The sequence below is a fragment of the Sapajus apella genome, unplaced genomic scaffold (genome assembly GCF_009761245.1).
Source record: "Sapajus apella isolate SASKATOON/1434 unplaced genomic scaffold, GSC_monkey_1.0 scaffold8, whole genome shotgun sequence".
NCBI classification, from domain to species: domain Eukaryota; kingdom Metazoa; phylum Chordata; class Mammalia; order Primates; family Cebidae; genus Sapajus; species Sapajus apella.
In genome coordinates, this window is record NW_022436948.1 from 36,787,922 (window position 1) to 36,932,100 (window position 144,179).

The 144,179-nt window shown below is 33.0% G+C and overlaps 1 long non-coding RNA gene and 2 pseudogenes across 1 annotated transcript; 1 reads left to right on the forward strand and 2 right to left on the reverse strand.

Annotated features, from left to right (window-relative positions):
* The first annotated feature begins 29,377 nt into the window (after positions 1 to 29,377).
* LOC116550977 lies at positions 29,378 to 84,947 on the forward strand. Its single transcript, XR_004268650.1, has 3 exons — positions 29,378 to 29,441; positions 77,426 to 77,550; positions 83,556 to 84,947. It is a non-coding gene; the product is annotated as an uncharacterized LOC116550977 (long non-coding RNA).
* Positions 80,755 to 81,245, reverse strand: LOC116550976 (annotated as a pseudogene).
* A 25,002-nt stretch (positions 84,948 to 109,949) lies between the features above and the next one.
* On the reverse strand, positions 109,950 to 110,015 carry LOC116551109 (annotated as a pseudogene).
* Between the last annotated feature and the right edge of the window lie 34,164 nt (positions 110,016 to 144,179).

The window sequence follows — 144,179 nt, forward strand, 5'->3', positions numbered from 1 at the left end:
TGTCTTTCAATAATCTGTTCATTCAATTTGTGTAATTATTTATAAAAATATGAACTCATAGGTATTGATTTTATTCCATAGCTTATAATATTATTGTTATTGATAATGTTGTGGCTAAGTTTGTTTCAGGTTTGGTATGTGGAGTTCTTTCAGGATGTCTTGTATGCCCTTTCAACATGAGTGCATCTATGTCTAGTCCATGTCTGTCTGTCTGTCTGTCTGTCTGTCTGTCTGTCTATCTATCTATCAATCTATCTATCTATCTATATGTCTCAGCATTTCTCTACTGTCTGGTACCCTATGATTCTCCAGGCACAACTTGATTTTCCTTGCCACAACTCTGGAATCAATCATTTATCCAAGAAACCCTTGTTTCTTTTCTTAGAAAATTGTATTTAGAGACAAAAAAAAAGAGTGCATTAATTGTATTCATTGCTACAAATATGATATAATTTGGATATTTGTTCCACCCAGATCTTATGTCAAATTTTAATTTCAAATGCTGAAGAAAGGGCCTGGTGAGAGGTGTTTGGGTCATGCGAGTGGATCTATCATGGCTTGGTAAAAGTGTATGCCTTCTCACAGGATCTGATTGTTTAAAACTGCATGTCATCTCCCCAGCACATTCAATTTCTCTCTCTCTCTGTTTTTTTTTTTTCCTCTCTCTCTCTTTATCTCTCTCTCTGCTCCCTCAGAAGATACCATATCCCCCTAGTTCACTTGCTCCTAGTCTCATCATTTGATGTGCTGGCTCCCACTTTGCCTTCTGCCAAGACTGCAAATTTCCTAAGGCCTCTACAGAAGCAAATTGTAGCTATGCTTCCTGTACAGTCTCCAGAACTTTGAGCCAATTAAACCTTCTTTTAAATTACCAAGCCTCAAGTACTTACTTACAGCAGGTACAAAGAGTACATTGTTTCTAGGGCCTCTCAATAGAGCAAGGAAGTAGAATATTGTATACTAACTTACGTAAAATATATATTTTAATGACATTTTTACATTCAACACCAGAGAACTTATTTTTTCAACAATAAGAAACTAAGTTGTAATTACTTATTATTGATTGATTGATTAAAATCTAATATACCCATAACATAGTTTTAGAATTATAAACCTGTGAGTTAAACAATTACTAAATATTATTAAAAGAATACAGTATTTGTATAGAGATTTTTTTTTAATTTTATACCACCCATTGAAAACACTATTTTCCAAATAGTTACAGAGATATGTCTTTTTTCATCCCTACTCTCTTTGGTGTAATTATTAATTTGAAATATACTTAGGTTTATTTTTTACTGATTTTATTCTACTTTCAGTTTCCCTCTGTTAAGAATGAATTGTGATCCCCTAAAGCTTATATGTTGAAGCCCTAATTCCACTATGACTATACTTGAAAATAAGGGCTTTAAAGAGATAATTAAGGTTAAATGTAATCATAAGGGTGGGACTGTAACCAACATGACTGGTGTCCTTCAGGAATGTGGTAGCACAGTGAAAAAGGTCATGTAAAGACCCAGCATGAAGGCTGCGTTCTGCAAGCCAGGAAGAGAGGTCTTCTAAGAAACCAATGCTGCCGGCACTTGATCTTGAAATTCTAGTTTACAGAGCTGTGGAAAAATAAATTGTTGTTTCAGCCTCCCAGTTTTTGATATTTTGTGTCAGCTTCAGGAGACTAATATGCTCTCCTTTCCTATTTGATTTTTAAAAATTTAAACAATAAAATTTATTATTTGTGGTATACAATTATATGTAATCTAAAAATATTTTTATTAAAATAATAATATAGACTCACAAAAGTTAAAAGGCAGTACAAAGAGGTCCGAACTACTTTTTCACTTTTTCCTAAGGGTATTATTTTACATTTCTGTAATATCAAATTCAGAAAACTCATATTAGTACAAATCTACAGAACTTATTCAAATTTCATGCTTTCATGTATGTGTGTGTTTGTACATGTGTGTAATTCTGTGCAATTCCTTTATGTGATAAAGTTTGTATATCCATCACAATCAAGATACAGAGCTATCCCATCAACACAGAGAAATTCTCTTAGGCTACTCCTCTGTAGTTACATCCATGGCCTCTGCCCCTAAAATCTGACAACTACTAATCTGTTATTTACAGCTAAAATTATTCACTTCAAAATATTATAGAAAAGAAATTGTATAATATGTAATTTTTTTATATTAGCTTAAAAATTATTTTAATATCCCTGTGATACATCCAAGCCATTGTATCATTTATTCCTTTATAATGCTGAATAGTATTCAGAATTCTGAGAGTTTGACAAATGCATAGAGACATATATCTACTATCAGAGTCATAATACAGAATTTTACTCACTCTATTCTCTTATATTCTTTAGAAGTAACAACCCCAACACCTGATACCTACTGCTATGTTTTTGGTCTCTTACTTTTAAAATACATTTTCTATAATGTCCTATAAATTAGATTTTACAATATGCTGTAGACTGAATATTTGTGTTTTCCCAAAATTTATACATTTAGACTCTACTCCTCAATATAATAGTGTTAGGAAGTGAGGCATTTAACAGCAGATGAAAATTAGATGAGGCCATGAGGGCAGAATCTTCACGAGTGGGATTAAGGCCCTCATAAGACTCATTAGAGAGCTTTTTCTCCCTCTCTACTCTTCATCATGTGAGGATACAACAAGAGGTTTGCAATAATGTAACCCACAAGACGACAACAGAATTTGACTTGCTTGCACCTTGATCTTGAATTTCAGCCTCCAGTACTCTGAAAAATAACTGTCCATCGCTTATCAGAAACCCAGTGTATAGTATTTTACTAGAGTAGTTCAAAATGACTAAACCACAGTATGTGTCCTTTTCTGCTTTGCTTTCTTCATTTAGTAAATGCATTGAAGAATAATCCAACTTTCTACACAAATCAGTAGTTGGTTCTGCTTTTTGTAGGTAGATATTATTGAATTTTATGTGATACCAACTTGTTTTTCTATCTACTAGTTGAAGGAATTCTGAGTTGCTTCAAGTTTGGCACAATTATGAATAAAGTTTCTATAAACGTTTGCATAAAGGTTTCTCTGTCAACATAAATTTTCAACTTTATTAGACAAATGCCAAGGAGTAGGACTATGAGTTATATGCTAAGTGTATGTTTTCTTTTGTTAGAAATTGCCAAATGAATTTCAAAGTGGCTGTACCCTATTTTGCTTCCTTATTGATGATGACATCAGTGTCTCAGTTCGTCCAGATCATCCCTAGGTATCGTCAGCTAGTGCAGCCAGCCTAATAGATATGCTTTATTAAACTGCTGTTTTAATAAAGATTTTTCAAATAAGTAATGACCTTGTGCATCTTTTAATATGCATAATTTGTATTTATAAACTTTCTTCAGTAAGGTGTATATTCAAAACATAGGTCCATCTTAAAATTGGGCTAGATGTGTTGGTACAGTTGTCTGTTGAGCGTTCTTACACTGGGGTTACAATACTTTTGCCACAAATGTGATTTCCAAGTAGTTTCTTCCAGTCTGTGGCTTGTATTTTTTTTTCCTTAAAAGTGATGTTTACAAAGAAAAATCTTAATAAAGTTTAACTTCCTCTGTGTGTGTGTGTGTGTGTGTGTGTGTGTGTGTGTGTGTATTTAATTTATGGATCATGCTTTGGGCGTTATAGCTGAAAAAGTTTTCCTCAATCTTATGTTGTGTAGGTTTTTGCCAGTTTGCATCTTACAAGTTTTACAGTTTTCTTACATCTTGGTCTAGGATCCATTTTGAGTTATTTTTGTAAAAAATGTGAGATAAGGAATTAAATTTATTTTTTGTTTATTGCTATTGTTTGAATTCCCCCTCTAAAACTCCTTTTGAAACATAATCCCCAATGTGGCAGTATTGAGAGGTAAGATTAAAGATCTTTGATCAAAAAAATTAAAATCAAGAAAAACGAGGGGCATCTGTCAGTCATCTAAATATGATTAGTGTGGCTGCTGGTCTAAAGACTCAGATGACAGTCTTGCCAAGGAGGACTCAGCTAATCCCCCTGCACCCTCACAGTGCTGGGGATATTGGCTGTCTTCTGAACTGGCTTCCTTTCATGGAAAGCCTAGCCATCAGTTGGGGCTGAAAGAAGGTCCTAGAACAACTGAGAGTTTCTGGTCGAGGCCACATGTTAGCGTTACCTGAATGCCCTCAGACTAACTCCAGTCCATTGGGTATCAGCCACAGGATTTCCAAACTTTTCCTATTGCAGTTACCTTCTTTCCTTTCTGCAGTCACTACTCCCTCTCTGTGCGGCACAGAAAGTGCTTTTACAGCCTAGGCAGATAGTCCTGTTAGGCAGAATTAGTGGGTGCTTTAGTAACTAAGAATTTAGATCAAGGGATTGATGTTTTTGTGATTTTCTGGAAATGGGGATTTCATGATCCAGATTTAAGAGATTGTCTAACTACCAATAATGGCCCTTCCTTGGGTTCAACTTACATGGTGAGTTATTTCCCCCTAATGAATGCACCTCTCTCCATTTTTATTTATTTATTTATTTATTTATTTATTTATTTATTTATTTATTTGAGATGGGGTCTCACTCTTGTCATCCAGGCTGGAGTAGTGCAGTGACAGGATCTCAGCAATTCTCCTAACTGAGCCTCCTGAGTAGCTGGGATCACAGGCATGTGCCACCACATCCAGCTAATTTTTGTGTTTTTAGTAGACACAGGGTTTCACCATGTTGGCCTGGCTGCTCTCGAACTCCTGACCTCAACTGATCCTCATGCCTAGGCCTCCCAAAGTGCTGGAAATACAGACGTGAGCCACTGCTCCTGGCTCAGGCTGTTTCTTTTTCCATGTGAGGAGCCATAACTTCCCCGTTGGACTGGGTAGTCTCTCTATGAGGCAGACTAACTTTCTTTTAACTGGCAGGCATGTTATGGGGATGGCCTACCTTGCCCAAGATGTCTTTCTTTACCTTTGTCTGAAAAGCATATGGAAAAAAAAATGTCATTTCAAGGTTTAAAGTTCCACCTAGTGGAATGGGAATTCTCTTTATGGGGAATCTTGCTGGTTCTTTGCTAAAAACCTCTAGTTTTCCAACTCTTCTCTCTTTCGTGTGCTTCTACCAGTGACGTCGCTTTGCTCTCCCTTTGCGAGTGATAAAACTCTCTCTTTGACAGCAAGGAGGAAAATGTCTTCTGAAACCAAATTTTAGCCTCAATTCTGTCTCTATTAGCAGGAAGAAGCAGTCATTTGATTCCTACATTTTTTTGAGACACCTATTCTGCCTTCAATTAGAATGGTATTAAAGTGCCCACAGTCACACAGATTAAAAAAGGCAACTCAGGTGACTTGCCCAGACATGACCACAATAAAAATTTCCATCCCCTGACACATACTCAGTAAGGGGAACAAAGCAATATCGAGTAACTCAAGCTAAGGGCCCACATGCACATAGGGAGGAAAGGGTGGATCTACTAGAAATCTGTGGCTTATGCAAATGAGACACCCAGCCCTCAATGGTTTCTTATAAAAGCCTGTGCATTCAACTGTGAAAACTGCAATCCTTTCCTGAACCCGTCCCCACTGCAGAGAGCTCTCTTCTTTCTTACACCTATTAAACTTCTGCTCCTGCTCTGACTTCACCCCTGGTGTGTCTGCCTCCTGGATTTCCACAGTCGTGAGACCAAGAACTTTAGGTGCCACCCAGGCAATGAGACCATTTCATTCTGATGAGGCTTCAGATGGAACTGAGGAACAATGTACTGGAAACTGAAGTAAATGCCATCCTTGTTACAATTTGGCAAATATGTTGCCTTAACTGTGGATGCTCAAGGGCTTTGTGGAAGGCCAAATTTGAGAGTAAAAACTAGAACGCATGGCAGAAAAAAGTTTTTAAGCAAATTTTAGGAGCTACAAAGCTACTTCGTCTATTTACCTGAGATTTAGGAGCAAAAGAATAAGTTAGAACAGTTTAAAAATAAAAAGGGAAGCAGAGTGGAGAGATTTGAAAGAGTTTTAGTGTAGCCTAAAGAGTAAAACAAAATGTCTTCAGGAGAGGAAACCAAGGGTGTGGTGTGGATAGAAAAGAAGCAGGTGCCATTCCACAAGACACTGGAATATAGAACCTAAAGGCACGGTAGAGATCTTCAAGGCTTCTGCTCTCATCACAGGCCCTGAGGCCTAGGATGGCATAATGGCTTCAGGGGACAGACCTAGGGCCCTGTCCATGGACTGACTTCCCAGAGCTTCCTCAGTTCTCTGACTTGGAACCCTACACTCCAGCACAGCACTCAGTGGCTGCTCCAGTCATGACACAGCCCCAGGTGTGGCTCATGCTACAGCTCTGTAAAGCAGATCATAAAACTCAGTGGCATTCACTGTGTGCTAATACTGCAAGTATGCAGAAAGCAAGAGCTGCGGAGGATTAGCAGCCTACACCCAGATTTCAAAAGATGTCATCAAAATAATAGAGGTCAAGGGAAGAGACTTGTAGGAATGGAAGCACTGCAGAGAACCCCTACTAGAGCAATGCTGAGCAGAAATGTTGGGTTGGAGCTGCTGCAGAGTTTCTATTAAGGCAAAGTCCTGTGGAGTCTTGGGAGCAGGAAAGCCACCAAGAATCCAGAGCTGTAGAGCAACCAGCATCCAATACCAGTGTGGAAGAGCTGAGTGGACTGAGGCCAGCAAATCTAAAAAGGTAGGGATACCAAAGGCCTTAGGGGCCCTATCCCTGTATCAGTGTGCTTCATACTTGTTTAAAACCGATACCCTTTTCTTCTTGCTTTTTCTCCCTCTTGGAATGGAAAACTTTTGGGGTTTACTTGGGGTGGCTGGCAAAATATTAGGGAAATATTAGGGAAAGTTATTGATTATAGTCTCAAACTTTTTGGAAGGCCAAAAGGTTTTTCTGGAACAGGATAAAGGCAGCTGGTTCAATGATGTTAGCACAGGGACAAGATAGGAATGATAAGAGGCTTTCCCAGTTAAGCCTGTTTACCCCACTTTCCTTTGTCTCTCCTCTAATTTGTTTGTTCATGTAAACTTTGTGTGAAGGTCCTCTCAATGGGCAGTCAAAGGGGAATTACCAGTTAATGGTGTTTACTCTAGGCCCTGGAACCAAAAGCTTTTACCATTCATAAAACCACTTTTTCAACCATGTTAATTATCCACAAGTTTGTTTACTTAGAGCCTTTGTTATGAAATCCATACTGAATGAATGTGAGGATGTACAGGGAGTCTTGGTCAATTGGCTGCATTAGACCTCTGAAAGCAGCTGGTGACCATCCCTAGTCCACTTCAGTCAAGTGGGTGTGAGAGTGCATTTTTCCATCTGTAGTTGAGTCAGGGTCTGCAGGACACATCTCCATAGGTGGTGATTGACATCTCAGGTGGTAACCCCGATATGATCGAGGTCACAGAAAATAAACCTATCCTTTTGCTATCATTCTATCTTGGAAACTAGATAAATTGTTTTGAGATCACAGCTTCACAGATGAGTCTTTGGACTTCTGAAGTTGGTGCTAGAATGTGTTAAGACTGACTTTATGAAGATGGAATGAATGTTGGAAAAACATGAGCTTGGGGAACAAGGGGTGGAATGTTGTGATTTAATGCATCCCCTTCCATAGCTCATACTGAAACTTAACTTCCATTATGGCAGTATTAAGAGGTGGGTCCTTCATGAGGTGATTGGATTATGAGGGCTCTACCTTCATGAGCGGATTAATCTATTAATGTATGTATAGATTAATGGGTTAGTGGATTAATGAGTTACCATGGAAATGGAGTGTGTGTCTTTATGAGAAGAGGAGGAGGGACCTAATCTAGCATGGTATCATGTTATTTCACTCATCCCTGAGCTAGCACTGTATCATTTTAATATACTCAGCCCCCTTGCAATATCATGCCCTGAACTGCCTCAGGATGCAACAGAGTCCCCACCAGTGAGAAGGCTCTCTCCAGATGCACCCCCTGGACATTGAATTTCCCAGCCTCTGCAACTGTAAGAAACAAATTCCTTTAATTAAAAATTACCCTGTTTCAGGAATTTGGTTATAGGCAACAGAAATCAAAGCCATCCATTTATGGATATTCAATTGCTACAATCAGCTGTTTAAAATATTATCAATTCTTAACTTAATGCTTTTGCATTTATGCCATGAATAAACTCATCTACATGAAGTAAACAATTACCAGAAAATGATGAAGAAAATGGGCACAAGCAGCACCTTGCTACCTGTTTACCTGTAGAGGCCTTCAGCCAGAGCACTGGTGGTTCTACCTGGTTTTGGGAACTATGGGAGAGATAAGGAGAAGCCTTCTCTCTAGAAGAGTGCGGGGTGAATCACTAAAGGAACAAGGACAGAACAGAATATTTCATTCAGCAATAAATAGAAGCTTCTGAAGCAGCTGAAAGTTACATAAGGCCTACAAAAAAGAAATAGACACGAGCGAAGTAAATTTGGCAGTGATAAACCATTGGATAGCAAAATTAATAAAATAAATTCTTACATTTGAAAATGATATTGTGATTGAATTTGTATTCAACCAGTTGTATGTGAAGACTCCAAATTCTAAAATAATGCAAATCATTCTGACTGGATTTGTAATTAAATGCTAGAAAATGTATGGGAGAACTATAGCTAGTGCTGTTATATACACAAAAAACATGGCTAGGATCCATGTTATGTTCCTAGACATCAAAGAAAAATAAATAAAACGTCTACAGATTGACCAGAACTTAGCATCAATGTAAAAGCAAAATAAAGACAACCATGAGACCAAAAAGGAAAACAATGAAAGCATCAATTAAAAAAAAAAAAAAAAACAGCTGTAGAAGATCACAAAGATACTAATTCAGATTGTCTTCCACTATCCGACCATCTTTCTGTGTCAAGAAGCAGAGACAGGGCATTTACTCTTGATCTTCATTTCACAGAGCCAAGATCTAGAGAGTCCTTCTTTTGTTTTTAAAGAGGAGAAATCCAGCATTCTCAAAACCTGCATTGAAAGTAAAAACAAATATGGTACAATAAGCTACCTCTATTAGTGATAGTCTAAAGGTTTCCAAACCTACGCCTGTATCAGAGTGTAGAGAATATTCTCTAGGAGAAAAAAATAAAACAGAAGATGACAAAAAATAATTATTCAGTCATGTTCCAAATTGGGGTTCCATATATATTATATATGTTCTTTTCATTCTCACGAGAGCCAGGGCCATTGATCTTAATGAAGATCATATCCTCCTAAGAGGTGACCTAGTTCAAGCATATGGCAATTCCTCAAAAGGGAACCTTACCAAAGAGAAATGTCTTCTCTATGGAGCCATAAAACATGGAGATGTCCAGTGAGATGTCAGTATGCTTATCTGGAAGTAGCACATTGTACTCCTCATCTCCTCCAGGTCATCACGAAAACAACCTTCCAAGAAAAAAATCTGGAAAAGCTAGCAGATTATCTTCTTTAGCAAGTCCTCAAAGGTAAATGAACTGGCTGTTACCTCCAACAATTCCCTTACACAAAACCCCTCATTCATCAATATCATACTTTTTAACCACCTCTTAAATTAAGGAAATCACAGTCTGCACGGCAGAAATTCAGGATTTGTCTTTACCTCTCAGAGAAGTTTCCCAGCCTCCCAGAAATATTTGCCTACTTTATTATCAAAATATAAGAGAGATCCTTCCCTGAGCCAATATATCCAGGAGGCCTCATCATCATAACCAAACAAATGACATGCGCCATCACTGCAGCTGGAGCTCCCCAGATCACCTTAAGCCCCTTCCGTGTTTCTTCTCCATCTGATGCCTGTACTAAGAGGAGTAGCAACAGCATCATACCACATCTCCAAGCACTAGATCCATGACTCCAGGATCCAAGAAGACAAAATAATAGCTGCATCAACAAGCTTTCAGCCTGTAAAGAGGGTCTCATACTCTGTATTTATTTAAGAATTTTATGATTCATCAACCAAAACAAAACAAAGCAATCTTCAGCCCTGTTTAGTCTAAGTCACCCATTACCAGTTTTACAGTAGTTTTTACTGTACTAATTAGAAAGGCTAAAATCCCAACACCAAGCCTACCATGACCGTAAAATTTGAATCACAACAAATGTTTAAAGAAAACAAGATTTAAAAAGGGAAGACATTTTTTAAAAGGATAAGAAGCACAAAAAAGAACAAACTTAAGGAAGAAAAGGCCATGGACTCTATCCCCTGCATTCATTGCCGCTTCCACAACCACATCAGCGCAGGAAGAACCAGAGACAGAGATAGAGCGAAAGGGAGATTGTAAGTTTGCTGAGTCCTTACCAAAAGCAGAAGTCTGTACAGCAGGCAGACATGTGAGCCAATCAAACCATTTATCTTTATAAAGTACCTAATATCAGATATGTGTTTATAGCACTATGACAATGGACTAATACATTTAACCACCTCCTAGCTCTTTCTTTTGTAAAGGAAGATAACAAAAATGGTTTTGTAAAGAATCCCAGAATGATCTTTCATTTCTGTACAATTTTGTTTAAAACATTACACAAACTGGTCATATTTGTGTGGGTCTGTTTCTGAAATCTCCTCTGTTCCATTGCCTTTATCCTTTCACTGGTACAACAATGTCTTGATTACTGTAACATTCACTTTAGGTTTTGAAATCAGGTAATGGGAGTACTCCAACCTTATTATTTCCAAAATTGCTTTGTATATTTCTTTTTCTACATAAAAGTAAGAAATACCTTGTAAATAGCTACAAAAAATTATCATGTTTTCATTGGTTTTGCTTTGAATCTACATGTCACTTTGAGGAGAATTGAGTTTTCCAACACACATAAATGGTATATCTACCTATTTACATACAGAAGATATACAATTTAGAAGATGAAGAAATACTTCCCAGATAATGTTAAGAGATCCTCAAGATATTACAAGAAATAAACCACATTCTAGTAGCCCTTTAAACATAACACATTTGAATATTTTTATAATAGAAAATTTTAAACTACACATTCAATTTATTTTATAATAAAGGGAATATTGATATTTTCAGTTTCTTTTTGAATGATTTGCTCAGTGTTAACATGTATTTTTAATTTTAATAAATAATTATATTGCTTTTCAAGAAGGCTATTATAATTTACTCCTTCTAATGAAATCTATGACAGTTTGTCTCACCTACAGTGCTGGAGAAGTAGTAGTATTCACAATTTTTAATTTTACTAAACTTAGGTTGGTAAACATTATTTCATTTTTACTTTAATTTACAATTGCATGGTGAAGTGTGACTAAGTATATTTGTTACTAATATTTATTTGTTATTTTGAATTTACTGTTTTATAACTTGCCTAATCATACCTTTGCACAAATTTCCACTATACGTATTTACCAATGAGACTTGGATCATGGGCTTTATTATGGTTTAGTAGATTATGTGTTTGTTTGTTCTACTGTGTGTGGGGAGGTTTTGGATTATGGTATGTAAACTCCATTAACTAGTTATCGGAAAGCGAAAGCATGTAGACCACGTCTGGCCTATCTTTAGTTTTATAAAATATAACCATGCTCATTTCTCTATATATTATCTATAGTTAATTTTGCACTGTAACAGCAGAATTGAACAGAGTTGGCATTTTCAAAAAAGACTGTATTACCCACAAAAGTGAAAATAATTACTGGCTAGCTGTTTACAGGAAAAGTTTACTGACCTATGTAACAGACCATAGAATATAGGATTTAAAACTGAAAGGAATAAAACATACGCTTTAATTTCTTATTTGCAGATAAAGAGAAAATTAAATCATGACATTACTGGCCCAAATAATTGTATCTAGATACTGTTACCAAAAATAAGAACTCTGGCCTCTTGAGTTTTCTTTTACTATTTTTCTACTCTACTCCTATCTTCAAAATGGGTAGATATGGGCATCTATTATAGCAACTTCATTAAAAACAACCTTTGGTAAAGAGCTATTAAGCAGATTATAAACATTTTTACCACAACAGGATCTAGTCTGAATCAAAAATGATGTTTTATAAGATTGATTATGAAGTTCTTGAAAATATGATCAATATGAATACCTTATGTCAACCATCATCTGAGTAGAATCAATATCTAAAAAAAAACCACTAATCTTTCCAGGAGTTAAAGGTTTTTCCATTATAGTGTTTGACCGTGCTTACAATTATTTAAGTGTTCAACTCACATAGCAATATTTAGATTATAATGTATAATCATAGATATTATTACAGTAATATAATTATGATTAATTATAATATTAAGAATTTAGATCTAATAATAAAAATGAGCATAGCCAAAGAATGTTAGGAAATGACATCATACCTTTCTTTTATCATTCCTCAAACAGCCTACTATGAATTCTCTTGTTTTCCATCCTGAACTTTGTATACAGATAAGTAGATTTTAGGCACTTTCTTTTATTTAAGATGATTTAACGTATTAGTTTGTGGGTTATCATAACAAATACCACACACCGGAGGCAGAAATTTATTTTTTCACAGTTTGAAGGCTGGAAGTCTAGGGTCAAGGTATTAGCAGAGGTGATTTAATCGTGAGGCCTCTCTCCTTGGCTTGTGGATGTGTGACTCTTACCTTTGTCTTCACACCATCTTTCCTCTGTATCTGTGTCAAAATTTCCACTTTTTTAAAGGATATCAGATATATTGGATTAGGGCCCACAAACATAACTTCATTTTACCTTAATTATCTGTTTAAAAGTACTATCTCTAAATCCAGTCACTTTTTGAGGTACTGGAGATTAGGACTTCGACATATGAATTTGGAGGGTGGGGATCAATTCTGCCCATACCAATATACTGCCCTAATGTTGTCCCATATTATTCACTGACATATTGGAACTATTTAAAATGTATTCGTGATAGAAATTGAGAAGTTGTTGTTGTAACTTGGTGTTTTAACAGAATGGTGAGTCAAGCTGGGCATGGTGGATCATGCCTATAATCCCAGTACTTTGGGAGCCCGAGGTGAAGCAGGACATTTCCCTGATCCCTTTGTGAGTGAGAACTGGAATGTGAGTGCTAGAACAAGCCAACTACTTTGGCACCAGAAAGAGAACTCCACTCATTCAAACCCACTGTGCTCAACCCCTTACAGGAGAAGATGAGTGGGTGCAGAAGCTGAGGTGAGTGCTTTTTGCCTCCAGCAGGGACAAACTCCATACTAGCCCCACGGCAGCATCTAACGGAATGTCCGTGACACTTGAAGCCCCAGAAGGAGTGTTACAGTCACTCCTCTTTTAGCTTTGCCAACTGCCAATGTCTTAAGTGTTGACAGCTCAGTGGAGGGTCAATGTGACCGTCTTTGCACCTGCACCTGAGTTCTTGTCTGGCATTCAGGAGGAATGACATCACACAAACAAATTTGAAGGATGGCAAATTCAAGGGATTTTATTGCTGATGAGAGTGGCTCTCAGCAGGAAGGGGAGCTGAAAAGGGAATGCAGCAGGAAGGTAATCTTCCCCTGGAGTCAAGACATCCCTGGCCAGACTTCTCTCTGAAGCTTTGCCATCAGGTTGCCCCTCAGAAATAAAGCCACTTCTCTTCCACCACAGTCTCCAACATTCAGCGGCTTCTCCTTTCTCTTCCTCTGATGGAACTCAGGGTTTTTATGTGCACAGGATTGGGGTGGATGGGCCATCAGTGGTTTTGGGAAAGGCAATCTTCAAAAGAATGTATGTTCTAACTTTGGGCCGTGGTTTCATAAATTCTGCACAGAATTTCCCTGCCTTCTGTCCCTGTCAGAGGCAGGCAGATCGCTCAAACCCAGAAATTTGAGACCAGCCTGAGCAACATGGCCAAACCCTTTCTCTACACAAAGTGTAAAAATTAACTGCATGTAATGGCATGCATCTGTGGCCCCAGCTACTCAGGAGACTGAGGCGAGAGGATCACCTGAGCATTGGGATGTCCAGGCTGCAATGAGCTGTGTTCACACCACTGCAGTACTCCAGCCTATGTGACAGAGTGAAACCTTGTTAAAAAAACAAAAAAAGAGTCTGCTTAGATACTTTGAGTATGTACATGATACAGAATTAAAATCTAAGAAAAAATGTAACTGGAGTGATGTTTTTCAAATCTAGACTTTAAGATATAGATAAAAATAGTGGTGTTTTAATATTTAAAAAGAAACTAGATTGAGAAAGCTAAGAGCTACACAGGTAATTAAAGTATAAGCTCTAAGCCCTGTTTATACTAAAGTGATCTACTGGGAAGAAAATGGTTGCTTCTTGTTTGATGAATGATCCTTAAAATGATCATTTGATTTGCACTTGCCAATTATAAATGACTTTGATTTGGGTTTTGAGTTCCTTTTCTCATTGCAAATTTTGTTGTTTTTCTCTTCCATTGATTTAAATCCATCATGATAATAGTCTGTCACTGAAATTCAAGTAAAAAATAAAAAATATAAAGTTAGTCATATTTATTCATATATCAAATAAATCATTTATTTCACAGGCCTAAAGTTATCTGGAAATACAATTTCAGATCTACTGCTAGTTGCAATGTTTATGTGCTAGTTTTCCTATTAGTATTTCCCAGGTGCCCAGTCATTTTTCTAATTGGTCATTGACTTTGCTAACTTTGTTATGCTTTATAATTCTTTCTACATAAGCAACATGAATGTTTATTAACAATGTTGATAATAATAAAGAGCATCCATTTCTATGACAGTTATCACTGCTTCTATTTTTAAACCATAAAAACATTCAAGAAGGCATTCAAATGACACATTTGAAACTCACAATGATCCAAAAATAAAATTTGACTCATCATACAGAACCAACAGCATCTCTGTGAAATGGCCCTACTGGAACATAGACACCTGAAAAGTAAATGTAAATTTATTTTGAGGACTTCTATAGAATTCTCACTAAATATCTGTAATTATTATTGATAATATCTGTCACTTTATAAATAGGAAACCAAATGGGATCAAGTAACTTGTTCAAATGCATGTAGAACCGGCATGTAAAATGATCACCTAATTTATTTTACATTTTAATTGCATGACATCAATGTGTTCAATCAGTGGAGACACATATTTTCAAACTATCAGTCTGAAAATTATGCTTGTATTATTTTAACAAAAGAAATATATTTCATTATGGACAAACCAAACGTCCATACTTGCTCACTTGTATAGAATTTCTGAGGTTCAGTTGAATTTTATATTAAACTTAGTAAAAATAACTCATTTTAAAATTTTGTTTAAGTAAAATAAAACTATTCATGCATGCAAATAATTAAGTGTTTTTTATACATGGTGCAGTTTACATCACCACATTGATGCATCTTTGCATTTTTGACTGATTATTATTATAAGCCTTTCTTTCATAGGAAATAAAGAAGAATGTTCATGAAGGACTCCTAATCATGTTTCCTCTAGAACACCTTCATAGTTTGTAGCTACTATATTTGGATTATTTCAACTGCAGCTTAAATCCCTGCAGCTATCTGTAGCATTCAGAAGCCTCGTTTTTATATGAAAAAGCATTTCTGAGTACAGACAATAATCTTTTCAAGTTTTAAGGCTGCTGTGAGCATTTGCTCCTACTGAGGAACAACTTCCACCAGCTGCAAATAAATCACAACCTCTAACCCTCCTGCTAAGAAGAAAATCCAAAATGGCAGAAGGAAATGTTTTAGCTCCTACAATAAATTGTGAAGACCTTAACTGCTTGAAAATGTACCTTGGACAGGACAACATAAGAAAACGCCAAGAATAGAAACATAACCAAGTAAACAAAGACCGACCCTCAAATACAATTCGAAGTGGGAAGAAATAGAGAGCAGGAGCCCTAAAGTAAGGTAAAGAAAATCATCCTGATCTATTTTCTAATTAAATAACTGCCTTCAGAAATATAATATGATCTACATTTTACAATATCAAGTTTAAGCACTTTTTAATAGGTAAAGTTTTCATATAACAAAGTTTTTTTCTAATCTGGTTTTTAAAGAGTCTTCAGCACTATGCCGCATAATGTATCCTTTTAAAATTATTATTTTCTGACAATTGTAAGTTAAATAATTACAAAAAAACAAATTTCTTCACGTGTACTATATAATAATTTTCTTTATTTGCCTGCCTTAACACAAATATAGAGATTCTGGAAAATTATGATTAAAATACTAATGATAATACTATGAGTAACTTAAACTTTTATATTTGTACTTTTGCAAATCAATGTTTTATCATATTGACATTTTTACAACATAAATAAGCAAAAAAATCTATTACATAATGATTCTTAAACATAGATTTCCAATCATGATATACATGATAAATTTCAGACTCAAAAATTCTTCTTTATATTGAAAATCTATGTTTAGAATTGTAACTAGCATCTCAAATAACATTACAAAATAGACCTCTTGACTTCTACCATCAGACTTGTTTCTTCCACAATATCTGCCTATCTCAGTAAGTGCTTAGCAATTCCAGTTTTCCAGGCTATCAGACAAAATATCCTGCAGTCATCTATAAATCCCCATTTTAGCAAGTACCTCATTCAAATCTTGTCAACTTTAACACAAAGATATGCTTTGAATCATATCTATTTTCACCATTTTTTCCTCACCTAGACTGTAGGCATCTTAGGCTAAGCTGCCAGCATTTCTGGGCCTCATGTTTGAACTGGTCTTGTATGTATCCTTGTTCTTTAGTGGTCTGCATTCATCAATGCAGAGTCAGCCATTGAAAATGTAGGTCGGTATTTGGCATCCTCTGTTCAAAATCATCAGAGATGGTTTGTATTGTTAAAATTCCAAATCCTTATTATAGTATGCAGAGTCTACCCAACGTCAATTTTCACCCATTCTACTTTTTTTCCAGTAATAGAATTTGATTTTATTTAGTGGCATAGTGATCATCCCCAGAACTACAATCCCCATTATGCTTTCTCTAGAGAGGTAAGATGGAGGGTGACGAGATATAATCAGAAATATTTACATGGTGCTTTCAGGAATGTTCTACAATGGTAGTAAGTCCAGGTGGCACTCCTATTTTGTCCCTGCTCTTTTCTATTTTCAGCAGTCTAAAATGCAGTGTGTCATTTAAACTTGGCAGCTATCTTATAATCAAGCGGATAAGGACCACACCCTATGGAGGATGTAAAAATAGCTAGAATGACGCTGAGTACTTAATGAAAAACTGCAGCCACCATAACAGCCCTGGACCTCTTATGTGATAAAGCTTTGATATGTATATATTTATCTAAAAGAAGTTGTTATTTGAGTTTTCTATTGCATGCACTGAGACAGTCTCTATTGGGTAATGTGTTCTTTAAAGTTCTAGTTTCATCTGCACCTGGTTCAGTTACCTGCCTGTATTAATTTGCCTGACTTGCTTTACAAAATTTCAGAAAACTGGGTGGATTAAAACAACAGAAACTTGTCTCACAATTCTGGAGGCTAGAAGTCTGACATCAAAGTAGCAACAGGGCCATGGTTTCTCTGAGACTTTGGGGCAGAGGAGAAGGCAATGTGAAGACAGAGGCAAGAGACTGGAGCAATGCAGCCGGAAACCAAGAAGCTGAAAGAAGTAAGGAAGAATTCTCTACAAGTGCCTCCAGAGGGAGTATGGCCCTGCTGAAATTTTGATCTAAGACTGGCCACTAAAATCCTGAGATAATAAATTTTTGTTGTTTTAAGCCACCCAGTTTGAAGGAATTTGCTACAGTACTCTCAGGAAGCTAACACATAGTCTTTGCATCAGCAGTTTCCTTTTCTTACATATCTCCTACATGTTTGCTGCCTAACTACATTCAGGTCTCACAGGTACTGTTTTATGGCTACAAATTTTATCACCTGGCACATCACATATTTCTGTGTTATTTTTTGTCTGCCGCTCTCACTAGAATTAACTATGAAAGCTAGAACTTTCCTATCAGCAGCTGCTGGAGGTTATCTACCTTATAGTTGACACAATAAATATTTGATTGATCCAATGCAACTTATTAAACACTAATAAGTATTGATTGAACTAATGGAGTACAATAAACTGACCTTTAAATTTTGTGCTTTTAATGGATTGATTGGAATAATTAGAAAAGACAAATTATATGTTTCATAATTACATCTCAATTGTTCTTCATGATGCTAAGGAATGTTATCATCAATCATATAGGATATATAGGGAGATAAGAACACTACAATCTATTCATATTTCACTTTCTAAGAAGCAATTTCTTCAATCCACTCTTTACTAGAAAGAAATATTGAATTCAGGCAAACACATTTTTAAAACATGGAGCACATACATTTTTATAAACAAAATAAGCAAATGCTTATGAAATATATTAGCTATTATTTTTCCACATAAACAAATACACAAAAATAAATGTATTCACATCAAGGACATTATTTACAATATATACATGTCCCTTCCTTTGCAGTCTCATTCATTTGTCAGCTAAGTTGTGACACTTGAAATGGCCTTGAGACGTAACTTGGCAAAGAATGGATAAAAGAGGAAGTGTCCAGAGAAAAGAGAGTTGCCAGCCAAAAAGTTCCAGCTATTTTAGTAACAGGGCATCAGGAGAACTTTTTTCAGTCTTCTGAAAAAAAGAATAATATGAATAAACATTATTGAGTAGTCACATACATCTGTGGCAGGTATATTTAATACATATGAGAGAGTAAGATGCTTATGCTAATGTGATGGATATTTGAAAAGAAAATAAATATTCTAAAATAATCATGGAAAATATAGTTACAACTAAAGTGATTAATGACATCATTACCTTTGGCTTTTATATTACTCTATGGATCTTATTTATCAGAATCTAAATTTATATCAAAGAGACTGATGTTGAGGTTGCTTAGCAAAATTTTATGGGACATAAGAAAGAAATTAAGTGGTAAGAAGCAAACCTATAATATTCTCCTCAACCTCTAATAAAATATAAACTGTATTAGCAGAAATGTACCATTCAAGTAAAAATAGTTTTATGTAAACAACTAAAATTATACCCTGACAGTGTCAAAATACTGCCATATTCCAAGAAGTTTCCAAAGACTCTTATTTTTCTTTGGAAAAATACATTGTGCTATTTTTTGATGTGCCCATGTATACATCCCACAATAGTCCTCTTTTAAAAAATATTTTTACCCACTTTATGAAGTTTTATGTATGTGTGTGCCTCTGAGTCTCTGCACACCATGAGATTTTGGGCTAAAATGACTACTTGTACATTTTGTTAAGTATTTTAAGATGATTTTAATATAAAATATTCACTTATACCTTTACAATTTATCTTAGCACATTTTTATCAGTTTAAAAAACAGTTAAATATTTATCTTCCTAAAACATAAGACTTATTATATATTAAAAAATAAACAGTTTTGTAATAATTTTTCATAGAAGAAACTTTATTTGAAGAAAAACATTTATAACTTTTAAATGGTATATTAATATATTTTAATCACTGTTTTTCTTAGACTGAAGAACAAAAGTGTTTGAGTTTGATATTCAAGTTAAAATGTATCACTAAGACTATTTAGAGATAGATACATAGATATAACTTTTTTTGTACGTATTTCTGTTCACAAGCACACATACATATATATATACTCACACATTGAATGCCTTTTTTTATTCTTCCTTTCAAAATAGGAACTAGAATACTTTAGAGTGAATTAGTACATACTATAAGAGGCAACACTAAAGGTACAGTGTTTTCATGTCTGCTGTATGGGAGCCAGAGCTATTCAATTTTCCTTCAAGCTTCTTCTGAAAGAAACTACCAAGAGACTGCATCTTTATACCACTAGGGGTACTTCTTATGGTACATATTAATTTATATTGGCAGGAACTTTTGGAAGACAGCCATTTGCTAGCTTTCCAAGAACAAATGGTATAGTTACAAATGTTGCAGCAGTAGGCATGTACGAAAATGTTGAAATCATAAAAAATAAAAGTGGATTAACACTTTTATTTGCTTACTAATTTCTTAACATTAGTACGCAAATAATTGAGGGCTAATACCACTTTCACATTACAACCTAATTTTATAACTTTTTTTATCAAATTGGCTAAAATGAATAAATGTGCTAGTACAGTCATCTTAGTTTAAAATTTGCATCTACAAAACAACTGACAAATAAAAGACATCTACTCAAAAAACAGTATTGCTTTTGAAGAACCTTTGCTTATTCAGTGATCCTCAATCTACCTATATCAATGTATATAAAATAATTGATATATTTTCAGTGTCACTGGCAAGAATTTCATAAAATATCATTTCTATTCAGTGGTTCACAATGAAATGGTTTAAAATATGAATTTGGCAGTGGGACAGGGGCGGGAAGGAAAAAAAATGAGATCTATGACCTGAATTGCACACACAAAGATGTCATTTTAATAGCGTGTTTAAAAGCTTTTTATTCAATCTTAATATTCCAAATTTGAAAGATAATTAATCTATTTCAGCTATTCATATTCCCCCATAACCCAGTTTAAGCCAGTTCCCATAAGAAATATTAACTCTCATTATCGAAAATTGTATTTTTTAAAAACATTAACCCATTGATTGCTAATTACATACCCTGTAACTGGAAGATTCTATTATGAGCTTCAGTAGAGAAAAGAGGAAAATCTTGGTGTATTTTAAATTCTGATTCTTTCTATCCATCGATATGATAGTTACATTTGTAAACTATATTGTGTGACACATATTTTATTGTCAATAAATATGAATGATAAGATTGTAGACAAATTGCTTATTTTAAAACAAATACACAGAAAAAAGTAATAGTCTTCAAAGCAGCAGTCAGTCTGAAAAACTTTTAATTCATTCATATCCTAGTCATTTATAGACATTGTATTTCAATTGTGTATTTATTTATTGGTTTAAAGGTTCTGAGTGTGTGGCCATTATTTTTCCTTTGGAGGTGAATCTGATTTTTGAAAATGAAAATCCAGAATTTAAATAAATATATGATAAAAATAAATAATGCAAAGTATACAAACAAGTACTCTTGGAAATAACACTGTTCCATATCCAGTAAGAGTGAAGTTTGGGTCTATGACTACAAATAAAAGTTATATATTTTAAAACAATTTAAATAAACTTTCAGGCTAGGCTTTTTTACTGAGCCTGAAGGCAGTTTATATCAATTTTTTTTTTTTTTTTTTTTTTTTTTTTTGAGACGGAGTTTCGCTCTTGTTACTTACCCTGGCTGGAGTGCAATGGCGCGATCTCGGCTCACCGCAACCTCCGCCTCCTGGGTTCAGGCAATTCTCCTGCCTCAGCCTCCTGAGTAGCTGGGATTACAGGCACGCACCACCATGCCCAGCTAATTTTTTGTAGTTTTAGTAGAGACGGTGTTTCACCGTGTTGACCAGCATGGTCTCGATCTCTTGACCTCGTGATCCACCCGCCTCGGTCTCCCAAAGTGCTGGGATTACAGGCGTGAGCCACCGTGCCCGGCCTATATCAATTTTTATCTTCTGTTCTTAAAGGACAATTTAAAGATATTAAATTACCTATTGCATGTAAGATAAATTGTATTTTCATATCAACAATTTAGCTATGAAAATATTCTTTTAAAGACAAAAACTATAAATCTATCTATCTACATGAATGTAACAAACTACCTATGGAGGAAATAGATAATCTGAGTAGTTCTATATCTATCTAAAAATTAAATTCATAGTTTAAAATACCTTATTTATGTTTAAAGAAAATATAGTTCAAATTCCACCCAATTTCTTTCTTTTTTCTTCTCTTTTTTTTTTTCCAGCAGATGAGAGTTGGTAACATTTCCCAACTATTTTATGAGACTAGCACTGATACCAAAGAACAGGCAAACATGTTGCCAAAAAAACAAAACAACAACAAAACAAAAAAAAAAGAAAGAAAAAGACCAATATCTTCTATGAATATAGACCCTCAAAAACTTAAAATTTCAGCAGATTGAATCTAATGATTTATAAAAGGTGTGATTCATGACAGAGATGAGTTTATTCTTAAAATGCACAATTATTATAAAAATTAATAATCAATCCATATCATTTACACTCAATACATTGAAAAATGCAACTTAAACAGTTCTACAGAGGCAGGAGAGCATCTGAAATAATTGAACACACATTCATCATAAAATCTGCAGCAAACTAAAAGTTGAATGAAAATTCCTCAACTTGAAAAAGAATACCTAGGGAAACCTAGAGCTACCATTATTTTAAACAACCCAAACATGAAGGCTTTATACAAGTATGAAGAACAGGGCAAAAATATATGTTCACTACTTTTAATTAAGATTATACTGTACATCTTAGTGCACTAAGAACATTATAAAATTGAATACTGGTAAAAGAGAAAAAAATAATGTTTTTAGTAGATGGCATAATCATGCATGTAGAAAAATTGAAGGAAAAAAGCTTCTAAAACTCATAAGCAAGTTTAGCAAATTTTTGCAATGTTCCAAAATCAAGTGTAGTTCTATATAATAGAAAACTATTGGAAAATAAGATTAAAATATACAGCTATTTACAACTATGAAACACTTAGGGATAAATTTAACATTGTGTAAAAAATCCATTAACTAAAACTACAAAACACTGCTGAGAGAAATTAAAGATCTAAAGATGAAGAGATATACCATAATATTAATTAGTAAATCCCACATTATTAGAAAGACAATTCTTACCAAATTGATCTATAGATTGAATGAAGTCCTTAAAGAAATCATAGCAGGCAATATTCTTGGACAGTGGACTAAAAATCAACAATCTATTTCTCAAATTCAAATGGAAAATCACAACATCTAGAATCATATCAAGAATATTGTCAAGTCAAAACGAGTTTTGAGCACTTTAGTTACCTGATTTTAAGACCCAATATAAAGCTATAATGATTATGACAATGAGTTATTGACATAAGAATAGGCATATAGATTACTGAGAAACAATGAAAAGTACCAAAATAAAATGACTTATATAAGTCATTTCACAAAAATTCACAAAATAATTTTAAGTGGGCAAAGACTGTCTTTTCCAAAAATACCAAAGCATTTGAATATCCATAAGAAGAAAGAATCACAAAATTTATTTAACACCATACACAAAAGTTTAACTTAAAATCGATCTCAGATATAAATGTAAGTATTTACAGAAAAAGAAAACAAAGCTACTGTTGACATACAGATAGAAATAAGGATTTAAGAAACAAAATTGAAAAGAAAAACTAACCAATAAAATGCAATTTAGAAGAAAGTCTTCTAAAATACATGGTTCAGAATGTATAAAAATCAACACATGAAAAAAGACAGATGGTGCTTTATCTGTTTTAATATAAATTATTCTACAAAGAACTGAAACCACGTAGGTCAACATAACTTAATGATTTGCTCCAAGAAATTCTTTCTGAGGAAGCTGATAAACCATTAAGTAACTTCATTATTCCTTCAAACAATTCCTCCAAACTAGTTTACACTGATAAAAATTTCACTGGTCTGGGCAAATAGTTTTCTATACAGAACGCTGATTGTTCACTGGGTCCAACAATTCACTTTCTGGACAAGAATCTGACCGACAAAAATTGCTTCAGAGTATTTTACTTCTTGGGACAAAGACTTTACCTAACCTCAGTTTCCTGCATTGAAAGACGCATTTTAAACTCTCTCTCTCTCTCTCATATGTCTAAATAAATAACATATATATTTTATATTAACTGTCCCCTTTTGATACACCAAAGAGAATTTCAAGTTATTGTGTTCATTGCCACAGTAAATTACTAAAGTCAGTTTTGTTTGATCATCAGGTCTTACGTGCTGGTTATCATGAGTAAGTGAATATTTAACTAAGCAAAGCCCATGGGACAGTTTCTATTTCAAGATTGAATTTTAAGCAAAGATATTAAACAAGACCAAAAAAATGCCATGTTTTGCCGGAGCTTTCTATTCAATAAATACAGATTTTCTTAGGAAATATAGAAATATATTGAATAAAATTTTGTGTTCATATTAAAAATATGGAAACAAATTAGATTGAGAGATTATATCACCGTTTCAAAAAATCTTCAAGTCAATGAAACCAATATAATAAAAATAAAGAGGATAGAGATAATAGAATTAATAAGTTTTATTAAATAGGCCTATAGTGTACATTTACCAAATGGGTTCAAAATATATTTTAATAACACCTAACATTTTTAATTAGATGATTATGTTAAAAAAAAACTCTAATAAATAAATCATGAAAAGTGGACTTAAAGCAAGACTAGTTCTCTGAAAACAACACAACTAAAATTTAATTGACCCCAAAAAATGCTAAACTACTGTAAGGCCCATTGCCTAGCTGGGAGTTAAATGGACACACCCATCCCTCTCGGAGCCTAATAACTACGTGATCACCCCAAGCTCATTATCTGCCCTTGCCACATGGCTTCCCTGCACCCGCCTCTGAATACTATATTCAAGCCCACACTCAGCACCAAACAATGCACTCAATTTAATTTCTTTAAAAAAAATTTAAAGAAGCCCAGTCCACATGCTGTTTCCCTATAGCCAATGAAATTGCCTTCGCTTTGTTTCACCAACAGCCAATTACCCAAAATCCCACCCGCCTGCTAAGGACAGCTCACCCCATGCATATCCTGTTTCCCTATAGCCAATGAAATTGCCTTCGCTTTGTTTCCCAATAGCTAATCATCTGCCTCCACTTCTTGTAAAACCCCATGCTCTGAACAGCTGGGGGTGACTTCTCTGGCCCCTTTCCTGGACCAAAGAGCCTCACCCAGAAGCTAAATAAATTGGCTTCTCATTTTCTTATACCTGCCTCAGTTTCCTCATTTTGCCTTGGTGATAAACCTTACAACTACAATCACTCAAATATCTTAGAGACTGAATAAAAATTTTTGTTTCCTGTGAAAATTAAATGACGCAAGAGAGGCTTAAATAATTAAGAGTATTTCAAATGTTGTAATGTGTGGTCAAAACCACTGTACAATATAGTTCTTAAACATACCTTACTATATCAATAAATTTGAAGCTTAGTGAACTAATTACAAAAATAAAACAAAGTTATTAGAATAACAATATTAGTAATCTATTGCTAATTATTAAAGTAATTAGAAATTAAAACTTTAAGAATAAATAGTATTGTTGCATAAAACAAAGTGTTAGTTATTGCAAATGAGTGAATTTTTAAATATTCTACATCTGATTCAAGAAAAAATATAGTTAGCCTGTTATACTAGCAAATAATGGGTTTCATTCATTCTTTCTAACTTTTTCAATTGTAAATTTTAAAATGAATGAAAGAGTATAATTGGATTGTTTGTAACATAAATGATAAATACTTGAGGCAATCGAAACGTCATTTACCCCGATGTGATTATTACACATTGCATACCTGTATCAAAATATATCATGTAACCCATAAATATGTGCACCTACTATGTACCTTTTAAAATTAAAAATACAAATAAAATTTTAAAGAATAATTAAAAAATAGTGAAGTTGCAATATTCAGAAATGTCAAAAATAAAATCAGATCAAGTTAAAAAGTGTAAAGTTTGATTATGCACACACAAAAGTCTACTTTGGAACCAAGATATATCAAACCAAAACTGGTAGGAGGAAGCCCAGAGGTATGATGTTGTAAGCTGGCTTATAAAACACAGTGAAGAGTTTAACATTTGCAATGATTGGTTACCACAGTGGTGGCTTTCAGATGGCAGAGGATGATTGGTTGCAAATAAGCATTGCATACCACTTTCGGAAGGCAACTTAAGTTTCATTGCTTGTTATTAGGGGTATTCACACAAAATAACCTAAGGTAAGCTTTATTGCATGACCTACTTTTTTTTTAGTTCAGAGAATTTTAAAGACTTTTGTTCATTTTATTTTAACAAATGCAAAAATGACTTTGAAACTAAGGTAGAAGAAAACTTTTTGGAAGCACATTACAATATTCAGCTATAAGCCAATTAATTGTAAAGTGTAGGCTGAGGATGATTTTTTAGAAAAAATACTTTACCAAAACACAATAATCAGTACTGATAGACCAAAGAGTAAAAATAAATTGTAAAGCTCATAAAAATTTGAGACCCTCCAATGGGGTCTTTGGTGAGGTTGGAACATAAGTTATTGGGCTGGTCATATAAAAAGGGGTTAGAAAAAATTTTCTGTGTAGATTTTAGCTCATTAGCCTAAACTAAGGAAGCAAAATCCTTCCCAGTATCATGTGTAGAATCCATGTTTTAAGGCTCTGTTCACAAGGTCATTAGTTCAGATATTCTTAAAGGTGAGTACTGGGTGGGAAGCTGGGGAGAGATAGCAAGGGGAGAAATGCCAGATGTAGGTGATGGGGAGGAAGGCAGCAAATCACACTGCCACGTGTGTTCCTATGCAACAATTTTGCATGTTCTTCACATGTACCCCAAAACCTAAAATGCAAGAAAATAAATAAATGGGAAAAAAAAAAGGTGAGTACTATGAAATATTCAATAAGAGGATAAGTTCAACATTTTTCAAACTGTTCTAGAGCTCAGAAAATGCTTTATAATTCATTATATATAAAAATATAACTTTGATATAAAATGCCAGTATTGCTCATAATAGATTTCATGAACTACTGATTTTTGGAAGGAGAGAGGGAGAAAAAAATAAAGAAAATGTACAGAGAAGAGAGAGAAAGAGTGAGAAAGAGAAAATGAAGAAATAGAAAATAATTTATAAGAAATCCATGGCCAAAGAGGTTTGAGAAGTGATAAATAAACAAAATTTAAAAGTGTTTTCTGTCTATGAAATTTGTCATGACCTATGATTATGTTCCCAAACTTTTACAATTTTTCAGCCTCCTAAATTCCTTCTTAATCCTTCTCCCAATGCAGACCTCATTAGTTACATATAGAAAAAGAACATCATTAATTCTTACCTATTTCTAAATTGCTTAGTGGCTTCTTTCATCTGGTTTCCTTTTTCTGGCTTCATGAGTTTCATGTAAGTCTTTTCAAAATGAAAGCCCATCCAAAGCTTTCATTTTTCTGCCTTCCCTTTACTCTATTTCTCTCTTTCTTTCTTTCCACTTTCTTGCTTTTTCAATATTTTGCATTGTCCCATATTCAATTTTACCTCTACCTTGACCTTTTATCTTTATGTGCAAAAAAATGGAGTATCATTCAACTTTACTATCTTTATGTCATCATCTTTTTTATCATTGAACTCTTCCATATGATAATCCATAATCCATGCATGCGGCTTTCATGTATTTATCACCTATTCAATCTTAACAACATAGTTTCTAATTTAAATGGTTTCATTTTAATTTACAAAAATCAGTCTCTCCCTATCATTCTTCATGAGAGCAGCATGGACTCTGGGGCCTATTGATTAGTATTCAAATCACAACTCGGACAATGGACAAGTTAGCCTGCATAATACTTACATGCCTTCTATATGGAATTTCTTTCTCTCATATGATTATTTGATCAAAGATAGATGCAGACATGCTTGGTAAAGAAAATGCTTCATACTCTTTCACTTTAATCACTCTCTGTACTTCCTCATTTCTGGATTTTGTTTCTGATTCTGAGCATTTGAGATTCCCTTCTAACATCACAACTCTATCGGTTTCTTTTTTTAAATTTATTAGACTATTTTAACCAGTGTTATTTACTGGCAATTTAGAATTCTAAACAAGTCATGGAGTATAAAAAGTAGGGGAAACAGGTTAAACCCAGCAGGTGGCTTTAAAGAGAACACAGAGAATGTAGATAGTTTGAAAAGAGGTGGAGCTAAATCATGTCAGGGTCAAAATAGAGTGCTATGGGTATAGGAAGCCATCCAGACAGGAAAGGCAGAAATAGGATAACGGGAAATAAACCAGAAAAATATGGTCTAAGAGCTATGCTAAATTTCACTGGAGACAAAAAAAAATACAATTTAAACTTTCTGGTAGAGGTGATAATGAAGAACAACTATAGTTTAAATGCAGAAAGCCATGGGAACCAAAAAAAGAAGGAACAAAAATCTGTATTTGGAGAGAGGGAGAATGCCTTGTCAAAATGGAGTCCAAGGTGAGATCAAATGGCCTTTCTCTTAAAGGAGAAAAATGTACAGTTCTTTTGTAAGGAATGGGAATATTGCTTTGTGAGAATTTTGTATTTGAGGCATACAGGCAGGAAGTGAGAGTGGAAGTTAAAGAAACAGGTTAGATCAATTGATGCTAGGTCATAATGGGCCTAGTGAGCCATGTTAATGCACTTGGATTTATCTATAAGCAAAGAGGTGACAGTTGAATCTCTCTATTTTTATTCACATCTAAGTCATGGAAAATCTTAGGCACAAAGTATATTTCTCAAAGTTTATATAATTCATATAAATGAAATGAAAGATCAGGTCACCTTGTTTTCTGATGTTCATATCAAAAAACCTAAAGGTGTAGCTCTTTGGACAGATGGAAAAATCCATGAATGATAATACTACTAATTCTACACTTTAATGTTAAAATAAGAATTTTAAAACAAAGTGAAATGTCTGCTGTCTTCATGTTTTGTAATAATGAAACAGCAAGTTTTAATAAAAATAAATAAATAAAAGACTGCTAAGGGTAGTTATTTCAGGTTAAATATTATCAACCAGTCTCAAATTATTTTATGAGAAGGGCTGTAAAACACAGAATAAAAGTGTTTTCCCATTTACATTGAATTTTAATAGCTACTGTTTGTCTCTATTTTTACCCCCTTCCCCAGGTATCTTACTACAGCTTTCTAAGAATTTGAAAATATTTTCTTAAATATTTATGCCTCTGAACTTTCATGTCAATAATTGTTGATGAATGGAATTAAGTCCATTTTTTTCCTAGATACATTTTTTTAAAATTGGCACAGTTATAAACATCTGTGTTTTCTGACAGTCACCCAAAAATGCCAAGGAAGGTATAGGAAAGGCTGAGTAGGTATTATGTTTATATTAATACTGTTTTGTATCTATTTGATTTTATTTACAAATAACATGCTACTATTTTTATGTTTATCGACATTTCTTCGTTTCTTTAATTTTTGGTCTGTGTACTGAGCCATTGCATTGTTAGCCATTCCTGAACTCATAACTTTAATCATTGTTAGACACATGATAATGCAGTATGATGATAATTTCCTAACTTTAAATTTCCTGGCTTATTGCATTTCTTTTTATGTTTAAGAACAATTGTATTTTGCTCAATTCATGCTTCCATATAAGGAGTTAGAAAAACTGACACATTTATAATCTAGTCTTTTGAGGAACTTTGAACTCAACCTACTTCAAAAATAGCCACTGACTGAGGTCTGTGTGGAGAACCTAATTGGTATGAGTGAAACACAACAGGAGATAGCAGCTAAATTTGTATGCAAGAGTCAGGATAAGAAGTATGACACTCACAGCGAAAGCAGAAAACAGCAATCCAACAGTTCAGGACTAGTCATTCAAATGGACTAAAGGTCAGGTCCTTTTGTCCACCTTTCCTACAGAGTTACTTAGAGGTGGGAGATGGAAGAAATGAATTTTTCATGAAATATACTGCCTGAGGAAAGGAAAAAATAATGTCTATTCTATTGTGTATACCTGGAGCAAAGTGTAAGGCTGGTGCAGTACAAAATGTCATAGGCAAAGCTTGACTCTTTTTTTTTATCATACAGTTGGGTGAATGAAGCTTGGCAGTGACTAATAATGCATCAATTTTTCGTGATCATAAATAAACCTGGATTATAAAGAAATGTGAGAAAACGTCTATCTCAGCCCAGGAAATGATTCAGAATTCCCTGCATGAAGTAAAATCCAGGATGTTTTAATACCCAAGGAAATATCTATATGCCTGTGCTAATGCTTGGAAAGTTTATAATTTGCTAATTTATTCTATAATATAGATAATTAAATTTGCATTTATGAGATACAAATAGAAGCTACCTTGAAGGGGCGAATAAGTAAATGTCTTCCTTATTTGATGACCCTATGCTACGCAGTTTCTGTGGGTCTGATTGTGATTTCTATGTTCCTCTTTAGTAGGGGAGAATAAATAAGAGTGGATAAAGGAAAGAAAGAAGACAGAGAAAAAGATGAAAAAAAAAGGAAGAGAGAAAAGAGAAAGAGAGGAAGGAAGGAGGGGGAAAAACAAGACTGACTTTACAATGTAAGATACACCATTATATATTGATAAGCAATTAGGAAAACAGATATGTATAAATATTATAATAGTTAATTATATTTTAAGCTATTACATTTAAGTGTTACATACATTTAAAATATTAGAATTATTAATCTGACATAACTACATATTTCTAGGTGTTATTTAAATAAATACGAATTTGTTCAAATTAATTTTTTAATAGGTTAATCTGCATTGACTCCCATTTGCCTACCCATTTAACATTTTTTAGCTTTCTTTTTTAAATCCTAATGCAAATGAACTCTTACTACTGTGACTTGCTAGATTTTCTCTAATATTAAATTTTCTTCTTCTTTTTTCTATCTCTTCCCTCATCTCCTTCTTACTTTGTAAAAACTGTTTCTTCTTTATTCTCTTGTATTATTTTACTTATTGTTTTTTCTGTCTTTTTTATTTTCTTTCTTTCTTCTGATTACATGCAAAAGTGTACTTGTAGTTCACCAGATGAGATTTCAGGTTTTCCAATTGGAGGTCTTGGTAGGATTATTGTTATAAGTTCTGTAAGAAGTAATTTATAGTAATAAAATGAAAAAGAGGTAAAGTGATTAAAATGTCTACATAATTGCAGATAATTAATAGACAAATGAAGTTAATAGAAAAACAGTTTGAAATAAAGAACAGATAAATTAAATAGCACCTGTTTTTTACTAATTGCTATTGATTTTATTACTTTAAAAAATGATGAGCTGTATACTTTGTTATTTTAGGGAGAATAATAGCGATGAATATATGATACAGCTCTTTCATTTGAATTGGAATCCTTAATATTTTTTTTTCTTTTTGAATTAGAGACAGTGTCTTGCTGTGTTGCCCAGACTGGACTCGAACTCCCCAGCTCAGACTATTGTCTTAGCCTCTCTAGCAGCTAGGACTACAGGTGTGGACTACTGTACCCAGCCTGTGGATTTAAATCTTATTTGAAGGAATTGTTTTAAGGATATAAGACTAGCTTCTCTTTTAGGTAAATTTGACATTCTTACTATGAAAACACCAAACAAATATCCTGAGTTGAAAGTAGTGAAAACGTTATGACCATTAAGTACCAAATTATCATAATTAAAACAGGAACATGATATCAGATTGCAGCAACTTTGATTCACTGTCAACCATGCACCAGCCATGAATGCCAAGGTACAGTTTCTGCATCTTCTACAGCACCTCAGCCAGAAATTCCCCTAAGAGCTCTCCATACATATATTCAGTTTGTTTAATTATAAGGAATGAAATCTGAAGAAAATTACTTCAGTCTTAGAGCATAATTTACTTTGCATATACAGAGGAGTTATAAAGTCCCTGAATTTATGACATTGAAGGTGAGAAGCTCATTCTGACCACCATTTCCACATTCCAAAGTAGGTAATCATAATTGAAGTCCCCACTTTCCACTTCGTGTAATGTATATATCTTACCCACTGTAGCTTCTAGCTGATGGATCTACAGGGAACACATTATGAAATATGAAATTGGATGTGGTTCTGCTATCAAATTATAATTTTACTTCTATATAGAAAAAATAAATATGATGTGCATGATACTCCTATCTCACATCTGCTGCTAACAATTAATGCTAAAACCTCAATCACTGCTTAAATCAGTGATTTGGTAGTTTTATTTTAACGTTTCTCTATCTCTAAAGTATTTTTTGCTAGCTATATTCTTGATAATTTAAAAGTAGATATTAGGACTCTTCTAAAAATTGTATTTTAAGAGTTTCTGCAGGTTAGAACTTTTTTGCTTTCTTATAAATCTTGAAAAAATATTAAACAATTTATCTCATAGAGTACTTTTATGAAACTAAAATTTTATAATTTTTATTTTTAAGGAAATGATTACATTAGTAATTTTATTGGTTAGGCTACCATATTGCCTCTATAAATCTATTACCTACATGAATACAAGGATGCTGCCTCCTTCCCTCTACCTCAGATCCACTGACAGCACCTGGCATAGAGTAGGGACATCCATTCATAGAACACAAGAATACAGTGGTACTCCACCTTTTTATTCGTTTCCTTTGTACCTTCTACCCAGAATAAGAATACAACTACTTAGCACACTTCATTTTGTGAGTTCATGAAATGCAACCTTTCATTCTCTAGTGTGTCTGTGTTGCTGGGAGACCTAGGTTACTGCTACAATTTGTTTTTGTTCTGAATAAAGCTGCAGAAACCAAATCCAACAACTTTTGTCAAAGAAGCTTCCTTTTATTGTGCACCTCCCTCCGTTGGGATTTGGAGAGTCTTCTCTTCTTGGAAGGCCTATGCATTTGCAATTCTCTACATCTACTGTAGTCCCATGAGAAAGATGTTATTTTCCCCAAATTTCAACAGAAAAGTTGGATTGAGATTTTATTTATTGACATTGACATTATTTTACACTTCTTCCAACTCTCGGGAAAATAAGAAGCACTTGATGGTAGCAACACAAGTGTCACTGCTGCTTCTGTAAGTAACTCTTTACAATAATTAACACAACTTAATCTGACCTATCTAACATATCTTATTTTTAGCTTTCTATTACAATATTTATTTTGGATTTATCTGAGTATTTCTGTGAAAAAAATCCTCAGTATGAAACATGGCTTAATGATCCCAGATATGTCATCATCAAAACTATGTCATGGAACTTTATTAGCCTTTTAATATTTCATAGTTTTATTATAAACGTAATAATTTTGCTATTACAAGTAAAGTTACTTTTGATTAAGAAATTACCATACACATGTGCTGCTAAAGTTCTGCAACCCTAATTTATTTAGAACTTTCTTTTCCTTTCTCTCATGCTACAGAGAGAAAAAAAGTTACTATTATGTGGGGTTCCCCTAGTTAATACCCAAAATATTTTTGAAATCATTTTTTTAAAAAATTATTTGCTTAGTGCTATGGCTCACGTCTGTAATCCCAGGATTTTGGGAGGCTGAGGTGGGTGGATCACCTGAGGTCAGGAATTGGAGACCAGCCTGGCTAACATGGTGAAACCCCATCTCTACTAAGAATACAAAAAATTAGCCTGGCGTGGTGGTGCTAATAATGCTCCTGTCTCCGCCTCCTGTGTAGCACCTGTAGTCCCAGCTACACACGAGGCTGAGGCAGGAGAACTGCTTGAACCTGGGAGGCGTAGGTTGCAGTGAGTCAAGATCGCGCCATTGCGCTAAAGCTTGGGCAAAAAGAAGGAAACTTCATCTCAATATATGTACATATAACATCACGCAATATACTTTCTTTACTAATGTACGTGTCTCCCCAATCCCTAAACCAGGAATTGGCAAATGCTTTCTGTCAATGGGTAAATTAGTAAATATTTGAGACTTGCAGGATATACAATCTCTGCCATGACTACAGCTCAGCCTTTGGAGCTGGGAAACTGCTACAAACAGTACATAAACCAATGATCATGATTGTTTATTACTATTTCTGGAGACTTGTATTAGTTTGCTAGGGCTGTCATAACAAAATACCATATACTCTGTGATTTAAACACAGACATTTATTTTCTCACAGTGTTGGAGGCTAGAAGTCCAAAATCCAGTGTCAGCAGCGGGGCAGGTTTCCTCTGAGGCCTTGGCTGTCAGGTGACCACTTTTACTCTGTGTCCTCACATGATATTTCCTTAACGTCCACACATCTGTGCTGATGTCTCTTCGGGTGTCCTATTTTTTATTATAAGGACATTAATCAGATTGGATTAGGGCTCGTTCTAAGGCTTCATTTTAACCTAATTACCTTTTAAAGGCCCTTTTCTAAATATAAGCATATTCTGTGGTACCTGGGGTTGGAGGTTCAACATATATATTTTGGAGAAACACACATTCAGCTCCTAACAACATTGATATTTGTTACCACTTAATCTGATGCAGACATAGACTAATTAAATGCACTCTTCTACATATGAAGATATTCATATGATATTCCAGAATTACAAAGCTGTATCTGCTTTGAATATTTGCTATTTTTTATATAGACTGATTTTTTTCAGGACATTGGTCATAAGATTATCACATTTTTCCATTTATGTTTTTTATCATGCTGTGCTATAAGGATCTAACAATAATTAAAATGTGATCTCAGTTTTCTAAGTAGGGGAAACAGCCACAAAGACATGTACTTTAATATCATAAGTGCAAATATAGATGTATAAAATGTTAAGTTGCACATGAGAAACATACAAACCGTAGGTCAGATCTGTGGAAAGTTGACTGAAGAGGTAACATTAGAGAAAAACTTTAAAATAAAAAGCATTCTGATTCATCATGACAAAATATACATACACTTTCATATCTCTCACCACTAAAATTTCATGAGAACAAAAAAATTAAAAATTGATTATATCAGTATTAAAAATATAAGAAGGGTGTTATAACTCTAAGGCAAAAAGAATTATCTGGAAGATACAATGTAAATGTCTGAGAAACCCACGGCTCCATGCCAGGAAAGACCTCCAAAATGTAATGGCAAACTAAAAAAACATTTTTGAAAGAAATGAAAGAAGATATAAATAAAGAAAACCCCATATTCAAAAATCCTGAGAGACTTTATTATTTGGATGATAATATTCTCCAAATTGACCTATAAATTTAACATAATCCCTGTCAAAATCATAGCTGGCTTTTTTTTTTTTTTCGATAGAAATTGGTAAGCTGATCTGGAAATATGTAGGTACAATGGATTCAAAATAGCCAAACAAATCTTGTAAAAGAACAATGTTAGAAATTCATAACTCCCAGTTCCAAAATTTATCAGAAAGCTACTGTTATCAATACAACATGATATTGAAATAAAGGTAGATGTATAGATCAATGGAGTGAAATTGAGGGCCCAGAAATTAACTCTTAGATTAATGGTTAATTGATTTTGACAAGGGTGCCAAGAAAATCCAGTGAGAAAGGAATTGTGCATGGACACCTGAATAACCATGTGCAACATAATAATGTTGACTATCCCTTACATCCTGCAAAACATTAATTCTAAATGGATCATAGATGTAATTGTAAGAGCTAAAACTATAAAACTCTTAGAAGAATACATAGGAGTAAGTCATTATGACTTTGGTTTAGGGGATATTTTATTTTATACTACATGGAAAGTATAAATGACTATGGGAAAACAGATCATTGTACTTCATCAAAATTTGAAAATTAAGGCCACCATCAGGAAAGTAAAAAGACCATGCATGCAATGTGAGAAAGCATTTGCAAACAGTATATCACATAAGGAACTTGTGACCAGAATATATAAAGAATTCTCAAAAGTCAATATTAAAAATTAAAAATAAATTTGCCTAATTTCAGAGGGTACAAGAATGCAAATGGTGAAGTTTAACAGCTTTATTGATATAAAATTACATACTACACAACTAACCTGAAGTGACAACTCAATAGTTTCTAATATATACACAGATATGTGGAGGCATTACACAATTTCGTAGCATTTTCATCACCTCAAAATAAAACCTTGTAACCTTAGCTTTTAGCTCCAAATCCTCTACCTTTCCTCAAGGTATTTCTATTCTTAAGAAACAAAATACATAAATAAGCTGATCTTAGTAATTTTATTATGTTATTCAAATTTTGAAATTATTCATATATAAATACATGCATATCTATATAAACAAATAATATTAAAATTACATATATATAAATAATAAAGCATAACATCCAAATGACATTATTTGGAATCAATGTTTTGAAATATAATAACATAAAATTCTTAAAAATAGAACGTACTTTGTAATGTTGATTGGAAATGTAAACATAAAGGCAGAATTATTTTATCCAAAATGTATTTCCTAGAGCTGTTTATAGATATGTGCAGGAACAATGATACCTCGACAGTAATGAACAAACTGGGACCAAGGTGATTTGTTTAAATCTAATTGCAAATTTATTTTAGATTAAGGGGGTACACGTGTATGGCATGATTCTGAGGTTTGGGGTACAGATTCTGTCATCCAGGTAGAGAGCATAGTATCTTATAGGGAGTTTTTCAACCTACTCCCCTCTCCTTCTCTCCCTCCTCCCTGCCTCCTCTAGTATTCTGCTGCGGCTATTGTTACCATCTTTATGTCCATGTGCACGCTATATTTAGCTCACACTTATAAATCAGAACATGTGGTATTTGGTTTCCTGTTGCTGCCTTTGAGTTGTCGTGACTCTCAGCTTGAAAATCATTAATGTATGCCAATGCTGATTTTTGTATATTGATTTTGCATCCTGAAACATTACTGAAGTCATTTATCAGTTTTAGGAGCCTTTTGGTGAAATTTTTAGGTTCTATGAGGATAGAATCATATTGTCAATGAAGAAAGAAAATTTAATTTTAGTAGTTTTATATTTGATTATGTGAATATAGGATAATATACCGTTTAAAAATAGATGCATGCTAAAGTATCAGAGATGAAGTATTATGATGTTAGTAATATTTTTCAAATCGTTTTCTAAGAAGTTCCAAATAAAAACTAATAGTTACATATGTAATTGCTATGCTATTTATCTCTGTACTTATATGTATGTGTGTGCCTAACATTACAGATAAAATGTATAAGGCATGGTAAGTGTTAGTAATTATTGAATATTACATTTATTATAGTATTCTTTTCATGATTCTTGCTTGCCATTTTGCATAACAAATTTTTTTAGCAAATATTGTCAATTTAGTAAGTCATAAGAGTAGCTGTACAATTTTTTGAAATAGAAATGAAACACATCACTTATTTATATTGCAGTAAATCTAGCATTAATAATAAAAAGAGTATAAATTTATTAACAGAAATACAACTTTCATATAAGAGATGCTTTCAACAGTGCAAAATTTTAAACTTTTATAACGTTTTTCGAAGTATGGATATTCACTGGAAATATTTCCTGCTCCAAGAGTCAGCTGAGGTAGTATATAGAATAAGTGGCTGCATAAGGAAGTAGAAAGTAAGACCAAATTATATTTTCTGACAACATGAACCTAAAGTGCTTGTAAAATATTGTGGCCAATTGCCTTTTCTTTCCACCTTTGTTAATACTTTTTTAAAAAATTGTAGATCTTACCATCTTTTCTGAAAAATTTAAGTATTAAATCTTATTTGTTGCTTTAAAAAGTGAATGGGCTAAGTTTTTCTTTAAAAGAGGCTGACTGTGTTAAGAACTTCATGAAGGATGTGACTAGTAATGTGTATAAAAATATGATGATGCTGCAAATAACAAAGACTCTCCTCTTTATTTAGCATTTTTAATATTCTATTGTGCATATATAGCACTATTTTTCATTCATTCATTTACTAAGTGATAAACACACAGGTTGATTCCACATTTTGGCTATTGTGAATACCACTACAATGAACAGGGTGGGTACAGGTACCTTTTCAACATACTGATATCATATTTTTTGGATATGTGTCCTGAAATAAGATCCCCGGATCATGTGGTAAATCTACTTTGCAGTTTTTGAGGAACCTCTGTACTGCTTTCCGTAGTGGATATGCTAACTTACATTCCTATCAATAATGCAGAAAGCTTCCTTTTTCTCCACATCCTCTCTAACATATGTTATCATTTTTCTTCTTAATAATGGCCATTCTAACAAGCCTGAGTTAATATTTCCTTGTGTTTTTAACTTGCATTTCCCTGGTGAATAGAGATGTTGAGCATTTATTCATATACTTGTTGGTTATTTAAATATTTTCTTGAGAAATGTCTATTCAGGTGTTTTGCCCATTTTTTACTTGTGTTATTTGAATTTTTGCTACTTAGTTGTTTCAGTTTCTGATATATTTTGGATATAACCCCTTATCAGATGTATTGTTTGCAAGAATTTTTTTCTCATTACATAGGTGGCTCTTTATTCTGTTAATGGTTCCTTTGCTGTGCTTCTTAGTTTGATATAATCGCATTTGTCTATATTTGTTTTTGTTGTCTGTCTTTCAGGGGCCATAGCCAAAGCTTCACTCCCCAGACTATTGCCAAGATCTATGTTCCTTATGATATTTTTCTAGTGGTTTGAAAGTTCAGGTCTTTTGTTTAAGTTGATTTTTTAATATGGTATTAGATAAAGATCCATTTTTATTCTTCCCAATGTGACTATTCAGGTTTCCAACATCCTTTATTGAGGAACTTGTCCATTCCTCACTTTTATGTTCTTGTCACCTTTGCTGAAAATTGATTGACTGTAAATATTTGGATTTATTCCTGGCTCTCTTTATTCCACTTGCAATATGTGTGTTTTCATGCCAGTACCATGCTGCTTTGATTACCATAGCTTTGAAGTATGTTTTGAAATCAGGTGGTGTGATGCCTCCAGCTTTATTCTTTTTGTCCAAAATTATTTTGGCTGCTCCAGATGTTTCCTGGTGTTGTGCAGAGTTTAGAATTTTTTTTTTCTATGAAAATGTCATTGTGACTTTGTCAATTGAGATTGCATTAAATCTTCATTAAATCTGTTTTGGGTAATATAGACATTTAACAGTATTAATTCTTCCAATTCATGCACATGAGATGTCTCTAAATTTTTCATGTCTGTTAATTTCGTCAGTGATTTTTAGTTTTCATTGTACAGATGCTTCACATCCTTGGTTAAATTTATTTCTAAGTATTTCAGGTTTTGTTGATGCTATTGTAAGTAAGATTGCTTGCTTGACTTTTGGATAATTTGCAACCAAGCAAGAAGAGTTACAAGAGGAGAGTGGGAACAAGACTAAAAACAGCCTTTTTTTTTTTTTTTTGATACAAGGCCTCACTCTGTATTCCAAGCTAGAGTGCAGTGGCTCAATCATGGCTCACTGCAGCCTCCACCTCCCAGGCTCAAGTACTTCTTGTGTCTCAACCTCCAGAGTATCTGGTACTATAGGCACACACCACCACACCTGGTTAATTTTTTTGTTGTTGTTAGATACAGAGTCTCACTATGTTGCCCAGGCTGGTTTTAAACTTCTGGGCTCAACTGATTCCCTGTCTTTATTTCCTAAAGTGCTGGGATTACAGGCATGAGTCACCATGCGTGGCACATAGTCTTTTTTTAATTCTCAGAAGTAACATCTAGTCCACTTACTATTTTTCTGCTATTACTAGCAATTCATTAGGTGTTGGTCACACTCAAGTTCATGTGATTATACCAGAGCATGAATATCAAAAGGAGGCAGCGATCACTGGAATTCAGCTTAGAAAACTGCCTACTGCTAGTGACAAGTTTAAAAACATAATTTAAGAACTTTTTTGTTCCCTAAAAAAAAAGAAGTTATCAAAACATTCACAGGGAGAAGTAGGATATTTAAATAGGACAATAAATATAGAAGACATTTCAAATGTGATTATAAATATTATTAGATTGGTATTTCATAGTTAATTTCTTTCTGTCTTAAGAGAGCAACATTTTAGTTATTTAAACATTCCAGACTATAAAGAAATAATGTATTTTTTGTAATTGTATCTAATAAATCTAGTGACCTATTTGATTTTATTTACTATATTGTCTCTTATTTTTTATAATTATTTGTTCATACATTTTGCTCACACATTCGTTTAGTTGTTTCCTTTCTCCTTACCTAACAAGTTCAGTGTACTCTTCCTGAAAAATGCTTCTTCAAACAATACGGTTTCAGTGAAGTTATAAATAATATTATGTATCTCACCAACTGCAGTCCTGTCTCCTGCCCTAGTCACCAAGATTAACACAGAATATAAAAAAGGCAAGAAAAATACTATTGCCTTTCTCTAAGTTATGTTAATATAGTACTGACTTGCTGGAAGGATTATCTCTCCACTTCATCTTTCTTACAACTTCAGCTATTTGACTTAAGTTTCTATTATTTACAATTAGAGAATCCTGACTGGCATAACATCTAACACTTACCCTTTCAATTTCATCACCACTTCAATGCCAATAAGGCTTGTTTCTACAATAGCCTCTCCCACGTCCCTATAAGACTTGCACAATTTTAGTCATGCAATAGAACTAACACCTGGGTAAATGGCTCGCTGACTTTAGTACAGGATTAATAGGTAATATAAAGTAGAGAATAAACATTATATCTCAGAATGTATGATTTAAAAGAAGAACATAGGATTGTGCTTCATGAAATTATTGTAAGGCAATAGAGTCTCTATGCACAGAGATAATTTAGATAATTCAATCATTACCACAGACTTAAGTGAAAACTATAGAAACCAGAAAAATGAAAGATTTTACTCACTCTCTGGAATTCCTAACTTTTATTAAGCAAGAGACATGGACAATACTCACTGATAATAAGTGGTAAGAGCAGAGCCATAAAAAAGATCATATATTATTATTTAGTTGTCCTGTTGTATCCCCAGGCTGGTGGTATTATCTGGTAGTGGGGCAATATTTATACATTTATTAATAAGGAGTCTTTATAAAGTTACTAATAAAGAACTATTAATATGCTTCCTTGGGATTGTAGAAAACAGTGATTTCCATTATAGTAAAGATTAGGCATAATTATATCTCTTTGTAACTTATTATTTTGGATTGTTATTATGTTTTCCTTGACAGTTTAAGTTAGTAAATTATGTATATATAAGGCATTCTAGTATTATGTCATATTTAGAGATACTTAAAGCATAATTAGATAAAATTTTATAATTTTGCGATAATTTACAAATGGCCTTTGTTGAGTTGGTAAGATTATTGTGTGTAATTTAGTTTTTGAACTTCAGCAGTACTTGATTTTGTAAAATATTGCATTTTTTGGAAGTTCTAATATACCATTTTATATTGGTTTTATATATTATCAGTACTGTTATTCAAAAAATGTTGTATAATACTGTGTTACATTAACATCTTAATTAATCTATCAGGAATTGTGTTTCACAATTTTCTTTTAATTTTGTGACTCCAACCTTATATATGCAGTTACTGAAAAGAGAAGAACAAACCGAATACAACCTACTGAGATTTATAACCTCAGTAATGATCATGTTTCATAATACCCTTAGTATTACTTATCTTCATAATTATGTAAGATTTGATACTAAAGTTAGCCACTAAGATGTGAGTAAATATTAAAGCAAGCAAGCAAATGATGAAGGATTTAGACTTTATTAAGAATTACTGTAATTATAATCTTGAGATATATCTACTGTATGAAACTGTCTAGCTATTCTTGTTTTACATTAAAACTATATCCACTATTTATTTGCTTATTAACACTTGTGAGCTAATGTTTTCCTAACAGTTAAGTAAAGAAAATAGTATAAAACACATTAAATAAAAATGGTTATAGGAAACAGCAACTACTTAAAAAATTTTCTACTTACTACATCAATTAATTCTTAGGTATTTGTGAGGTATTTATTTTGGCCAATTGACAGAAGAATGCATTGAGATTCCTGGTTAGGATTATTTAGAATTAGTCTGTTTATTAGCGTAGTTCTGTAACTTACCGTAACTAAATTCCAGAATAATACAAAACTTGTTAGCCCAAACATATCCATGAATTGAAATAAACACAGAGCCACAGGTTATACAGTATTCATCATCTAAGATTTGCTGTGGATCAGGAGCCTGAAATGTGGACTGGGCCCTCTGTTCAGGATCTGACAAGGCTGAAATCAAGTGCTGACAGAGTATTTCCTCATTCTGAGGATTGACTACAGAAAAGCTTACTTCCAGACTTTCTCTGGTTGTCAGAAGAAGTTGTTTCCTTGCTGCTATATGACTGATATTCTCATTCCCTTTTAATTTTATTTTATTAAAAAATTCTCTATTAACAATATGTAATAACATACATATAAATGGGTTTTATGAGAATGTTTGTTACATGTTAAGAATGTGTAATGATCAACTCAGGATAACATTTTTATGTGCTGGTATTATTTCAAGTTCCCCATTCTAGTTACTTTGAAATATACATAACATTTTTGTGAAGTCATCTTAGTCTGCTATCAAACATTAGAATGTATTTCTTCAATCTAACTGTGTTTTACCCATAACCATTTTAGTATTAGTTAATTTTCATGCTGCTTATAAAGATGTATTTGAGACACAGAAATCTACAAAAAGAAAGAGCTTTATTGGACTTACAGTTCCTCATGACCGGGGAGGCATCACAATCATGGCCAGCGGCAAAGAGGAGCAAGTCATATCTTACGTGGATTGCGGCAGGCAAAAAGAGAGCCTGTGCAAGGAAACTCCCATTTTTAAAATCATCATATCTCATGAGATCTATTCACTATCACAAGAACAGCATGAGAAAGACCTGCCTCATAATTCAATCATCTCCCACTGGGTTTCTGAATTATGGGAGCTACAAGATGAGATCTGGGTGGGGTCACAGAACCAAACCATATCACCAAGCTATCTTCATCTCCAGCTCTCCTCCTACCTAGTCTCTGCTATCCATTGTTCTGTTCTCTATGTTCATGATATCAAGTATTTAGCTCCCTCACAGCAGTAAGAATACACCCATGTTTTTTTATAGTTGTGAGGAAGAGTCTGTTCTCAGTTTCCAGGCATCACACCATGATTCTTGCCACATGGCCCCACTCCCATAGTTTCTCTCACACTTTAAATATCTTCCCTTAGTAAATATTTGGTTTCTTTAATTTATTTATTATTTTTGTTTTATTTTATCTTTGAGAAAGGGTCTCACTCTGTCACCCAGGCTGGAGTATAGTGGTGCATTCTTAGCTCACTGCAACCTCTGCCTCCCAGGTTCAGGCAATTCTCCTGCCTCCCAAGTAGCTGGGATTACAGGCATGCACATCAGGCCTAGCTAATTTTTAAAAATATTTTTAGCAGAGATGGGGTTTCACCATGTTGGCCAGGCTGATCCTGAAATCCTGACCTCAGGTGATCTGCCCTATTCTGTTTCACAAAATACCGGAATTACAGGAGTGAGCTACCATATCAAGCCCTCAGTGTATTTTAAAGTCTCGTCTGATTGTATCAGTTCTACATCAGATAAACTCCTTTTTTATGAGCTCAAGGTCATCTCATTTGGGATCTTAACTTTATCTACGAAAACTCTAATTCTGCCTACATTCAAAGGGAGGGGATAATCCAGGGGGTGTAAACCAAGACATAGGAATCTTGGGAACCATTTCAGAATTTTGCCTACTTCAGTGATTTTGGTCATAGAACGTATGTGGCTAGGAGAATCGAAAAGGAGAGTTGAACAAATCGCGAATACTCTTACATCCTCGTTACAAAGAATTGTATGCAATAATTTTGAAATATTTTAAAATATATAAAATAGCTTAAGTTATTTTTTCCGTCGTTCTTGTATAATATAGCCAATAGCCTAAATGTTTCAAGATACACAGGTGTCTGAAAGTCTTAGTTCATGCCCTGTAAACTCTATAGGCAAAATTTGATATCTCATTATCTGCTTGATCAAGGAAGTGAAAATTTCTCCTTAGAGGATCAAAAGTCAAAAGCTTTTATCAGTTAAGTTCTAATCTTCTTTTTGTAAAGAAGCATCCATTTAGATAGCATAATGATAATAGATTATACAGTTTCATATTTCCTTGACTTTGCCTACGAAAAATTCTAACTCATATTTCTCCTTATTCATTAAATCTCCACTAGCATAAGATATTTGTTTTTTACCCCTTCATCTAGTTTTTATCTAACTACCAGAGTAATGCATATTTATGAATTGTTTAATTATTTACTAATATAGAGATGATACATACACGTCTTTTACTGCACACCATCTTACTTGAAAATGTCAAAATTATATTTTAAAATAGGAATTACATCTTCTAAGATAGAGAGACTAACTATTGAACCACCCTACAAGAAAGAACGCAGTTTAGGCTTCATTTTAGGTGGGTGCTGAGAAGGTTCTTTTTATGATTTGGAGGGAGTCCCATCCATTGGGCTGAGAATGGTATATGGGCAGTAACTCAGTGTATCACGTAGCTGACAAAGAAGAGCAATTACCTTTGGGACTTTGGAAAACGGCACGTATGGTGTATGCCTCACCTGAACAGATAGGAGGAGGTTAGTAAAAGGAAAGTTTTTTGGAGAAAAAGCATGTTCATGTGTATAAAAAAAAAAAAGGTAGAAGTCAAGCTACTTACAAAGAATTGCCAACATGTTCATAGAAGAAAAAAGAATATTTATCATCATCAGGATTCTACTTCAGTTAGTACAGCAAGAAGGGTGCCCTGCTATTAAATTCCAGACTATTTCCAAAGGTGAAAAATAAAACTACACTATAAAATTAGGTTTTGCCAGAGGTGTGAGTCAAATATAACCCTTAAAGAGGAATTAGAAAAAAATTAAAGTACAAGGCAAAGCCTGAATAATAAAAATAATTAAATTGGTTTGTTTTATAATTGGTATTTGCTAGTATCAAAATTAATAACACTATGGATTATTAAATTATTGAACAAGTTTTTAATTATCAGAAAATTATTCAAAATATAATATGTTGGTTTATTTAAATAAGGTATATATTTAAAAGAAACAGTGATAAAATAAAAGTAATATTTTTTATTAGGTTTTCCTCAAACCTTATGAAAATATTTTTGGGATTATTCAAAGAATATTTTGAAAAGAGTGCCTATTTTTTTAAGTGCCTTTTACTTTTGCGACAAAAATATTTGGAATAGTAATTTTTAATTTTTCATAAGATATTTTGATTGGTTTAAAATCATATGGTTTTTAAAAATGTATGTAATATTAAATATTAGCCTGGATATTTTTTAATTACAGAATATTCTGAAGGAACTACTTCTCATGGTGACCTGGCATTTACAGATCTTCTAATCACATTCTATCTCTTATAATTGCTTGGCAGTTAAATACAAATTTGAGAATAAGTAAAAGCCATACCAGATAGTGTTGTGCATTTGTAATCAACAATGTAATTTTTAAGTGATCAAAATATTGTCCATGACTTTGTTCAACTGAAATTTAAAAATTAATTATATTAATATATGCTAAATTTATTAGTAGTTGTGCCTAGGCAGCTAGAAATTTATAATTTTGTTTATATTGCCATCTGTTCTAATTACATATCCAAGGTTATTGGACATTATCCAAAAATGTGTAGCTATTGTAGACCTAAAAAAAAGTTAGCTGAAATCTTTTACTAAACAAATAATGGTTTAAAATAGAATATATTTTAGAATAGAAAAACATAAACCGGTAAATGAATTTCGGCTATTCATCTAGGAGACCAGTTTCCCTGAAATTACTTTTAGGGAAAAATCTCATATTCACTTAATTGCATATAACAAGAGTATAAAAAGGGGGAAATTTTTCTCAACTCTTTAGTTTTAGTTTCAAAGTTTAAGTTTCAAGCTCATAAACTCTGCATGTTCTTTGAGTGCTTGATATAAAGCTTAAATATTCTGAAGTAAGATTATGAAAAGACTACTCTTTAAAGTACATGACTGGTCTTCATCCCTGAGTTTTCCTGTGTTTTGATCATCATTGTCATTTTCTGACCACCTGTTTATTCTGTTACATTAATTGACGATATTGTCCCCTGTCTTGCTCCCTCTCCATTTTAAGTGACATAATTTTTCCTTAATGATTATAGTTTTTCTGAGAACGGGCTGTATTAGCATTTATTATTTTAAGGTCAATCTCTCTATTTGTGAGCATTCAACAGAAATCTGTAATCTTGCTCAGCCTCACTCTGCCACCACCTCCGTGCATATTAGTCAAGATCCAACCTCTGTGAGGTAGAAACCACACAGTAATTTGAAGAGTTTAAAATAAAGAACTATTGAAAATAAAATATATATACATATATGCAATTAAATATATTAAAAATAACAAATATTCAAACCTCAAAAAAAATGAACAAACAAAAAGAACTATTGATTATAGGAAGGAATTTGTGTAATGAGGAGTTGGCTACTGAGCAGTAAAGAGAATTCTAAAGAACACAGGAACAACATATTGATGTGCAGCTACTACCCCTAGATCTGAGACAGAACACCGGTGGAAGAGGATACTCCAGGAAAAGATCCGGATCTTGTTGAGGAAGCACAGCCTTGGCCACAGAGTGACAAATTCACAGGGCTGATGCCCAAATAATTTGTTGGAGAAGTGTCCTCCAGAATTTGCTATAAGCCAATCCCTTAAATTGCTAAGGAAAGCTCCTCACAGGGAGATGTATTATCAGAGGGACTTCATTGGGAAACTACCAAAAGGAGATTTGCATTTGACTGTTATTACCCAGAAAACAATGAAATACAATAATATTTTAGATTATTAAAACTCTGATTATTAAAATTTTGAAAAAACTAAAGATGGCAGAGTGCATGATATACTTGGGCATATATCAAATTAATCAACACAAAAAAACATAATCTGATTGTCTATACAGCATAAACAACCACATCTTCAATTATCTGTCAATCTATAAATCAGTCACTTCTATGTACTCAATCAGCATTTTAAAAAATTGTTTATGTAAATATATCACAATGTTCAAATAACTGTATCATATTAACAGGGAATTAGATGACATTTTAAGAAATGACAATTATATAACAAAATACAAAGATTTCAGGAGACATCACTCTCTTTAAAAGTCTGAAAGTGAGAAAAAAATAAAATTGCATTCAGTTGACTTTCTACTTTTTTTGTTCTTCGGTTTTAGTTAAGACTATATTGTTTCATAACTGCAATAAATTTGACCCTAGCTCCGATGAGGGAGTTGGCAAGATGAGAAACTTCAAACTGTGATTTTGAAACCCCCAGTTCAAATGCTCTGGGGTGATACTGTGAAAAGACTATTCCTTAAAATAAATGATTTGATCTTCAATCAAGAAAAGTGTTAAATTCCTGGAAAGTTTTCAGCTTCCTGCTCTGAAGAACTCAATTTAGCAATTTCATCAACTTTCACTTAACCATGCTATTGAAGAGAAACAGAGGCATGAATAATCTAAAAGTACAGTTAATTTTAAAGGAATTTATATGAGATGATTTTCTGCAGTGAGTTTAACTTTCTAGTTATGTTATATCTAAGCTAATAATAAAATTAGTTTTTCTTCCTCAGGGCATAATAACTGGTAGCTAAGTAAAATAATGTGTGTTAAAGGAGAGCCAAGCACTTTTGTTAGTTAACATGAAAATATTTTTAAGCAGTACATGCATATGTGATGAGTTGAAAATTGCTGAGAATAAAGAAGGCTTGCTGCGTATGAAAAGCTGCAGAGTAAAAACAATTGGCCCTACATTATGAGATAGATGGGACTACACACATACCCACACTAGTGAGGGAACTAGACTCTACTAGCCAACCTTTCCATGAGTCACTGTATTTAACAGCATTTCCTGAATTACAAAACATTACATAAATACATGAATTGGAGGTTATCAAATGCAGCTTTTTTTTGGTGTGATGCATGGCCTTTTTAAAATTTCCATTATCATATGTTTAGAAAGTACTTTCTCAAATGTTACTTTTCCATGCTTTCTATTTTGTGGTTTCCCATGTAATAAATTAGAGAGTTCTGTGATTTTTTAATCTCAAAAAATGATTCTAGTACATAATTGTTTCCCAAATCCTATCCCTACAAAAGAATAAGGTTGACAATAGATAGTTTCCCATAAATTAAGAAGAGAAGCTCTTTGGATGTAGAGCAAAAAAGAGCATGAGACAATGGTTTGGGAAAAGTTAAGGAATATTAGGCATATGAAGATGTCATTGAGAAATTTCTAGTTCTTACCAAATCAACAGGAAGCTCAATCTGCTGAGACAAGTAAGCGTGGAGAAACTATGTTAGCAAATGGGAAATGCACAGTCTAATAACTAACAACAGGAATGAATGCAACCAACCTTGAGAAAGCTCAGAGAAACTAGTGTGGCTTGATCAATCATTCAGTCATTTTTTTTTCACCCCTTTCCCAAGATCACAAAGTTTACCAGCTGACTGCCAACTCCAAATGTTTCTCGGAGTCATGATCATGGATATATTAAAATTTAATGAATGATAAAGGTGGTATCACAAATGCATGCAGAAAGAGCAGATTGTTTATTAGATAAGTTGAGAAAATTGGCTCATTAAATGCAGAAAAATAAACTTGGATCTCTACCGAACTCCACATAGAAAGGTGGACTCCAGATGGTTTAAAACCTTAATGAAAAATAAAATCATAATGTCAACAAACAAAAAAACGTTAAAAACTATCATTTTCACTAAGAAACAATGAAGCATGTCTTAAACTAGAGTTTGAAAGCAGTAGCCATGAAACAAAGCAAACAAAAAGATGGCATTCAATCAAGACATCATGGCAAAACGATAAAAAGAGAAAGTGCATAAAACTGATAAGGATTAACATTCAGCACGTAGAGATTTTACTAAAATATACTGATGACTATAAACCACCTGATAGCACTCCAAATAGGAATATAAGCCAAGGAGACAATTAGGCAATGTACAGAAGAAAAAGCACGTAAAATAAGAAATATATGAAGATATTTTGTAATTCTTTAGCAATCAGATAAAGCAGAGTGAAAATAATTAGATATGTCATTAATCCTATCAATAGGACAATGGGAGTCTTGTGGGTTATGGAGATACAAACTCGCTGGTGGCCTGCTGATGCTGCTATTCTTAACAGCAGTTGGATTTACTTGGTTAAATAAGTCTACACAACTATTAATCCAGGAATTAAAATTTGAGTAAATATCCCCAAGATATTTTCATGTAAATCCATTGAAAGTATGTACAGGGACTTACACAACCTATTTTCTATCCTTAGGAGAATGAATAATTGAAATGTGGTCAAGGCATGTCATGAAATACTATGTATCAGAAAAAAAAAAAAACTAGCCAGTTATATGCATAATAATATAGATTTATCTTAAAACCCTAGTTCTGAGGAAACAAAATGGAAGCAATAAATGAGATATATGCCTTACTCTTATGATAATAAATTCAACCTGTGTGCACTTAAACAACAGGACCAACATTCTAAGCATACATACAGCAGAAAAAAATCACAGAGGACAAAATAGGTTTTTCTGGGGAGAAGGTGAGAAGGAAGAAGAATGTGGGTAAAGGAAAGGACTTAGAGAGAATGGATTCAGGTGAGTTATCAGTGATGGGCAGCAGGTATGGTGCAATATCATCAGAGAAAGCTGAAACCTTTGGGAACGGAATTGATTTCCACAGGCTATTCAGCCTTCTCATGAGTGTGCCTTCTCTTTTGCCTCCTAATGGTGTTCTTGTCTGTTTTTAAATTTTAACAAATCAGCAGCTGGCGGTTTTCTTGGTACTTATCTAGCAGAAAAGGATGATCGATGTCCTACAACTTTGCTTCAGGTCCTGGGCTGCTGCATGTAAACCATGTGAATTCCCCCAGCCATCCAGCACATCAGTAAGTAATTGAAAATTGTGCAAGACTTGGAATCTAGTGAGAGTTAAATTGGCTGTCTATACATGAGAAATATCCACACCTGAACTTGAGCATTGGATTTGTAAACTGGGTGGCAATAGCTTAGGCCCTCAGAAAAAATACAATGATTAAAAATTATTTGATATGCTTTCTAGATTAGTAATTATGACTTGCAATAGCAACAAGTAGTAGTTTGGAAAAGAATTAGTGAACTCAAGTAAAGTACAAAAAATATTAACAAATGAAAAAAATCAAACCTATCAATATACATATATAAATTTGTATTAAATTAATTGATATATACATTAATTTGTTGAAAAACCAGCAATGTTTGAATAAAGTCAGGAATGTATTTTTTCTTTTTCTGGCACATATATATATATATACACCATATATATGTATATGGGATGGTGCAATATACATGTTTTGTATATTGCAGTATGGTACTCTATATATATGGTATGGTGCATATATGTTATATATATATATGATATGGTGCAATATACATGTTTTGTATATTGCTATATAGATATATATGGTATGGTGCAATGTACATGTTTTGTGAACTCATAGATTAAAAAACATAATTTCAGATGTAAAAGTCTGTGTATGTGTGTTTGTATGGGCATATTCGAGTACGTGCATATGCATGCATTTATTTTTTAACTTTATTCACTGACAGGGCCTGAGACTAGTAAATCCCCAGTAGAAATAAGAATACCTAGAACTCAGACCTTCGTCTATAAATATCTTCTACTAATTCATCTATGAGTTCACATACATGTTTATTACATACATACATTATATATATATATATATATATATATATATATATTGCTATATATACATGGTATGGTGCGATATACGTTTTGTATATTTGTATATCAAAGATATTGGTATATCACTTAAATGACACTGTTTCAAGCACAAGTAAAGCTGAATATCTTATCACTTTTTATTGGCCATTTGATATTTATTTCAATGAGTTGTTTGTTCACTTTGAGTTTTTAATTTCATGATCTCTGATACTCTGTGTTTTCTTTTTATAGAAATAATGAGGTATAACTTACAATAAGGCATACACTAAAATATGTTTATAAACAAAACATAGTCCAATGTAGTCTTGTTTTCTGTTTCTTTTCGTACTTATTTTGAATTCATTTCAAACTTACAGTAAAAAATTAAGAAGTTTAAAAAATTTTATATATTCTTCATACAGACAATTCATTCAAGTTTTGAAAACTGTACCAATAATGTATTTTATTTCAAAAATATCTAACCCAAGATCACCTGTTGTACTTAGATGTCATTTAATCCAAAAAAATTATTCAGTATCTCTTGACCTTAATGTCCTACACATTTTTTAAGATAACAGAAAAGTATATATTAAATTATTTTAAAATTTGTATTTATTTGATATTTATTTGTATTAATTTGTATTTATTTGATATTTCCTGTATTTCCTCATGATTAGATTTAGATTATACCCTTGTGGCATAAATATCACAGGAAAACCGCTGTATTTGTGTCATGGAATTTCAGTAGTTGCCTGTGATGTCAGTTTTTCCTGTTATTTGTGATGTTTGATTTAATCATTTCAAGTGACATCAGCAAGAATTATTTTCTGTAAAATTACTTCTTTTCCTTTGTAAATAAGTAAGCAGTATGCAGGAGACATATGGAGACTGGGTAGATATCCTATTTGTTACTCAGGTTCTAGTTACCTTTTAGCATCAATTGACATTATTTACTTGAATTTAATTATTATGATGATGCATATCAAGGATGATTTGATAATTTAATATTTTTCTCTTTATTTTTAGGCATACTACTGTAATGCAATTTTTTAAATCCCCTATTCTTTTATTCATTTACACTGGGGTGTGCTTGTGGATTCTTAGTTTATTCTATTCCATGTGTCTACGTGTATTAGGGGGTGCGCTTGTACACATACTGCATTCATAATCATTATTTATTTTGACACTTTTAATTGTTCATCCGGTAATCAGTATGTCCTCTCCAAACTGGCTTCCATGTGCTAGTAATATATCCTTAATTATTTGAACATTTCTTTGCATTCTTAAATGGCAAAATATTCCACTCTTGCCTAGTTCTTTCCCTGCTCCAGTCCTAAGAGGAACTACTTCAAGGAATAGTGGTTCCACTTAGAAGAGAATATTTATAGACTGAGGTCTGAGTTCTAGGTGTTCTTATTTCTACGGGGAATTTGCTAGTCCCAGGCCCTGTCAGTGGGTAGTTAAAAATATATACATGCATATGCACATACATGAGTATGCTCATACAAACACACATACACAGACTTTTATATCTGCAATTACAATTTTTAATCTGTGAGTTCACATTTATACTTTTAAGTTTAATCTAATACTGGAGGATTTATTTTCTTGCATAATATTGCTTTTTTGTATTTGAATATTTTTCTCCAAGTGTGAAATTTGGTTCCAGTTTTCCTCAATATATTTATTTAATCCCCCTGTCTATAACTAATTTCTGAAATTACTGGACTGATGCCTCACTTATTTCAGCTTAATGGCTTTTTGACTAATTGCAAAATAAGGAAAGAAGAAAGAAAAGAAGGAAAGAAGGAAGGAAGGAAGGAATGAAGGGAAGGAAGAAAGGAAAGAAGGAAGGAAGGAAGAAGGAAGGAAGGAAGGAAGCAAGGAAGGAAGTAAGGAAAGAAGGGTGGGTGATGAATTTTAACTAATGTGTCTATCAATGTAAACTTCATTTCAATAAGATATAGAACATTTCTCTCAACCCAATAAGTTCTGTCCTGCTGCTTTTCAGTAAACTCTGATTACAGTTAAATCACTACACTGATTTCTATTAACATAGCTTAGTTTTATCTGTCCTAGGAATTTATGTTAATTGGATCACACAGTATATATTTCTTTGTGCTTGATTTGTTCTCATCTGAACAAGATTAAGATTCATCATATTGCATGTATCACTATTTCATTTCTTACTATTTCTAACATATTAAATTTTATAAATGTTACATTATTTATTTATTCTTGGACAACTGAGTTATTTCAGTTTTTGTTTAGTAAAAAAAAACTTGTCATAGAAATATATACAAGTCTTTTACATAAATATATTTGTATTCCTTTTGGGTAAAATACCGGGAAGCATAATTTTGAGTCATAGGTTTTGGGTATTTTCATTTCATAAAAAATCTGAAAATATTTTAATAAATGGTTGTACTATTTATCATTGCTACCAAATATACCTGATGATACTTTCATATGAAAGAATAACTTTTGATATCAATATATATATGTCTCTTCTTAAAAAACATTCATTCTAATCATTCATTTCCAATATATGTGTTTAATAATATTTAGAACCTTCTAAGAATATTTATTAAATATTATTCCTTCAGGGAGTGAAGATAAGCCCTTTAGTGTTTAAAAAATGAATGGCAAAACAAATTTGCAGGATAAACTCATGAATAGACACATAGTGACTTGATCTGTATAATGCTATAATCACTGAAGATTTGAAGAAAGCCTTTCTCTTTCTCTATCTATTTCTCTATTCCCACATGCCCAATGGGAACAACTAGATGACAAAAATATTTCATCTGGAAAATTATTTAAAATTAATAACTAAAATAATTTAAATAGAATGTTGATCTGATATCACACAATTCATAGTGTATGAAGTGCTAAGTTTTCCTTGCCCATGCTAATTTCTCCCTTTTTGCTTCCCAGTGTTAATTTCTGCTTTTCTCATTATTTATTTTTATGATTTAGAAGAGCATTATATAATGCCTTATTGAGAAAATTTTATTTACTTCAAACAGTCAACCTAAGAACTAATTAATTGATTTGTTCCTGTATTAAGAAGAAGCTTTCTTTATGATTAGGCATAAACTATAAACTCATTTTTCTATAATCAGTAAAATCGTGATAATACTTTTAAAGAATCCTAAATTAATTTCACAGAATTAATATGTATATGTTTACTTTCGTTTGTCTCAACACACATCACAAATTTACCATAACAGAAAAACCATTGAAATAAAAGAGCAGCAGATTTAGAGGCTATAAAAGTTCCCATAAAATAGCAACATTTGTAATGTGAAATATTATATACAATTCTGGATAATTTTAGTGTTCTAAGACATTGCATATTATTAAACAGGGAACTAGCCCCAAGCATGTACATTCTAATAATGAAGATATATATAAAATAAATACTTTATAACCATACTTTTTTAGTAATTATACACAGCATTAATAAAAAAAGAATTAAATATAAACATATTAAAATGGTGGCCTGGCTATGTACTTGTTAAGTAAAACTGATTTATTTTCTATTATAAGCATTTCAACTACTATTTAGCAGACTCATTTATCTTTACAAAAACTAAAACCTACTATTGTAAGAAAAACATTCTCATAAAGCTATTGATCTCCACTTATATTAGAACAAACACTTGTATAGCATGAAGAATACAAAGTTAATTTTGGCACCCTAGGTTTGTAATGATACCCAGTGAAAATATTCTTAGGTAAACCTTTATTTAATTGGAAAAAATACTTGTCTTTATTTTTCACTAGGAAACATGTCTCATCAATTGCCAGCTTATGCCTTTTATTCTTTGACAGAAGAATTTTGGCAATATATTTGATATAAAACATACCAAGTATTCTTACTAGCATTTATTAAGATTAATAAGAGAGTATGTAAGAAACAGTACTATAAGAAAGAACATAAATATTTGTATAATTTAGTATGTTATGACTACTCAGAAAGTGAATAATGTAGATTGTAAGATTGCAGCAGATATCTCATATCCCCCTTGTTCTCCTGTTTTGTACTTTACAACATAACTTTCAGATGTTAGTTTCAATGAGTAAATAAAGAACACAGATGAGACAAATTAATGAAAACAAGGATCCAAATTCCAATAAATAAATTAAATAAAGGGCCAGCTAAAGTAAAACAGTATCACCTGTTTAGTTCCTTCATAGGGACACAGCAAAACTTCGCAATAGCATCATATATAAAAACCTTGAAATTACCAAAATTTGCTTTTATTATAATATTAGACTCTACTGTACTATTACAGCATAGTTAAGCCATTTGGATGAAAATGATATCTCAATGGTCTAAGAAATATTTACTGCTAAAAATATACATTTTTTCTCCTGTCGAAATATAATAAGGCAAACCAGTTAGTGTATCAATTTTTTAAAAGAAAACTGTAAAAGTGTAAGGAGGGAGAACTGAGGTATTTACATACATTTCATAATATTTACGTGAATTTAGAGTAAATATAAAGTGAGAAAATCTTGCCACAATACTAACTGGAAATTGCTTCAGTGTTTTCTTGTGTGTGGAAAAAAAGAAAAAAACAGTAAGGAATCAAGAAATGGGACACATGATGAACGCTTATTGGAAAACAAATTATTCTAGAAACTAAATAAATATTCAGGAAAATAGTTTTTCTTAATGATAAAGCTAGTTTTTAAAACACAATAAAAATAATCAAAGAAAAGTTGCTAGTTAACAATAATTGATGATAAAATACACAAAAGGGAGATGAAAAGTTAGTGATTTAAAAAATGGAAGGGAAAGCTTCTCTGAGAAATAATTATAGAAATCAAAACCATTTGATGTTTTGAATGATAATATTAATTTTGCCTAAAAACATTCTGGAAACTGTAGGACCGTTTTGAGAAAGGTATGACATGAAATGGACAAGAAAACATAGAATGTGTATATTGATATAGAAAGCATTCAAAAATACAGTATTAAACAAAAGTAAGTAGTCTAATACTATCCTTTGCTCTCGTCATTTTATTAAATATGTACCGAAAAGATATGCATATGCATACCTACACATATATTCAAGATATGTACACATATATTTATGTAATTTTTCTAAGTACGGATATAGGCTCAGATAAAGTAAGCCCTACTCTGCACACACAACTTCTGTAATGAAAAAGTTAAAAAAGTTAATACAATATTAAGTTGATGCTGAGAAAATGTTAAATCTTTCTCTCTTCTCATGTTCCTTACAGTAGTATGATGCCTCTGGCTTCCCTATATCACACATCTTCCTGAAGAATAATGTTTTTTTTTCATAAATGTGAGCACGGAAGAAGAAACCAGGTATGTCCACAGAGACAAGTCCCTTCCTTCTCACCTCTCAGGACTTGGCTGACTGCACACATCATAGGTTCTTATATTTGTTATACTTTAGGTTATCCCTGGCAGGTTTTAACAGGTCTTTCCTCTAACCAGTGGAATTTTTTAAAAATTATTAGCTATTATATAAAAATTTAATTATTATCTATTACACAATATAATATTTTATTAAATAATTTCTAATTGTTTGCCTTCAGCAAAATTAAGAAATTTTTAATTTTTATATCTAAATCAGTATGTTATTGTTGGCATTTTTACAAAACAAGTTAGGAAACTGAATGACCATTGTATAAAAATTGTTTTCCCATATACTTAAGTGAAAAAGAGTTTCTGACTTAACACTACACAACAAACAATAGGGATAAAATAAAACATGGTACTAAAGGATGAACACTGTCTTATTTAGGATTAAGTAATACCCATCTACACACAATAACCGATTAAAATTATTAATAGACATATTTGTCTTGTAAGAAATTCAGTTACAGTAAAAGTTTATTTTCTTTTTAATTTATGTTTATGTTTGAGGAATTAATTACTAGTAATTTTAATAAACTCATTTGTGACAAAAAAACTTTAACTTAGAATCATATAGGCCTACATTTTTAAAATATAAATTATAATGTTTAACCCACATTTTTGCAGAAAATTATAATAATTAAGTCAATGTAACACTGTAAAGTGCAAAATATATAATAATAAAATTCATTGGTTGTGATAAAATAATGAAATATTTGCCATTTTGTGCCTGGCTTATTTCGCTTAACACTATGTCCTCTAGTTTCATTACTGCTCTTACAAATGACAGGATTTAATTATTTTTTATGGCTGAATATTATTTCATTTTGTATTTGTACCACATTTTCCTCATCGCATATCCCTTCACATCTTGCATATTTTAAATAGTGCTGCATAGGAGTGCAGATATCTCTTCAGTATACTGATTTCCCTTTCTTTGGGGTACATACACAGCAGCAGGATTGCTGGATCATATAGTAGTTCTATTTTTAGTTTTTTGAGTCACCTCCAAACTTGTTCTCCACAGCAGCTTTACCAATTGAAATTTCTACCAGCAGTGTACAAGGATGTTCTTTTCTTCAAATCTATACCAGCATTTGTTGTTACCTGTTCTTTTTTTTAAAAATAAAATTCATTTTAATTGGAGTAAAATAATATCTCACTAGTTTTAATTTGCACTTATTTAATGATTAATGGTGCTGAGCATTTTTTCATGTACCTGTTGGCCGTTTGTATGTCTTCTTCTCAGAAATATTTATTCAGATTGCCGACTTCTTAATTGGATTGTTTGATTTTTCCTATTGAGTTGTTTGCTCTTACATATTATGGTCATTAACACTTTGCCAAATGGGTTGCAAATATTTTCTCCCATTCTATGGATTCTCTCTTCACTTTGTATATATGGTGAGAGATGTATATCTAGTTTCATCTTTTGCAAATCACTATAAAAGCACCACTTATTACAGAGACTGTCTTTCCTCCAGTGTTGTATGTTTTTGACAACTTTGTTGAAGGCCAGTTGACTGTAAACATGTGGACTTATTTCCTGGTTCTCTATTCTGTTGCACTGGTCTATGTGTCTGTTTTTTCTGCAAGTGCCTTGCTGGTTTGGTTACTAAAGTTTTGTAGCATAATTTGAAGTCAGGTAATATGCCTCCAGTTTTATTCTTTTTGCTCAGAATTTATTTAGCCATTATGGATTGTTTATGATTCCATATAAATTTAAGGATCTTTTTATTTATGTGAAGAACCTCATTGATATTTTGTTAGGGATCACATTTAATCTGTAGATTGCTTTGAATAGTATGAACATTTAAAGAGTAATTATTCTTCCAAACTGTGAATGTAGAATTACTTTTAGTTTGTTTGTTTGTTTGTTGTGAGCAATGAGACAAAAAAAATTGGAAAGGGAGAAGAAAATTATTCTTGTTTACAGAAGATATGTTCATATATTTAGAAAACCCCTAAAGACTCAACCAAAATAACTATTAGAAATGATTTTAAAATTAGTAAATTTTCAGAATGCAAATTCAGCACACAAACATCAATAGCATTTCTATAAACTAAAAGCGAACAATCTGAAAAAGAAATCAGGAAAATAATCCAATTTACAATAACTACAAATGACATAAAATACAGTGAAAACTGTAAAATATTGATGAAACAAATTGAAAAAACATTCATTTATGGTTTGATTTCCATTCTAGAGATGAGGGCTGTAAATACAAATGAAATGACTGTTAACATTGAAAATGTAAAACTCCAAACAGTACTTTCAAGACAAATGGTATTTATTTTCACCAGATTATATATATTTTTTTCTATTTTTTTCTTTTTGTAAATTATAATTTAAGTACTGGGGTGAATGTTCAGATCATGCAGGATTGTTACATAGGTATATATATGCCATGGTGGTTTGCTGCATCCATCCCCCCGTAACCTACATGAATTATTTCTCCTAATCTTATAAGTCCCCAATCCTCCCCCCCGACTATCCCTCCTCTAGGCTCCCCACCCCCCAACAGGCCCCAATGTGTGATGTTTCCCTCCTTATGTCCATGTGTTCTCATTGTTCAACATCCACTTATTAGTGAGAACATGCGGTGTTTGGTTTTCTGTTCTTGTGTCAGTTTGCTGAAAATGATGGTTTCCGGTTTCATCCATGTCCCTGCAAAGGACATAAACTCATCCCTTTTAATGATTGCATAGTATTCCATAGTGTATATGTGCCACATTTTCTTTGTGCAGTTTATCATTGTTGGGTATTTGGGTTGGTTCCAAGTCTTTGCTATCGGAAACAGTGCTGCAACGAACAGACATGTGCATGTGTCTTTATAATAGAACAATTTACAATCCTTTGGGTATATACCGAGTAATGGGATTGCTGGGTGAAATGGTATTTCTATTTCTAGATCCTTGAGGAATCCCCACAGTGTCATCTACAATGGTTGAACTAATTTACACTCCCACCAACAGTGTAAAGGTGTTCCTATTTCTCCACATCCTCTCATGCATCTGTTGTCTCCAGATTTTTTAATGATTGCCATTCTAACTGGCATGAGATGGTATCTCAATGTGGTTTTGATTTGCATTTTTCTAATGACCAGTGATGATAAGCATTTTTTTATATAACAGAGATATGGATCATATTTTTAATATAATATTTTAAGTGATAAAATGGTCCTAAAATTATATAATCACATATGCTGTATAATTTCTCAAATTTAGGACCCCATGATGGATTTGACTATATTATCATATTAGATTTTTCTTCCCTAGATATTGTTTGTGGAGAAACTGGGACTCAAGATAAAAGGTTATTTTTTCCTTTGTTAAATAATTCATTCTTGTCGTATCTAATAACATTAGGCTCTAGGACTACAGGTTTCTCTTTCACTTTTGTATCAATTCCATGAAGCTGTAATTTTTAGGAAATTAAATTAGTCACATTACAAAGGTGGAATATATTTCTTTTAATTTTTACCAGACACCTTATATTTTTGTCGTACATTGCTATAGGTATTGGAAAAATGAACAGAAAACTAAATCCTAAAAAAAAAAAAATGTATTCTTAAGAATAGCCAACTAAATTAAAGGTAAGAGTCAAGAGTTTGTGTATGAGTCAAGAGTTCGACAATGGATATCATTTGTCAAAGTGGTTGTGTGCAGCAATACGGAGAACATTTGCCAAAGGCAGTAGAAATAAACACCAAATTCAAATAAAAGAAAAATATCGGAAGCAAGAAAGTAGAGACAGCAAATGTAGTCAATTCTCTCAAGGATCTTGGCAGTGCCTTCTATAAAGATAAAAGTGATATACTTTAGCATTGAGAAACGAGTGATTGAATCTTGCTTATGACACTTCTTTTTTTTTTCCATTTATTTATTTTGTTGCATTATAGGTTTTGGGGTACATGTAAAGAACATGCAAGATTGTTGCATAGATACACACGTGACAGTGTAATTTGCTGCCTTCCTCCCCATCGACTATATCTGGCATCTCTCCCCTTGCTGTCTCTCCCCAACTCTAAATAGCTTTGTAATTTGGGGCAAGCCAAAAACTGTTGAAAACTTATCCTCTCATGGTGAGAATTCAGGGTAAGAATATCTATCTCATGGGATTATTGCAAACATTATGGGAAGTTATTTATTAAAAGTAATTAGCAAACTTCTTATCATATGGTAAGTCCATAACACATAAGAGTACACAACACTAAAGAGATGCAGTATAAAGTAATAACTAATTTAAAGGTATATTTTGCACAATAATTTTAAATATAAAATGTACTTAAAATAATTCATAAAAATTATTGGAATAATTATATTGAAATTATTGGGAGCATTATAATTTAATATTTAATTTTGTTAAGGGACAAACAAGCAGAAAAACACCATTTTATTCTGAATAGGGAGACCAAACAGTAATTCCTCATTTGATGTAAGGTAATTGTATCTGTCTTCTTATATTGCTGTAAACAAAATACCTTAGACTGGGTAACTTCAAAAGAAAAGAGGTTTAATTGACTCATGGTTCCTCAGACGGTATAGGAGCCACAATGCTTGCCATCTGCTTGGCTTCTGGGATGTCTCAGGAAATGAGCAATTATGATGTAAGTCAGTGGGGAAGCAGACATGCCTTACCTTGCAGTAGCAGGAGAAAGGGGCAGAGAGGTACTATATACTTTTATAACAGCCAGACCTCATGATAACTCACTCACTATCACACCACAATACCCAGGTAAAAATTATCCCCCATGATCCAATCACTCCCACTAGGCCCCACCTCCAGCATTTGGAAACTACATTTCAACATGACATTTGGGTGGGGACACACACCCAAACCATATGAGTAATATAAAATTTTGTATTTTCCAATTTAAAATTAAATACTTTCAGAGGTCAGGCATGGTGGCTTACACCTGTAATCCCAGCACTTTGGGGGGCCAAGGTGGGTGGATCATCTGAGGTCAGGAGTTCAAGACCAGCCTGACCAACATGGAGAAACCCCGTCCCAACTAAAGAAATACAATATTAGCCAGGCATGGTGGTGCATGCCTGTAATCTCAGCTACTTGGGAGACTGAGGCAGGAAAATCGCTTGAACCTGGGAGGCAGAGATTGCAGTGAGCCGAGATCATGCCATTGCACTCCAGCCTGGGCAACAAGAGTGAAACTCGGTCTTAAATAAATGAAAATAAATAAAAATTTGAATCTAATTGTTAACAAGTTAGGTCAACATAAATAACTCTTCATAAATTTCTCTAGATTTATGATTCTCAAACATCTAATAGGAATTATGACGGACAGAAATAATGTTAATTCCAGCCTCTGCCTCTCCTATTGTTACTTTGCAGTTAATTTAGGGTGCTATGCATTTGGTTGTTAGAAGAAATTCAGTAAAAATTTATGACCAATTATTAAAAATGTTTTTGCCATGTGTTTATACCCATACATGTCTGATTTTTTTTTTATTACAGATATAACCTGACTTGAAAGTCACAGATCATGTTTGTCATATATCACATTAGTCACCAAAAAGTAGTTAACATTTTCGTTTTTTTAACTACATGGGTGATATGCATAAAAATATAATTATACTCATCATAGGACTCTAATTTAGAACTAAGCAATTCTTTGTTTTACATTTATTTCTATCAAATTAAAATAACATCCTTTATTTCTCACCAAAAGTATGTTTTCATTTTCATGTTTTTTTCTATATTTATTTTGCTGTTGCGTCAATAATAGTGTCATTTTATTTGGTGGTACAATATTTTCAGAACTGTTTACAGGAGTTAAGGTTAAAAAATTATTATCTAGTTCATGGGCATAAAAATTAATGTACAAAATCCCACAATATTTTTGTCATTTGTAGATTAAATATAAATGTTTAGCGTGATTTTTATAATTATATAGAAATCTAATTATTCTGGCAATTTGATGTTTTTCATCTGTTCTTGTACGGAAAAAAGAAAAATGTTAGATTTACTCTTACTAAATTGACATTAATTCTTATACTCTTATACAATGATGATCGAATAGGTGTTTGGAATAAAATTATATGTATTGAATCGATATACTCACGTATGAATGACTATTTGTATTAATTTTGTAGTAAAATTTATAGTTTTAGTGTAGAAGTGTCCAATATTTCAGATGTTATACTTTATAAGACAAATTCAGATTTTCTGCAGGATTATTGAAAGGCAAAATAAATTATGAGCAGTACAAAACTGAAGTGAGATATTTATATTTTATATCTATTTATACATTTAGCATTGATACATCTTTCTCAGTGTATTACTAATTATTAAAAGATATAACACTTACCTATGTAAATGAGCAAAACCACCTAAAAACTCAACAAATGTTGATGAACCTCTTCTGTGAAAGCTTAAGAATGGTTATTTTTCTTTGGCATCATAATATTAAATTTGAGTTATACCATGATTAATTGATCCAGGATGGTCCTTATTGAGTAATTATATTCAAGAAGGATCTGTCAATACCATTTGCTTTCAATTGTCATATTAAATCAAAGATAATAAGTACAGGTGTGCTTAGTGAGGTATGAAATAATGCAACTGTGTGAAAAATTTCCAATAAAAATATAAGTAATTATGAACTAAAATTAGGCAAAGTAAGATAATACAGTGGGAGTCGTTGATGGCCTTTAGGATGCTGAAAAATCAAACAAGTCTGCCAATAATTTAAATGTACCACTTAGTAGACTAAAAATATTTCCTGGATATATTTCATAAAATATAGTCATAAGGCTTAGACAAAATCACAAAGCAATAATTAAACTAATACAAAATGATCTAAAACGTCAAAAAACTGGTGTGGTCCAAAAAGAACAAGGTTAATAGTGTTATAGAGGAGTATCAAATGTAATTTATTATTCTGAAACTACTATTATGAGGAAATTAACCTATCATTGTATAGAAATTTACCATATTCCTACTTTTCAGTTTTCAAAAAATATATGTTCCAGTGTATAAGTTATTTGAAAGTAGCATGCTCTCACAACTTAGAAAATATTTGGATTTTGCACAACAGATGAGAGTTGCCATTTAGTAAAGAAAACAATTTAAAAATGAAAAGTTATACACATAAAAGCTACAATGTTAAATTAAAACATTCCCCTACTCAGAAGAATAATTTTAAAACCAACCTAAGATCAAAATGAATAAAATCGTTGTTTAAAACATAGTATATAACATACAAAAATTCTGAATGTTATTTATAAAGTTTGTGGTCAGGTCCAGAATAAATAATGATAAAGATATTTTATCATTTAGAAAGTTATTTAATTCAATGTATAATTATTTAACTAATCTAATCTCAGTTTGCACACCTCAGTAGTGTGGCTATTGTTTTCTGCTACCTGTGGTTGATCCCTTTAATGAATTGCAATAGGTTGAGAACTCTCCCGTTATTAATACTTTGCTATAAGATTAAACTCATTGCCAAATTCAGAATAATGTATCAAATGTTAATTATAAAGGTTTTTGTCAGATGTATCTGCAGAAATGATAATTTTATTTTATCTTTAATGAGTAGAAGTACAATGTTTCAAATGGTTGGGAAATCTAAATGTTAGAAAATGGAATTCTTAAATTCAAATGTTTATTACTGTTCAAGCCATCAACTCAGAAAAGGGAAAATTGATGTGCAACTCGTTCTCTGTACCAGTTATGGCTTCACATTATAGACAACTATGAAAAATAGTTCCAAACTACAATGTATAGACTACTATAAAAAATGCTCACTTTCCCAAAATACATGTGAGTTTTGATTAGGCAACTTCAAATTACAGTACTCGGCTTACAGATGTGTTGAGGTGATCTACAGTGTTGACAAACATATCTCTAAGGGAAAAGATGAAATGGTAGAAAAGCATTTTTTCTAGCTCTTTAGCTTCTTTTGGGGTGTGTGCTCAGTTTTTCTAGATCTTCCATTATGAAAGAGATTGTGGCAATCTGCATTTTGTTGATGGTGAATTGATAAAATTCCTGATGTTCACACAAACATTTTCATGTAGTCTTGCATGAGGTTTGTGAGTAATACATTGACTGTACTCAAAGTTTTAACATTAGTTGTTCTTTAAATTTTAGGTTAGTTCTTTATACAAAATAATTCGTTGATTTGTGGAAAGTCTTTAATAAAAAATGGCACATACGTCTCATAAGTGTTTTGTCAGCCTCCAAATTGTAAAGAAAAAAGTTAAAATATTTCAAAAACTGGTTAAGTTGAACATTTTCCCTTTTCTCCAAATGTAAATGGTGTGAACAAAAGCCCCTAGGAGACCCTAAGATTTTCAAAATGACTTAAATCCTTCTTAGTTGTTTGAAAGTTATACCTTATTTCAAGAGAAATATTTTATGATTTTTTTTATCCTGATAACATTTTTTCATAAAGGACATATATTATGTTACATAGTTCATATTATTAGCAGAGGTTTTTTTTTTTTAATGAAAGGTTTATTTTTATATTTTGTAGAGACAACTTCTTAGTATTTTGCTCAGGCTAGTCTTGGACGCCTGGCCTCAATGGATCCTTCCACCTTCACCTCTCAAAGTGAGGATTACAGCTGTGAGCCACCACACTTGTTTCAGGCATAGCATAATGTGTTTTCTAGAATCTTCATGCAGTCTTGGATTCCTCACTGGAATGAAACCACTCTGGAGTTTTCAATTTCCTGGTGCTAATGGGCTTCCAATGGCTCTTAGATCCCCTGAGAACATACGGGAAAAGTCAACTGGAAATGGAGAGTTTTCCACTTGGATCAGAAATACTCCTGTAGTTGTGGAGGCTGAGATGTCCAGGATCAAGGGGCCACATCTGGTGAGACCTTTCCTGCTGGCAGGGATAGTGATGAATCCCAGGGCTGAACAGGGTATCATATGGTAAGCAGGCTAAGCATGCTAGCTCAGGTTTCTCTTCTTTTTATTGTTTTTATTTTATTGATTTTTATTCCAGTGATTTCTGGGGAAAAAGTGGTGTTTGGTTACATGAGTGAGTTCTTTAGCGGTTATTTTGGACATTTTGTTGCACCCATTATCCAAGCAGTGTAACTGTGCCCAACGTGTAGTCTTTTATACCTCACCCTCCCTCCTTTATTTCTGAATCTCTCAAGTCCATTTTATCATTCTTCTGCCTTTGCATCCTCATAGCTGAACTGCCACTTATGAAAGAGAATATAGGATAGGATGTTTGGTTTTCCTTTCCTGAATTACTTCAGTTAGAATAATGGTTGCCAATTATGCTTCGAATAGTGGTTGGCAACTCCATCCAGATTGCCGTGAATGCCATTATTTCTTTCCTTCCTATGACTAAGAAGTATTCCATGATGTGTGTGTGTGTGTGTGTGTCTATATATATATATATATATATATAATTTTCACCATGTCATTCCTTTTTATGACTGATTCGTATTACCTATGTATATGTGTGTGTGTGTCTACACACACGGATTAGTATTACATATGTATATGTGTGTGTGTGTATATATATACATATATATATATACACACACACACATATACATATATATACATACACATTATGGAATATTTATATCACATATATTTTCTTTATCCACTGATTGATGAGCACTTGGCCTGGCTTCATATTTTTGCAATTGTGAATTGTGCAGTTATAAACATGTGTGTGCAAGAGTCTTTTTCATATAATAGCTTCTTTTTATTTCTGGGTAGATACACAGTAGTGGGATTGCTGGATCACAGGGTAGATCGACTTTTAGTTATTTAAGGAATTCTCTTATTGTTTTCCATATGGGTTATACTAATTTACATTCCCACCAGCAGTGTAAATGTGGTCCCTTTTCACGACATCCACACCAACATCTATCATGTTTTGATTTTTTAATGTGGCCATTCTTGCAGCAGTAAGGTGGTATCTCGTAGTGGTTTTAATGTAAATTTCCATGATAATTAGTGATGTTTGAGCATTTCTTCGTATGTTTATTGGCCATTTATATATCTTCTTCTGGGAATTGTCTATTCATATCCTTAGCCCATGTTTCCATGGGAGTATTTCTTTTTTCTTGTTGATTTGTTTGAGTTCCTGGAGTAGATTCCAGATATTAGTCCTTTGTTAAGTGCATAGTTCGGGAAAATTTTCTCCCATTCTGTAGGTTGTCTCTTTACTCTGCTGATTATTTCTTTTGCAGCATGAAGCTTTTTAGTTTAGTTAAGTCCCATTTATTTATTTATTTATTTATTTTATTTGTTTTGTTTTGCATTTGCTGTTGGGTTCTTGGTCATTAACTCTTTGTCTATGCCAATGACTAAAAAAGTTTTCCAATTTTTTCTTCTAGAATTTTTATGGTTCAGGTCTCAAATTTAAGCCTTTGGTCCTTCTTGAATTGATTTTTGTGTAAGATGAGAGATAAGAATCCAGGTTTATTCTTTAATATGTTGTTTGATAATTGTCCCAGTACCATTTGCTAAATGGAGTGTCCTTTACTTACTTTATGTTTGTGTTTGCTTTGTGGAAGACCAGTTGGCTAGATTTGGCTTTATTTCTCAGTTCTCTATACTGTTACATTGGTCTATGTGCCTATTTTTATACCAGTACCATCCTATTTCGGTGACTATAGCCTTGTAGTATACTTGTCAGGTAATGTGATGTCTCCAGATCTCCAGATTTGTTTTGTTTTGCTTAGTCTTTCCTTGTCTAGACAGGCTCTTCTTTGGTTACATAGCAATTTTAGAACGTATTTTCTAGTTATGTGAAGAATAATGATAGTATCTGATGAGAATTGTATCAAATTTGTAGATTGCTTTTGGCAGTATGGTCATTTTTACGGCATTGATTCTACCTGTCCACAAATTTGGAATGTGTTCCTATCTATTAGTGTCATCTTTGACTTCTTTCAGCAATGCTTTGTAGTTTTCCTTGTAGAGGTCTTTCATCTCCTTGGTTAGGTATATACCTAAGATATCTAAGTATTTTATTGTTGGACAGTATAGTAAATGGGGTTGAGTTCTTGATTTGATCCTCAGTGTGGTTGCTGTTGGGTGCATAGCAGTGCTACTGACTTATGTACATTGATTTTGTATCCAGAAACTTGACTGAATTTACCTGTCAGAGCTTTTCTTTTTGGATGTGTCTTTAGGATTTTCTAGCTATACAATCATATCATCAGTGAACAGCAGCAGTTTTACTTCTTCTTTACCAGTTTGCATATCCTTGATTTATTTCTCTTGTCTGATTGCTCTGTGAAGGACTTCCAGTACTATGTTGAATAGAAGTGGTTAAAGAGTGCATCCTGGTCTTGTTCCCATTCTCAGTGGGGGATGCTTTCAACTTTTTTTTCTGTTCAGTAAAATGTTAGTTTTGGATTTGTTATAAATGACTTTTATTACCTTACGATATGACCCTTTTATGCTGATTTTACTGAGGGATTTAATCATAAAGTGACACTGGATTTTGTCAGATGCTTTTCCTGTGTCCATTTAAATGTTCATATAATTTTTGTTTGTAATTTTGTTTATGTGATGTATTAAATTTACTGACCTGCACATGTTAAGCCAACACTACATCCCTGGTATGAAACCCACTTGATGACGGTGAATTATTTTTTGTTATGCTGTTGAATTCCCCTAGTATTTTGTTGAGAATTTTTGCATATATGTCCATCAGAGATGTTGCCCTGTAGATTTCTTTTTTGGTTATGGCCTTTTCTGGTTTTGGTATTAGGGTGACACTGGTATTATAGAGTAATTTGGGGAGAATTTCCTCTGTCTCTATCTTTTGGAATAGTTTCAGTAAGATTAGTACCAATTTTTCTTTGAATGTTTGATTGATTCAGCTGTGAATACATCTGGTCCTGAAATTTTGTTGTTGTTGGTAATTTTGTGATTGGCATTTCAATCTCACTGCTTGTTATGGGTGTGTAAAGAGTTTCTATTTCTTCCTGGTTTAATCCAGGAGGGTGGTATATTTACAGGAATTTATCTCCTCTAGGTTATCTAGTGTGTGGACATAAAAATGTTCATAGTAGCCTTGAATGATGTATTTCTGTGGTATTGGTAGTAATAGCTCCCATCTCATTTCTAATTTATATAATTAATTGTAAGTCTAACACATTATTCTTCCAATAGATTATTTTCCATGACTTGGAATCTGTGGAGGCATCCCACTAAGATCTTGTCTTCTGAATTTCAATAATTTCTGAATAAGACAGTCATGTTAACCATGATAAAACATAAGACAATTCTTATTACTTTGTCCAAATTCTCCACTGGCTTCCCATCTCACTCAGAGTGAAAGCCAACAGTCTCACAACATGGCCCTTGGTTACTATCTCTTATTGCAACATCGACCTCCTTTTATTGTCCTAAAATGCACCAGTCACTCCTTTCTCTCAGGCTACTTAGAGTTGTTTTTCTGCTTTCCTGGAATGTCCCAGAAATTTGCATGTTTTGGTCCTTCATCAAGTTAATTACTCAAATGGTGATCTTCTCTGTGTTACTTTCCTTACCATGTGATCTCATAATGCAATCTTGATCTCACAATTCATTTAGATATGAACTTTTGGAATTCTGTATATTGGTGTGCAGGGGTGTATTGGCACATGTATATTTGCAGAGTTTTTGTTTCAGAATGATGATGTAAGTCATGAATGAATCAGTATATGGCTCAATGTGAATAATATAACATGTGCATTTTTAATTTATATTTTTGGATAGAATATCATGCCACAGAATCTGATAGAAAAACAAATACTAGAGGATTAGTACATTTGGAAAATGTGTTATTTAATAGATTGATGAAGAATATGGAAAGAGAGAAAGGTGCTCTTGAGGTAGTAGTCATCTTTTAAGTGTTTTTTAGACTGTAAGTGTAACCAGTATCATAATGAATTATGTTTTTATTGGTATATTCTTCATATTTTAATATATTTGACAAATAACTATGTTTAGAATATGTTTTCAGTCTTGACTAAAGGCAAAGGAAATTGCTCCATGACTTATTATAGTTTTTTCCATCAGTATAATTCTGTAGCGTAGCATTCTTTGGAGAACGTGTAAGAAAATAAGCAAAAGATTAGCAGCAAATTCTAGCATAAGTGGATTAGCCATCTGAGCAGTCTTGAAGGTAATCCTTTTTATTTGGGAGAAAAACATGCTAATTGGAGAATTTATACATCTGTGGTATTAGTTTTATTAACAAAGAAAAATTGATAAGAGCAATGAGTCTCAATGCCATTTCTGGAATATTAACTTTATTTCAGTATATGGGCTTGAAAATTATCCTTGTAACTCTGTGTGAAGTCTTAAAATTAATCACACCATTGTTTGTATGTACAGAACCATTGCTGGCCCTTTATCATGACTATTATTTACTGAAAGTTCATGAGTCTCATGTTTAAATTCAGAGTAAAATTTAATCCTAACCAATATACAAATTTATCAGCTCATAATTTAAATGGTTGCTTTTTTACCTTTAGTCTTTAAAGAACAATTGTTCCTGCTTGGCTCCAAACTTGCATGTGAGAGAATGTAAAGAGGCTTTTATAATCTTTTGATGTAGATAGGGGAGCCTTAGACATCTTTCTATCCCTTGCTGTGGGTGATGTGATAACCTTTGACACATGAGGACATTGTGCTGGCATTCGAGGTTGGTATGTGGTACTACTGTTAAAGGAACTCCTTGAGCTTGGTAGATAGAGCCTGTTGGCAGCTCCTTGGAAGGCATGGTGTTTCTTTAGCTCTAATGGAGCACTATCACGCTCTCTACACATCTCTTTGGTCTATGATATTGACTCATGTAAATTTCATTATTAGGCTTTCTAGACCTAAATGCAGCATTTTGAGTAAGTTTTGAACACATAATTTAAGGTTAATCCAACTACATTTAATACCTTCTTATCCAAACATGTCACCTTCTTATCTGTACTGTGGATTGAAGGGAATCCATATTCCCTTGAATTCATCAGGAACCAAAGTCTTCTGAGCACCAAGACACATAGAAATGGATTTATACCTTTTTCTCCCAGTCAAAATTTCAGGTGAAGAAAAGGAAGAAATATATCTTCTTTCCTTACCACTCAAGCTCCATGGTTAATCTTTTCAGACACATTAATTCCTTTATATTAAATAATTCATCATTTATTTTTACAATTCTGTATCAAGATTTACTAAAGTAGCACATACATATTAAAACACATTATCTTTGTTTAAAGATAGATGTTTTTCAAATCGATTATCTTTCTGAAGACATTGAAATTCCATGTTCTTAAGCTTTTGGGTGATAATGTTTATTATTTCACCTCAATACTGAAAGAGCACAAAGAAACATTAAGAGTTAGATTAAAATGTATCCATGCGATATTTTTTAGTACTTTCTCTAGTGTAAATCTTTTTGTCTCTATAAAGTCTAGGTTCAGAAATTATAGACCCCCCAATAAAGTGGGAGCTAGATCTTTATTCCAAACTAACTTTTTATCTCTGAGGTACTTTATGTTTCTCTTGATCAAACTGCTCACTGAGTTTTACCTTATACCTATTCAGATCCTCAGAATAATGTTTTTAAAATAAAAGTCATGATTTATTTTATTTGTTATGAAAATAAATTTATGTAATTCAGTTGAAAGAAAAAGTGAGAGAAAAAGAAAGAAAGAAAGAAAGAGGAAGGAAGGAAGGAAGCAAGGAAGGAAGGAAGGAAGGAGAAAGGTCAGGAAAGATAAAGAGAAAAAAGAGGAAGAAATGAAGAAAGAGAAAGAGAAAAAAGATAAAGGATAAAAGGAAGGAAGGGAAGAAAGCTGGAATGATGAAAAAGGAAAAATAGAGAAAAGAAAAAAATAAAACAGAAATGAGATAAGTAACTTTTTTGTTTCAGTCATATACATATTTCTGAGTGAATGTCTTTACAATCAGGTGTATAATTGTATAACTATATTTATTAATATTAATCTTAGGTAAAAATAATTGTAATTGAATTTAAAAAGAAAAACAACTTTGAAAACTATTGGCCTAGTACTAGCCCCTTCTATTTCTAAGAAACCTAAACTACATGGGTATGGCAAAATTTTGTTAATATATACAGCTTTCTTCTTCACATGGATATTTTATAATGTGTGTGTGAGTGTGTGTGTCTGTGTGTGTGTGTGTGTGTGTGTTTTCATCATGGCTAACAGGCATGAAATTATGAGGGATTTTAGTTAAAAGCAGAAGCATAGATTTATGAGTCAGTATCTCAATATCAATCTCTTTTCTTGTGCTCCCTTAGGTTGTCCTTTTTGTTTCTGTCCAAAGAGTATGACTAGAAAGGGATGCATGCCATCTGGCCTAGATTACAAGAAACAGCATGGTATCATCTTCTGGCTCTTTGGAACCTCTCAAAGTAACCTTGCCTAGTGCATGATTAACTTTAGTCTCTTTCTGTCTCTCATGTTTGATTTCCTCTTTTAATGCACTGTCTATATACAGTTCACAACTCATTTTAGCCTGAAACACCACTATTGGAATTGAATCTTTGTCATTAAGAAATTGTGGCCCAGATAACATTTATATGATATCAAATCCACCAAACAGGAAGCTACTGAAATCTAACCCAGATATAATACTAGCCTATCATTATTTTTCATCTGAGTACAATATGCAATTTATGTATACCTACTACTCATCAGGGACCAGGTTTCCTGATCTTTATATTAAGGGTCTTAAAACATCTCAAACTCTATTATGGTTTGCCCTGTTTCTCAGCTAACCAATAACAACAAGAATACAAAATCTCCCAGTGGTAGATTCCCCTCTTATCCCACCCCACCCATGCAAAATATTTAGATGTGTGTGCTTAACATAGGTTACATTGATTGATATAGCAATTTTATTTGGTAGTTAAGGCAGGCAGTTTGTTGGTGATTGATAGAATAAAAAGAATACTGTGTCATGTGATGGAGATATCAGCTGATAGCAAAGCAAAGGATCTGAGGCCAGAAGAGTTCATAGTTTCAAAGTGGGTCAGGATGGGGGAGGGCAAGATGGCTGACTAGATGCTGTCACATGGAACAACTTGCACAGAGGGATTGAGACGAATGTGTGCTTGTAAAAGATTTTCAGAGGGGAGAAGCCAGGAGTGGACAGAGAGGTGTCCTGGAGCATAAACTCCTCCACAGGGCTAATGCTCGCATCACGCCAGCCTTGTGTATGTCGGTCTTAGTCACTCACTGTGGTTGTTCAGTCTCATAGGGAGTAAGGAGCATGAGGACATGGTAAGCAGATCATCATGGCTGAGGGAGTTTCTCTGAAGGTTTGTTGTAGGGAGCCATGCGTGGCTAACACAGCAACAGCAGCAGTAGTCCTAGAAATGAAAAAGTTTCACTACTCAGAAAGAGCTATTTGGGTAGTTCATCAGCCATATCGACTACAGCATCTGAGAGATTTTCTAAAACAATTTAGCTCCCCCAATTACAATCCACCAGTGGTTTCCTACAGGCTAAAACATTAATTCCAAATTATTTTTGTTTCCTTTCATTGTATCCATCCTTACAATCTATACATATAGATGTATTTGTAATTTTTAAAATGCCATCTTCTATGTATATTTTGTATACTTTTTGGACAGATGGCTTTATCTTCAAAGAATGATCTTTGAAGATTTGAGCACCTAATCACTTAGTTAATTTCAGCTTTTTAAGTCTAGTTAAGATGTTACTTCCTCCTATATACCTAACTATATTCCCAAAGTCCTAACCTCTGCCTTAATCCATCTCTTTCTAAAAGCTCCTCTAGCATTTAAAATTCTCTAAGTATCTGCTTACTGTTCTCTCATCTCAGTAAATAACTATTTTCTTATGTTCAGAAGCTTGTGATTTTTAATCTCTTTATTATACATCTTGACACATAATACCAACATTCAATATACTTTTTCTTAAATAAATGCATTAATGAGGTTTATGGATTAAAATACTCAAACTAAACCAAATAAAAAAGTAGAATGCATTGCCATGCTATGAACCCAGTTTCATCAGATTCTCACATATACAACCTACTCTTATTTAACAACAAAAAGGTGTATGGATTTTTACACTATGGTATCTGAAATTAGATGACTCTTAATTTATTGGCAATTTAAGATTATCTTATGAATGTGTATTCAGACACTTACATCATATATTTAAAGTGGAAGATACCTAAGTGTATGTTCGTGTCTCTTGGTGTCCTCCTGGGTTGCATGCAGTTAATATGGCTGGAATCCTTATGCCATGATTGATTTTTCTCCAATAATAAATTAAACTCCTCAGTAGTACTATTTCAGCATTATGTTACAATCAGTTATAGCTACTATTATGGTTGTTTGCAGATGAATGGCCCCACTTCTGTTCATCTAGCTTTTAACTGTGCTTGTTTCCATATTTCTAGTCTATAGTCCACTGAAGAGCAACAGGTAAGCAAATTAACTTTCCTGTAGTTATTGTCATACCTTTTTCCATCATATACATTATACACAACAAGCATATCGATATAAACTTTCTCAAATTCTCACTCAAAATCACTCTCCAACATAGCTATTGGGATAACACATAGTTCTTTATGTAAAAAAACTGATATCCTTCAATAAGATATGGTTTATATTTTTATCCTAGTTCTCTATGGGATATCTTACTTTTCATGCAAGGCCTCCACCATTATCAGATCTTTTTCTCTTTCACAAATTAGCCCAAACTAAAATGATCATTTTCTTACATTGGTGCTTAGATACTAACTTCATTTTGTGTGTCTGCGATTGCTCACTCTTCCAACACAAATGTAGAGACTTCATCAACTGTACCTCCATAGCTCTGCACTGTACAGAACTGCCTCTCACTCTTTATAAATCTACAGCTCCTGCTTTTGATAGAAAAAGAATAACGTCTAAGTTGAATTCTACCATAGCAAGTCCTCACTTTTCAAAAGTAATTGATTCTAAGTAACTTCCTAGGTTTATGCTTTCAGACGCGCCTCTGGCTATAGCACCATGAGGTTTTTCTTTTTAACAGTTTCATTTCCAGTAGGCCTGCACAACAGAGAAAGGCTTTGGGTATCAAAGTGTTGATAGAGGTTTGAGTCTAGTTCAGTATAGGTCACAAGGATAAATGGAGAGTAACCCGAGATGAGCTTAGCACTAATTAGTGACAGGAGAAGCTGGATAATGTTACTTCTTCTGTACTGAATGTCTGTTTTGTTCAGTCGACTACATTAGGTGGACTTGCTCTTTAATTCCCACAGTTAACATTATGAAACAAATAGCACTTCCATTTCACAAACGAGGTTTAGCAAGGTTAAGCAATTTGTTCATGAACCAAAAGCCTGCAACTGACAGGTATGATCAGCCTCATCCCATCCCTGTAAGTAGACATTTCAGCTGAATTTCTGTGACTAGTTTTCTTAAATCTCTCTTCAGTCTATTTACCATCCACTTAACATCTTGCCCACTATGTGCAAGGCACTGTTCTAAGAGCTTTAAAATATTCAAAGTATTTACTCATAACAGCCCTCTAAGTGATACATTATTAACTGCATTTTTAAAGAACAGGAAAGTAGGACCAGAGATATTTAGCGAATTGCCCAAGATCATGCAGCTTTAAAATACTTTTTTTGATTACACAGACACACAAAACTAAATTTAGTGTTTGGTTAAATGTTATGCTATTGTAATAAAGTCATTGCATTTTTCAAAATTTAGTTTTGTTTTAAAATAGATTTATTTTTAGCAGTAGACATTTTTGTTTCAAGCCTAGTTATTATTTGTCCATGCCTGAAAGATGTTTACCTTTTAATCCGTGGTCACTCTAACTGCCACTATCACTGTTTCCTTTTGGCAGCTACTAGACTCTTAGGCTGAGAAACTTGGGATTAATAACAGTTTCTCGGAGATGTACATTAGAGATCCAATATATTTCATTGATGACACATGCCCTACTTCCTCAATATCCTTCACTCTAGCCAAGGCTGTCTGTGACTGGAAGAAAGAAATACTTTGCAGCAGCTCTAGAACTGCAGGCTGCTGACAAGGACCATTAACTAATTTAGATTTAAGTGTCTGTGGAATTGCTGGCTAGAACTACTACAGCAATGCCATGGGATAATAAAGGTTTACTTCTAGCAGAGAGTCTCCAGAGCTGCCTGGGTCTCGTATTTCTTCTTACTGAAGTTAATGCACTGGAAACTGTGAGTGTGTGTGCGTGTGTTTGTGTTTGTTTATAAAACACATGATGTGGTTTGAATAAAATGTAGATTTTATAGTATGCAATTAGGTGAATAATTTATTACATGTATGGCATTAAAGAGATCAGGAAGAATGTGTTATTATTGGTTATGTGAGTCCTCTATAATGTTATTTGGTGTGATGTTCTTCACATGGCTTGCTCTGACAGTTTTTATGTCTCGTCATTGCATGCTGATGGCAGTGTGCAAATAGGTTTGCCACACAGGAATTACCTGTCCCACAAGTTCATTTTCAATGGCATTCTAAAGATCAACCATCCTTGCAGGAGTTAAGAAAGATTTATAGAATCATTGCAATGCAAATCCTTAGAAAGAAAGACATAAAAAAACTGACAGTATTGTATAGGAGAGAATATAAAAAATTTACTATTTTTAGTGTTTCATATTTTAAAAAGTGAAACTGCTATATAATAAAAATTTAAAAATTAAATTTTCATAAAATCAAATTTTAATGCTTTTCTCCCCACATGTTAAACAACAGCTTCTGATCAATCTTTGTAAGGAGTCTATGCTAGAACTTATAAATAACTAACATTTGTTTTAATGGTGAAATCACCAACAGATTCCTCAATATACAAGGCAGTGATTTACATTTCAAATTATCTGAATATAGATTACAAAAGAAAAACCTAGAAATTCTCCATTTCTGATATCCACATTTATTTGGTCATAGAGAAGTACAAATATTGCTGAAAGAAATACTACAATCTCATAATATTTTGGCTAAATATATATACACACATATACTTGGGAACATGTACACGTATATACATATATATTGTACAAATTTTTAAATGCTTAGTTTTGTTCATATAAGGCAAATCTCATATGGTGTTTTAAAAATAGCTAGACTATTTCCAGAAAAATTAATTTTAAGTGGACATAAAGGAGAAAGCCTCTCAAAAATCCTTGCCTGATTTGTTTATCTTGGGACAAGTGGGCTGATTTTGTATTTTCTATTACTTTGTGGCTGCCCATGGCATTTGTCTCTATATTATTTTACATGCCACAAGTATAAAGCAGTATTTACTATTAAATTCCTACTATTTTATTTATGCAAATTTATGGGGTAAGAAATGTTTTACATATCTGATGCTCAGTGATCAAATCAGGGATCCAAGTACAATACATTTTTTTAAAGTATAGTCATCCTACTCTGCCATCAAACATTGAATTTATTTCTTCTCTCTACTGCATGTTTTTACCCTTTAATCCAGCAGTTCCCAATCTTTTTAACACCAGGGACAAGTTTGCAGAAGACCATTTTTCCATGGATGGAGGTTGGGGGTCATGGTTTCATGGATGGAGGTTGGGGGTCACATTATATATATTGTGTGCTTAATTTATATTATCATTACATTGTAATATGCAATGAAGTAATTATACAACTCACCATAATGTAGACTCAGTGGGGACCCTGAACTTGTTTTCCTGCAACTACATGGTCGCATCTGGGTATGATGGGAGACAGTGACAGATCATCAGTCATTAGGTTCTCATAAGGAGCATGAAACCTAGATTTCTTGCATGCACAGTTCACAATAGGGTTTGCAATCCTATGAGAATCTAATGCAGCTGCCGCTCTGACAAGAGGTGGAGCTCAGGCAGCAATGTGAGTGATGAAGAGTTGCTGTAAATACAGATGAGGCTTTGCTCACTTGTCCGCCACTCATTTCCTGCTGCACAGCCTGGTTCCTAACAGGCCACAGATGGGTAGTTGACTGTGGCCCCAGGGTTGAGGATCCCGGCTTTAACTCACTTCTCTGTATCCTTTTCCCTCCCCCTATTCTCCCTTCTCAGTATCTATTATCTATTTTTCTTCTACCATTACCATGTGTTAAAATGTTTTAGCTCCTACATCTAAGTGAGATCATGTGGCAGTTGTCTTTTTGTGCCTGATCTAAAGATCAGGGAAAGAAAGAAAATCTGGTAAAAGAAATAATCTAATTCCATTTTAAAAGGCCTCAAAATAGAAATACTGAGCAGCAAAATATAAATGATTAAAGTCAATTTAGGATACAAGATTACTAGCTTAAACATTTGTAAGAGTTTGTTGAGTTTTTGAGGACAGTGGTTTGTTAAAGCAAACTAAATATGGCCTGAGAAGGACTCTGTACTTCTACATTTGAGTTCTTGTGGATGAACTGTAACCTAGCTTAATAGTCAGACAAAATTAAAAACCTAACTTAATAGTATGCATCTGTAACAATGCCTGAATGTCAGCCAATCCCACCAGCCATACTTCAACCACTCATAGGCTGTTGAATGCTCAAACTGCGTTCAAGTAGGCAAATGCCTAGCATAACCAATCTCACTGTTTCTGTACCTCACTTCCAATTCCTGTACTTTACTTTACCTTTTTTGTCTGTAAGTTTGTTCTGACCACGAGGCACTCTTGGTCTCTGTGAATCTACTGTGATTCTGGGGACTGCCCGGTTTGCAAATTGTTCATTGCTCAATTAAACTCCTTTCATTTTAATTCAACTGAAATTTTTCTTTTATCAGATGATGTCAGAAGCAGGATGCAAAGTGGAGGTTCTAGCGACCCTCAGGAGCACTGAGTGAACATGCAAGGAACCTGTAGGACCCACTTGTGTCCATTGATCTCTCAGAGCAGCTGGGGATTGTGGGTAAGCCGTCTTTCAGATTTTAGAACTCCACGGCTCTCTGTGTTTCTTTGAGCAAATTTCTGATCCAAACTGGGTTTGGCATCATGGAATGGGTCCAGGAATGGATTTGATCCAGGAATGAACTGGCTTGGATCCAGTTAGAGGTCGTTTACATTTGGCTGGGTCAGAAAGGAAATGGTAGTAACCAGTAATATTACAGGGGATATAAAATTTCATTTTTGAAAATTAACAGCAATTTTTGTGTTCTACCCTTTGCTTAAATTTTTCTTGCATACTCAAATAGGAAAAAACCCAATCATTGGCGAAGTTAATCCAGAGAACCTGAAAGTAAAGCCAATAATTAGGTAAAAATGGGATCCTTAACTTCTGGAAAACTGATTTACTTCTGGCTTATAATTTAGGCCTGAGAGGCAGTAAAATCTTATGGCAAAATCTTACTAAAGATATCTTACTGGGGAATGTTCCAAATGAACAACCATGCAGTAACGTCAATTTGAAAGTGAGGCCTCTCAGTAAAGTCCCTTTGGTTAAGAATGGATTTGGCACTACGGGATGTCAACTGCTATTCTCTTTGGAATAATCTGTCTTGCACTCTTTGCTAATGACTATGGGTGACAGGATTAGGGATTTACAGGATCGTGGGACATGGGGAGCTTATTCTTTCCTAAAAGGGGAAGGTTGAGAGGTGATCAGACTGCTGGAAAAGAGCTCTTAGCTACCAAGAAGCAATCACCTGAAGTTCTAAGAGTTTCCTCAATGGGTGAGTTTTTCTCCGGCCTCCCTGATCGTTTGACCTTCCCCAACCTGCCACAGACAATGCTTTCCCCCTTCTCTTTTCCCCTTCTTATCTTTTCTCTTTCAAAGATCGACCATCTTGCCCAGAGACCCAGTGTGGAAACTCCTAGTCAGAGGCTGGATTAATTTAAGGCTTGCCAATTTGATATTGGGCGCTAAGCAGAGTGGTTAATGTCTGTTTCATCACATGTATTCTGCTCCGGCCAGACTGAAGAAAAGATAATTTTCCTTTATGATGCCTCTTGGCCCCAGCATGATGGTGTGGCAAACTGAGTCGCTAAGGCTGCTCAAGGAAAGGGAACCCAGAAGCTTGGCATCCTGGCAAAAGGGTAAGAATTTCTTACCAGTCAGGTTTCTGGCTTCTCTGTGTGTCTGTGTGCAAACAGGTGAATGAACGGTAAATATCCCTGTTTATCTCTTCTGTAAAGTTTTGATTAATGTAAAAAACAATTCTGAGACTAGTCTTAAACTGACATATTTGTGCTATAAATTTTTTTCTGTGTCAAGGGGTACCTGAGGATAAAATATGGGCTTAGGACCCCATAAGCTGGCTGCTCAAGATGTCCCAGCAAGCTATCAATAACAAACTATCCTGCAGGTCCTGAAACAAACGAAAACACTGGATGGGTTTCTTATCTTGATTTATGTCCTTGGGAGCTTGACCTTGAAACCGTATGTCAGTACTTTCTCTTGGTCTGTGCCTTCCAGGAAGAGGAATTTTAGGATTTATTTCATAGTTAGCTCTAAAATCTACCTTGAGTAGTTAAAAGCCTTTGCAAGCTCAAAATTAACTACTATAGATTTTTTTCTGGGAAGGGCAGTGGAGACTGCCCTGTATTTTATCTGAGTAGCTAAGGTTTTGCCTTTTCACACTGGCAGACTGGGTTTGATTCCCTGCTTAGGAAGTAAGTCCTTTTTGGTTTAATATCTGCATGACCTTGTCTAGTCTATTCTTCTTCACGGATTACCTTAAATTTTCCTTTCTCTGAGCACCTGGAAGTTTACCTTTGGTAAAGTTCAGAAGCCAGAAATTTGAAAAGGTCATTTGACCTTTTAAACAAAATTTTAAAAGGACTTTATTAAATAATGCTATGGTTAAAAGTTACCTTAATTAGAAGTGGATATTCAAGCTCTAATGTCTGGACTTTTTCGGAAAATGATGAGGCACCAGAAGCCCATTTCCTGGCCTTGTTCTTCCAAGAACTCCACTGTAAAGCCAATAACCAATTAATAAGCGTAAAAACTGGTAAACGAAAAATTCTACAGCTACTTTAGTAATCTTCTGCTGTCTGTGTAATTACATATGTGTTGTGTATAATGTTTATATAAAAGAGTTCTAACTAATTAGCTTAAACAAAAATAGGTGCTTAAATAAAGTATTGTGAAAGCAAAATAAGAACTGTAATGCCATTACTTTATTGATCTTTGTGAAATAAAGTCGGCTTTTAAGATTGTTGATAGAAAATATACGATAGACTGGATAGGGAAAATGTGGCACATATACACCATGGAATATTATGCAGCCATCAAAAACGATGAGCTTGGGTCCTTTGTAGGGACATGGATGAACCTGGAAACCATCATTCTCAGCAAAATGACAGAAGAGCAGAAGATCAAACACCGCATGTTCTCACTCATAGGCGGTTGTTGAACAATGAGAACACATGGACACAGGGAGGGGAGCACTACACACTGGGGTCAGTTGGGGGGAAATAGGGGAGGGACGGTGGGGGATGGGAAGCTGGGGAGAGATAGCAAGGGGAGAAATGCCAGATGTAGGTGATGGGGAGGAAGGCAGCAAATCACACTGCCACGTGTGTTCCTATGCAACAATTTTGCATGTTCTTCACATGTACCCCAAAACCTAAAATGCAATAAAATCAATAAATGGGAAAAAAAACAACAACAAACAAACAAACAAACAAAAAAAAGAAAATATATTTTGTCTAAATTATGCAGGTCAGATATTAGGTATTCTAAGTGCTTTAAGGTCATGAACTGTTTTGATTTTTGAAAACTGTTCAACTGGCCAGGTGTGGTGGCTCACACCCATAATTCCAACATTTTGGGAGGCTGAGGAGGGAGGATAGCCTGGTGTCAGGAGTTCAAAACCAGCCTGGCCAACGTGGTGAAGCCCTGTCTCTACTAAAAATTAAAAAAATATATATATAGACATGGTGGTGGGAACGTTTAATCCCAGTTACTTGGGAGGCTGAAGCAGAAGAATAACTTGAACTTGGGAGGCAGAGATTACAGTGAGCTGAGATTGTGCCATTGCACTCCAACCTGGGTGACAAGAGCAGAAAGAAAGACAGAAAAGAAAAGAAAAAAAAATTGTTCAATTTATTTTGGAGGCATTAAATTATTTTATTTTTATTTATTTATTTTTTTCAAACAACCAGACACACGAAAGTTTTTAGTTTATTAAGCTTCTCGTGAAAAATCCACAACGGCCATAGATAACATCATTGCACCTTTACTCCTTTGGCTGTGATCCAATCTCCAGCTCACTTTTTGCCAGCGCCAACACTGGCCTTTGCAGTCCCCCTGACTTTCTTAATTCTGTTCTTGCGTTCCTTTCGTTGCTTTCTTGAGGTCTTTTTCTTCTCATACAGGTCATGTCTTGCAAGTCTATGTTTGGGTTCATTTTTCTTTGCATAATCCAGGGAATCATAAATCATGCCAAAGCCAGTTGTCTTGCCACCACCAAAATGAGTTCTGAATCCAAATACAAAGATGACATCCGGTGTGGTCTTGTACATTTTGGCTAGTTTTTTCCGAATTTCTGTTTTAGGCACTGTTGCCTTCCCGAGGTGAAGGACATTAATGACCATTTGTTTCCTCTGAAGCAGTTGGTTGGTCATGAACTTTCTAGTGTGGGTAGTTACTGTGTTGTTCATGATGGCGCCCTATCCTTACACAGGCGGGGAGGAAAAAACGGCATTAAATTCTTAATAAGCCTTAAAGATTATATGGAGTTTGCCATGCCCCCTACCTATGGAATTAAGGTTATAAAGTGGAAGAGATTTTATATAATAAAGGATGTTGTAATATAAATTCTTGTCCTAAATTAAAATGACTGGTTGTTTAAAAAGAGGGAGGTTTAGGGCAAGTCAGAGAGTCTGAACACATCATACATGGTCTGTGTATATCATGAAAGAATGTATGAAAATAAATTTACACCAGAATGTACAATTTAAATGTGATTAGGCCTCTTGAGTGTTTTTTAAAATGTCTCTATGACTTTTAACTGCACAGCTTGCCTGCTTTACAGCTAGGTAAGGCCCAGGGCACGTGGAGTTAGATTCTAGAAAGGGTCAGATCTTATTTGCATTTATGTTTGGGTCCCAGACTCCACACCTAGTACATAATTAAAATCCTTTACTGACCAAAGTTTTCACCAAAAGTAAAAATCACTAAGAGTTAATATTGTAATATGTAATTGAGACTACTGAAAAAATATGTTTACATACAAGATGTGTAAGGAGAATAAAATGTGTCTTTGTAAGAGATTATAAGAAGGTATGGGAATGAAAATATTTGCCTAGGTTAGAAGGTTAAATGATTGTTTTACATTAAATAAAGCTAAAGGTTTGAACAAGTTGTAGAAGGTTTATAAAAATTAATTGTAAAAGATTCAATATGTGAGCATATTGGCAAAAGTTTAGATGACATTATTCAGAGTTTTTTTTTTTCATAGCTGAGACATGGCATGAAAAGCACAAAGAAGTTTTCTGACAACATTTTTTTGTGCTCTGAGAAAAAAATTGTAAAGGGCTAAAAAAGGATTTATAAAAATCTTAGCTTACGGTCAAATTAATTAAAACCGAATAGATTTATAAAATCAAGAAACTAGCTTTAACATTAAAAATTCACTAATGGAAACATAAAATTTGGTTTTCTCTTTTAAAAATATGTAACATTAAAAAATTATGAAAGTTTTTCATTTACCTTTTAAGTAAACTACAATAGGAAAGGGGGAAGGGAAAGAAAGGAGACAGAGTCAGTTGACCTCATGTGCTCGTCATTTTTCTTGTTTGGAAAGTTGAGTCTCCTCTCTATCAGAATAATCTTTTCTCCTTTTCACAATTTTTGAGTTATCATTTTGGCTAACTGAATGGCTTATAGTAACCTAAGATTCTATTTTGTAATATCCAATGTTTTAATCCTTTGGTTTAAAACCATGGTTCACTGAGGACAACCGCTTCATAATCTAGAACCCAAAGATTGGATCTTTTTAGAACATCAGAGAAAGACTGTCCTTGCTGTCCACACTACTGCAAAACTTTGGAGCCTTGAAGCTTGGTTTCATAATCTCACAACTGAGAAGGGTCCCTCCATACTGCCGAACTGACCAACCATTGGAACCCTTAAGATAAAACTAACCAGCAAAGTCTCTCCCCAGATGAACACGGAATCCTTAATGTAAACAGTTTTTCTCAAGATCCTGGATCAAAACGTCTACTATCACAAGACTCTTATATTTGAATATTGTTTCTTGTTTATGTCCCATGAACAACAGAAATGAAAAGGGGATCTATTGTGTGCACTTATAAGGTACACTTTTATTTGTGAAGGATTTTGCATCCAGCCTTATACATGAATAACCCTGTACTTTAATAGATAAAACATGAAGCCCCAGTGTAGGTGAGAAACTTTCGAGGTAAGATGTTGCCTTATAATCAGTCAAAACTCCTCGTAACCAAATCATGGATTAAAGAGAACATTGCCAGGAGGCCTTCACTCTTCTAAAAAGACATCTCATTTGTTAGGTTCTTTTTCCATGGTTTAGTGTCAAGGCAGCAATAATTAGAAATGTCACCCTCAAAATACAGTCTACAGCAAATTCTTCTTTAAAGGCTATTGTTGCACATCATACTTTAAATTATCTTGTAAAAGTTATACTAAATAATATAACTGGCTAAACAGAAAAATACTTGTGAAGTTGCTGACATTTGTGGCCTATGGAGAAATATATTAAATGTATTATACAATTTCAGTTATAGGGGATTAATGAAAAGACCACTTATTCAAGAACGTAAGCTCTTCATCTAGCTCATTTCTTAATCTATTTAATTTTACATGGTTTGGTTCCTGGGGACCCTGGGTCAGAAGCATACTCCAAACTTGGTATTATTCTCCCGATAGTCATAATGATAGTCTCCCTGGTGTGCTGTATTCTCTCAAAGTTATTAAATTTTTGCATACAGCCATCTGTAGAACATCAAATGGTCTCTCTTCAACTGGAATGACAAAAGCTGAAAGAAATCTTCTACCCTGAAGACAAAGAAATGTGCCACCCTGAAGACACCGTAACCTATGAATGATGTGCTGAGACTGGAAATTCAAAATGATGGTAAGTCAGACGGGCCCTAAGGCCTTAAGTTTTGGTCACACCCTTACCTAAGTGAGAACCTGGCTGAAAAGGGGGAATTTTTAAAAAACAAAATTAGGGGAAGTCATTATTTGTCTGAGTTCAGGCACTAGGCCCCAGCAAACCAAATCAAGCTAAAATGAAGCCACTCCTGCTAAACGTTACATAATCGAACTAAGTCTTTAAGAAAACACATAGATACTAGAACAGATCAGGTTTTGTTTTTCTCCTGTAAACAGGATGTCTAACATAAAGAGGTACCCTCTACTCAGTCCTTATTCTCTGCTTGCAAAACCTGCTTTTCTACTGTTTCCCAGTAGGTTTCAAAACAATATAAGTACATTTATGATAGTGATAGTAACCTCAGTGACTAGGATTTTGGTCAATCACTCAAAATTGAGAAAATGACCAAAAAGGGGAAACAACTGTTAAAGCAAACTAAGCATGGCCTGAAGATTCCATATTTTATATTTGAGTCCTTGTGGATGAACAGTTACCTAGTTTAATAGTCAGGCAAAATGGAAACTCAACTAAATAGTATGCACCTATAACAGTGGCTGCGTGTTGGCCAATCCGAGTGGCCACACTTCAACCACTCTTAGATTGCTGTAGGTTCAAACTGTGTTCAAATAAGGCAAGCTCCAAGCTGTAACCATGCTCATTGCTTCTGTTCCTCACTCCTGATTCCTGTATGTCACTTTACCTTTTTGTCTATAAATTTGTTCTGACCATGAGACACCCCTGGTCTCTGTGAATCTGCTGTGTGATTCTGGGGGTGCCTGATTAGGGAATCATTCATTTCTTCATTAAACTATTTTAAATTTAACTCAGCTGAAGTTTGTCTTTTGTCAGGTTGAATTTTATATATCTACTTCAGACTTTAATTTCTTCCATATTACAAAGGCTGGTAACATGTTTTTTAAATAAGTGAAAATGTATTGGACAAAAGTCTTCTGTTGCTTTTTTCTCAAAGTACGTGAAGTGATGCTACTTTATCCACCTTTCTCATAGTTTCTCTGTCATAATCTCACACTGGAGGTACAGTATTCTTCTTCATACCTTGAGTCCTTTCTCTTGTAATATGAAAGGCATGTAGCCACTTTCTTTTTCTAATTCTTTTATAAATCTAAACATTCTCACTACCTATTGGGTACTATGCTCACCCACTGGGTGAGGGCATCATTTTTATACCAAATCTCAACAATACACTATTTACCCATGTAAAAAACCTATACATGTACCTTCTGAACCCAAAATAAAAGTTGAAAAAATAAAATTAAATACATAATACCTCCCCAGGATATTGCTTATGGGAACAAGTCTAAGTTCCTTAATACAGAGTAAAATGGTAATAAAATTCTTGCCCTGATTTTCTTTCTTAAGGCTATGTCATTTCAACACTTCCCATCACCATTCTTCCCCAATTTCTTCTACATTTTTGGAGGCTAAAATCCTTAATACATTAAATTTTGGTTCAATGTTTGTTATATGCCTAAAATAATACTTAGCTGAGATGATGCAAATATGAATAAGGTATGTATTCTTATATATATATACTCAAATATATATACTTGTATATATATTTGACTCATTCTCTTTCATAATTTCATTTCTGTTCCTTTCAGAATAGTGAAATGATTCTAATTTTTAATGATCTGTCTTTTCTTGGAAATTTTCTATTTCCAAATGTCAAAATTTTTTGTCTCTCCATTCCCATAATACTTATCCATGTCATTACATAGCACAAATAGTTATGAGATGTACCATTGTTAGTTACACACATTTCTTGTTTTCCTAACAATGTCCTTGTCCTTAAGATCAGAGATTATATTTTACTCGTTTGTATTCCAATCAGAAAAAAACTGTGACTTGTGTGTAATAAATATTCAATAATTGTTTTGATGCAATATGTATTAAAATATTATAAGTATCTAAGTTGGTGATTCATTTTAATTAATCTCTTCTGCTGCTCCCCACCCCAAAAAGTGATATATAAAAGTGCATTCAAATGTGTGTATATTTATGTAGATCAACAGAAGCATCTCTGGACACAAATAAAAAATTTAGGACACGATTATCTTAGAAACACTTTAACTTCAAAGCTTATTATTTATTTATTTATTTATTCATTTTATTGCAATAGCTTTGGGGGAATAGGTGGATTTTTGTCACACAGGTAAGTTCCCTAGTAGTAATTCCTGAGATTTTGGTGTGCCCATCACCATATCAGTGTATACCATACTCAATCTGTAGTCTTGTTCCTCACCCCTCTCTCCACATTTCCCTTGAGTCCCCAAAGTCCCTTATATCATTCTTATGCCTTTGCATCCTCATAGCTTAGATACCACTTATAAATGAAAACATACAACATTTGGTTTTCCATTCCTGAGTTACTTCACTTAAAATAATGGTTGCCATCTCCATCCTGGTTGCTGAAAATGACATAATTTTATTCATTTCTATGGCTGAGTAGTATTCCATGGTGTATATATATCGCCGTTTCTTTACTTTCTTGTTGGTCAATGGATATTTAGGCTGGTTTCCTATTTCACAATTGTGAATTTTACTACTGTACACATGCATGTGCAAGTGTCTTTTTCATATAACGACTTATTTTCCTCTAAGTAGAGACCCAGTAGTGTGATTGCTGGATCAGAAGGTAGTTCTGCTTCTAGTTATTTATGAAATTTCCATACTGTTTTCCATACGGGTTGTACTAGTTTACATTCCCATAAGCAGTATAAAATTATTCCCTTTTCACCATAATCATGCCAATATTTATTATTTTTTGATTTTTTAAATTATGGTCGTTCTTGCATCTTGTTGTAGTTTTAATTTACGTTTCATTGCAAATGAAATATCATTGTAATTTTTATTTGCATTTCCCTGGTAATTAGTGATGTCGAGCATATTTTGATGTTTGATGGTCATTTGTATAACTTCTTTTGAGAATTGTCTATTCATGTCCTTTGCCCACTTTTTATTTCAATTTAATATTAATCCTATTATCTATAACATGCTAAGTGTGTGTGTATATATATATATTCTTTTTAGAGACAGATCTCACTTTCTTGCCCAGGCTGGAGTGCAGTGGCACAGTCAGTTCACTGGAGGCTTGAATTACTGGGCTCAAGCAATTCTCCCACATAAGTCTTCTGAGTAATTGGGACTACAGGCACTCACCATCATGCCCAGCTAATTTTGAAGAGATAGGGTCTTGCTATGTTCCCCAGGCTGTCACTGAACTCCTGGATTTGAGAGAGCCTCTCACTTCAGCCTCCTAAAACAGTAAAATTACTGTTGTTAACCATCTCACCCAGCATATAAAAATATTTTCACATCAAATGTATAGAAGACATACCCACAATTATTATTTTTTGAGGTTTCAATATTTTATTCAAGTTTCTTTTAAGCGATGTTAATTACAGCATTTGAAGCGGAAGATCTAATTCCACACAAAATGGAAGACTCTAAAATGTACCCATTAAACTGCTAAAAAAACAAATTGAGTGGTGAGAATACAACAGAAGTCAAATTTAGATTCTGAGTGTTGTCACCATGTGATTACAATCACACAGACTCTTCCGAGCTTATAGCTGGAGCTCCTGGAAGCTATTTCATACTCTGGTGCAAGGGCAAAAAAATACAACACAAGTAGGAATAAGTCCTGAATTATTGGCTTCATCACATCCACCCCGTCCGCCCTAAAATGGCACAAAAGAAACAGTGACCACACTCTGCAGACCTTTTGGTGCAAAAGAGGTGAACTGGGGTGGGAACAGGTCATGAAGATCTACCTTAAAAAGTCCCATTCAGGTGAGTTTGTATACACCATCAATCAGCTAGCCTCTCATCAATTGGGGTTGGGAAACCAAGGTCCGATTCTCAGGAAATCACAATTTCATTCATTTACTCAATATGAATTTACGAAGTGCCTACATATTATCAGCTTCCACTTGCAGGTTCCGCTCTGCTCCCTGCCTCTGTGCCGCAGCCCCCGCAGTACCCACAATTATTTAAAAACCATAAAAATATAATTATGTATATAAACAAAACTTCTTAGTGAAAACTTAAATTTGATCTTAACTGTAACTATTATACTTGTAGTCTATTATAATGTAAGCCATATTTTTTTTCACCAAGATCCAAACTGCTGAAAAGTAAGCATCTAGGATAACTTTTCCTTGAGAAATAAATTTTCTGCTGTTGATTTTACCAAAATTGAATCTTATGGTGTCCTTTGAGAAATACATAGAATTTAAGAATATTAGTTGGCATTTGTGTGAGTGAGGCATAATATGTGAATACTCATGGTATTTTAGGGGATTTTGAATATCTTGGCTACTATACTCTATGCCCAAGTGATCATTCTTAAAAAAAGAGTCTTTACAATGTATTAATACATAGAATATGAATATAGTTTCTTGCTCCCAAAGACCCAATAGCATATATTTTGTATAAACAATTTTAAACTAGTTGTATGCTTAAATGGTCTTTTTTAGAAAATGTAACCAACTTAGACACATAAGTGGCAAGAATACACACTGTTTGACATTTCCTTGATGCTACATGAAAGGAAAAGTAAAGTTGTACTTTGAAGGATATTGGCCTGTGGCATAAACAACGGAAAAGAAAACAGTAAAAATAGCCCTTTATTTAGGTTTATGTCCATTTATTATGTGAAAATAAGAGGGACAAGCTAAATCAAAATTATTCAACAATGTGCAGTTAATATAGTATCTAGCAAGAGGAAAACTGAACACAAAATAATAAACTAATCCATTTAGCTCATTAGAAACGGATACAGATTTTCATGCTGAAGGAGAAATATGCAAAATTTAAGAAATAAGCACTGTAGATTGGTTATAAAGCCTATTTGACTGTGAAACACTAATGTTTACCTTGTTATTCAGCACAGGCAAACAATATACAGACCCACAAGGATAGAAAGTGGAGAAAAAAAATAGAAAGTTACTCATTTTCAGCATGTACAGCAAGGAAATCTCCAGAAGAAATATGGCATTGAACTAGAAATTGCATCAAAATCTCACACTCCTGGTTTTTCTCCTCCTGCTTCTCATTTTCTTGCACTAGATCTTTCTGCTTTTCCCAGACACCACAATATTGAATTGTGAATTGCTCAGGGTACACTGTCAATGTTCATTTTTTAAAACTCAGTCCCTGAGTGATGGCATCCGTGTCCGCATTTTATATACCACCTCTAATATTAAGACCACAACATTTTCATCTCTAGCCAAATTTCTCTACTAGATTTTACACGTATATATAGAACTATATTTGAAACATTTAACTTGAATTATTTCCTTAAGGAAATCCCAAATCAAATCTGTCCAGAACAGAAATAATTTTAGTCCTCTCACCCCATAACTTCACCTCTCCCATATCTGTGAGACCACCATTGCTTTAATCCATTGCTTCAGTCATTCCATGGCTTCAATCAGTTGCTCCCCTCTGACTCCAGAGTTTTTCAGATTTTTAAAAAAAAGATTTTTGTTTCCTGGAGCACTTTTAGGTTCACAGCAAAATTGAGAGGAACATACAGCAGTTTCCCATATGCTCCCTGCCACGCAAATGCTTGGCCTCCCCATTATTAACATCCCCAACAACAGTGATACTTTCATCATGATTGATGAACCTACATCAACACATCCTTATCACCCAAAGGCCATTGTTTATGTTAGTGTTCACTCTTGGTATTGAACACTGTGAGTTTGGACAACTATATAATGACATATGTCTATCATTACAGTACCATCCAGATTATTTTCACTACTCTAAAAGCTGTCTGTGACTGTCGCAACAGGTTTTCTGTCTTTTCCTAAATGTCGTAAAGTTGAAACCATACAATGTATAGCATTTTCATACTGGCTTCTTCACTTAGTAAAGTTAAATTAAGTTTCCTTCATGTCTTTTAATGGCTTGATAGCTAACTACTTTTTTGCATTGAATAATAATATATTTTTGGAAGTAGCACAATTTATTCAACCATTTACCTATTGAAGGATATTTTGGTTCTTTTCAAGTTTTGGCAATTATGAATAAAGCTGATATAAACATACATGAACAGGTTTTGTTGTAAACATAAGTTTTTAACCTCTTTTGGTAAATAGATATCAAGGAGTGAGACTGATAGTATGGTGAGAGCATATATAGTTTTGTAAGAAAATTACAAACTATTTCCCAAAATCTCTGTATGATTTTGTATTCTCAAAAGCTATAAATAATAGTTTCTATTGTTCTATGTACTTGACAGTATAAGGTGTATAGAGTCTTCTTGATTTTGGCTGTTCTAATGGGTGAGTAGTTAGTTATATGTCATTGTTCTTTTAATTTGCATTGCCTTAATTATGTATGATGTCAACTCTACTTTCATATAATTAATTGCCATATGTCTATTTTCTTTAGTAAAGTGTGTGTTAGAGTCTTTGGCTCATTTTTTAATAGGCATGTTTATTTTCTTATTTTTGAGTTATAAGTGTTTTGTGTGTGTGTGTGTTTCAGATAATAGTTTCTTTTCAGATATGTCTTTTGCAAATACTCTCTTCCAATCTATGCCTTGTCTTTTCATTTTCTTAATAGTGTATTTAGCAGCGCAGATTTTTTTTAAATTTAAAATTTTAAGTTTAGCTTATCACTTTGCTCTTTCATGGATCATGCCTTTGGCGACATATCTAAAAAGTCATCAAGCCTAAGATTATACAATTTTTTTATCCTATGTGAAATCCTAGGAGTTTTTTAGTTTTGCATTTTATACTGAGGTCTATAATTTATTTTGTATACCTTTTTTGTGAAGGGTGTATACATTTTTGTGAAGGGTCTATACATTTTTGTGAAGGGTCTAAATTCCGTGTCTAGATTCACATTTTTGTGAGTGCATGTCCACTTGTTCAGCAGCATTGATGGAAATTACTATCTTATTTCCATTCTGTTTCTTTTGCTCCTTTATCAAAGATCAGCTGACTTTATTTGTATCAATTTCTGGGGTCTCTATTCAGTTCTATAGATTATATAATATTTCTTCAATACCACAGTGTCTTCATTACTATAGTCATAATTTTTAATGTGTAATATTTAAATTATTTAATCTTATTTTAAGTATATGCTTCATATTGCAGTGTTCCAGAAAATAAGGAGTGATTTGTTTTTTTTTGGAAATTCTTCATGTTTCTTTCAACTTGGATTATTATAAATAAGATGATTATAATTTGCACAATATTCATAGGTGTTTGAGAAAAAAATAATCACTTTCGCTCTTAATTAAAAAAGAAAGAGACAGAGGAAGAGGAAGAGGAACAGAGAGAGAGAGAACAAGAAAGCGATTTGAATAGCAATTAGAATAGGTCAGCCCTGGAAAATGGCTTATAATTAAACCTAACATTTTTAATGCCAGCAGGAGAAAATCATAAGAGATCATAAAGAATTGATCAAATATTTAATTGACAGCCACGGAGAAAGCATGTCTAATGAAGAGCTAGAGGAACCACTAATATAGTCTACAGAGAGCATTATCCTCCACATAAAATATCTACACTGTCATTATCAATAATTGAAATTATACTTGAGGTTAACATTGACCCTATGGAAGTTCCAGTTTGACATTAAAATTATGCTCTGTGGAATATAAAACCCATCTTGTATATAATTTCAACTTGACATATCATTTTATAGATATTTATTATTTTCCATATGAAAGTTTGTTAGGCACAGGTGATATTAATGCAAAGATAAGTAATGCCAAGTCCAACCAAGTTCTTAGTATTATTGGGAAGAGATAAGAAATCAACAAATACATTTACAGAATAAACTAAAAGCAGTTTTTGAATATGTTGTGGAAAAATTAGAAATACATGATATATTGCAATGAAGTATTACCTTAGATGGAATACTTGTGAGAACTTTTCTGTAGAGTTGGCATTTGAAGAGATACCTGAAAAACTGAAAGACACCTGTCAATTGAAACACCTTGGGAACAGCCTTCCAGGGAGGAAGTAGTAAATACCGAGTAATAGCTAAAGTACTTTTACTAGTGAGAAATAAGAATAAGGGCATTGTGGTTGAACTGACTTCAATATTTGTATACGATGAAGATAGGGATTTAAGCAGGGACCCCTTTCTGTAAGATGTGGAAGGCTGTATATAGAGTTTAAATTTTACTGAAAGTTCATCAGGAAGATATTAAAGGATTTTAGCAGAGAAAAGGCAAGATCAAATTGACATAGTAAAAAAAAAAGACTCTGACTTATGCTTTATAAATAATAATTATTGATGTGGCAAATGCAGTATTCCAGGCCAGACGTGATATTGATCGTGGTGGAATTGGGGGCCAGGGGAAAATGAGGTAGTGACAGATTTGAAATATTTGTTAGAGGCAGAACTCCTTGTATTTACTGATAGATTTGATACAGGAGGGCATGATTGCAAGGTAAAATAAAGGGGAACTTGGATTTTAGCTTGAGAAATTAAATGGACATAAGGTCTTATATGACACATAAGAGTTAGATGTGGGAATAAATAGGTGTGGTTGAAAGGAATGGAATCGAGAGTAGTATTCTGTTCGATTTCATAATTAAGTTATTGAGACAATTAAGAGCTTTGAAGTACGTGAAGCACTGGGGTTATCTCCTGGCACACAGCAAGCAATTATTAAATGTATAATTATTATTATTATTATTAATATCCATTTTATCTATTATTACTGTTGCAATTTTCAAATGTGTGTTTATTTGATTAATGCCTATAGTTACATACAAATCTGTATTTTCTTCTACACACATTTGATTGACATAAAAATTCTACATTCACTCATTATTAAATTAATTATTTTACAAAATACACTTCACATATTTTATTATCAGCTTCTCTAAGAAATGTATTAATTTCCTAATGTTCAAGTTTTCCCAGTTAGCGCTCTCTATCATTCAAGCACAAAGTTGCTTATTTGTAAATTTTATCTTGTAATAAGTGTCTTCTTTCAAGATTTTAAAATTATAGTTGCAGATGTTGTATTTGAATTTATAGTACATCTTTAAGATTGAATTATATGTTTGATAGATTTAATATATTGCTGACCCCTTGAAACACTGATTTTGATATTTCATTGGTTTGGGTAACAATTTATGTAGACTTTTTATTGGTTGTTTTAACGAGAAGGATAGATGGGGAAATTTTTATATTCATTCTATCATATGAAAACAGTTATTTGTGTTGAAGTGACTCAAACTAAATATGTAGGGACATGCACTTCAGGGTCCTTTGCATACCTGTCACACTGTGTTCTTACAAACATTAGTAGGTTTTATTTAACTGTCTTACAGCATGTGTTGTGACAGAAGAAAGGTATGAATTAAGTGATCAGCTTACTCTTCACAAGGGTGTTAGTCTGGTTTCTTTACTCTTTAAACTGGTTAAATTTTGGTCTCAGAAACTTCCATTGGCTTCCTTGAGATGAGGATGTGTATCTTGCAAAATGATAAAGCTATATTATACAAGGATATTGACATTAATATATTTCACTTATTAGGATTTACACAGTTTTATTATGCTCATTTATGTGCATAAATTTACTATTACACGATGTTCTCAAATGTGTAGTTTTGTGTACCCACTACTGTAGTCAAGATTGTAGCATTTCCGTCACTGTAAGAGTCCTTCCTTTGTATTCTCCTTTCATAATCACATCAGCATCTCTTATACCTTACTCCTCCTTAACCCCTGGCAACCAGGAATCTCTCTTTTGTTTTATAAATAACTATTGATCAGAATTATTTTATTATTGTTCTGCATATATTTAGGTCATTATGCAGAATGATATGTATTTTGTAGCTTTATGTGGGCCAGAAAAGATAAAAATATTAAAAAAAAACAGAAAAAATTTAGTATTTTTTTCTCTTAAATGCATATTCAGCTCACTGCCTCTAATTCGTGCCCTCATTTCAAATGAGTATTACATACTGAAAGGAATGTATCTGCTAGATTATTATGTGGCCTCATTTTTCAGTAGAACTCTGTATGATTTGTGCAGAGCCTGGACTGGGGAGTACTATGGTTTCCATACATTAAAGTTTATATATAAAGTAGAAGTCAGTTAAATATAAATTTTATTTATTTATTTTTCATGATAAAAAATATTTACTGGTATGGGTGGTTTTTAAATATGTATACATTTTAGATTAATATTATAAAACTAAAAAAGCTGTGTAAAATTCAGAAATGTTATATAAATGGAATAATCCAATCTGTAATATTTTATAATAATTTTCTTTATCTCCTCTTGTAATGATTACCTTAAAATTCACTGAAGTTATTGAATACATATCAATAGTTCATTCCTCTTCCTTTCTGAATAGTATGCCATAATACAGATGAATCATACCCAGAAAACATTTTATGTTCAGAATCACATTAATTTACAAAGCACATAAAAATATTTAAATGAGTTTGAGTCACCCCTGGTTCTTGTCTCAATAATCATAGTACCTGCCTTGATCATAAAGTATTAAAACCCATGCCACTTTAAAAACTTTTCTTGAAGTTTAATGTAGAAAAGTGTGCCCATCAAAATGTGAACAGTTCAGGGAATTTTGCCAAAATGAAGAATATGTGTAACCAAGATCAGCTCAGTAAATAGAAAATAATGTTTACCCTGGAAGGTTTTATATTGCCCTCCTTTTTTGCACACCACCTTTCAAAGATGACCACTATCCTATGCAACAATCTTGCAGGATGCAGGATATGCACATGTACCCCAGATCCCAAAGTAAAAAAAAAAAAAAATTAGTATTTTCATCTGTAGTTTTAGTACAGTATTTAAGTGAACAGCATGCTATAAGGTAAATAATGAGTCCTAGGATGAAGAGCACAATTCCCAATTTTAAATGCCAAGATTTGAAAGCATTAATTTGGAGACTTCTAGCCCACCAAGAATTTAGAATTTAGTCTAAATTGCAGGAAAGAAAACTCAAGAACAGCTAAAAACAGTGTACTATAGTTGTTGTTTTTTTTTAAGCATATTTTCTCTCCGTTTTTTTTTTAAGCAATCATGATAGAACTGATTTGTTTACAAAATAAACTTTAGTCTTATTGTATTTGCCTGATTATTTGCATAAATTGAAGTAATAATTATTTTTCACATTTAATTGGTTTTGATGGAACTCTGTTCCACAAGAAATCTCAGACAGGACTTTTTAAAAAGCTGAACCCAGCCATAGGTCTGTACCTTCAAATGCCTATGAGTTGGCAAATTCCTCTTCTCTCCATGTCCCAAGGTAATTTGGAGTTTCTGGGCCTGTTAGAAAGAGGCATTCTTTACTTACCACAGGTCAGGAACCTTGTACATGGGCTGTGAAGACAAGGAATGAGGACAAGTTCCCTAAGAGGCCTAATTGGCTCTATAAGATAACTTTGATTCTTTAAAGGAAGCCTGTCATTCCAGTAAAAGACTTGGTAAAATAACCACTTTCTCCAATTGTGTCCTGTTACTAAAGAAAAAAGATTCATTTTGCACATATGCAATTAACTATACTGCCATAAATTGAGAATACTTATGAATAGTTTCCAAATTCTGGAGAAATCAGGTAGAGAGAAACAAATGTGCTCCAAAAGTCCTACCCTCCCCCCAAAGGAGTATATTTTGTTCACTTGTTACAGGTAACAAAAAAATAAAGTATCTTGATTCTGAAAACAAAAGGATTAACAATGTTTAACACATAAGCTTTCCATGAGAGTCCTAGAAGTTTCATTTTTTCCTTTATTCCAATAGTACAATTTTTAAAGTTATCTGAGACCTGCACTCAGAGTCTATATCTGATTATAAATTGCCTTTTGAAAATGACCAAAGCAAGACACAATGTCTGTGAATGACAAAAACCTATAGACAGTATTAAAGCTGCAGTTGACTAGGAATTTTGGTTACTTCCGTGGAATACTGAACTACAACAATTTTACATAATGATTATAACTATTAATAATGTACTCTAAGTCATATCAGAATTATAAACATTTTCCATAATTTTTGGAACACACACTAATAATATATTTATATAAATATAGTCCAAATAAAACCAATCACCATTCTTTCACTCTTCTATTTGAAAGTTTTCCTCTATTCTAACATAGCAGTCTCCAGAGTTATTAACCAGAATCCTACATTTAAGAGCATCTGTTAAATTTTACAGCTGATTATAAAACCATCTTTTAAAGAGGACCAAAACAAGACAACAATTTTCTGTGGATGACAAAATAACCATTTTGGTGCAGCCACAGTTAAAGACGTGATTGACAAGGAAATTTGTTACCTCTGCATCACACAGTCAGTTAACATAATAATTATAATTGTTACTGATAACATATACTAAGTCACATCAGAATTATAGGAGTTTTACATAATTTCAGAACATATGCCAATAAACTTTTACATAAATGTAGCCCAAATGCAACCTAACAACATTTCATATTTGACAATGGGTTTCCTCTATGATTTTTATATGAAATAAGCCAAATGTTATTTTAGGACTTTAGAGGACTTAATATCTAAAATATTAGGATAAAAAGAAACATAATTTATAATTTGATGTTGGAAATTTTGTCAAATATTAAAGATTTAAAACATTGGCTGTCACAAAATAAAATCCCAGGTCATCATAAATTATTCATTTGTCCAAAATAATTTCAAAAATTTAGAAAAGAAAACCTTTACTCTGATAGAGGAGATTTAGTGTTCCAAACAAAACCCAATGCAGATATCATGAGACCAACTGAATTTGTCTCTTTTCTCTCCTTCTTTTTTCCTCTACAAGTTACTGAAAAGAGGAAATAAAACCCCTTTAATATCTTTTAAAATTTCATAAAAATCCTCTTCAAAAGAGAAAACAAAATTTCATGTTTGCATAAGTACATATTTAATGTTAAAGCTATTTTTTATTTCTATCCAGTTTTAATTATTTTGACCATAAGGTAAGATTTTCACAAACTTCTTAGCACACTTTACAATTTTGCATCAAACTGCAGATTAATTTTTTAAGAAAATTCTATTATTGGGACACATGTACCCAGATTCTGGCTGCACATCAGTATGATTTTAATGCTTTAACATATGGAAAAACCTAAATAATTTCTTTTAAATCTTAGTCGCTTTGTTTATACTCATAATTTTTATCATAACATTAACCCTTTACAAACCCTTTTTCACTTTGTTTCAACTTTCAGTTTTGTCTTGGTTACCCTTTTAAGTTAAGGCAATCTTTAAAACCCTCTGAACTAGACAAAATTACATTCCCTTTAACAAAAACCCTATTCCTATGCCTTCGTATAATCTTTAATGAAAAACACATTCACTACACATCTTGTATGTAAACCTGCTTCTCCAGTAATCTCAATTTCACATTACAATATTAACTCTTAGCAACTTTTATTTTTAGTGAAAAACCTGGTAAGTGATTTTCCTTTTTTCAAGATTTAGAGTCTCCTCCCGGGTAGTTTAGATAAAGGAAAATTCAAGACAGGGTATCAGAAGCTATCCATGGGGGTGGGGGAAACTTCAATAAGTGACAAAGTTACATGAGTAGCAAACCAGAAAGGAATCATTGCAGAAGCCAAGAATAGAACCCAGGCCACTATTGTCAAAACTCAGCTACTGAATTACAGATTTAAGCAGTTTCCTTTTCTCTTCCCAGATGGAGCCTAGAGAAGCCAATTTCAAGCTTGTGAAGGCTTTTCACTGCCTAACTTTTTATTTTTAATTTATTTTTAATTTTTTAAAATTGCATTTTAGGTTTTGGGGTACATGTGAAGAACATGCAAGATTGTTGCATAGGTACACATGTGGCAGTGTGATTTGCTGCCTTCCTCCCCTTCACCTATATCTGGCATTTCTCCCCCTGCTATCTCTCCCCAACTCCCCACTCCCCACTGTCCCTCCCCTATTTTCCCTCAACAGACCCCAGTGTGTAGTGCTCCCCACCTAGAAACCATCATTCTCAGCAAACTGACACAAGAGCAGAAAATCAGACACTGCATGTTCTTACTCATAGGTGGATGTTGAACAATATATATACATTTTTTTTTAGACAGAGTTTTGTTCTTGTTGCCCAGACTGGAGTGCAATGGTATGAACTTGACTTACTGCATCCTCCACCTCCTGGGTTCAAGCTATTCTCCAGCCTCATCCTCCCAAGTATCTGAGATTACAGGTAGCCACCACCACTACTGGCTTAATTTTGTATTTTAGTAGAGACGAGGTTTCACTGTGTTGGTCAGGCTGGTCTTGAACTCCTGACCTCAGGTGATCTGCCTGCCTTGACTTCCCAAAGTGCTGGGATTACAGATGTGAGCCACAGTGCCCTGGCCTTAAGAAAATTTTTAGGGCTAACTATGATATGAATCCCCAAGTTCCTGTCTTCAAGATGGCAGAATCCAAGAGAAAGTACCCACATCATCACAAGGTTAATCTCTTAATGACAAAAACAAGACTGAGAACTTTCATTCAGTATTGTTTTCAGGGATTCGCAGCAAAGTTTGTAACTGACCAGCCTGTTAGGCTGGCTTGTAAAGCAGGCTTTTAGGGGTCCTAAACCCACATTCTATCCTGTGACACTCCTTTCTTCATTACAGAACACATAAAGACGAATTCTTAGCAAAAAGTACACCAGATTTGCTACCGCCTAAGACTAATCTCACGAGTTCTTTTTCTACTGATTAATAAAGACCCTTGCAGTGAGAAAAATAGTGACATTTACTGTTTACCCAGACAGAGAAAGAGAGAGAGAGGGACCAGAAACTTGGCTGGTAAGAATTTCTTACCCTTTTATGCCAGCCTACCAGTTTCCTAGGCTCCTTTTCTCTGCACCTTCCAGAAGAACAGAGTCGCTTCTGATGTCCCAGCTTACTGTAACGTAGCTGTGGGATTCAAGTCACTTTACAAGAGAAAATCACCCTTTCCTGTTTTATGCAACAATGTGTGCTTAATTTGCAAGATTCTGCCCAACAGGCTGCATCGGAAACTTAACATTTTCCATCCCAGCAAAATACACATAACCTAACAAATATTAGTCACCTTGTTAAGCACCCAATATCAACCAAGAAAGCTGAAACTTTTTCCTGTTGGTCCCTGTTGTCTTTGATCCATCCACTACAGGTGGGGGAACTTTAAACAGTAATTCATAATGGGGTCTCTGAGCAAAGTGAAGAGGGGATAGTCACCAAGAGAGTCAGGCCTGTTGAGACTTCTTTAGGGCTCATCGAACCTGACCAGACAAATAAGGAGGGTTTTTGATTTAGGCCTGCTGAACTTCCATCAGCAACCCCTTCTGAGATTGCTTCCAAATATACAAACACACACAAGGATGAGGCAGACAGAAGGCTTTCCAAATCAGATCCCTAACCAAGAACTCCAAGAGTATCCCTTGCAAACTATCCTCCTATTCTCCACCTGAGAAACTTCCTTGAAATCTTCCTGATTGACAGGACTTCCAAACCAAGACTCTTGCTATTAGTTAGAAAGACCCGGTCAAGACCACCCAGGAGCTGAACAGATACCCTGCAGTGGGGCTACAGACACAAACACCCATTGTGGAGCTACAAACAGTCACCCCACCATAGGGCTATAGAACCAGCTGGGAAAAGGAAGGAGGCATTGACAGCACCTAGGATAGTCACCAATCCAGACACCCCACAATGGGACTACAGACAGACACCCAATGATGGGGCTACAGATAGACACCCTGTGACAGGGCTACAGTTAAGGAATGTCTCCCCATGACTATTTTTCCATTGCAATTAAATCCATGCATGTTGGGTCAGCAGCAGCCTACCAGTAGAGTGAGTACCAGAGTCAGCCCCAGTCCAGGAAAACTAGGTGGCCACTTGGGCTGGCTTCTGGATCCATCACTGAAGTGGGGGCACTGAACCACAAGCAGGTAGCCACAAGGGCAATTCTGGACAAGCCCCCAAATTTGTAACTGCAAAGGGGTTCACCTTGCCTGCTGCTTAAACAGAACTGATTTGATTCCCCAAGACAGTGGAATTGCAATAGAGAAACGGTAATTCGCTCAGAGCTGTCTGTGTGGGAGACTGGAATTTTATTATTACTCAAGTCAGTCTCCCTGAGTTTTTAAGGATAACTTGGTGTGTGTGGGGAAGCCAGTGAGCCAGGAGTGCTGATTGGTCAGAGATGAAACCACATGGAGTCAAAACTGTCTTCTTGTGCTGAATCGGTTCCTGGGTTGGGTGACGGGGGACTTGCCACAGGATAAGTTGAGCCAGTTTATTGATCTAGATGGTGCCAGCCTATCCGTCAAGCACAGGGTCTGCAAAATATCTCAAGCACTGATCTTAGGAGCAATTCAGGAAGGGTCTGAATCTTGTAGCCTCCAGCTGCATGACTCCTAAATCATAATTTTTAATTTTTAATCTTGTGGCTAATGTTAGTCCTACAAAGGCAATCTAGTCCCCAGGCAAAAAGTAGTTCTACATTAGGAAAGAGCTGTTACTATCTTTGTTTAAACTATAAACTAAAGTTCTTCCAAAGTTATTTCAGCCTACATCCAGGAATGAGTAAGGACAGCTTGGAAGTTAAAAGCAAGATGGAGTCGGTTAAATTAGAACTCTATCACTGTCCTCAGTCATAATTTTGCAAAGGCAGTTTCATTCTGACAGACAGGCCTGAACTAATAGGAGACACTGATTAAATAAAATTTTAGATAAATATTTTAATTTAAATCAGATGGGAAATTTAATAACTGAAAAAGAAAACTATCCAAATGTCCAATGGTAAATATTAAAGTTGTGAATTAGCATAAGGTATTGTCAAGGTGAATACAATTGCTAGGATGTCATTTTAAAATTTAGAGCTTTGTGCCATAATGAATACACGTTACTGAATTTAGCACATTTAATGAACATTCTATCATTATGTCTATAGTTCTTAACCATTAAAAAGGAGGTGGTCTGAGGAATGTCAGTTCTAAGAAGGAGAGTACTGACACGGAACCAAGAAATTCAACTATCCAAACTGAAATTTCTGTAGTGAAATAGAAATATCAGATCTCATTCAAGTTGAGAGAAATAATGCCATAGTGTCCAGCTATGATGAGTCCATAAATTGAAAAGTAGCATCATAAGTGTTGCTATGAGTCTTACTAAATAGTGGCCCCTCATGCATAATGGCTAAATATGGCTACAAGTCCAGATCTTAGTGAGAGTACTAACTTTCTGCCCTCACACTGTGTGTACAGGGACAATAACAAGACTAACCCATGGTCCATTCTTCATTCTAGAAACTAAACACATTGGCTGACTAAGAACAGATTTGTAAATGTGGCAGGGATTTGCCATCATAACAAAATCCTCCTAATACTGACTATTGCCAAGATACCTACTTGTTAGATCTAAATCTAAATTGATAATTCCTGCTTTTAAGATCAGATCTATTTTTATGTAGTATGTTGCATTGCAGATTATATTGAAGACTTTAGTTTGCTGGGATATATTTTAAAGGTAGTCGTTTGCTATTAAAATACATTCAGTCAGGGTTAATAGTGAGTCTTTTTTAAAGCAAAGTTTCTTTGGAATAGAGGAATTGAAATAGATAAGCCAATTATTATAGTTTTATAATTATCTTTGGTAGTAGATAATTATTTTACCTTCATGGTAAGATAATCATAAAATGTGAGGTATAAATGATTGTGTTTTTATAAAGAATTTGGTATTTAAACTGAGTGACATTTTATTTTATAGATAGTTGCAGATCACAGATTTAGCAACCATAGGGTAGCAGAATATGCTACCCACAAATATGCCACTTTGGCATAAAGACTATTATGGGCTGAAGACAATTAAGAAAGACACATCTAGGGACACTGCCCTCTTCTTATTTCTTAAAAGCAGTACGTAAATTTGTGAGGATTTCCCTGCCTCTACTCTCCATCAGCAAGGGCAGATGTTAATCACTGGAGATAACTCTAGACATTAGCCTGGAGAGGGCAACAGAGAAATCTACATAACAAACTTCTCTTCCATTATTTCTTCCACATAGCTATTTTCCCATAATTTGCCTTCCACAAAAACTCAAAAATTACTTTCCTTTATCATGTCACATCTCTAAAAATGTATTGTTCTTTCGTTAAGATACTAGATAAGTCCAAATTCTAACCATCCACTAGTTACTTATCTCTGAGTGCTCATATGTGTAAGCCTGTGAGTGAATTTCTTTTTCTGTCTTTTGTCAGTTTAATAGACAAAGTCACACCTGGAGATACAAATTGGTAGAGAAAAAAAAATAAAACTTTTTTCTCCCCTCTCCACCTAGTAGACTCAAATTGGACAAATCACTTGACTATTTTGACCGTGTTGTTTTATTAGTAATATGGAAAAACTAAAATCTCCCTTGACTATTTCTAACTGCCATTGAGAGGACAAATTAGGATGATAATTATATAGGGTCTTTGAAAATAAAGTTCTAATAAAGATTAGATGCCATTTTAATTAGTTATAAATGGTAATTAGCTCTCATAGATGTCTAAAATGAACATTACATTCCTTTTAAGATGCCAAGATCTTTTTAGAAATTTCAGTCCTCCTTTTTTCTGATGTTTCCAAATGAATATATATGGAGAATTATTTTTTACATATACAAATTATACATATACACATATATATTTTTCTTTGATATATGAGTTGACTTTTATCTGTACACTTTCCAACATGCTTATTTCTGAGTGTATTGTTTAGTTTAGATTTGTTTTCTTCTTCATGGCCTCCTGAATAACCAAGTATTATTAGCTGATTAAAATGATCATGTCTGCACCACATTTAAACTACAGATTGAAATAAATTACAGCTTTAAGATTCAGCAAATCTGCTTGTAGCATTTACTTTCATTGTGTTAAGTAAAATCTTTCATTATGATAATTAATCAAGGTGGATTATGTATTGTTACATCATCACTCCTTTGCCATATGAAAGATTTCACATTCAATTCATTGCCAGAGATTATGTCCATATCTGGAGGTCTAGGTTTCTGTTCTTCCGTTTCTAACAGATGTTGTGGCTTTTTGGAAGACTGCCACTGTGAAATTATTTTCTTTCAGATAAAACAAGGGAATCAGGAATAGATTACCTTTCTAAACCCTTCCAATGTTGGTAGTTCATGACGTTATGGAACATTGGCAGTTGGGATTCAAATCCTTTCCTTAGACCTAGGTTCTTAGAGGAACATAGAGAATGCCTACAATATTTCTTAGAGGGTCATTTAACTTTAAATTACTCAACATGTACACAGTTACAGAGCCCTCCACCACCATACTCTCAAGAGTAAGGAAATGCAAAAATATGAATAAAACTTAAGAACCAGAGCCCTTTTTTTGGTGCAGGGAGGAACAATATAGCTTTCAGAAAGGGATAGTGAGAGAATACAAGTAAAAAATGCAGAAAGCATCCATCCATTTCATCTAACTCTGCCAAATACTATTGGCATACATTTAAAATTCATTGTCTACTAGAAAAGGCTGTAGAAATCAATGTTTAACTAAAGAAAATTACAGAAAAGATTGATTGCATCTTAAAGTTTATCCAGGTCATTTCTGATATCATGTTAAATTTTTCATATAATGTGACTTATTTTCTTCATTTCCTTGGGCTTTGTTTTCCCCAATCTAGGGATGTACCTTTATCTTATCCATATAAGCCTTATGAAAGATGTAAAACGTATGATTAATTTTATAAATGTATTACGTTGTTCTCAAATAGAAGTTTGTTGCCAGTGGAGGTGTTAATATGGGTATGAGCATGTATTAGTGTTGTGGGACAAATGGTGTTGTAATTATCTTACAGACCACTAGTGGGCAGTGGTTTCTGCTGGGAGCTTGCATTGTGTGCAGTTTCGGTGTATGATCTTGAGTAAGTGTCCTTAACAATGGTTTTCAATCCAAATCCAAACTTGTTAAAATAAGAGTCATCAGATGGAAAACAAAAGGGTCAGAAGTTAGAAAACAAAGTATTAAAACATGCACACAGACATGCGCGCGCACACGCACACAGGAACACACACACACAGAGGATAAGAAGGAAGTTAGGATAGTCTCTTGACTCCAGAGCAAGGAAGTAAAATAGGTTTTTCATTTGGGTTCTCTGACCACTCGAAAATCCTCTGAGAGCTCATAATTACAGTCTTGGAGAAACTAAAAATAATTTGATATAGAAAAAAATTAAAACCAAAATAATATCTGTGGTTTTCTTGTTAATTTTTGGTGAATAATTATTGTAAACAAGTAAAACAATCGTTTGTTTTTTATGTCACAGTAAAGAGATAATGCTATTTTAGAAACCAATCATATATTCTCCTCCCAGAAAAACACTGTCTATGTATCTTCAGGCATAGTGTATGTTCAACACAAAACAAGAAATGAAAGAAAAAAATCTAAAAAATTATATAAACGTTTTTCAAAGTGATTGTAGAATGGTATATTTTCACTCTTCTAAATGATTGTTCAAACTTTAATTTAAAATTTGAAATTCTGTTAATTGTATCTATTTTGCAAACTCATTTTAAACCAACATGAAAAAAGTTGCATTTCCAAAACAGAAATAATGTTAAATAGATCTTATGAATTCTTCATGATAAAAGATTTAATAGAATTATTTTTAGAATTACTACTTAATAAATACATTTTGCTAAATAGGATTTTCTAAGGTGGCAATATAACAAAACCACAAGCTTACATGTTTCTATTTAACCAAATATTTTTTATGGCTGTAGTACATAAAACTGAATTCTACATTTTCTTTCATTAATAAGTGTGAACTCCTATAGTGTCTGCTTTCCAGAAATGCAATCATCTAATTATCTCTTATTCTTTTATGCATTGGCTCAAATGATTAAAAAAAATTGTAAATACATAGGAACAAGTATATGAGTGTCCATATGGTGAAAAACCAGAATGAATTTAAGATACTAATCTATACATTTACAACATTCAGTGTATAAAATTGGGTCTCAGCATCCAGTGTGTTCTTTTTTGTAAAACTTAATATCCAAGAAAAAATTCTATCTCACTCTTAGAACAAAAACAAAGGCAATTAAAAAACACGAGAATATGTATACTTCATCCTGAGAAGTACCTGGTGGTCCAGAATATATTTTTCAGTTTAGCTTATAAAATTACTCATTTTTGATAACCTGCTCTTATTTTTAACATTGATTTTAAAGATTTAAAAGGCCCAGGCGAGGTCGCTCACCCCTGAACTCCCTGTACTTTGGGAGGTTGAGGCGGGTTGATCAATTGAGGTCAGGCATTTAATACCAGCCTGGCCAGCATGGTGAAACCCTAGCTCTAAAAAAAATACAAAAAGTAGCCAGGTGTAGTGCCACCCACTTGTGATCTCAGCTACTTGAAAGGTTGTGGCAGAAGAATCACTTGAACCTGGGAGGCAGAGGTTGCAGTGAACCAAGATCACACCACTGCACCCCAGCCTGGGCAACACATGGAAACTCGTTCTCAAAAGCAAAAAAAAAAAAAAGAACCAAAGCTTGTTAACCGAAAATCTCAGTTCCTAGCATGGATTTTACACATAAATTCAACATTCATTTACAAAGCATCAAAGCATGTCTGAGCATAGAATACATTTTAATGTATTAAAATATGGTCATCTATTATTTCACCTTTGGGACCAAATATTTTTTTGTGGCTGTATATTTTCTAATGCTACCTCATAGGCTTGATTAATTTTTACTCCGCATTTCCTGGTGATCAGAAGAATTTCTCTAAGCGTTTGTTAGTCCCTCAAAACAAAACAAACAAACAAACAAAAACAAAACAACAACAACAACAAAAAAGCAGTTCTTTCTCTGAAATTTCACTGGGTTACTTCTGTCCCTATGCTTTGAAAACACTGTTGTTTTCTTCTTGTGTTAAATCTGTATATATTCCCCTATTGTGCAGCTATAATGTCTATTGGAGATGTGTATAGTTAATTGAGTATTTTTTTTAATCTTAATAGTAAACAAATGAGTATTTTATATATGCCAGGGGTCCAAAATTTTGTTGGTAAATAAATTAATATTTTGTTGGTAAATAAATAAATTAATATCTGTATGCTTCATGTCCATTATTATTTGAAGGCACAAAGATAGAATAGGGGGTGTTTTCATAAGTTTTCAAAATTTTTTATTAGAAACAAAATTTTACACATTGTATAAATAAGGTGTTTCAGTATTAAAGAGTAAAGATATTTACTTATCTCTCAATTCATGGTCATTTCAAATACACTTTGTTGGAATTTACATGTTACATAACATTAATTCCCATATTTTTTCTTTGTTTTGTAACAATAGAATCAGTTTTATAAATAATAATTTCAAAGAAATAAATGACACGTTATCTACTTAACAATATTTATTCTGTTTTGCTGAATTTTCCTTGGGTTTGAAATAGACGACCTACCAAATATACCATTTTTTAAAGAATAAATGTCTTTGCAGGATGCGGTGGCTCATGCCTATAATCCCAGCACTTTCAGAGGCCACGGCAGGCAGATCACCTGACATCAGGAGTTTGAGAACAGCCTGGCCAACATGGTGAAACTGTCTACATTAAAAATACAAAAGGAGCCAGTCATCGTGGCACGTGACTGTAATCCCAGTTGTTCAGGAGGCTGATGCAAGAGAATCACTTGAACCCAGGAGGTGGAGGTTGCAGTGAGCTGAGATCATGCCATTGCACTCTAGCCAGGGCAACAAGAGCGAGAGTTTTCCTCAAAATACATAAATAAATAAATAAATACATAAATAGATGAATGCTTTCACTCTGAAATAGTGCATGTGAATCTAATGAGATTGTCTCCAAATATGTTCAATTGCAGTTGAAATCAAAATGTACACCATTGGGTATACGATGTTACTACCCTAAAAGTAGGATTTAAAGTATTTGAATCATCATGTGACCTACAGAGTGTGAAACCCAAACTCCAATTTGTTGATTAGTTTTCAAATTTGTTGATCAAATGATCATAGATTTTATTCAAATTCTTAATTTTAAACAATCATTTGATGTAAAAGCAAATGTTCTGATGTTTGAGAAGTAAAAATAATTTTTATCTATAAATTAACTTGTGTCTATAGCATCAAGAACCTGTTAATCTTAAGCCAAATGTATTGCACCACAAAAGTTGAAATAGTCATCTGCACAAAACTGTAATATTTGCAATTCTCTCACTAATAACCATGTGGAACCAGTACAAATATACCACTAATGTAAATGCAGTACTTTTCTGAATGTTTGAATTGTAGTTTCATTAAGATGGCAACCTAAGTTGAAAGTCATGCTTTTTTTTTCTTTTTTCTTTATTGCTTTATTGATCTGTATAAAATATATAAATACTGTATGTTTATTTATAACAAATTAATAAATATAAATATGAAGGCAAGAGTAAAGAACAGCAACATGAATAATGTTACAATTTTGGCAAGGAAAGCTAAAATTTTTGATCTTTGACCATCATTCTACTCAACATATTTACCTACTTCGTTATGATACTTAATAAGTTACTATTAAATTAAAGTTAACCTATTATTGGAATATCATTGGATGACTATATGCCAATTCTATCTAACCTATTTTATTTCTAATACAAGGAAGAAACAAATTAATAGCTCCTATTTATATCACTATCTAATAAGCATTTTACAAAATACATTTCTTTTTGTGAAAAAAATAGTAATTGATCATCTCCTGCTCATAGATATGAGTTAAATAAAATACAGTATAAGGTTCATTTATAATCGTGCTTAACTAATAACTAAAGCAGAATAAGGGAGAGACACAGAGAGACATATAACTTCTAATAATGCAAAATTTGTCAATTTAATTTGAAACAAAGAGTTTATTTTACCTCAAAATTAGAAAACATAGTCATATTTCTCTATACACAACCATTTTCCTGTCAATTATTTTTATTTCTTAAGTATTTTTTATGCATTTTTAAAGTTTTGGAAATCTTTTTTTAAAAATAAGAACATTATAAGTTATGTTGAAGTGTGTGCTAATATATTTTCAGCACTCTATTGCTTAAAAAATCATTTCAACATGTGTGTTATGTTTGCAAAAATAATTTATACAAAATAAAGATCCTTTAAAAATATATTATAAAAATAATTTTATCTCTTTTTTTTAATGGAGACAAGATCTGCCTTTGTTGCCCAGGCTGGTCTTGAACCCCTGTGGCCCAAATTATCCTCCTGCCTTAGTCATCCAAAGGGCTGGGATTGCAGGTGTGAGGGATGGTGCCCAGTCCACAGAAGCAATTTTATTTGCTTCATTTCCTCTCCAAATATTAATAAAATTCAAGACATTTTAAAAATTCAGTTGCCATGGCTTCTGTTTAAATACATCAACGTGGTACTTTTATTTTCCCTTTTTCTGGTTTACCAATTTTTCTGTCTTGGCAATTTGATATGGATTTTATATTTCCAAGTATCAAAACTCCAATAATACCTTTGTTCTGTTTTCCTGTTGCTGTTTTTAAAATGTTTAATCTGTTAAATATAAGGTTGCCTTCGATTTACTATATCTAAGTTTCATATTACTAATTTTAAAGGTTTAGTAGGTTTTGTTTAATGTATGTTACATACAGGAGCGCCCCCCACATCTGTTCCACAAGCATTCCAAGACTCCTAGTAGATGCCTGAAATGAGGACAGTACTGAACTCCAAACAGATGCTCCCTGACTTAACTATGGTTTAACTTTTGATTTTTCAACTTTACGACGGATTTATCAGGGCATTTTTGACTAATGATATCTTTTATTAATAAGTTTGTTGGAACTGTAATTCGAAGAGCACCATCATAATTTCAGTGGTATATGTATAAACTACGTTTTTCCTTAAACATTCATGTGATAAAGCCTAATTCATAAATTAGATACAGCAACAATAAAATAGAATAATTATATCGATATACTGCAATAAAATGTATGTGAATGTTTTCTCTCTTCCTCTCTCTCTCCAAACGCCTTATTGTATCAAGACAGCTAGTAAAGTGTGTAAAGGTGGGCGGTGTATACAGCATAGGCAGGCAAGACAAAGGGATAATTAACATCCAGAAGAGAATAAGTCAGGGTGTCCCAGATGTAATCACACTCAGAAAAGTGTGTCATTTAACATTTATGAATTGTTTATCTCCAGAATTTTCCATTTGATATTTCAGACCATGGTTGACCGTGGGTAACTGAAGCCATGGAAAGTAAAACTTTGGATAAGGAGAGATTACTGTGTTCAATATAAGACAGAAAATAGAGTGGATGATGAAGTAAGGTGCAAAGATTTTTTGAAAAAGAAATATTGTACAATACAGGCAAGAATACACATTATTCTATTTAATTCTACATGATAATGATTATTTCATAATCTTAAGCAAATTGTGTTTTTCAATGTTTTTATTCTACATAACACATTTTTAATAGTTTTTTTAGAAATTGTGAGAAATAAAAAGGTCCTTTTTAAACAGTGTAAATACTTTAAAATTAGTGCCTCTTTTATTTACTGTCCAAGTCTTGGAAAAGGTTATTTTGTTTATCTGCATAAAATATGACTTGCAGTATAGCATGTCAAATAATCAATTTGGTTTCCTAAATTAAACATAGAGTAATTTATTACTAGGGTAGTATGGCCAAATTTATTTTTACCAATGTGGTTAATGTATTTTAATTAAGTCCACTCTTACTGTATTTATTTACAAGTTCTATAAAAAACAAATATGACCCATAATGTTATTCTCATACTCATATATAACATAACTGTAAACCTTAATCCATAAACATTCATCAATAAGCATATAATTACCACAATAAATATGTTAATTATTGTACATTAACATACATGTTAATATAATAGAATATGTTGCATATACTTTACATAATTAATCCCCATGGCTAGTTATATGATAAGTCACTTCCTATAGAAGCCGAGTCTCCATACACGCACTTTTTAAATTGGAGAAAATTTTGTACTTGTGGAGCATGTTGCAAGGTATTAATAGGAAGCTAAGACTTTGTATAATTGATGCTGAATGAATGTTAATGACGAGAATAGACTTGTACTGGTAAAGTAAGCCTATAAGTTCTCATTTGGAGACACCTCAAAATGGAAATCTAACTAAAAATGTATGCATTTGCAGTTTCTCTCTAAAATTATTTTTATTTATGTGTTTATGTAGGTTTTTATTTTGTTTTTCCATGGGGATTTAGCTGGAAAATCTGCTAGAAAAATTTTAAAAGAGCTGTAACACATAAAATTATTGTATTACATACACTGATATTTGGTGAAGTTTCTAGCGTGATATCACAATTCTAATGACATATAAATAGCTGTTTTTCCTTAAGTTTGTAGCATAGATTTTTCTCAAATATATGTTTTTAATTTTTCTTAAAGAAAATGTTCTCCTCAAGCACAATATCCTATTTATCCTTTTATTTTGATGGAAATAGAAAATGTCTCCAATGTATACCCTATTTATTATTCCACTTATATACCTCATTTCTACATATATTCACATGTCATTAAATGGAGAACACCTAGGAATGCCACATGTGTCTTGTGGATGCTACTTTGTAATTTTTTTCATTCATTACATGCTAATAAAGAAGTTAATTTTTAACATGCCTAAGTCTGAGAGGCAATACAACAGGTGAACAAACAACACCTTAACTCTTCAATTATTTCAGATGAGAGATGTATGAATAAGAAAAGAAAAATACATCTTTATTTATGTAGAAGTAAAACCCTGTGAGAAAGAGTTTCAAAGGGAAATTTGGCTTAACACTGTGTACTCAGGAATATTTCCTCAACTATAAAACATTTTTTCATAAGTAGGAATTAGTTTATCTCAAGTGTTGACAAATTGTTTTTATAATCTTGAAAATGTATGCATTGTGGGAAAAAATAATAAAATAGATGTTATAATAGGGCAAATAGTAGATACCTTAGGTCTAGAATATTTGGTAAAATTATATATTGTAGATTACAATTTTGCCATTGGGATTGCACCCTGATGAGTTATGGAGAGTCTGTCCATGTTTCTTTTGTGATTAAATGTGTTGCATTTGGATGGAGCAGTACTCAGAGGATGTATTAGAATTTATTAAAGCACAGGACGGAATTCTCAAAATGAAATATTACATAAAATGAAAAAGCCTTGTATAATATGACTTAAATTCCTCTTCCAACTCGTTTTCAAATTATAAACTGGAAGATTATATTTTCTTTATCAATTACTCAGATATATATTTGATATTTTCTAAATAAAATTTAAATTTGGCAGTTTTTGGGTCTATATATATTTAACTCAAAAATTGTTTAATTCATTAATATAGTATTATGGATAAAAAAATTTCAGATTATTTTCTATCACATATTTCAATGTGGGTAATTTTTCCTTTCTTTTTTTTTTTTTTTTTTTTTTTAAGGCAGAGCCCCACTCTGTTACCCATTGTTGCCCAGTCTGGAGTGCAGTGGTATGATTTTGGATCATTGCAACGCTTGCCTCCTGGGTTCCAGTGATTCTTCTGCTTCAGCCTCTGGAGTAGCTAAGACTACAGGCACCCACCATCACACCCAACTAATTGTTTTATATTTTTTGTTTTGTGTTTTAGTAGAAACGGGGTTTCACCATGTTGACCAGGCTGGTCTCAAACTCCTGACCTCAGGTGATTCGCCCACCTGGGCCTCCCAAAGTGCTGGAATTACAGGCATGAGCCACCACTCCCTGTCTTCAATGTAGGTAATTTTTATGGCAAAATGTTTATATAATTCTAACGATTTGTGTATTAACTAGTGTAGTATATTGGAATGTAAAACTTTACTGTTATTTTCCAAGGATACAGTATACAGCAAGTGACATTGATGACAAAAATTACTTGTTTTTAAGCAATCATATAATACACAAAATAAAAGTAAACCTAAAATAATGTGGGATAAAGACATGATATATAGGCTCATGTGTATTCTTATCAGAATACTTTCATGCCATAGAGTAAGATGACACCTGTGCGTGTGATTCTAGTAAAAATTAAACAGAGAAAGAGAGAACACACATGATTTGTTTAAATGTCCCTCAATGAGTAAAATAGTGTTACCAAGTCATTTAAGAGGGCATCAAACTGTAGAAATAAGTAATTATTTCAGACACCCATACTTTTTGGGATGAGGTAGAGACAGAAAAAAAAAAACTTGTCATTAAAGCTTCTTTTGCAAGCAATGTTACCTTGTAAGACAATAGAAAGGAATACTAGAGCAAAGTCATTTTATAAATAGTAATGTTAATTATTAAAATGTATTTGCTATAGTTATAGTTTGTTCATTTGTATTATAAGGAACACTATTATTCTCTTTATACTTAATGTGATTTACTTCATCCTGAGCATGAAAAATCTGTTGTCCTACTTACCAGGCTAACGAAAGTCATCCATGATTTGTGGGTCAAAAAGAGGTAGGTTTATTGCTATCTCTTGTTCAAGCACTTTCACCTCCCTTGGCACCTGATTCATTAGATACTTGTATGGCCTTGGAAGTTACTTTCAAACCTTTCAAAGTTAATTGAGCTCAGAACTGAGGTTCAAAGCATCTGTACCTTTCTCGTTTACTGGAATAAAATATAAATCAGTGAACCAAGTAGTCTCCTATATTGCCAATAAGCTTTGAAATTTGCTACAAAATTGTCACATTATATATTAAGATAGAATTATATTTTGCTCGATTGAAAAATTCATTTTTCTTCAGCCAGTGTGTAATGTTTTAAACTACTTTTCCTTTTTCTATGTTATAGCATTTATTTTTAAATTAGCTTTCATATCCTGGCCAGAACCAAACTAACAAGCTAACTAACTAAGTTAAATATGGCATAAATAGAAAGAGGAACCTAAGGAAAGTATGTGAGCGACAGAAATACTTTTAATGTCCCCAAGCACATTTCTGAAAAATGTTTTATTCTTAGACTGCCCTGTACTCACTTGTTTCTCCGTGCAAACCTGACTGACATTTAGTCCGCTTCCAGTCATGATAAAGTCATAAGATACATGAATACAAACACACACAAACACATAGATATTGGACTGCAGATATTTTCAGATACTGGACATCAGGGGGATAAACATCTATGAGATAAGGAACAAAAATGAGGCAATACATACAATAGCCCCAACTTGTGCTTGAAGATTTTCTGGGCTGTGATATAGAGAAAGGCTATTCAAACAGAATAGCAGAAGTAGAAGAAGCAGAGTTCAGAGTTTGTAGAGACCAACGTGGGTAAAATTCTACAGCAGATTACTATAGAAAAGAGTACTGAATATAGGTGACATGGCTCCATATATTAGAGAAAAGTTATTTTCTAGTCTTCAGTTGAGCACAGATCAGTGCACCTGAGAGAAAAATGTCCAAAGACATTGAAAGACCATTGTGTGACTCTCGGGAGCACCTACACCTGTGGCTAGATCATAATCCCATGAGCCCGAGTGGAAATACTTAAAGAGTAGAAGTTCCTACACGCTTTAAAATTAAGGAAATATTAAGAACAACTCTATGTCAGTATCTTTGACAACTTCAATGAAATGGACAACTGTTTTGAAGGATATAAATACTGAAGCTGAGTTAAGAATAACAAGAATAGTTCTATAACTGTAAAGACATTGAATTTGTGTTTGAAAATTGTCCCATAAAGAAAAACGCAAGCCCAGGTACCTTTCCTAGAAAATTCTACCAAACATTAAAGGATAAATGAATGTAAATTTTATACAAACGCTTTCAGAATATGGAAGAGAAGGAAGAACTTCCTCATTCATGTTATGAGACTAGCATTACCCTGATATCCCAGCTATACAGACATACAAAAATGAAATTATACAAAAATATCTCTTGTAAATATGGACACAGCAAGCCTTGACATTGTAGCTGATGAATTCAAGAATAAATAAGAAGCATAATAATAGCATCCCAGAAATCCATTTGTTTCATCATTTAAAAATCAAACAGCAGTAATTGGCCATAATATCAATATAAATAAGAAAAAAACATATATAATTATCTTGAATAGATACAAAAGAACTAGTGGATAAAACTCAATATCCATTCAGGAAAGAAGAAAAACTAAGAGTTGAAGAAAACCTCATTTTCAACCTAATACATGGCAACTGTAAAAAAATGTAAAGTTAACATCATACTTGAGGAAAAAATCATTTTTCACTTAACGTTGGGAAAGAACAAGGATGTACCCTCCCATCACATTTATTCAGCCTTGTACTGAGGTTCAGGCAGTGCAACTTGACAAGAAAATGAAATAAAGTGCATATATTTTCAAATAGAAGAGAAAATTATCTCTTTTTGTGAGAAATTAGATTGATACATTCCATAAAGGCATAATTCAAAAGATATGCCATTCTGGTCACATTCTTGTTATCTACAGATTAAGGTAGAAGATATATTTTAATATTTCTTTAAAAAATATGATCGATGTAACTATATCTAGAGCCTATACTGAGGGAATGTGTTATCTTTTGGGTCTATGAGGGGGTGTAGTTTTAAGGGCAAGAATTTTCCAGTGCCATGTCCTCCTCCCATCTGTCTCCATCTGGGAGATTTAACATTTTATGTTTGAATTTCGAGGGCACGGGAAGAAACTAAGAGTCAATCACCCAACTGGAAATTTAAAGGAACCCCTTTCATTGGCCAGAGGAACTTGGGAAAGTGGAAATGTCTCCCAGGATAAATTCCCCTGCACCTTCACCCACGCCGGATTTCCAGCTCTCTGGAATCCCCTCCCACATGGTGGGAGCTCCCTTTCCCCTCCAGAATTTCCCCTCTGGAATCCCCTTCCACACTCTTGGTGGAAGTCTTTCTCTACTTCTCCTTTCCTTCTCTTTTGTCTGCCTTAATAAAATCACCTTTCTGCAACACTTCTTCTGTCCGATATTTACTTTTACGAGCATATGGCCCACCTGCAGTGGTCCCATGGCTTATTCTATAAGAGACTGAAGGCCAAGAACCCACAGCATTCTCACCTGCACCCAAAAAAAAAACCTGGTTACAATACCATGTATCTAAATCTTCTTGGAAAGATATATACATCTCTAGATAATGATAGAATTCTTATAGCTTAAATTATAATTTAATTTCAGTATATATTGAGAATATAAAGTGATAAATTATAGGAACACATAACGACAATAAAAAACCTAAAACTTTTAAAGAGGTAAGGACTATAATTTTTAAAGTTGCTGAAACTTGTTCAGAGAGAACAAGCCTTTCAAAATGTATATTAAAGAAAAGAAAGTGCTATTTTTACGTCTATACCTCGAACAAGTGATACAATTACTTTGGTATTGCTTAGTTGAACAATGGAAAAAAACAGTTTACATAGAATTACAAGTAAAACCCAACTGTGTACATTATATAAAGGAATAATAAAATGATTGTAATCCGAGAATGTTTATCATAAAAATATGGCCAGAGGAATTCAAAAATCTCAATACGTGAAATTTCAACTTTATTATCATATAATTTAAAATTGAGGACCAAAATTACTAAATAAAACTAGAAAGTTGCTTATGATTATAAATGTTATTTGCACATCAAGTAAACAACATTCAAACACCAGCCAAAAAATCAGGAAAAAAATGAAATTGCTGGAAACATTTTGTTAGTAGACAATATTATCTATTTCAGTTCAGGACATTTCAAGTGGATGAGCAATAAATTAGAAAAGGGAATACATTAATAATTAATAAGGTAAGCCACATTTAAATAAACCAATTACAAATTTTAAAACACTGCATGTTCCCACTTCTAAGTGGGAATTGAAGAATAAGAACACATGGACACAGGGAGGGTAACATCACACACCGGGGCCTTTAGGAAGGGGGGTGAGGGGCTGGGGGAAGGATAACATTAGGAGAAATAGCTAGTTGATATTTCTAGTTGATGGGTGCAGCAAACCACCATGGTACATGTATTCCTATGTAACAAACCTGCATGTTCTGCACATGTACCCCAGAACTTAAAGTATAATAATATTAACAATAATAAACTATAAGTGATGATTGGAAGGAATAGTACTCAGAAATTTTTGTAGGCAAAGAAAAGTTAAAAAAATATGTATTTGTTTAGCAAAAAAATTCTATTTTAAAAAAATCCAGTTCTAAATTTTATATGCTAAATTAGAAGATGCTGTGAAAAAAAAATTAAAAAATATACCTCTTTCAAAGTACCTACCAAAAAAGTATATAATTAGAATAAAAATTTAAATAAGTTCAAAAAAGGACAAATAACAGAAATAATTTCTTGTTCACAAAGGCAGAAAAAGTAGAAAATAGTAAGCCAGAAAAAATAGGACACAAAAAACTCTAATTTATGAAAATTTATGGCAAACAAATATCAAAACCTATTTCTTATAGGATAAAAAAAGAAATCCAACAAAGATTTAGAATAGCAATCCAGAATAATAGTCATGTTACTTCAAGTTAAACTCAAAGAGCAAGAATGTCTTAAACTTAAAAAAGATGAAATTTAAGCATTAAGAAAATTAAATATTTATTTCAAAAAATTGTTAAGTGTCTTACACAATAAAGTAGGACACCTCTCCCTCTCACACCCCATAAGAAGTATATAGTGGATGTGAAATCATAAGATAACAACTTAGAAAAACAGGAAACGTGATAAATAAATAAAACCTTGAGTGATTTCTTAGAAAATACATGGACATTCATTAAGCTAATCTAGTCAAGACAAAGAGAAAAGTTGTCAGATACACAACGGTGAAATAATAATAAGGAGCTAAGCACCAAAAAAAAGAAAGAACTTTTTCAACTGCATGCAAATAAATTTGAAAACAGAGAAAAAAATGGGCTTCATTCTAGTTAAATATAAATAAATTCCAGGAAAGAGAAAATAACTTTTAAAAATCAAAAATTAAATTTATGTATACCCAAGCAAAAAACCTTAAATAAAAGATACACGTATTAATTAAAAGAAGAATATAATCAATTAAGGCTTCTTAGAATAATGTAAAAATCAATATAGTAAAATCCGTTTAGATGAATCAAATTATTGACATAAAGGAAATAAGCATACAAATTATATGTTTCATATTTAATAAAAGCACCCACAAAATAGTCCATAAATATTTTAAATAAAATATTCTTAATGGCAATAGAATAATGATATATTTAAATTTCTGGTTTGATTAAAATTGTTTTCTCATCAAAATGAGAAAAAGATGAAGATGCTATAATTTGTCACTATTAAGCACCAATATTAAACAACAATAGGAAATAGTTGATACAGATTAGAGAAATATATATAGAAATTCTGCATATAAAATGTATTATTATTTACAGATGATGTTAGTGTTTCTCTAAAAATCTAAGGAATAGATTAAAAATCTACCACAGATAATGTAACTAATTACTTTTCTGGGTATAAAGTTAAATATGCATAATAAATTTATTCATAAACAATTTAAAAGCAGGAGAAAATATGCTAAATTATATAGTGACAAAATATGAAATACCTAGAAACAATTATTAAGAAATGTTTGGAAATTATATAAGAAAATCTTTCAATATCAATTAGTAATATCAAAGAAACAAAAATAAATATAGAGATATTACCTGGTTGTGAACATAAATGTAACATCATTAACTTGTCCATTCCAGAAACTTTAGAAATCTAAAATCAAAAATGGGTTTTTAAGGATCTAGAAAGATTTTTTGAAAAATAAAGAAAGTGATCCAGGCATTCTAAAATTAAAAGTAAATAAAATCATCAATAATGTTGCAGAAAAAAATATAGAAGGGACTATTCTTATTGACCATTACTTTGAAGTTTAAAGCTGAAATAATAAAGACTCTTAGTTGTTGTAGACAAATTAGTAGAATATAAAGTCAAGAAAGAATTTAAAATATGTTTATAACAATATTATATATTGTCAAAATGCTATTTCTAAACAATTGGTAAAGATGAACTTTTTCTTTAAAAAATTTACAAAAACAGTAAAAAAGTTTGATCTGTCATGTAACTTAGAATAAATTACAAAGGGAATTTCAGATTAAATGTGAAACTAAGATGAGAAAATTTTACAAGTTAGCAGGGGAGAATGTAGAAAGTCTTTATAAAAATAACCCCAGTGAAAAAAATGAATGGGTACTTTTTGCACACATAAACACAAACAGACTGGGAAACAAAGAAAATATGGTAAAAAGAGTCAAAAAGCACTTTAAAACAAAAATATTTATGCCTCATTGAAAAGAACAAAGAACAAATTGTCTTAATATATGAAAAGCTTTTAATGTCTACATGAAAAATGCTTACACTCTTGCAGTAAAATTAATATGAACTATGAAAAGAGGAGCAAGTAAAACACAAATGTCTCTCAAATATGAAAAATGCTAAATAGAACGAGCAAAAGAAAGATAATATTTGCAATTATGAAAACAATACTTTATCCATAAGCTTTTAAAATAATAAGCATTTTGTAAATCACTGAATTGGATTGAGTTTCCAGAACAACATTACTGGAGATATTAGAAATTATATATCTTTATCTAAGAGTTTAGAAAGCTTACAAAATCATGAAAATTTATTCTCCAGTTTAATACACATATATGCAAAGTTATATTTGAATTTGAACATAGAAACAGACAACTTTCCATAATTTTCTACATGTGCGCATGTCAGTGAGAAACAGCATTAACAATCTTTGTTCTAAACCTCTTTGATCTAGAACCTTTTCGAGAACTTTTATCTAGTAAAAGGCTTTGGAAAATAGAAATAATATCTTCCTGCAGAGAAATGGTAGGTTTATTTACTATACAATAAAATAATGGTACTATCTCTCTCTGGGGCAAAATTTAGGCAAACTTACTGCCCAGAGATTAAACTCTGAGTTCTGTAGCATCACCCCATGAGTGTGCAGGCATCACTTCACCCTCTTTAATCACTGGAACTTTAGAAGTCAGTGCAAATGTCAATTCTCTGGCTACTGCTCCTGCTATGAGTAATATGGTCTTTTGTCTTTAGCACAAGAGTCTCATATGTTTTGCCAGTATCCACAAAACTGTGGCATGATGAACTGTAAATTTGAGAGTAAGGTAAATTTTTACACCGTTTGATCATGATGAAATAATCAATGCTTTATTATCTGTAATATCAAATTGTGTAAAAACCAAAATGTCCAACATAAGATACAGGTTAAATGTATTATATCAAAATAATTAATATTAAGTTATTGATCATCATGTTAGCTCTATATTTGCTGATATAACAAGTCTAAGATATTTTTAATGAAGAAATTAATGCAAAAACATTTTGTAAGCTTTGGTACCACATGTATAAACAGTGAGATAAAGGGAGAAATACATAAATATATATGCTTCTTTTCCGTACACTGTGTCTTAAAGGTGAATTTAAAATGCAGTAACAATATTTTCTTCTGAAATAGGAATCCAGCTGGCAGTTTTTTCCTTTTAAATTTTATACCATCTCCACTTAAACCAATACAGAAGTAATAAATTAAATAGATTTATAGTGAAACATTTTTGTATTTATGTACCAAAATAACAATTAATTTCCCTTATTTCCTTCTCAATTTATATTTTCATATTTTATTTCTTAATTTTTTTAATTTTTATGTTTTTTCTTTATTAACTTTTTTTAATTTTAAAAACATTATAGAAACACAGGAAGTTGCAAAAATAGTACATAAAATCCCATTTACCCTTTAATCAAATTCCCCCAATGGTAACATCTTATATAACTGCAGTACAATTACAATACCAGAATACTGACATTGGTACAATACTGTTAACTAGACTACGGACCTTTTTCAGTTTTCACTGTTTTATATGCATTCATTTGTGTGTTTATGCGTGTGTGTATATATATGGTTCTATGCAATTTTTGTCAGTGTTAAATGAATATACACCACTTGAATGAAAGTTGGCATTTAGTGATATAGTTTGTATATTGGCCCCCTTTACATCTCCTGTTGAAATTTGTGTCATGAGTGAATTCTCATTCAGTACCTGCACAGTCTGCCTGTTAAAAATAACTTGGCACCTCCTCCTTGTTTCTTTTTTCTCCTCTGTCTCCTTGTGATCTCTGCTCCCCCTCACCTTCTGCCATGAGTGGAAGCTATCAGAAGCCCTCACTGGAAGCAGATGCTGTACTTTGCTTCTTGTACAGTCTGCAGAATGATGAGCCAAATAAATGTCTCTTCTTTATAAATTACTCAGCCTCAAGCGTTCCTTTATGGCAACACAAATTGACTAAGATGAAATTTGGGAATATAAATGAATTTATTATAATAATTAACATAATAAATCTTCCATAACATAGTTAATGCTACCTACCATACAATTTATAAAATAATATTGATTTGGTGTAGTTTTATGTAAGCATTGTGCTGGAATTGCTTGAATGCAAGCATAAATAAAATAGACTATGCCATCCACAATGATAATAAAGCATTCCTGCCATACGTAATGTAACAGAAACATGCACAACACAAAAAGGTTACTATTTACTTTAAACTATAAAAGAAAAAAGTAATAATTCCAGCTGAAAATATGCTGGAAGCCTTGTATCTATGAAGAAATGAGATTCTAACTGGGCTTGAGTATGGAAAAGGACTGGAAATAAGCAATTTGAGGAGGACCGAAAAATGAGGTATGGGAATAGAGACTTAAGAATATAATAATTGTTTCAATGAAAGGATGTGTCAGTGGTTAATTTAGGTGAGAGAATGGAGGATGAGTTATAATAATTAGTGGAGATAAATCAGCTAAAAAGATATTGTTATAATACTGTGTGAGCAACGTAATAATGATCTGACTTGTTCCAGTAGGAAAAAAAAAAAAAAAAGAATTATTCAAAGTAACAATTTAAAAAAATTATGTAGGTTTTGAGTTTTGAGAATTTACATTAGGAAACGTAAGAGGGAGCATTAGCAGTAGGTAGCTGTTGAGTATAATTTAAGCATGTCAAGTTTGCCAAAGCTCAGCACATCCATTTTGCCTTTCCAACAAAAATGCTATAAAATTGGGGGTCAGAAAAGAGAAAGTCCTTAAATTATTATAAACAATTTTAATAGTTTAAAACCTTGAAGAGAGTGTCTTAAATTGAGAAAAAATATATATAGTAAAGGCAACCAAATGGGATAAAGAAAAGTCTTTGTAGAATACATGTATTTAAACATTGGGCATAAGTAAATGAGCGAAGAAGGAAGACGAAGTTTTTTTTTTTTTTTTTTAAGAAAACAAACAAATAAACAAAAGATAAATTGCTAATAAAAAATAGAGAAAAAATGAAAGAGAGAATTTCAAATAGAAAGAATTAGTTATCTCTATGCAATGTAGAATGAGATTTTTTAAAAACATGAATTAAGAGAAGCTATTTAAACTTAAAAAGTCATGATGAGGACTTCCAGCCCAGACTATGCACACTCATAATTTCTTCTCTTATTGCTCAGCACAATTAAACCCCAGGAAATATGCACAATCATAAACTCAAAACATTTATAAGAAAAAACAAAGGAAAAATTCTAAAGGCATTTAGCACCTTAAAAACTTTAACATGAAAGCCAACTGGTTGTATACGCAAAAAATGGAGGAGTAGCACCTGTTGCACCCCCCACCCCCTCACCCAGCAGAAGTCCCCCTAGACTCAGTGTTTTCCAACTACTGCTCTAGCAACAGAGGGCAGCTAAATAGGCTCATTTCTCTCCTTAAATGAACGTGAGTCCTTCTAGAAATACCAGGTGAAGAGGTAAGGTGGATCAATTGGAAGCTCCACTTATTTTTATAATTGTTCATGTGAAATAATATATTTTCCCACAAACGCTGAACCTCCCACATTCTGCCAAGAGAAATTTAGGCGGACAGGCAGAACAAGCAAGACAAACAGCTATAACAGGTAGCACAGTCTGGGAAGCTTCTTGTCTCCATGGACTGAGACCCTTCACCAACTGACATTGGGACAGGCAAGCAGAACTAGAAAAAGGAATGCCATTTTAGCTAGTGATTTAGGCTAAGAAGCTTCTTTACACCTTTGGGCCTAGGATTCTCTTACCCAGACACAGGGACATCCAGGGGGCAACAATGATGGACCCCACAACACCTCATTCCTACCAAGAGAAACCCAGTGTCCTGACCTGAAGAAAGGTCTTCCACTTTTTAGGGTTGCAAGAGTGACACCAGATAAACAAAGCAGGCTCAAATAAAATCCCAAATGATGTGGAAATTAAATTGCCATAAAATTAGGCCAAGACTTGCATGCCAAAACTAAATCAGGAGTAACTCCATTATAAAGTAAAACATTTTAATAGAACTTAGAGTCTTTTTACATAGTAGACAAAATTCACGCAAAAGACATTAACGGCCATTTCACAGAAGCAGACATGCAGATGGAAAAAAAAAAAACATACTAGAAGATGTTCAGTAAGATGAACCATAATGAAATGCAAATTAAACTCCAGTGAGGTATCACTATACATGGATCAGGATGGCTAAATTAACAAAAATAGTGAAAATATCAAACGCTGGTGAGGATGGGTTGAAACTGGGGATGAATTGAAACTGATGATGGAACTATAAAATGCTATAGTTACTCTGGAAAACAGTTTGTTTGGTTCCTTATAAAAGCAAACATTCAATTACCATATGACCCTGCAATTGCACTCTTGGGCATTTTTCCCAGAAAAAAAAATAAAACTTATGTTCATACAAAAACCTGTATATGAATGTTTGTGTTAGTATTACATAAAAACAAATCTGGAATGTATAAAGGGAGACTTTATTTGGAAAGACTACTGCAATCGGAAAATATGCTGAAGTTAGGAACTTCAGGATTCTCAAAAACAAATAGAAAATACCCTTTTTAATAGTGTAGGAGGTAAGCAAAGCTCAGCAGAAACTTCTAAGGGGAAGTTGGCAAGCAACGGGAAATGACTACCAAAACCTGACAATGTGCCTCACAGTAGTCAGCCAATTAGAATAAATTGATAATGGGACATGTTCCCCTTGTTAGAACTTGCTCAGTCTTGGAAAGAAGTACAATTCAGGGGCATATAGACATTTAATGAAAGGTATACCGAGATGTTTAATAAACAGAACTATTATTAAAAGACAAATAAAGGAATAAACAGTTTTAAAGTTTTGAAATCAGGCAGCCGAAAGTCTTCTGGAATATGGAGCCCAAATTTCAGTGGAGTGAGTACGGTAGAATGGGGATGACAGTGGTAAGACAATTTATTTTTCAGTTTGCTTCTGAATATTTTTGGTGATGGCATAGACATCAGAGATATTTTGGGAAATATATGCACAATGATCATTTCTGACCACTGCACAGGGGTCCAGAATTGAAGCATCTGGAGTTTGGCACTGGTATTGCTAGTAAGGCATACAGTGTAAAAGCTCTTCCCACAGGTTTTAAGGTTAGTTTTCCCATGATATGGTTTGTAAAGAACAAGGTCTCTACTCCTGGAAGAAAAGTCGCCTCAATTTGTTGATGACAAATATGCATGTAATTAATCACCTTCTTGAAGCATTTTAGAATGACTGAATTGGCCAAATTTTTATGGGTCTGCCTGCTGTCACTTTTTATGGGGCAGTTGATGTGATCCAGTAGGGCAATCAGGACTAAAGAAAAAAACTTAGGTTATAAAGATTGATGTTTTGTGTAGGTTTATAAAGTTTCCATTGTAATAATCTATTAGTTCTCATTATTATTTCATATGACTGGGGATTATGCAGACAATGCAGTTTTTGGAATGAAGAAAAAACTCAAGTTTATAAGATGGTTTTACTGATTAAAGATAATTAATTACATGAAGAACACTTTCTTCGATAAAAGTTTAACAACTTAATGACTGCACATTTGTCCCTCTAGAAGTGATAGTTTCCAGGCAGTAAGAAAACATGCAGATTAATTTGAAAAAATATTTATAATCATATTTAAGGAATTGGATAAAATCTAACTGCAAAGTTGAAATGAAAGGTCTTAAATATCTGTATAATAAAAATTCATAGGTAAGTGATAAATACTCAATTTTAAATTGCTGGCCTAGACTATAGTGTATTTAAATTAAAGAGGTAAAATTATGGCTAATTTAGCATTTAAAGAAGTAATTGATATTCTGACCAGTAACATTGCATTGTTACCTTAATGTCATATACACCAGAATTAAGGTTTTGATAAATAGAAAAATATCATGGTCAGTGATGGTGTTGTAAACACCTAGGAACTGTATATGTTTTAATACACTAGTATTTTAAATGCTATATTAAAAATAAGAATATTTTATCAATAAATATTTGATATAGAGAAGATTAGTCATCTTTTTTTGTTTGACAACATGTCCTATGCAACTTGTACAGTATTAAATAAATCTAACTAATTTTTAGAAGGTGAAAGGTGATTTTCCTGGGGCCAACTAGGAAATACAAATTTAGATTTACGTATAAAAGCTGTCATTCAGTATTTAATTTGGGGAAGGCAAAATGTCAAAAGTTGTTTCGAGTTTTGAACATTTGGTTAGACAAGATCATGGGTCACTGAGAAACAATGCTTCGCTACCTATTTAGGCATAGTGACAATAGACTGTTTTAAACGTAAGCATGTGAGGTGATATGATTATTTTTAAAAAACTCACTCTTTGTAAAAGTTAGAAGATTAAAAAAAAAAAAATAAAGGACATGATAAAGTCAACCTAAAGAACAGAAAACAATTGTGATGAAACAGAATCTCTGCCTTCTAGGCAGATTAATTAGAAGGTTAAAACAAACAAACAAACCAAACACTTTTTACAAATTCTTTTTAGTAGTAGACCAACAATCCAAGGCATTTTAGCAGCAGGAAAAACAAAATCTAGTTTTGTATCAGTACATTATTTAATATTAAAGTATTTTTTTATCCCATAAATAAGCCCATTGCCAGCTTTGACCATGACAAATAAAATTCCATTTCCATGAAATGTTAAGTTTTTATATTGTCTTGTTTTTCATCTTTTTATTTTTAAACAATTTTGGAACAACAACTCACTTTATTTTAAGATGAAATTAGTCTTTTTTTCCTTAAACACACACACACACACACACACACACACACTCTGCCTACCTTGCGTATTTAATTTTCCCGAAGTCTAGAGTTTTAAGTTAATAAAAGGTTTTGAAAACTGTCCCTAAGATGACATATTGTACATGATTATGTTGAAACAAAGTGTGTCAGAAAAAGACTTCATTTTTTAAAATGTATATTTGCATTTTGATAATGGCTAACATCTAGTATAACGCATGCTCTTGTGGGAAAAATACAGGTTAGAGAGACATTGATAGTGAAACTGAAATATCTCCGAATGTATAAAGTATACATTTCCCTGTATAGCTCCTTTTTAGTTCTTTCTTTATCCAACATTAGACAAATGGTAAACAGTGATGATTGCTTATTATCTTTTTCTTTTGGACTTTTTATGTTATTTTACATTAATTGAATACATTAGTAATCTACAAATCTTGCAATTAAGAAGCAAAACTTCTCTTTAGAGTGTAATAGGCAAGCATGAGAAGTTACTGAAGAATCAACCTATAAATATATGGGCTTTATTTTTTGTGTTTTTATATTTTAAAAGAAGAGTTCTCCATAAATAGTGTTATTAATTTAGAAATAAACTGTTTAGCGCTGAACGGTGAATTATGGACTCTTTTCAAATGTATCAAGAATAAGACGGCTACCTTGGTTGTCACTATATCGATTCACTGATTTTCTGTTATGATCAACACAGTGGGTCAGGATTAATAACTATGAGATGAAATGATCATAAATTAAGACATTGCATGTTAAAACTCTGACCAAAAATAAGTGTCTGTGTAAGTTTAGAAAGCATAACCTCAAGTAGAATAAAAATGTGTTTATTATATACTTAATATTAAAAAACTCAGAACACATAGCTATTTACATTAAATCAACAATATTAAACATGTTTGCCAATGATTATATTAATGTGAACTTGGATTTTAGAAATATTTGGGTAAGTTTTCATAGCAGCATTTTTTCATATTGAAAGTATTAGAAGTTCTGTGTTGTATTTAATTTCTGCAAGTTTTAGTAATATTCAATTTAGATAAGTATTTGTGCATCTCTAACCAATTAGACTAGAACAACCTTAGGATTTTTACAAGCTAATTTGATGCTACCATTCAGAGGTAAGAATATATCACACATATATCAGATAAATACATACATACATACATACATATGTGAACATAAAGACAGCTACAAATAATAGCTTTAATTCTACAATTTAAGCTATGAGTCAGGCATAAATACAGAAATACAGGAATCATTGGTTATATAACAGAGTTGGCTCACCAATGTTTGTAGAGGAAATGTAGGACCTTCTTTGCCTTGATATGTAATCCTAAGGAGGTTTTGGATGACACCACATGACCACCTGGATAGCTGCAGTATTCATCAAAGTGGATAAAATAGACTATCTACTTCAAATGATTTTTTTCAGCCTTAGGTGGCTGCTTTGGGGATCCCTGAGTCCCCAAAATTCCTTAATAGGGTCAGGATGCACAAAATTCTAATGACCTAGGGAGCTTAGGAGCTGAAGTCTATCAGGGGTGGCTAGAGGTGTGAAGGAGGTAGGGATATTGAAGGAGAACAGATCACGAGATTCAGAGACCTGGAGGGAAAGTCAAAGGTGGTTACAAAGAAGGAAAGAGGAACACGGATGATGGGAAGTCAGGTCTTAGATGAACCAATTATCAAAGATCTCAAATTTCCCAAAGAGATCATTAAAGTTTCAAAATATTCTCTGTAAATTTTTGCCATTTAATAGACATTAGACAGAATTAGCGCCGCAATGTCAGAGCATATAGGCAACAAATGTAAAGGATGGTGAGCACCAAGTAGTTTGAGAGTTGCCACTGGAGGAGGAGGAGAATTAAGTAAAAAAAAGGAGCAAAGGGGAAAATAGTTTTTCTAGAAAGTTCCATGCATAATTCCTGCCTGGGGGCAAAGTAGTCTCTCACATAATCCTTATTGTGGTACTGAAGGACCTGCTGTATACAATCTATAGAAATTGAACCAGGAAAAGGAGAGACCTCGTGAAAGAAGAAGGAATTTTCTACTTCAGAGTCAGTAGCAAACCCCTAAGAATATCTAAGATGACTTTCATCAAGAAAGATTCTTGCACACACACAAAAAAAGCAAACAAACAAAAAAAAAAAACAGTAGAACCTGTTGTTGCCAGGTGTTATGGACAGGTGTGACTGTTAAAAGAGGCAACTTTGTTTTGCTGGAAATATTCAGTGACTTTTCTGTAGTGGCGAATACAGAATCTACACAGGTGATAAAATTGTATTAAGCTAACACACACATAAAAACTGGAAATTTTGCATTGAATTGTGGATTATATCAATATCTATATCCTGTGTGTGATTCAATATGGTTTCGTAAAGTGTTACTCTTGAGAAAAACTGGACAAAATACACACAAAATCTCTCCACATTATTTCTTACAACTATATGTGAACCTAAAATTACTCAATAAAAATTTCAATTCAGGTCAAGCATAGTGGCACATGTCTGTAATCCCGGCACTTTGGGGGACGGAGGCAAACCAATCACTTGAGATCAGCAGTTTGAGACTAACCTGGCCAACATGATAAACCCCATCACTACTAAGAATACAAAAATTAGCCTTTGTGGTGGTACACACCTGTAGTCCCAACTACTCTGAAGTTCGAGGCTAGAGAATGGCTTAAACCTGTAAGGTGGAGGTTGGAGGTTGCAGTGAGCCAAGATCATGCCATTGCACTCCATGCACTCCAAATCTAGTGACAGAGTGAGACTCTGTTTAAAAAAAAAAAAAAAAACATATAAGAATGATGAATATGAGCCAAGTAGAGTGGCTCACACCTGTAATCTCAGCACTTTGGGAGGCCCTGGCTTGTGCATTGCTTGAACCCAGGAGTTTCAAAAGATCCTGAGAAACGTGGTGAGATCCCTCTCTAGAAACACACAAAAATTAGCAGGGCATGATGGTGCACACCTGTAGGTACTCAGGAGCTGAAGCAGGAGGCTGAGGTGGGAGGACCACTCGAGCCTTGGAGGTGGAGGTTGCACTGAGCTGACATCATGTCACAGCACTCCAGCCTGGAGGACAGAGCAAGACTCTGTCTCAAAACAAAACAAAACAAAAAGAATGATGAATATGGAATCCTGGACACAAGGAAGTTAAGAGATATTATGAAAAGAAGTTAAGGGTTAGGTCTTCTGTTCATAAGTTACTGGCAGTTTAAAGAGAAAACTCAGTTCAGCATTTCTTAAAAGAGGTGATATCGATATGTATATACAATTTATGTAGAAGCAGACAATAGAGAAAAGCAAGAAAGTCAAACATGAAGTAAATGACCCAAAGTGGGGATTTTAGTTTTCAAAGACAATGGGACCAGAATTTTTATAAGAGACCACAATATAATATGAAACTACCTTTGAACAGTATTTTATGAAGGACTAAATGAATACCAGTTGCTTATTTAAAGTTTACAACTCCTTCATACTTTCTCCTTAATGTCGTCATTGTTATCACTCATAAATAAGGGTACTTATTTTTGAGGAAGAGATGAAGAAAATTAAGAGAGAAAAGGAAATTCCTTAAGTCATTTAGGTAAGAAGAATAGTCAAGAACTTCACATGCCGTTCCTCACTTTTAATATCATATTGGAAGCTAAAGCATCTATTAAGAGATGAGGAGAAATACTCGTGGTACTTCTAAGAGTATTGTTGGTTGACTATATGATTTGATTTATAAAGGGAGAATATCATTAACAGGGAGAAAAATCGAAGACTGAGAGTAAGACATGGGAAAATACAAATACACTTGTCATAAAAAGGCAGGAAAAGTAGGAATATCAGCATTTATTAATTAATGAGTTAGGGATATCAAGTAGGACATAATTCAGGGTGTTAGCAGTACCTAAAGCAAGAGCATTTTGATGCACACCAGAAAAGAAGAAATTAAAAATATGTCAATTTAAATTTATTAATTAAACAGGTCAAAGAGCTGTAAATTTACAATATTAAAGAGTCATCAAATCTGATGTTTCTTTTCCATATACCTTGTCAGATAATTTCATGAAACTCTCTTTATATATCTTTCACGATGCATGAGTTTAACACGTGTGTATAACAAAAAGGAATAAATCTGTTAGTTTTATTGGGGAGAGGGAGGAAGGAGAGTGGCACTGGCTAATTCCTTTCTGATAGGCTAATTCCCTTCTGATAGTATAGGCACAGCCTCACTGAAGGAATTGAATAACTTACTCAGCGGCAGGTTCTGGCTGACTGCCCCTGGTTCTTGATTGCCATGCTCTCAGGCACTTGATAACAAGATGCTTTCTTTACAGATTCAGCCATGCCCACTATATCCTTTTAGGAGATTCTCTCAAAAGACCTGACCATAACGTTTTTCAAAATCTCTAGGGTCATTAGCACACTATCCCTCTTTCACCTCTCTCTTATCATTTCTCGGGCTTCAGAAATTCAATTCACTTTTCTGTAAGTTGTTAAAACTCTGGGAATGCAGTTCTCAGTACTTACTAGCTAGGAATGTTTATACAGCATGACAGAATCTATCCATTACTTTCTAAAATTCTTTACACAATGAAGGCATTCAACAGAACATTCATGATTCACACATGAGAAATAAAAGACTTATTATGTAACCCTCCTGAGGCGGCATTTAGCCTATGACTAATCACAGCTGCATAGTACCTATTAAAATGTACAGCATTCTAAGAATTGTAGAATTGTACCTTTTTTCTTCCTTTAAGGCCCAAACTAAAAATTTAGATTACCGTATGTTTTATATAGAATGTTTTAGTTATATAATGAATGAGATAGCCATGATGGCTGAATTGTGATTTAATTTTTGGCACAAAAAATCTTTACAATTTAAGAGATTAATTTACCATGAATAGAAAATAAAACAAAACCAACAAATATTGTTTCTCCTCTCATCATCGTGGATGCCAACTCTTTTTCAAACTATAATGTTCATAAAGCGCATTCAGGACAGAGACATTTGCATGCCAATTTTTAGCAATTTTATCTTTCCTTTCATAGAAATGTCTTTGTGCAAAACTCTTTCTAATAGAAAATTAACCTAAAGTCATTGCAATATTGTCAGTTCTCAGTAATCACTATCAGACTTTAATGATTATTTGCATAAAATAAGTTCATTTCTGTAAATATTAAAAAAAATTACACAATTAAATTTAATAAGACAAAATATATCTTCAGTAGTCTGGCCAAGAGGTGTTTAGAGTATCATATTACCCAATTTAAAAAAAAAAAAAGGAAGAAAGAAATCAACAAAAAAACTGGTAAGTTAAATCTGGCTATTATTATTTTTCATTTATATCTGTGAATCATTCCAAAGTGGAACCTTCAGCTGTGCTGTTCAGATTTCTATTGGAAAACAAATGGCTTTCCAAAACTGTAATTTGTGGAGCCCTTAATAAATTCGCCATTAACCACATAAATGTTTTCAGGATTTAAGAAAATCAACAAGGGATATGAAGTACCCTGACGCTAGCAATAGAAGAAGCCATTCCCTCTTCTAGATATGAAGAAACGAAATGATATCAGTTTCAAGAACATGAAGAAGGTTTGGGTAGTGTGAGGGTACCAAGAATGAAACTACGGTCTTTATAGAAAAAGATGGCCAACTAAGAGCAAATCAGCAAGCAGAGAGCTGAGAAAATAAATATTTTTACTCTACCCATCTTCCTATGCTAATCTTTTTACTGAATAAAGTTAATTAAACCCAAATAAAGCAGGCGGATAAAAGAGTTCATTGATATAGCCAATAGACATTAGACTAGCTAGAAAGGCAAAAATAAATTATTATGAATTATCCTGTGTAATATACTGCATTTAAAATACTAAGAAAAAGAGGTACTTAACATTCCCCTCAGTTTGACTAAGCTTTAGACACTCTTGTCTGACTTCCCTTTCTTAGAGCATTTGCTTTATAAGACTGATAAAAAGTTTCTCGCCAGTTTTATAACTTAGGAATATTTTTCTCAAGGGCCTGCAAGCCATGTCTTTGAAATGTAATACAAGAAAGATGTATATATATATATATATATATATATATATATATATATCCAAAAAAAAAAAAAAAAAAAAAAAAAAAAAAAAAAAAAATGAAATACCCAACTCACAAAGTAAGAAAGACTAAAATTGCTCTTATCTCCCAGTTTCTGTGGGATGGTAGCACCTTAACTTCAGAATGTGCTTAGCTCCAAGTTGTAAAACTACCTCCTATGTGTAGGAGATAGTTTACTTTTCATTTGGATATAGACAATTAGCAAACACAGGTGGTCTATGACATCCACTCCACATCTTAAAATCTCTCCAGCCTTTTGTATCCTGTGAGTTGGACCTTCACTGAGTTCTGGCTCTTCTCCCCTATTGTGATAGCCTTGAATAAAATCTTCCTCATCTGTTTAATTTTCACAAGGCAATTTTTGCTTTGGTAACTCTAATGATTTACTTTAAAAGATACATGTATGTTAATCCAGAACATTGCCAAAGTAATGCTAGAGAGTTTTCTTTTCATGACACTTACATAAATAAATAAATAAATAAATATATATATATATATATATATATATATATTCAAATTGGACAATTACAAGCACACCAGAAACATAATCTGATGATTATCTTAGTTTGAAGTCCTTAGGAACAGAACCTAAAAGATTCTACTGCATCTGCTCTATTGAGGGAGTGCTCTTAGGGAAAAGCTATAAGGTAATGAAGGAAGCGGGACAGGACAGGGATGAGGAGACAGACAAAGCTGTGGGCTCCCCTGAGAAGCCTTTTGTGTCCCAGAGGCAGCCATCCGTTCAGGTTGCATTTGGGTATTTCCAGGTCAAGTCTTTCTTGATGGAGCACAATTTTCAAAGAAAGTGTAGATTTAATTATTAGCAGTCAATTACTAGAACAGCTAAGGAAATAAATGCATCTGCTCAGTAAAGGGAATCTGGGTTGGCTCCAATGATGTCTACTACAAGTAGCATATAAAGTGAGCGTTATCTTCAAAGTCTCCAAAACTGGCTTTACAATAGGTTTTACTGTTTGTCAAAAATCATTCTTCTTAGGAGACATGTATCCAAAAACAATAAAAAGCTTGAAATATTTGAAGTATTATATCACTAATGATATAATTTCATTCTCTATATAAGACTGCTAACACAGTACCACTGAAAATACTGTTTCTTCTTAATGTTTTCAGCTAGTAGTCAGCTAAACGTTATAGGAGGCATTTTAGTTACATACCCTATCATTACTATCATTACTATTATTAAATACTATTATCAAATATTTATTGAAAATGATACAGCTTAACATAGAATATATTTCACCCAAGAGTGTGTCTTTACAGGAGAATCACTTGAACCCAGGAGGGGAAGTTTGAAGTGAGCCAAGATTGCATCACCACACTCCAGCCTGGGTGACAGAGTGAGACTTTGTCTCAAAAAAAAAAAAAAAAAAAAAAAAAAAAAGCAGTGTGCCTTTATATAATGTTCATTAATGTGTTATACTAGTTTTAATGGAAAGTGTATAATCTAAGGATTTATTTCTTTACAACACCGTTATAAAAGGAAATAAATATAGTTGAAACTCCACAAACTCTGCACTGTTCTTTGTTTTTCCTTTTAAAATATTATATTTATCTTTTGTTTTGTTTTTATTTTTTTTTATTTTTATGGGTACATGGTAGGTATATATATTTATAGGGAACATGAGAAAATTTAATACAGGCATAATGCATCATAATCATATTAGAGTAAATGAGGTATCATCTATCACCTCAAGCATTTATTTCTTTGTATTTACAAATATTCCAATTATACCTATTAGTTCTTTTAAAATGTACAATAGATTATTGCTCATTGTAGTCACCCTGTTTTGCTATCAAACACTATGTCTTATTCTATTGAACTACATTTTTGTACTCATTAACCATCTTCACTCCCCACAACCCCCTGTTGCCACATGACCCTTCCCAGCCTCTGGTAATCTCTAGTAATCATCCCTCTCTTCTCTATCTCCATGAGTTCAATTGTTTTAATTTTCGGCTCCCAGAAATGCATGAAAACATGCAAAATTTATTTCTCTGTGCTTACCTTATTTCACTTAACATGATGCTCCCAGTTTTATTAATGTTGTTGTAAATAATAGGATTTCATTTTTTATGGCTAAATAGTACTCCATTGTGTATATGTGCTACATTTTCTTTACCCATTTATCTATTGATGAACATTTAGGTTGCTTCCAAATCTTGGGTCTTGTAAACAGTGCTTCAGTAAACCGGAAAGTGCAGATATTCCTTTGATGTATTGATATCCCTTCTTTGGAGTATATACCTAACAGTGTGGTTGCTGGATCATATAGTAGTTCTATTTTTAGCTTTTTGAGGAATCTCCATGCTGTTCTTCATAATAGTTGTACTAATTTACACTCCCACTAAAGACTCTTTTCTTATTAAGCATCCCTGTGCTGTGTTGAAGTCCCACCAGGTGGCTTAGTCTTTACCTTCAGTAACAGATATTTGTCTTAGATTCTAAAATTGCATTTCTATTAAAAATCAAAACTAGAGAAAAAAATACATTAAGAAAGTTTTTTAAATGAAAAAAGAAAATCAAATTATTCAAAAAAGTGAAGTAAACCTAACAATCCTCCAGGTTTTTTTCCCCTATATAACTGCTTGTATACCTGTAAAATAGAAATAAAAAGTTAATTCTAACAGAATATTAATAGCATATAAATATTAATATTAACTGACATCATTGTATTGTACATTATTTTTATTTATTATATATTAACATTATTTTTAAAAGCAAAAACATCTATGCCAACAAAGTGAAGAAACCAGAACAGCTCGCTCAAATATGTTAAAAATTGTAAGAGAAAAAGTGTAATATGTTCTTGTTTATCAACTTATTCTATTTCATAGAATTATCAAAACATGTAGATACAATTGCAATATGCAAAAGTATTAAAATCCAAGATATCTTATTGGAAATTGAGCTATTATATTCTTGGTAAATAACACCTTGACAAAGTCAACAATTTCTATCTTCCCTCAAGCAATGAGGTAATGTAATACATTACTATCATCATTACACATTGTTTCTCTCTCTGTGTCTTTTGTTAACCCACCATGTCTATATCTTGGTGAATTATTTCAATCTATAAATGCGTATATTTCATTATTCCTTTTATTTTTATCTACAGAATTTTTATCTTTACATCTTTAATTCCTTCTCATTTTTACTATTGCAACTCTATCCCTTTTTGTTTAATATTTGTTTGTTACATCCTTTCTATACCTTTATTTGAATCTTTCTTGTATGTGATTTGTGGACCTTTCTTGAAGACCCAATATATTTTTCATATTGTTTCAAGCCATAGAAATGAACAATGGAAAATATGAAGAGCCTTGAAAACATCAATTGCCTGAAGTACATGGCTTAATTCTTATCAAAAGTCAGCATCGATGTCTGCCTTTTACAGCTACTCCTAGCAGCATTGAACAATTTTCACATTTACTAAGCGATTCTCACTTGGTCTGGAATGTCATCACTTATCTTTTTTGAGAAGCAGAAACAGGTGTCATGGTTCTTCTCACTTACTCATATATTTTTTAAATTTCTGCCACGTCACAAGCTTTCATATTGAATATCTGATTCTATAAGAATTTTTGCCAAAAATTAAAATGGGAATGAAGGTTAGGTGTGGATCATGGCTCATAAAAAAATATAGTGACTAAGAAAGAGAGAAGAAAGGTCTATTTCAATAGTGTGTCATGATCATGAAACTGAAGAAAGGAGGCTTATTATACTTACCCAGTGCTTTTGTAATCCTGACTGTCATATTTCAGGGATATAACTATGGAAAAATTATTGTAGACTTAAAGTTTCAATTTTCTAATGTACTTAATGAGAATAATAGTACCTACTTTTACCAAATTAAAGGACTTATGCACACACGTTCACTGGTACTTCAAGAATTTTAGGTTTTGAAATTTAACTTACATATTTAATGAGATCTCATTACTCATTAAAGATGGCAAAACAATGAAGAACTATATTGTTAATTTATATAACATCTTACTTTACTATTTTGATTACAAAAATCATTTAGAGTCACTTAAAATGCAGTAAGTTGACACTATATTTTAAATTTATGTAAACTAAAATTTAAATTTATGTAAACTAAAATTTAAAATTATGTAAACTAAAATTTAAATTTATGTAAACTAAATTTAAATTTATGTAAACTAAAATTTAAATTTAAGTTTAATTTAATTTTGGTACTTTTTTTAACATCCTTTTTAACATCTTTATTTTTATTTTTATTTTTCTGTGCCAGAATCTTGCTCTGTTGCTGAGGCTGGAGTACAGTGTCTTGTTCTTGGCTCACTGCAGCCTCTGCCTCCTGGGTTCAAGCAATTGTTGTTCTCAGTCTCTCGAATAGCTGGGATTACTGGCAAGCGCCACAACACTGAGCTAATTTTTATATTTTTAATAAAAATGGGTTTCACCATGTTGGCTAGGCATGTCTCAAACTCTAGGCCTCAAGTGATCCTCCTGCCCCAGCCTCCCAAAGTGCTAGAACTACAGGTGTGAGCCACTATGCCCAGCCAACATCTTTAAATTATGAAATATTATTATAATATTCCAAAATTTTTCATATAACTTTTTATATTTTAAAATCTTGCTTGCCTTATCCAAAAAAGCCATCCAAAATTCTTTTAAAGTATTAAAAATGACAGAATTAATAGCTATTTATTTAAAGTAGGCTGACTCCATATAGTTTTTGCTTTCCATTTGTAATTCTAAAATACAGTAAATGTATTACTGAAGAGATTATAATTATGTAAAATGGAAAAAAGAACATTTAAATTGAAAGGGTAATTTAATGTTAACATGAATAAAATTGAATATAATGCAGACTAAGTAATAGAAATATGCTTAAAGCCAATTTAAATTATAATAGTTCATTTATAGTATATTATAGTTATTACTTAGAATGCCATTTTCCAGGGAATTTTTAAGAAAGACAGAGGAAGAGAAAAAGAGAGTGAAGGAAGGAGAGAGGAAGAAAGGAACAAAAGAGAAAGAAAGTAATTTGTTAAAACAATTATATAAAGTTAGCACTACTTTTAACTCTATTTTATAGATGAGAAAGCTGAAGCACAGAAATATTAATGAATTTTCCAAAGTTATATAGCAAATAAATATGCAGCATTGTTCAATTTATTTATTTTATATTTCTCTATATATCAATGTTTAGGTTAATAAGCCACATTTAGATTTCCTGGATTTCAAATGTGATATTTAACCCTTAGTCATTCACTTTTTTATTTCAAATAAAGATTTTGTTTTAATGTTAATTTTTTTTCAGTACCTGGAATATAGCTTTGAGAAATTGATTTTTATAGCTCTTTAAATGAAAGTGCATGGATGATATTAGTATCAAAGCAAATTAAAGCAGGTTTAAAATGCTGGAAATGTAGTAATTATTTAAAAAAGAAAGATTTATTCATAATTTCAAGTTTAATTTACTTCAAAACAAAAATCATCATTTGTAATATTTGAGCTCATATTCTTTCTCTTGAAGAAAAATAAAATAAAACTGTTGTAATACATATCCTGTGTAAATGTGGTTTCAATGTGTGTTTCTCGAGGTAGAATCTTATTTTTAAGTTCCTGTATTAAAGGAAAATATATTGAAATAAAGGACTGAGTAAACACATATTTATATCCTTAATTAGCTAATTAAAGCTTTTTTGCCATAAGACCAGAAACATTTTTCATTAATGTTATACAGCTGTATCATGTTTTTTTTTCTAGCCCTGTAACATGTTTCTTCATGAGTTCATTATCTTCAAAATGATTACTTTTGATCACCTATATTGAATTGTATCCTAAAAGGTATTATTCCCTGTAAAATTCTGTAGCCACTATTAAATTACTTAAAACATCTTCTATAGATTATCCTTGGTACTGACCACATAAAATGTGTTTTCATTTAGAGGGGAAAATTTACAAGACAAATTATGTTGCAATTACTTGTTAATATAATCAGTAGTTTTGTTAGATGATTTTAGCAATTAAATTGTTTTAATTATATATGTTAAAATGGTTTAACTTCTACCAAAATAATTATTTTTTAAAAAAATTCTCTTAAGCATGATTTGCTGTAGCAAGAATGTCAAAGTAAAACAAGTGGGGATGTTTTCACTACAGAACTTCAAATATCATATTGAATTAACCCCATTGATGTTGCAGGTTGATTTTTTGTTTAAGAATGTAGACATGTTCAATTACTCTAACCACTTAGAAGTCTGTCATTATCTCTCTTCTCTCTGTTCTCCCCTACATTTTCCTGCCTCCTTCATCCTTATTCTCTCTCTTTATAGCTAAATGTATTACTAAGTTTCAATGTAAATTCTCCTTCCACTACTCCAATGCAATTGCTTTGCTAAGGTCACCAATGTCCTCACATTTACCCAATGCAATATTCTTTTTGTGTGTGTTTATTCACCATTTTAATTATTTTTCTGTGCATTTGCCCCTTTAATTTGCTTTGGAAATGCACTGAAACTTTGTTTTCTAAGGCAAAATGCAACCAACTAGTTTTCTCCTTTAACAAACCAATAAGTATCAGGATGACTTGTGGCTCAAATATTGATTCTGTCTGAGGTCATCTTCTTGACCCTCCACCTATGCCTGTGCTTTGACAGGGTATTGTAACTAAACACAGTATTTCTCTACTCAGGGTTCTCCTTGGCAGTCATAATCATGCACTACCTACTGCCCCATGGGTACGTAAAATCTATGTGAGTCAAAGGGGAAAGTCTCATTTTCTGTCTCAAGCTTTCTCTTCATCCATTTCATCTCCTTAGTTTCTCAAGGCCAAAATGTGAGACTTAGCCTTATCTGTTCTTCTGTCTTGTGAGTCATGTTCAGCCCATCACGAAATGGTATCATTGGTTCCTCATTAACAGTCATTATATCTATAGTCAAGTACCCCATTGCTACCTCGATCTAAGACCTTAAAACTTCTTATTTGGATCACTGTTCTTCTCCAATTCATTCTTTTTATTTTCATGGGGAATCACTCTAAAAGACTACTATGGTCATATCACTGTGCTCCTAAAAACGACTGTATTTCCAGTTTCTCATATTTCCATCTTGTGATTAATGTTTCTCAAACATATCCAAACTAAAGCTATTAATTTTTACCCCACATTTGTTCTTCTCTAAGTTTCATGTATTTACTTAGTGGAACCATACTATACCGTTGTCCCAAACATAGTGACTCTTCATGTTTGCCTTCCTCTTTAAACAACTAAGTGAATGACATTATCTGCAATTTTCTGGTAAATCTGTATTCCAAACTCCATTACCCTAGTCCATACCACCATATTTTCATTGGTGCAATAGTTTACATCCCCACCTCCTCTTATTAATCAAAGTCCACATTTCTGAAAAGTACATTGTTTTTCCAATTTGTGGCATTCAATAGCTCCCAACTGTCCTTAGAATGAAGTTCGAACTCCTTAGCAGAATTCACAAGATTTTCTGGGATCACTTTGTTATGTACAAGCTTCCTGTTTGTATTCATTTTTTTTTTCAGCCTTAATAAACACCTTGTAGTTCCTTGAAAGTTTCACATTTTCTTAGCTACTGTTTCTTTGCACAGAATAACCTCCATTTCTGGAATGTCTCTTTTCCTTGGTCCAACCCCTACACTCAGCTAATATGTTCTACAGGTGTAAATAAACCACCTCCTTCACATTAACTTTCTTCACACCTAACGATTAGTTTAATTATCACCCTAAATTGCATTTTCCTGGGTAATTGGTTCTGTCTCCAATGTTTAAAGTCCTTGATAAAGGAGGGGAAAATATGATTTATCGTATTTCAAGGATTGGCTGTGGAACCTTATACGTTGTATCAAGGTGATAAATATTTTTATAATGCAGAAATACTCTCATATACCTGGATTATGTGCACTATATTTATCATCCTTTAAACACCTAAAAGGATTATTTTACAGATAACAGCCCCAGAAATGTATCTCATAACTAGCCAACTTGAACTTTATATTCAGATCTGCCATGTCTTGATGTATTTTTCCTTTGCCATCACCACAGGCTTCTCTGAGTCCCTCCATGGTGTCACTCTATCACTACAATGGTGGTAATCAACTAATTTTAGTTTCCCAATGTTGATATGTTGTCCTCATACATAGGTCTTTAAACAGACTTCTTCTTTGCATTGAAACGCTTATGTTTAGTTTTTTGTACACCTTGATTAATTTTGAATTTATCTGATATACAATGGAGGTGCTAGGAGACTGGCACATCCACCTCCAATAAACCCATAAAAAACTCTGTTGCTTGGGTTGTCGTAGTTCGTTTTCCATATTCACTCACTTGAAAAGGAGCTTTTGATTAAAGATAACATACATTTGTAACTCAGGAGGTTTTCCCATTCCTATGCACCCAATAGATATTTCAAAGACTATTTCATATAATAATATATGTTATGCACTAACACTATTAAATGTATTTGAACACTGTTGCCTTCTTACAGAATACATGGTGAATACATCCTTCTACATAAAGACATGGTGAAATTTCACGCATCCTCAATAATTCTGGTCAAATATCTTTTTCTATGTTAAACATCACCTTAGTTATCCTTTTGTGACTTACTCATTAAGGGCTATTTGAGCTTTCCCACAGGTGGTAGATTCATCATTCTTTCTTTGTATCGATGTACACCCCTGTTACAGTTTGACTGTAAAGCTTTCTGGGACTGGAGTTAACTCTGTTTAACTTCTTACTCTCAGCTTGTTATAGGTTGCCTCTCATGTGATATGTCCAAAATATTTTTCTGAGTTGAAAGTGTTTATTCTTTTTCTTACAATGCATAATACTTACAAAAATAACTCCTTCCTTTTGACAATAACTTAGACATGAGATTAATGAAGCCAGAATAACAGCCTGTTTGCCACAAAAGACAATAATTTTGGCCCAATTTGTAGAGAATTGAAATATAACTCAAAATCACATCACAAGCTGATAGAGCAAAGAAACCTACTATGAATCACTTTATTTTAATTTTTAGTACGAACACAGACTATGAGAATTAAGCCTCACGTTTTTAAATTTCCAAGTGTTCTTTTCTATTGGAAAGCAAAATTTCCTTTTGTAAGTGATTATAATGATTCTCCGAGATTAAGTATAATTTTATTAATTGTGCTACTATATATTAAAGTACTCAAAATTTCAAGTTTTGGATAAAGTAAACACAAAGCTTTTAAACCTTGTAATGATGAAAATACTAAAAAGATTTGCAGAAAGTATGCTAAAATGTTTGCATACTTTTCTGGATGTTAAGTGTTCCACTTTTCTTTTCTATGGTTTCAATACTAGAATATTTATTCACGAACAAAAGGAAATAGAAGAAAGCTACCCTTTGGCTCCTAAAATTCTATCTTATACTTATCCCTAAAAGCACCCATTTAAAGGTGTTACCATAAGCAGCCACTAAGGTGAGGCGGCCTTTTACCTGATAGCATTTCAATCCAAGTAGGAGACAAGAAGAAAATGTATCCTTAGAGAATAATTTCATAGCAAACTTTTCTACAGCGACTCCCCAGAGGTTAAGGTAAGAAATAAACTGAACACAAACACATCTCTATAAAAAATTGCTTGAGTTGGCTCAATTCTCCAATGAAAGCTACAACTATATTTACTTTTCTTTCATTTTTATAAGAAGATATCTTTAAATGAGTTATGCTTTAATGGGGGTAATTTAGAGATTAAGAAAAAGTATACTTACTACTAAATATAATTTCTTCCAAATCTAGGTTATTTTAAAAAGTATACTTATCAGGCCATGTTTCCCTTCCTTATATAACTTTTGCTGACATATTTCTATTGTTGAGTCAGCTAACACAAGTATAGATCAGTAATTCTATTATAGGTACTTAGTAATAGAATATAAAACATAATCTGCAAGAACTTTTAATATTAAAAATAAACAGTTTCAATTTTCATAAGTCTATAATTTCCTATGTTCTTGGAATTTTTTTAATTACCAATTTTCTGCTACACTTGGATAAAATAAGACAATTCAAATACTTTATGGTAATTGCTGTTATTCCCCCTGATTACCTCTACTATCAGGCCATGATCTAATTTGTCATTTTTTGGGAGGTGATGATTCTTGGAAAATGATATTTATTGTGAATTTCTAAATATAACTAAATACATTGTTCTAAATATATGTGGTATAGACATAACTACAAATAGGGAGTTTTCTGATTCATGACAGTGGGAATGGAGGTAGAGTGAAAACAAACAAAATACACAATATTTCTTTCAAAAATAAGACAATACATTTATTATTTCTGTGCATGTATGAATATTTTGAAGGGCAGAATTAAAAATTATATTTTAACTATAATTAATAATTAATAAAATATTATAATTATTAATAAAAATAATAAAATATTTACTAATAAAAATAATAAAAAATATAATTAATTAATAAAAATTATAATTTTTAATTCTGCCATCTTGCTGTGCTGAATTTTTTTTTAGTTTGAATGCTTCAGGTCTATCTATACTCTGAGTTGTGGTCTCTCTTATTGCCATTAATTTGCATTGTGTTGAACACTGACTGTTGAAAGTGATATTTTTCAATCTGCTACAAAATTGTCAAACAACAGTGCATTTTTGAGTTTTTTTAAGACCAAACTTAAAAATTAAAAAGCTGTATATCTTTAAAAACTCTTTTTCTATGCCATTTCAGCTTATTAGAACTCCCACCACAGTGTGTAAATATTCCCATCATCCAAGCATTGTGAAAACTGTTACATTTAACTATTTTTGATAATCTGATGTTGAAAATTAGTTTGTAAAATATTTTCTAAATAACTATTTAACTGTTTTAATACAGTTTTAAACCAGGCACAGCAGTTTATGTCTATAATACCAACATTTTGGGAGGTTCAAGCAGGAGGTTAGCTTGAGCCCAGCAGGACACGGCTACAGTAGCTGTGATTATGCCTCTTCACCCCAGCCTGGGTGACAGAGTGAGACTATGTATATATATATATTATATATATATAAATAAAATTTCACATTTCCTATGAAAAATAAGCCACACATATTATTTGGTATGGTTAAAATGAGAAGATGATCAAAGTGTGATTTCATAAATTACATGGTTTATTATACAAAGAGACTTCTCTCTTTTTTTTTTTTCTAACAATTCTCAAAGAGAAAAAGAATATGGAGAACTAATCTTACAGGAATGCACTGTGACAAAGTACGTTAACCACATGATGAGTGAGTTCCAATTTTGTTTAGAGTCCAATTATTAAAATCTAGTTGATCAATTAAGATGAAAGTAGGCCTCTGTGGATATAAAGTCTAATTGATGTTTAAGGTATATTTTTCTATGAGAAGTTTTCAGGAGGGATAATTTGAAGCACAGAATAAATTAATGTTCACAGGCAAAGTCCTCAGACACAGGAGCGATACTGATGTTGGTGAGTGAAGCTTGGGAGAATGCATTGAATGCTGTCAGACAGTAGACTGCTAGAGACTAAGTTGTCAATTGAAGGCTGCCAGAGCGTATCTCTACCAGAGCCTAAGCTCTCAATGTATCTGTCAAGGTCTTGGGTTTATATATGTTTTCGAATACAGTAGTGGAGGCCAATATCTCACATATATGGTTCGATAAGGCATGACAAAACATTCTCACAGAGGGGAATTACACTCCATGTTCTTATAATAGCAAAACTTGTGTCATTAAGTTAGCAAATTATTAAATTAGAATTCTTTCAAAGCTAAATAGTATTAAAACTTGAGTCCAAATTATTTTATGAGACTGTTATTATATCATAATCTATATATTTAATATTTTATTCAATTTTACATTCAAATGTATGGGACACGTGTCCTTATGTCAATGCTCATCTAGTGTTATGTCAGTCTTTCTTTCTTAATTCTAAATTACTTTCTTCTGAATTACAGTACTATGTTTTAAGAAGGATTTGTAGGTCATAAAGTTTAGCTGCTTTGGGGGTTCTTGTTTTTTGTCTTACGTCTTTGAGAGCATCACTGTTTTTCCTTTGCAAATAGGTCGAGAACATCGTAATGAAGACAATTCTTGAATTGCAATATTGATGAGTTGTTATTGGTACGATTAATAGGATAAACTACAACTACAGTATATTTTTATCAACAAGTGAGGACTGGTGAGAAATAAGACATTTATTCTAACATTATACTTAATTCCCAGAGATTGCTCTTCAAGGCAAAATTCAAAAGGCTATTACATACCAGTATTTTACTTATTTTTTCCTCCTAATTTTGAACTAATACATTTTCAGTTTTTCTCTATAAAGTAGAAGAAGCTAAATAATACACTCTTTACATTATTTGAAGAGTAAAAACTTACTGATAGCTTTTATTTTTAGTATACTAAACCACTCCCACCCTTTTGAGCTTTTCACTTGGCCATTATTTAAATCCTTTCAATAATCTCCAACTTCAAATCTTTCAATTGACTATGGCCCAAAGAGCTATAAATTATTGTTGAGCCAAATACTTATAAGTGTGTGCACAGCACTATACAATAAGTAATAATTTATGTAGATTTCTCAGCACAAAGTCTGAAGAACTTAGAAGAGGCCATTGAAGGAGCATAAGATAAGAACATAAAGTAGATACCATAATACATTATTGGGAAGATATTTTCTGGTTTTATTATAATCATACTAAGGGTAGTAGTAGATTTCCTGAATTTAAGTCATTAATTATTTAAGATGTTAATAATTGAAGTGATGTAAGAAAACATCAGGAAGAAAGTGTTTTTATTTAGCTGATAAATTTAAATCGTGTTTCTAAAGGCTGTCATTGGGAGATGGATTATCAAAAGAAGAGAAGAGGTTAAATCTAACTAAATAAAGAGAACAAAGTGCAAATAATGTTTAAATTAAAATGAATATTGTAATTGTTAACGTTACAAAGATCATTCTTTCCAGAAAGCAGTGTTATTAACATACTATATATATATTTCAAAAAACACTTAAAAATATTTTATTCAATATGACAAATAGTGAATTTTGTTGATGATAACTGTATGTCTCTCAAAACAATGTGTCTGTGTTATGAAATAGAGTCCCTTCTTGGTAAAGTGACTGCATGACCTGACTTAACATAAATGCTAATTAAATTCAGTTATACGTGAAATTCCATCATATTATTCACGGTGATGTGTTCCTAACATAATAAATT